The sequence below is a fragment of the Lolium perenne genome, chromosome 3, assembly GCF_019359855.2.
Source record: "Lolium perenne isolate Kyuss_39 chromosome 3, Kyuss_2.0, whole genome shotgun sequence".
In the NCBI taxonomy this organism is placed as follows: domain Eukaryota; kingdom Viridiplantae; phylum Streptophyta; class Magnoliopsida; order Poales; family Poaceae; genus Lolium; species Lolium perenne.
The window spans coordinates 344,664,406-344,808,584 of record NC_067246.2 but is presented as its reverse complement, the minus strand read 5'-3'; the positions used below and the strand labels follow the sequence as shown (position 1 = coordinate 344,808,584).

The 144,179-nt window shown below is 47.0% G+C and overlaps 2 protein-coding genes and 2 long non-coding RNA genes across 7 annotated transcripts; 3 read left to right on the top strand and 1 right to left on the bottom strand.

Annotated features, from left to right (window-relative positions):
- Positions 1 to 33,430: 33,430 nt before the first annotated feature.
- LOC127346087 (uncharacterized) lies at positions 33,431 to 131,119 on the bottom strand. The gene is made up of 3 exons (XM_051372614.2): positions 130,712 to 131,119; positions 66,123 to 66,134; positions 33,431 to 33,845 (listed from the first exon to the last, which is right to left on the bottom strand). Exon 1 carries the CDS (start codon positions 131,080 to 131,082, stop codon positions 130,747 to 130,749), a length of 336 nt encoding a protein of 111 aa, XP_051228574.1. The 5' UTR covers positions 131,083 to 131,119; the 3' UTR covers positions 33,431 to 33,845; positions 66,123 to 66,134; positions 130,712 to 130,746.
- Positions 71,386 to 72,527, top strand: LOC139837753 (uncharacterized). The gene is made up of 3 exons (XR_011754420.1): positions 71,386 to 71,599; positions 71,778 to 71,862; positions 72,023 to 72,527. It is a non-coding gene; the product is annotated as an uncharacterized lncRNA (long non-coding RNA).
- Positions 86,817 to 90,398, top strand: LOC139838670 (DNA repair protein RAD50-like). Of its 3 annotated transcripts, none has more exons than XR_011756488.1 (4): positions 86,817 to 86,932; positions 89,157 to 89,197; positions 90,191 to 90,263; positions 90,338 to 90,398. XR_011756488.1 is itself a non-coding variant. In XM_071828779.1 (3 exons), the coding sequence occupies exons 1-3, from the start codon at positions 86,832 to 86,834 to the stop codon at positions 87,576 to 87,578; spliced, it is 243 nt and encodes an 80-aa protein (XP_071684880.1). In that variant the 5' UTR covers positions 86,817 to 86,831; the 3' UTR covers positions 87,579 to 87,617. The 3 variants fall into 3 exon arrangements, 1 of the variants encoding a protein (XP_071684880.1); XR_011756489.1 differs by lacking the exon at positions 86,817 to 86,932 and adding an exon at positions 88,930 to 89,016; XM_071828779.1 differs by lacking the exons at positions 89,157 to 89,197; positions 90,191 to 90,263; positions 90,338 to 90,398 and adding exons at positions 87,328 to 87,455; positions 87,565 to 87,617.
- On the top strand, positions 94,754 to 98,637 carry LOC139838668 (uncharacterized). 2 transcript variants are annotated; one of them, XR_011756487.1, is made up of 3 exons: positions 94,754 to 94,891; positions 97,181 to 97,262; positions 98,147 to 98,637. It is a non-coding gene; the product is annotated as an uncharacterized lncRNA (long non-coding RNA). The 2 variants fall into 2 exon arrangements; XR_011756486.1 differs by lacking the exon at positions 94,754 to 94,891 and having other exon boundaries at positions 96,322 to 97,262.
- Positions 131,120 to 144,179: the final 13,060 nt, after the last annotated feature.

Sequence of the window (144,179 nt, the reverse complement as noted above, 5' to 3'; positions counted from 1 at the left end):
TTTTTTTTCCCCTTGATGGAGTGTTTTGCTGTGTGCGTGCGAGATCTGGTAATCGATCGAACTAAATATTGATCCATCGAGACACTGGGCTTCGAGCCGCCAGGCCCGCAATCTGGTGCTTGATCGAACTAAAATTTGAACGAAGGCGAGAATCTATGTGCTTTGGCACACGCCACATATCCGACTCAAATTCCCCGTGGGAATAATCGTAAGGTTGGTCTAACTGCTACCTTGTCGACATGAGTGTGGGAGACAGGCAGAGACGCGCGTTGACCCACTAAAATCCTGGTTTACATAAGGTTGGTCTCGCTGCTACGTACACCTAGCTTTCCAGCGGTTTGTGGTCTGGTAGTCTGAACATCCTGCTGCAGGATCGCTTGGCTTCAGGCAAATCTCTGCACGCTCCTATTGCAGGCATGAACGGCCGCTGATGCTAGTACTAGTTCGTGCCATGCATCAGCCACGCTCTTTTTACTGCCATTCACGCCGCGGTAGTTGCGCAACGCGATCGGTGCGTCCCTCACATACTCACAGGTCAGAGCACACCATATATGCTCATCATTTCCTTGGCTCAAGCGCTGCACACCGATCGATCCACCTATCCCAGTTCGCTATGGCAAGGGCTCCCGCGGCGAGGCGCCGTGTCCGTGTGGACCAAGACGCCATGGCCAAGTCCCTCCTCGTCGTCCTCGGGCTTGCCCTCCTCGCGGCCGCCTGCACCGGCCAGCACGGCCGAGGAGCAGCCACCGCCGCCTCGTCGGACGGCGACAACCTGCAGCAGCGGCAGGCGGCCATGATGGAGGCCGTCCAGGTCTTCTCCGAGTACAACCAGGAAGTCACAGACCCCCGGGCGCTCGAGCGGGCGGTGGCCACGGTGAACCGCGAGGTGGGGACGCTGCGGCCGATCTTCCAGGTCGTCAGCAGGATGCCCGAGGGCAGCGCCAAGGAGGAGGCCAGCGCCGCGGCCAAGGAGCTGCTCACTCGCCACCTCGCCCAGCTGCTCCCTGGCGGCTCCGTCAAGATCGCCGACGACATGCCGTAACTTGCATGCTGGTTTCTTGTTTAGACTTTAATTACAAAAGATCGAGAAGATCCTTCTGTGCTCTAGTAAGCCTCCATTTCATGATCGTCGGAGCATGTAAGCGCCTAGCGCTTCATTTGTTATCCCTGTCCTCTGTTCGACTAGGTTTAATGGATTGTTCCACTAGTGCGCGCTGCTGCTATCTTTGTTGAGCAATAAGCACTATGTGCTCGATTATGTGTCAACAGAAGTATGGGTAATATTGGAAGTAACTTTTTTAAAAAGCTGAGCAGTGGGTTCTTTTTCTTCTTTTGGCACATTGTAATGCTTAAATTAATCAAGTTACCATTTTCAGTTGAAAAAATATGATTTATGGTGAATAAACTCCCAAGTAAAATTTTAAATTCTATCTACATTCTTTCTTTGGTCATGAATATTCACTTGTTCACAGAATTAACGAAAACACAGAACAAATTTGCATTGCGAAACTTCACGAAAACACACATACTTATATATGGGGGACGAGCATCCTGAAGAGTGGGACCAGCTGGTAGGTCACTACGGGTCGACATCCTCCACACGATAGTCAGTCCCAAGCAACTCCTTATGGTATATCGATCCCCTCTCCCCTCCCCAAAGCACCATGTCGGTCTTATTGGGGTCCGAGCACAAAATTAGTCTCCAAAGAGATACCCCTCGACTTTATTCGGACACCCTCATTGACTTTATTGGAAGCAGTATCCAACGTTCTTTTTCTTCTTTTGGCACATTATAATACTTAAATTAATCAAGTTACCATTTTCGGTGGAAAAAATAAGATATGTGGAAAAAGATAATCGAATAAACTTCCAAGTAAGTCCAGCATGTACATTGGTTATAATTTTTAAATTCTAGCTGCATTATTTTAGTTTGGCGATGAATATTTGTGATCTGATCCCATCCGTTACAGAAAATAAGGCATACATTTTAAAATGAAATAATGCAAAATTCAATCAATTTTTTAGAATTGATAATTATTGTACAATATAATTATCCCATAAAATAGCACTTCATTATGAATTAACGTTATTGATTTGTATTTTACATGTTAATCTTTGTTTTCTACAAGCTTGATCAAACTTTACATATTCAACTTCTTTAAAAGACAAACAAATCTTGTTCTATTACTAGGCGGCCGGGGCCTTATAACGGCCGTTCGATTATCAAGCCGAAATGAGAATACTGCCCTTGTAATTTGTGAAGCAAAAGCTGGCCGGTATTGAGGCGAAGTGGTCACACTCTTTCCTCTGCTATACTCACGCCGCTTGCATCGCAGCAACCTAACAAGCAGTGGATCGGAACGGCAGTTGGTAAACGAGATCGGTGTGCCGCAGTGCCTGTCACCACACCATATATGCTCAGCTTCTTGGTCCAAGAGAGATGCACACCGAGCAACCCATTCCACTCGATCACCATGGCCAAGCTCACCCTCTTGTTCCTCACGCTCGCTATCGTCGCCGCCAGCACCGGCGAGCGTGGCGGAGCGGCGACCGCGGACGATGGTGACCTGGCGGCCCGCCGGGAGACGATGGCGGAGGTCGTCCGGGTGTTCTCCGACCCGGCATCGGCGGCGGCCGCCGACTCCGCCACGACCCACCGGGCAGCGGCCTTCATGCAACGCGAGCTCGGGCCGCTGGGCCCCATCATCCGCGCCATCGGCAAGATGCCCGAGAAGAGCGCCGCCGACGTCCGCGCCAAGGAGGAGGCGCTCGACGCGGCACAGGAGCTGAGTATGCGCCACTTCCGGCACCTGCTCGTGCCTCACGGCTCCGCCAGCACCGTGTCGGCGGGAGCCGCCGACCGCGAGACGACGTATCGGACGACAATCTTGGTGCAAACCCCGATCGGGCCGTTTGGGATCGTCTTCAACGGCGGGCCGGAGAAGAGCAAGGCCGAGGGGCGCGACGCGGCCGAGTAGCTTGCTGTATGCATGCGTGCTGATTCTCCAGCATCGGCTGCTGCTGCTTGGCTCCGATCGACAACAAGATCATGGATGCGTGCAGCCAGTCAGCAAGCTTCCTCTCGATCAGCCTTTACCACCTTTACTACTCCAATGTTTGTTGTCTACTGGCATCTCCTTTTTATTGTTCGTTCGTCATGTCTGAGCATGTGGTACGTAGTGTTTTACTTGTTTTCCTCTGTTCCGTAATTATATGTAATGCACTGCGTTACTTCATTTTATTTATTATTAAAAAAATACTTGTGCGGCGTTAAACAAATCTTTAAATGATCTTGCAAATCATTCTTCCTTGTCATTTTTGTCCCCTTTTCATGTTGAAACTGAGAAGATGAAGTTGGGATATTCTTGTTCCACCGAATTGTAACACTGCGGATTCGTAATAATTGTGGGCGCCACTTTCTTGTAGTCTACACATGGATGCTCTATCTCGACACGAACTTGTAATTCAGCAGACCTGTTGTCGATCAATATTGCGGAGTTGATATATTAATCGGAAACGATGGCTCGGGCACTACAAATGTTTTTATTAGAAAAATTTATGTGTATGTATTTTTTTTCCCCAATGTTGACCGACTCACGCAACAATCATTAGTACTCTTCTACACTTGGGGCATGTTTGATTCGTACGATTCTTACAACATAGGAATGTGAAAACTGGAGGATTAGAATGCCATATGTCCATTCGAATCAAGATTTGGAACCCAATGATTTTTTTTTTCAAGTAGCGTTTGATTCAAAGGAAAAAACAAAGGAATTGTAACATGCGGTTTGAGTGGATGGAAATTTTGCTCCAAAACATAGTGCAATTCAATACTATAGAACAATTCATATGCATTTGTAAGGATTCAATCCTACTGATCAAACAGTGCACATATGGCGTGCAACATCATGATGGAGAATGGCGTGCATCATCGTCGACGTCGTGGCTGCCTCCGTCGGCCAAGGGTTTCCCACGGTCTGCCCCACCTCGGGTCTACCCATCGACAATCGGAGATCCATGGCCGAGGAGGACGAATGAGCAACGAGGGAAGGAGGAGCCATCTTCAAATCTTGTTCGCAAGCCAAGCGGGGCGACCGCCGTACCAAATCTTGCCCCGTGCAGCCAAGGAGCCGGCAAGCAGCACCGACGGCCTCCACCCGCCGCTAGGTAAGCGGCGTCCCATCTTCCTAGGGCTGTCGCCCCGTCGTACATGTGCGCTTGAGCATAGGAGATTCCCTCCCTTCACCCACGTAAGAGCCAAGGCATCAATTCCCTGCCAGACACCTTTGTCGGGTGGCCCTTGGGGGACGACGAGGAGGGGCGGTGGCGGCGGGCGTGGAAGTAGTAAATATGGCTTTCCTTGTTTGAACATGCGTATCCATGGGAATAACGGATATAAGTGTGAACGATTAGAATTGATTGCATCATACCGGTGAAAAAAAGGATGGAATGGGAAATTCATTCAACAGTCTCGCAATGATTTTCTTTAGGAAATGGATTTTCCAAAGGATAAAGAGTAGAGAAATCATGAGCATTAGCCCTGTCGCCGGGCTCGTGCATAGTGAAGAGAGATCTAAAGCAGGGTGGCGTTGCGTCTACTGTGTTTTCCAAAACAAAAACAAAAAAGTCGACCGGGACTATCTGTGCAGGCCGGCTTATTTGTGTAGAAGCCATTCCAGAATCTGGGACTATATATACAGGGGTAGTACGGAACAACCGAACAAAGGGGTGCGCGCGTGTAGCTCCTTGAAATCGAGCGTGCGAGGAAAGGAACAAATTAAGGCGGGCGTCCGTACACCTCCGATCCGTGGAAGCTGTACACGTACACGCTAATTAATTATATATATGCGCTGTCACATATTCATGCGCTTTGCTCGGTGCCTCCCGTCAACGTCACGTACAAACCGGCCGGTACAGTTACATCCGCGCGCGTATCTGCTTAATTTCAGTTATGCCGCAGAGCAGCGCTGCGGAAGTCGGCGTCAAGGACGCGGCCGAAGAACTGATGAAACGCAACTAATTGCCAATGCTTGTTTGGTTGGTATTGCTACTCATTGCCTAATTATGATTTATATGGCCGTGTTTTTATGCTACGTTTTTGCCTATCTCCCTTGATTCGCGTGGAGTCATTGGAGCGGTACGCCGGTACATGTCCAGATTACGGATTCATCCGGCCAACTTCGAGATGAACCACATAGGCCGGAGGGCACACGAGACTAGTTCAAACAACTGTCAAATGAGATGAGAAGAGGGTACAATGCAATACCTCTCACATGCAGATGCAGGCACGTACAAAAGGTAAACATGGCATGGGGCACTTGGGCAGTCACACACGTCCCTCCTCTGCCACTCACGCAAGTTACACTGCACCAACTGACCAGCATGCAGGCGGTAGTTGCTCAACGCCATGCCTGCCTGCCACAGCCACCATATATTCTCACCTTACTTGTCCACAAGAAGCACCACACCGAGCGACTCGACTAGCCATGGCGGCAAAGCTCCTCCTCTTCCTCTACACCCTCGCGCTCCTTGCCGCCAGCGCCGCCGCCGCCTCCTCCGCCGACCTCGGCGACCTGCTCGAGAGGCAGGAGTCCATGGCGGAGGTCATCCGGGTGTCCACCGACGCCGTGGCGGCGGCGGCCGCCGACGCCCACACGATGCGCCGGATGACGCTCTTCATGCAGCGCGAGCTCGGGCCGTTCGGGATCGTCTTCAACGCCATCGACAGGATGCCGGAGAGCAGCGTCGCCGAGGTCCGCGGCAAGGCCCAGGCGCTCGACGCCGCCGAGGAGCTCATGATCCGCCACCACCGGGAGCTGCTCCTCGGCAACGACAACATCTCCGGCGCGTGCAGGCAGTCGGGCAGCTGTCCCTCGTCTTAATTACGCGTTGCTACTGCTGCTACGTAACGTAGGTTGTTTCGCTGGCGAGATCGATCACAGCCTCTCCGTTTCATTATTCTACGGCGTGCATCACAGTTCGAGTTCATCGCGTGTTCTCTTCTGTTGTTAATTGTCCTCTCTTCTGTTAGCTGGCTCTAGCCCTCTGCCTTTCATTGTTCGTCCTTCCTGGTCGTGTGACCATGTAGAGTGCTTTGTTGTCCGCTGTTCGGTTATCTCTAATGTAATCGTGCTACGTACTACTCCATTCTGTTCTACATTTCTACTCACACCCACTACGTCACGTCTCCACATTGGCGGCACTTTGCTGCAGACATTTTTTATAATTTGCCGTTAATGATAGGTTTAGCTGGCAGTTTAAGATTAGTGCCGCTAATGGTGATCTAATTTACCGGCGATTAGGAAAAGTGCCCCTAATTTTGGTTGAATACAGGCACAATTAAGAGCGCCGCTGGTTATTTGCGGCAGTTTCAAAAGATGCCGCCACAGTTTACCCGATTAGTGGCATAGAAAGTGCCGCAAATTTTTGAGATGGATGACCAGAAAGGTATCTTAGTAATTTTAGAAAGAACCAGACGAAAAAAAGGAAAAAACCCCGCATCCACTTCGCTCTCGTAGTCTCTCGTCCAGGGTCACACGGGGCGACTGCATCTCCAAACCCTAGCGCCGCACCTGGTCGACGCCGTCGCGGGCGGGGTTGCAGACGTCGAGCGCCTTCACGGCGCGCTCGTGGTACTCCGCCACCAGCTTATCCGCCTGCGCCCCGCCACCGCCGCCGCGGCGCCATGCCTGGGCCACCACCACGCGGAATGCCTCCTTGCACTGCAGGAACGCCTCGAAGAGGCGCCGGATCCACGTGAGGGAGAGGAAATCCTCCTAGTCCCACAGCTCCGCGAGGGTGACGGCGATGTGCCGCTGGAAGGCCTCGACGTCGGCCTCCCCGACGGCGTCCACGGGGGCATCTTTTTACGGCGTCCAAGGGGTGCTGGGCGGCGGATCCCGGCGTGCTTCGGCGGTCGCTTCTGCGTGTGAGGACGGCCTATGCCTCCGACGATGTGCCACCATGGAGGCGGAGGGGGCGACGGCGGGAAGGGAGATCTCCTCGGTCTTCCTCTTCGGGCAGAAGGCGCGCTGTCCTCCGCCTGCTCCTCGAGCGGCAGCGCCGGAGGGGGAGATGGCTAAGGAGCTCCCCGCCTGGCTCTGTTCCTCGCCCAGGTCATGCCCTTCTACGCGGATGGCCTCGCCGATTTGGTCAACCAGATTGGGGGCATTCGAGACCTATGACGTCTAGGGAAACATGCTTTCTGCCCTGCCCGCCGTCATCGACTCTATCCGCAACTCTGCAAGGGCCCCGAGCACGAAGTCACCTCGGGCCGTCGAGAGCTAGGTATGGATAATTATGCCCCTCTCTGTATATTGTTTAGAGGATCAAATTGATTCCTTCGTCTTTGCATTGGTGATGCTTGATGTGATTTTCGGCTATGTTGTGGGGAAATTTTTGCTCGCAATTGCAAGTACATTGTATATGATTGGTGGATTTTGCAGATCATTGTTACTCCATGGTTGAGAGGAGATATTTCTGTTGCATAGTTAGCACTATATTATAATAGATCACATGATTAGTCCACCTACAAAAGTGATGCCATGGTATATGTAAAGTGAGTTATCTGAATTTGTGAACATGTTATCTCTCTGTTGTTTGCTAAGAAATTCAACTGTAGCTTTAACTGGCTTGGCTAGTTGATTCTATATAGTTCCCTTGTGTTTGAGATTTCAGAATATAGACAGAGATTGAGCTAAATGCCCCAGTCCAGGAGCTAGTTGACATTGGCACCCAAAGGCGGTATTTCTCTCTTTGGTCATGCTCTACTGCTAGACCAATTGATCACTATGTGCTATATTTTCTTAATGCTGTGAGAGAAATTCAGTATTTATATCAATTGTTTATGTTGAGGTAGACATGTATCGAGGCACTGGGAACTGCTGATTTTTCAAGTTCATATTAAGATTTTGCGGAAAATAATGGTTAACCAAAACACTATAGGTCATAGCTACCTTGCTAGTTAGTTGATTAACTGTTTAACTAGTAGTTTTATTTCTTAATAAAAAAATCTTAAATTAATTTCTAGCTCTGATTGTAGTGTGCAGATTAATGATGTGCCCTGGACAGTGCCTCTGCTTGCAACCTGGAAGCTTCTGCTCCCAGCAGGGGCTCCGGCGGTGGTGCAGCTGAGCTGGCTATGCCCTGGACAGTGCCTCTGCTCGCAACCTGGAGCTTCTGCTCCCAGAGGGGGCTCCAGCGGTGGTGTAGCTGAGCTGGCTGTGGCCCAGAGGCGGCGCTGGGGGTATGCCCGTGTATTCTAGGGAATACCAATGGTTTGGCCCAAAAATTTCTATGTACTCCGTACATGTAATACGTGGCCGGTTGGTCCATTAGAGATTAGAGTCCAGCGCAAAGCCCAGTTTTGCGTCAGCCTAGCCCATCCACGTCCACGATCGATCACGATCAATTGATCGCTAGCTAGCTGAACCGTAGCTCCGCTCCTGGCTCCTTCCGATTCGATCGACGAAACCAGAGGGAGAGGCACGGGTGGCGGGCGGCGGGCGGCGGCACACCCTGATAGACACCCAGCAGAGAGCAGACCAGATCGATCGAAGCAGGATCACCAAGTATTCGTGCACCCCGTACGGATCATGGGTGGATCGGCTCTTTGAGCCGATTCACAGGATAACCTGAGAGCCGATCGAGGCTCGTATTTAATGTTTACGTGTATGCCATGCAGGAACTAAGCGAGGCATCCCCATCACCTTCCTGACCCCGTATCGGTCAGGTGGCACGCCCTTGCACTTCGCATCGCCGCGTGTGACCAGAAGAGCATTGCGGGCCGTCGCTCGGAGGGGTCTCAGCCAGCCGCAGCTCTAGGCTCTTCCCGGCTCTACGGTGTTGACAGGCCGCTGCCCGCCGGTGGGTTTTGGCGATCAACAAGGATGGACGAGCCGGATGGGGAGATTTTCTGTGAAATTATAATGTGGTGCAATCTAGCTTTGTACCACCTTGGATTGGGTCATGATTTGGCACACTTGTGCATCTTGTGATGTGACACCTTGGTTGGCATGGGTTTTGTGATTTTTGAGTTGGATGCATGGTGACCCCATGGAAGGGATGTGTCAAAACAAGGGTTTTCGGTAAAATACACTGGTGGAAAAAGGGCCTTCGGTCGCGGTTGGCAACTGCCATTAGTCGCGGTTGCGCAACCGCGACCAAATAGGCGCGACTAAAGGCCCCCCCCCCCCCCCCCCCTTTAGTCGCGGTTGCTTAAGAACCGCGACTAAAGGCCCGTCCACGTGGGCGCCAGGCGGCCGTCGGGGCGGAGGACCTTTAGTCGTGGTTCTTCTGGCCAACCGCGACTAAAGGCCGCGCAGGTTTAGGGTTTTAGCCCCCCTAAACCTGCCCCTCCCTAAACCCCCTAAACCTGTTTTCTGTGTAATTTGTATTGTTTTATTTCTTTTGTGCTTTATTTTAATTTTGAAGGAGTTTCACATATTCTACGGTACTACATACATGCATATGAATGTACAATTTCAAACAAATTTGAAATTAGAACCAAAAAGAATTCAAGAGGAATATATATTCAATATCATCGGATGACCATATACAATTTTGAACAAGTTTCCATACATAATTTAACACATATAAAGTTCTAAGTCCTCGTAATGGTGTTCTCCTTTAGGATGGAGGACTTCCCTCCTGAACCATCCAGCTAGTTCCTCTTGAATTGGTAGGAAGCGAGCTTCTGGACTAAGCATCATCCGGAGGCTATTCCTCTGAGCATTGGTATCACTCGGAACCCGCTCAGAGGTGTATCTCCGGATCATCTCACAGACATAGTATCCACATAGATTGGTCCCCGCTGGCTGAATATCCCCACCATTCTTAGCCCTTGACATTTTGAATTCTAGCTCTTTTTTGAATTCACCGACCTTTGTATCTACGAACCGTCTCCAAACCCTACGAGGCAAAGAAAATTAAATGAACAAGAGAGTTACTTGATATTAGGAAATGAACGAAATAGGCCGATCGATATAGAGCGCAAATGAATGAAAATAATTACTTCTGCAGGGCTTTTCTCATGCCGGCCCAAAGCTTTGGATCCATATTCAGAGAGTCGTGGACGAGACATTCTGAGGTGTCAATTTTAATTACTAGCAGAATCCAGTGGAACCTGCGGACACGATACATGCACAACTCATCGATTAGCCGGCCACATACCATGCATGGAGTAAACAAAAGAGAATGTGCTCAAGACAGAAACACTCACCCAAAATGGTAAGGAAATAGAATATCACTTTTGAGTTCCTGCTTGGTAAGAAACTGCCACAGGTCTGCCTCCACGTCGTCGGGGTGATGGTCTAACACATATCCATTAACGATGTGTGGGTCAATGAACCCAACATCATGGATGTTCCTTACTCTGCATTCCTTAATCTTCATTCTGCATGTATAATAGCGGACACAACAATATAGTTAGGACATATATATAGTGCAGGCAATATGAACGAGTTGGGGTAGAAATAAATCACTTACAGAACGTAGCAACTGATGATAGATTTGTCGAGCTCGCGCAGATTGAAAAGCTGGAACAATTCACTCAGATGAATTGTTACATAGTAATGTTTGAAGTGATGCTCATGTCTAACTTCCGCATAAATATAATCTTTGGCGTTTTTATTTTGTATGTAACCCTTGTACCATTTCAGCAGACCTTTCATTTGTGGAGGTAGATCCTCTTCCTGCGCAGGCTCGACGAGAGGCCCATTCTTCACATATGTAATTACTACCTCCTTCACTGGCGCCTCATCAAGGCCTAACAGTTCACGAAGAGTAATACCTAAAGTTGGCCGCTTGTTCTCTGGCACTCGTTACAGTCAATCCCTGTGCCGCCGCAGCTTCTATGATCTCGGGGGCATCCGGACCGGCGGCTTTCACTATAAGCGGGGCAATCGATTGTTTACTTTGTTCCCCGAGCTGGGCAACTCGTTTCCCGCTTTTTTTACTTTCTAATTCCGTTTTCTCGGCCTTCTCCCGCTCTTTGTTCTCCTTGAACATGAGTGCCTGCCTGCGAAGTTCATGTGCATAGTCGTCAGGCAGATTCTTCGCGGCTTGGGACGGTGTGCTCAAAAATGACTTAGCCCACTTCTTTTGCTCATCAGAATATACTGGCTTGGGCTCGGGCTCTCTTTTCTTCTTGCAGGCCGCCTTCCATTTCTCCAAATCAGCAGCGGCGGCCGCGTCGACTTCCTCGGCAGTACGTTCCCAAGGCCTTGTGGGGAGAGGCTTCAGTGATGGCTCCGGTACCTTTGTGGTCTTAGGTACATAAGGGTCCGGGTTAATAATCCAGGACTGCTTCTGCTTCTTTGCCGGAGGTGGATTGGGGGGCGGCGTCTGATCACCCGCCGGACGAGGACTGGGGGGCGGCGGCTGATCACCCGCCGGACGTTGTGGACTGGGGGGCGGCGTCGGCTGACGTGACGGAGGTGTAGGTGAACGGCCACCACCACCACCACCACCGTAGGGGGGTGGACTTGTTGTCCTTGGCGCCTCGCCTGGAAACTTGATAAACTTCTTTTGCCATAGAATGAACTGGCGCTTGACATCTCCAAGTCTTTTCTCCCCTTCAGGTGTAGCAATGTCAATGTCCAGGTCCTCAAACCCTTTGACTATGTCCTCCACCGTGACACGAGCATAGCCATCTTGAATGGGGTTGTTGTGGTGGAGTGCTCCAGGTAAACATGGTAAAGCACTGCCGATGGCTACCTTCATGGACATGTTCCCGACAGGATAATACAGATGACATTCTTTCATCTCCTTTATATCGTCCACGGGGTAGCGAGGAGGCTCCGGTGCAGTAATTTCGAGCGCCAGAGGCTCCGGTGCAGTAATTTCGATCGTCGGTGCATCTGCACCAGCCGGTGGGGCCTCCGTGGAAGCCACGCTGCTTCTCCGCTGCTGGCTTCCGAGATCCACTGGATGATCTTCATGCTGCGCTCGAGCTGCATCTCTTTCGGCTACTAGTACATTCACGGTTTTCTTCAATACATCCATTTCCGATACCAACCGCACCACAACATCTGCGTCCTGATCCATCTTTCTCTTACGGCTTCTGTAACCGTACGGGTCATCGTTCTGGGGGAACCCTATTTTCCACGGAACGTGCCCCATGCCTCGTACACGTCCTGTGTGTTCAGGATTCCCGAGGGCTTTTGTCAGCGCGTCGTTCTCTCTATTGAACTTGATCTTCCCCTCTTGAGCATCCCTCATTGTGTCAATAAGGGCTTGGGTGGGTTTAATTATTTTGCCCCGGTAAACACACTCCCCTGTCTCCGGGTTCAGCGTTCCCCCATGCCCGTACCACCAGCTTTTGGCCCTTGGGTCCCATCCCTCCGTACCTGGACGGATTCCTCGCGCCCTCAGCTCGGTCTCCATCTTCTCCCACCTAGGATCCCAAAGGCGATACCCTCCTGGCCCCATAATATGATTGTACTCCTTCTTAGCCGCATTTTCCTTATTTTTTTCCGATATTTGAATGAACTGCTCCGATTTCTTTTGCTTCACAAATTCTGGCCAATCATGTTTCAGTTTCTCATATTGTCCTTTGAAATCCGGAGTCTTGTTCTGCTTGACAAAGTCATGGGCTAGATTTTGCTTGAATTTCCGGAATGCGTCGGCCATCTTATGAAGAGCGAACCGTTTGACTAGACTCCTCCTCTCCTTGTTTTCCTCAATCTTGTTACCCTCCTCATCGAATTTGTTGTATTCCGGAGGTAGAACGAAATGTTCCATAAGCTTGTTGAAGCAATCTTTTTTTGTTCTCTTATCGACAAAAGTGAAACCAACACGTGCCTTCTTTGGCGCATTCCACTCCTGGACGGTGATCGAGACGTTGTCTCTAACAATGGCTCCGCATTGGCTGACAAACTTGGTGGCATTCTTGCGGGGCTCCAGCGGCCTGCCGGTTGCTTCCTCGACAACCTCGATGGTGCATGTTTCTCCTGGCTTCATCGTCTTGGTTGTGCCACGCTTTGACGACGTACTCGATTGTTTCGACGATCCGGCCGAGGGCTAAAATAAGAAAGAGAGTCGCGCGCGTTAGTACACACATATTTATTCAAATCAGTTAGTTTGTATCACCAGAGGCTCAATGTATATATATACCTCGGCGTCGGAGGTGGTTGCTACTTCCATTTGAAGATCGTCGTTTATCGACGTTTGTTCAAAATCATCTTGCTGACGGCGCCCTTCATCTTCACCGTCAAGGTTCAGATAAGAAGAGATATCATCTTCTTCTTGTCCGGTCGGCACATATAGAATATCGCCTTTTATGATGCCGAAAATATGGTCTTCAGCGTCCGGATCATAGTTGTCCATAATCGGGTCAGCTCTATCGTCCGCCATATGTCAGTCCTGAAAACATGTAGTCAAAACAAATTAATTAAGTGAAGAAGGGGGGCGGTGGCGGTGGCGAAAGGGCGGTGCCAAAAGGAGGGGGCCGGCGAGATGGAAGGGGTGGGAGAGGGTGTCGCGGAACAGCGCGTGTGTGCGCCGGGAGAGATTGGAGGGGCCGGGGCGCCGGCGGGCGCCGCCCTAGCTATTGCATGTGTGCGTGTGTGGCGCGCGCCCCCGGCCGGCCGCCGGCCTCCCTCTCCCCCTGTCTGTGTGGCGCGCGCGCGGCGGCGCCGGTGGGGAAGGACGACGGTACGGGGAAATTTTGTAGTTCTTTTGGACACAAAATTTTAAGTCTCAATTATTTATTTTTTAATTCAAATTGTAGTCACAAATTATTTAGTTAATTTTAAGTCTCAAATTTTAAGTCTCAAATTTTTAAGTCTCAAATTTTAAGTCTCAAATTATAAGTCTTCTTTTAGTTTTTTAAGTCTCAAAATTTTAAGTCTCAATTATTTAGTTAATTTTAAGTCTCAAATTTTAAGTCTAAAATTTTAAGTCTCAAATTTTTAACTCTCAAATTTTAAGTCTTCTTTTAGTTTTTTAAGTCTCAAATTTTAAGTCTCAATTTTTAGTTAATTTTAATTTTGAAATTAACAAGAACTAAAACTAAAAAAAAAAAGAAAAAAAAATTGGCCGGCCGGGTACGTGCGCCGCGCTCGCGGCGCCCCTACTGTGGCCGGCGCGCCTCTCTCTGGCCGGTGGCGCGCGCGGCGCCCCTGTAGTACTATGGCCCGCGCCTCTCTCGCGGCGGCGCGCCGGGGTACGCGCGCGGCGGCTGCGGCGACACGGCGCGGCGCGGGCACGGGCGGCGACGGAGGTTTGGAGATTGGATCGATCCTTACGGCTACGGCGAGCCGGGAAGGGGCGGCGCTGTCTTCGCGGGTGGCGGCGGTCGATGGCGCGCGGCGGCGTCTGCGTCGAGGAGGCGTCGGCGGCGTCTGCGTCGAGGAGGCGTCGGCGGCATCGTCGAGGCGGCAGAGATCGTCTCTCAGTACACGAACGGGCGGAGGAAGAAGAGAACGGCCGCGCGATATTTATAGCGAGAGGGATTTAGTCGCGGTTGGGGTCCTTTAGTCGCGGTTGGTGACCCCAACCGCGACTAAAGCCTTTTTTCGCCCCATTTGAGGTTCCCGCGGAAAATGACCTTTAGTCGCGGTTGGCCTGGCCAACCGCGACTAAAGGCTTTTTTCGAAATTATTTCATTTTCTACATGTCTAAATGTGAAAAATAAAAATAATACATCAATAAATTCAGAAAAATAAAACTAATTCAATTCAAAATGTTAAAAATACAAATAATATATCAAAAAAATCAGAAAAGTAAAACTTATTCAATTCAAAATGTTAAAAGTACAAATAATATATCAAAAAAATCAGAAAAATAAAACTAATTCAATTCAAAATCTTAAAATACAAATAATATATCAAAAAATTCAGAAAAATAAAACTAATTCAATTCAAAATGTTAAAAATACAAATAATATATCAAAAATATTCAGAAAAATAAAACTTATTCAATTCAAAATGTTAAAAATACAAATAATATATCAAAAAATTCAGAAAATAAAACTAATTCAATTCAAATTCTTAAAAATACATTTAATATATCAAAAAAATCAGAAAAATAAAACTAATTCAATTCAAAATGTTAAAAATACAAATAATATATCAAAAAAATCAGAAAAGTAAAACTTATTCAATTCTACAAATAATATATCAAAAAAATCAGAAAAATAAAACTAATTCAATTCAAAATCTTAAAATACAAATAATATATCAAAAAATTCAGAAGTACCCTCCTCGCCGCGCTTACCCTCGCTTGAGCCACGAGCGCCGCTACGACATGATGACAGAATGATTTACGATGGCGGCAACTTAGAAGGCGACGACTACCAGTACAACGGCGGCGGCTATGAAGACTACGAGTATGCATATTATACGCCTAGGCAGGAGTATGACTAAATCACTCCAAATTTCATGTATCATCTTCGAGAAGCTGCGCCACGGGAGATTTTCCAACCCTTTACCCAAAGATCGTTAGAGAAGATGGAGTCTTTCACGGGTTTGCAGGAAAATTTTCCCGAGGAGCAACTTCCGAAGATGTCGTAGGGCGTGTGCACCGACGACATCTTCGAGAAGTTGCGCCACGGGAGATTTTCCAACCCTTTACTCCATCCATGGGGATCAAACTCTCCCTACCTGCTAGGTTGGCTTGTTGGTCTGCTTGCCAAGGCGTATCGATGCTCCTTTTATAGGCACGGCGCCGCTGCTGCTTTGTCTTGTTCCACCGACAGGGTGTCGTGCGCTACATGCTTTATCTCATCGAGCAGTGCGTCCACCCACGCGTTCTTATCCTGCCGACAGCTTTAGTCACGGTTGCAGTCTCCAGCCGGGACTAAAGCTTACCCAAACGTCCTTATCCCACCGACAGTTTTCTTAGATGACACAAAAACCACATTTAGTCCCGGTTGCACCCACCAGCCGGGACTAAAGGTTAGATGACCAGCTCTGGATTCCTCTTCTTCCCGCCAATTTCTTCCCGCCTCTTTCTTCCCGCCACTTTCTTCCCGCCAATTTCTTCCCGCCAATTTCTTCCCGCCTCTTTCTTCCCGCCAATTTCTTCCCGCCTCTTTCTTCCCGCCAATTTCTTCCCGCCAATTTCTTCCCGCCTCTTTCTTCCCGCCACTTTCTTCCCGCCTCCTGTCTTCCCGCTCCCATTTTTCCCGCCATTTCTCACTACATATATGTCGCCCGGCTTGGCCAGCATTATCACATCTCTACAATCTCTCATCACTCTCACATGGCTTCCACCGCACCCACTCTAACCTACCAGCAGGTGGAGGAGCTTTGCGCCTCGAACTACCCTTGCCCACCGGGCTACCGCGTCCCCGCCGGCTGGAGCCTAAGCGCCGGAGGCGTGCCGGTCCCTCCCGTCCCTCAGGGTACTGCGCGCCGGGCGGCCATCACGAACCACTACTACCTCGACCTCACGCCGGAGCAGCGGATGAATCCCCGCTGGCATCCCGATAACCAGCATACTTGGGACGCCTTCTTCATCAATCGGCGTGACAGGGCGCTCGCCAGGTATGAGGAGGACGGTCTGCCTCCTGGGAACTTCTACGAGGCCGGCCGTCGGCTATGGTGGTATGGCCGGACTCTGCAGAGCGTCATGGACTACATCACGGCCGGCGATATCCCCCGCCTGCGCTACCCTCAGTTCGAGCCACGATCGCCGCCCGACGACAGCGACGACAGCAGCGACGACGACGGCGGCAACTTAGAAGGCGACGACTACCAGTACAACGGCGGCGGCTATGAAGACTACGAGTATGCATATTATACGCCTAGGTAGGAGTATGACTAAATCACTCCAAATTTCATGTATCATCAGTGTGGTTTCTCGAATCAATCAATGATTCGAAAATGGACACCAAACACATCACGGGTAATATAATTCACATGATCCATTCAATAAAGTTTGGTACAAAAAATTATTACACATCATTTCTTCCCTTGTGTCCCTGCTTGCTTACGATTGTGCCGTATCCATGGAGCATCCTCATCATTTAACTTAATGCTTGGGTCGGTGTTCACTTTGAAGGGCGGAATTTCAGCAAACATATTATAATCTTCTGACATGTCTGTCTTGTCCTCCACTCCCACGATGTTTCTTTTCCCTGAAAGAACAATGTGGCGCTTTGGATCATCGCATGATGTACTGACCGTTTTCTTATCTTTCCGTTTCCTCGGTTTGCTACACATGTCCTTGACATAGAAAACCTAAGCGACATATTTCGCTAGGACGGATGGTTCATCAAGGTAACCAATATTGTTGAAATCCACCATTGTCATTCCGTATTGCTGGTCCACCTTTACCCCACCTCCTGTTAGCTTGAACCATTTGCACCGGAACAAAGGGACCTTAAAGGAGGGTCCATAGTCAAGTTCCCATATCTCCTCTATGTAACCATAATATGTGACCTTTTGCCCATTCTCGGTTGCTGCATCAAAGCGGACACCACTGTTTTGGTTGGTGCTCTTTTTATCTTGGGCGATCGTGTAAAATGTATTCCCATTTATCTCGTACCCTTGGAAAGTCGTTATAGTCGAAGATGGTGTCTTGGCCAACATGTACAGCTGATCTCCAACATCATTATCATTCATTAAATGTTTTCTCAACCAACTGCCGAAAGCCTCCATGTGGGCCTTCCTAATCCAGGATTCAGGCTTCCCCGGGTTGTCCGAGCGTAAAATATTCTCGTGTTTCTCAAAGTACAGAGCCACCAAGCTGGAATTGGTCAGAACTGTGTGGTGTGCTTCAGTCAGATAATGGCCGTCCATACATATCGTTGATTTCCTTCCGATCGTGCCTTTTCCACTTAGTCTCCCCTCGTGCCGCGATCGAGGAAGACCAATCGGCTTAAGGTCAGGAACAAAGTCAACACAAAACTCAATTACCTCCTCATTTCCATAGCCCTTGGCGATGCTTCCTTCTGGCCTAGCACGGTTACGAACATATTTCTTTAATACACCCATGAACCTCTCGAAGGGGAACATATTGTGTAGAAATACATGACCGAGAATGGAAATCTCTTCGACTAGGTGAACTAGGAGGTGCGTCATAATATTGAAGAATGATGGCGGGAACACCAAATCGAAACTGACAAGACATTGGACCACATCGTTCTGTAACCGTGGTAGAACTTCTGGATTGATTACCTTCTGAGAGATTGCATTGAGGAATGCACATAGCTTCACAATGGCTACTCGAATATTTTCCGGCAGGAGCCCCCTCAAAGCAATCCGAAGCAATTGCGTCATAATAACGTGGCAGTCGTGAGACTTCAGGTTTTGGAACTTTTTCTCCGCCATGTTTATTATTCCCTTTATATTGGACGAGAATCCAGACGGGACCTTCATACTCCTCAGGCATTCAAAAAAGATGACCTTCTCTTCTTTGGTCAGAGCGTAGCTGGCACGACCTTGAAACCATTCCGGATGCCGGTCATCAGGGTCTTTCAAACGTTGCTGGTCCTGCCGTGCTTCCTTTGTATCATTTGTCTTCCCATACACGCCCAAGAAGCTCAGGAGGTTCACACAAATATTCTTCGTAACGTGCATCACGTCGATTGCAGAGCGGACATCTAGGACTTTCCAATATTCTAGCTCCCAGAATATAGATTTCTTCTTCCACATGGCTGCGTGCCCGTCAGCTCCCTTCGGAACTGATTGTCCGCCAGGACCCTTTCCAAAGATGACTTTCAATCCTTGACCATATCAAATACCTCAGCACCAGTGCGTTCCGCAGGCTTTGGCCGGTGATCTGCCTTGCCGTTGTAATGCTTGCCTTTCTTTCTTACTGGATGAATTTTCGGAAGAAATCGACGATGCCCAAGGTACACGTTCTTCTTACAATTTGGCAAATGTACACTTTCAGTCTCATGTAAGCAGTGCGTGCATGCATTGTATCCCTTATTTGACAGTCCCGAAAGGTTACTAAGAGCAGGCCAATCGTTGATGGTTACGAAAAGCAACGCTCGTAGGTCAAATTCCTCTTCTTTGTGCTCATCCCACACACGGACACCAGGTCTGCCCCACAGCTGTAAAAGTTCATCAACTAATGGCCTTAGGTACACATCGATGTCGTTGCCGGGTTGCTTCGGACCTTGGATGAGCACTGGCATCATAATGAACTTCCGCTTCATGCACAACCAAGGAGGAAGGTTGTAGATGCATAGAGTCACGGGCCAGGTGCTATGGCTGGAGCTCTGCTCGCCAAAAGGATTCATGCCATCCGTACTTAGACCAAATCTTATGTTCCTTGCGTCAGCTGCAAAATCTTTGAACTCTTTGTCGATCTTTCTCCATTGCGTTCCATCTGCGGGGTGTCTCAACTCCCCGTCCGACTTACGGTCCTCTTTGTGCCATCGCAACAACTTGGCATGCTCTTTGTTCCTGAACAGACGTTTCAACCGTGGTATTATAGGAGCATACCACATCACCTTGGCGGGAACCCTCTTCCTGGGTTTCTGGCCCTCAACATCGTCACCAGGGTCATCGCCTCTGATCTTATAACGCAATGCAGTGCATACCGGGCATTCATTCAAATTTTCGTATTCACCGCGGTAGAGGATGCAGTCGTTGATGCATGCATGTATCTTCAGAACCTCTAAACCTAGAGGGCAGACAACCTTCTTTGCTTCGTAAGTACTGGTGGGCAACTCGTTATTCTTTGGAAACATATTCTTCAACATTTTCAGCAAGTTTTCAAATGCCGAGTCAGCTACACCTGCCTGTGCCTTCCATTTCAGCAAATCCAGTGTGCAGCCCAGCTTTTTCAGACCATCATCGCATCCGGTACAGCGCCTTTCTGTGATCCTCTAACATGCGATCCAAATTCTCCCTCTCCTTTTCAGTTTCGCAGCGTCTCCGTGCATCAGCAATGGTCCGACCAAGATCATCAACGGGATCATCACGTGCCTCTTCTTCACCTTCCCCTTCACCTTCAGCATCCTCCATGAAAGTATCACCGAAATGAGCAAGATAGCTTTCATCGATGAAATCATCCCCTTCTTCATCTTCTTCCATTATAACCCCTCTTTCTCCATGCTTGGTCCAACAATTATAGCTTGGCATGAAACCGTGCCGAAGCAGGTGCATGTGAACATCTCTTGAGGAAGAGTAACCCTTCTGATTCTTACAGTTAACACATGGACAGATAACAAAACCCCCCCGCTTGTTCGCATTAGCCACTACGAGGAAATCTTTCAAACCCGTAGTGAACTCGCCGGAGAGTCGGTTACCGTACATCCATTGCCGATTTATCTGCATTATTATAATATAAAATATATAATTAACCATCATGCATTTGTTAAACTAACTAGCTACAAACAATATAAATTAAACAATGAACTACACACATGCATATTTTATCAATGACACATCAAAGGTTCAAGTTGCTAACCGCGATCGAGGAGGAAAAAATAAATGAGAAAGCTCAAGTGTGGCTCCAACACTTCATATCATGTTTGTTTCATTCTCTTGGGGCATTTCATCAAACACCTTATGTGCATAAGAGGAACCAAAAGCAAACCTAACACCCACTTGTGAAGTTTGTGAAGAGAATGGCTCCAAATGGCTAAGTGTTGGCTGCTGGATGGGTATATATAGGGGAGGGGATTTAGTCGCGGTTGTCCTGCCCAACCGCGACTAAAGGCCTTCGGGCACCTTTAGTCGCGGTTGGCCTGCCCAACCGCGACTAAAGCCCCCCACGTGCACCAGCTGGCCACCGAGCGCCCTGGGCCTAGGCCTTTGGTCGCGGTTCGCCTGCCGAACCGCGACTAAAGGTCCCATTAGTCGCGGTTCCTACAGCTTCGCGACTTATGGGGCTGGACGGAAGCCTGTTTTTCCACTAGTGATAGGGGAAATGGCCCAAAAAAAAGGCTAAACCACGTTGGATTGGGCCATGATTTGGCACACTTGTGCATCTTGTGATGTGACACCTTGGTTGGCATGGGTTTTGTGATTTTTGAGTTGGATGCATGGTGACCCCATGGAAGGGATGTGTCAAAACAAAGGTTTTCGGTGAAAAATATGGGAGATGGCCCCAAAAAAAAGGCCAAACCACCTTGGATTGGGCCATGATTTGGCACACTTGTGCACCTTGTGATGGGACACCTTGGCTGCCATGTTTTTTGTGATTTTGGAGTTGGATGCATGGTGACCCGATGGTAGAGTTGTGTTGAAACGAGGTTCGGTGGAAAAGAGAGGGAAATGACCAAATATTTAAGCAAAAAAATATTAAAAATGTACAAATCCTTCACATTCTATCTAAGTTTGTGTTCAAGACAATGTGTACAAAATTTGAGGTAGTTTGGACGAGGTCGAAAAAATCACTTCTTTAAAAAAGGGGCTTAAGTTAGACCACCATCTCTGCCGCGCCCACCATCTCTGTCGCGGCAGCCTCCTCCTCCCCAAGCCCTAATCTGCTAAGCACATGCAATACACAAACATAAGCACATGCAGTACAAAACCGTTAGAACATGCAGTACAAATACGCTAGCACATGCAGTACAAAATACATTAGCACATGCAGTACAAATACGTTAGAACATGCAATACAAATACGTTAGCACATGCAATACAAAATGCGTTAGAACATGCAGTACAAATACATTAGCACGTGCAGTACGACAACCTTTTATTTAATGTTGTTTCATACATTTTGTTTCCTGTTTTTTCAAACTATTTACAATTGTATTTCATAAAGCATAAGTTACGGCTGCATTATTTCATGTTGTTCATAATTGGTCTACAGGATGGACGAGCCGGATGGGGAGATTTTATGTGAAATTATAATGTGGTGCAATCTCGTATCAGCTTTGACCAAGCAGCAATGAGAGAAATTAAGCACCTGTGTTGTTGGCCGATGCATGCTCCAAATTCCATCTAGAAAGATGCGGCCACTTTTGATCAAATACATGATTCAGGTTTTTGATGTGGAAAAGAGTAAGTTTGTCATTGAACCAAGGGTGGGTAAAATATCGGCAAGGAATGAGGATGTTGAATGCTTGCTTGGATTAGAAGATGAAGGCTTGTCCTCTGCTGATATATTGGAAGAGAAAGGTGAAGAATGGAAAACAAACATACCACCTAGATTTCTTAGTAAAAAACTGGGAATTTAGTGATGAAAGATATGATTGAGCAAATCATTTCTTCTAAAGCCACGGATGACGACTTTCTACGAAGGGTGGTCTTAATTCTTATAGGCACTCCTACTTCTAACTATACGGTTCATAAGCCATTCTATGCATTTGTTGAAACAATGTACAAGTTACACAACTTGAATTGGAACCAATTCATGCTTGCATATGTCATCGAGCAGATCAACACTTGCCGGAGAGGAATACATATTAGGCAGTGGCCGAAAAGAAATGTCGCAATTTTAGAGGTCCATGTCCGTTATTGTTTGGGTAACTTTTTGTAAATATACTAACTTTGCATTTTATTATTTCATGTAGTACTTGTATTGGGAGAAAGTGCAACCTCTTGATGAGATAGCACTATATGCTCGCATCTCTTCACGCCCACTTATGATCAACTGGACAGAAGCAATTGTAGGCTTGAGAGATCACTATGATCAAGAGAATGGCCGGAGATCACTATGATCAAGAGAATGGCTGTGGCAAAGGTATCCTTAAGGTAATCATAGCTAACCGGCCAGGACATATATTATAATTGAGTGTTGATATATGTTGAACTATGTACTTGAAATATCATACTGAAATATTAAAATTGTATATTTTAGATTGAAGATAACATAACAGGGGAATATAGGCGAGCCTATGTGAAGAAAACAGATGCAAACCAAAAAAGTGGTGCCGACATTAAAAAAACCACCTACTGGAAGGAGCAACGGAAGGAGTAATGGGAAGCCAAGTAGCTCGAAGAAACCCGCCCTCTCGTGGGAAATTACGATGGAAAGAAACATGAAGAGGATGATGCGGGAATTGAAGAGGGGGATAATGAAAGAACTACCAGAGAGATGCGCGAAGGTGAATTCGTGGAGCATATTTGACGTAACTTAGTTCTTATGGACATGCTAAAATTTGTTTCTGATTGCAGGATGTTGTCAAATTATTAAATAAATCAGGTGTGAGGTACAAGCCTATGAGGGAAGCATTTTCAGATAAAGACTGTTATGAAGAAGGTTGGGGCTCATTTCTCAATGGAGCAGCTGAACGAAAATAATTTTTTACGAAAAGAAAAGTGACACACGTAGTGTTTCAGTACGTGAAGAAGATTTTGACAAGGTTAGTTTGAATTTAATTGAAAGTGTCTTTTAAATTAAAATTCACGTAATCACTTGGTTCATGTGCTTGTATGTTTCCTTTCTGTAGATGTCTGAAGAGGCCCATAATGATGCGGATTACGTTACACCTACAAGGACTAATGGGGCTAACTTTGTAGGTGATGGCACGTCCGAAAATCCTTGGATACTTAATGAAGCTACGAAGGATGCCTCTTCATCAGAAGTGTCATCAAATATATTTGAACCTGCGCTCCAAAATATGAAAAAACACGTCGAACATAAAGGGATTGCCTCAGAAGGATCAAAAAGGTTGAATAGTGCAACCGGGAAGACTGAAGATGTAAATGGAAAGAGGAAGCGAAAGCTGCCTCTAAAACTGCAACATCCTATGACCATTGAGAATCCACCGAAATGTCAGCCTCGAAAAAAACCGATTCCCACAATAGGTACGCAATGGTCCTATATATTTTTGTTAACTTTTCGTTAAGTAGTGGGATATTAAGCACAATGCCTTTTGTATCTACAGTTATTGCGTTGAGCAATGACGTTGAAATTTTGCAAGACTCTACTGCTTTAGTAGTGGAACACATCGCAGCAGCTGAGATTTTTTTTCAACTATGCTGTAAGACTGAGGAAATGAGAAAAATGTGTCTACAAAAATGATATTGGCGTCACATTGACATCACAACGGCTTAAAGTGGTTCTAGACCCAGAAATGGTATACATATGATGTAAGTAATTGGATAACAATTCAATTATGCACATATATGTTTATGTTTCAATTATGCACATATCTGTTTTAATTATGCACATATCTGTTTATGTGTTAATTATGCCGCAAGATAGTTTATGTTTCAATTATGCACATATCTTTTTATGTGTTAATTAAACCAAACATTTGTTCTTCAGGTTATCGATGCTTACATTGGAGATTTGTCTCTCTGTGTTGGGGATGATCGGCACCTATGTTCAACGTGGAAGTCATCATTCCTGCTAGAAAAACATCGCAAAGGCCATACAACGAAAAAAAGTAAGAAGAATGATGATCACTTAGCTTAGAGAAGTGGAGCCATTCAACTAGTTATGGATGAATATTTTAAGCGGGATAAGGTAAAGTTTTCCATCATTATGACGAATGTCAATACGAATAATAATTGATATTTCAATGCCATTTTTTCCTTTCGAAAAGGCATATTTTCTAGTTAACATATCAAATAATCACTGGACAACCATGATCATGCACATACCGAAGGAAGAATTCCTAGTTCTTGACTCGTTATATCCATTAACTCAGACAATAGAGAATGTCAGGAGTCTGGTACTGTTCCTTCTATTGCATACTGTCTCCGATTGCATGTGTACAGCGACATCTAATTATCAAAATTTGTACAGAGACAATAAATAGCAGCTGATATACGCAAGTACAACAAGGTTACAACTGGATTTTTCCCTGATGTGTCCACCTGAAATATATAATCATATGATATGCCGCAGCAAAAAGATAGGTCAGTACATACAAACTACAAGTAAATAAATATTACATTACTATATTTCAAGTACTAACTCAATGAACTGAATTAATGTTGCAACAATTCATGTGGCTTATTTGTTCTTCAATGCATGGAACATTGGGATGGAGATAAATGGACTACAAAAATATCACAGGTATTGGTTTCTAAATGTAGAACCAGCACCTTTATTCCGTGGTACATAATACAGTATTAACAATGACTATTGTTTGCAGGAGATGGTAAATGCATCAAGGAAGCTCATTAACGAACATATAGTTTTAGCAACTACAAATCTCTTAGAGACGGTGAAGACAAAGGTTGCCAGGATCTCCAAAGAGAGTCGTTACTTAGATAAAACAGGAGTGATCATAGGTTGGATTTTAGTCTCGTAGAAGGTTTCCCAGCTTGTGTGAATCTCTTTGTATGACATTTAAGTACGAATCGCAACTACTGGATGGATTTTAAGTATTTCATACCATTCCCACTGTTTCGTTTATATTTTCACTAATGCCATGGTTTTACTCAATGAATCTTTGCGACCACTTAGCACGATGATTCATGATCGTGTGCATCCGAATTTCTTATCAGATGATTCATCATAGTGTACATATTCATGACAAAAACAGTGTCTAATCTAACTGTGTACACCCCAAATTCTTATCAGATGACAAAAACATCTAGTACACTCTGATTGTGTCTAGCCGATTTTTTGATATAGTGTACTGTACATATTCATCACAAAAACATCTAGTACACTCTGATTGTGTGCAGCCGAATTTTTGTTTAATATAGTGTACTATACATATTCATGACAAAAACAATTATCATATTCATGTCAAAAAAACAGTGATCATATTCATGAAAATCTCTAATCTGATTGTGTGCAGCCGAATTTTTTTAAACATCACCAACAGTACCAAGAATTTCTATGAAAAATGCATCCAGCAAAGTAGCATCATAACTCCGAAATATCTTCACACAGAACACTATATTAAACAAAACTAAATAACATATATCGTCATGCCAACTCCATCTTCATAATGGCCTACCAAGTTCATCCTTGCAAATACATCATTGATCTTCCTCACCTACGAACATATGCGCAACATGCCTGCAATTCACATAAAAGAGGGTAAAATCAATAACAAAAATTTACAATGATGCATACAAATTTCATTAAATATTAATTAACTTACCTAGGATGCAACTCGCATTTCAAGCTACGTTTCGTGTGTCCAGGATTTTTGCATCTGCTACATCGAATGCCTGTACCCCGCTCGTCATACGATAATGGCCTTCTATTCTTCGTCATGGGTCCTTCTCCATCATCTCTACGCTTTCGTTTCTTAGGCGCATCTCTAGCAGAAACTTTAGAAGGATCACCAACTTTATTACCATCAGTATTCAGCGAGTTTGTGCGATCGTCCGGTATATTATCATACTACATCTTCTTTGAAATTATGTCAGCATAAAATGCCTTGGTCTGCTCGAATAACTCTGGATCCTTGCATGCAACTTGCAATGCTTTAGATGTTAACACATTCAGCTCGGTAAATCTTTGTCGCACCTCCGCTACAGGAAAACCCCAACCATATAGATCTCTCTTGCGTCTCGCAGGCAAGCCACCCTAGCATTTTTAGAGAATCGGTCCAATACTAAACACTTAGGTATTTCATCGAAATTAAGTACGTCGAGTACATGCAGAATATGCTTGCTAGGAAGGCCTCTCCGGGTCATCCTTCAACAGTTGCACTCTATAATTTTATCCAAGTTGGCCAGTTTATAATTAACATAAAACTTTGCCTGCTTTCTCTTTTTCCAACCCACAACAAACTGCATCTCTCCATCTGTTCCCATATACTTATCTATAACCTCAATGGCTTCTATTTTATTAATCTCTTGCTGCAATATATAAAAGTTTGCCAGAGTGAATAACTTCGCAGCAGATCTCTCAGTTATCCTCAAATTGGTTACTGCGACAGTTGTTATCTGTGAACTGGTGCAGTCATCTTTAGCCTCCGTCTCTCGAATGCGAACAATAGCATTCTCGTAGTGCAAAATCAAATCCACAATGTCATGGCGTAGTCTAGGTGTAGGTGAAGACATGAGTTAAGACTTTCACTTCGCTGATTGCTTTTCATACCAAGCTAGAACCCCTCAGATAGGTATGACGCTGCCCATAATCTCCTCTTCTTATACATCCCTTTCAACCAAGTTTGAGTTTTCTCCGTCTGCCATTTCTAAATAAAAGTGTGCCATATTTCCTCGAATATATCCGGCGTGGTCGTGTAATACAAAAGAGACCGAAATTCACTCAATGACTTGAAACTTAGGTGCCGAGCCATGTTCTTTTCAATGTGCCATGAAAAAATACGGTGCGAATGCTCCGGAAACACACTTCGAATAGCTCTAATCATCGCACTATCGACATCGGTGATTATTGACTTGGGTTTCTGCTGCAACATTGCTTTCAAAAAAAAAATCAGTGGCCATACATATGTGCGCTCCTTCTCATCTGACAAGATGGCACACGCAAATACTGTCGTCCTATGGTGATTGTTAATACCAACAAACGGAACAAATGGAATACCATATCGGTTCATCTTATATGTGTTGTCGAACACCAGTACGTCTCCATAATCATTGTAATCCTGACGGGAATGAGCATCATACTAGAACAAGCTTCTCAAACGACCTTTACTATCAACGTCGTACTCAAAAAAGAAGTCAGCAAACTTCTTCTTCCGGTTCTCCATAATGGCAATGGTTGTCGTAGCATCACCACCTGCAAGTAACTTTCGCTTCTCCCGGTAGCACATGTTGTACAAGTCCTTCCTCGTAAACCCAACAGTGGTGTACCGACCATACTTGCTGAAGAAGGTATCCATGATCACGTGCTTCTGACCCCAGCTGCTGCCAATGCTAATATCTTCGCTTTCTGGAAATCTTTAATCCTCCTATGTGACCATAAAAATGGGCTCCGTTCGGTTCTGCACACTTATGATTGTGCTTGTAAACAAATTTCGCAACTCTGCTTTACATCCAACTCTGCTTTACAATTACAACATGACTCAGGTCTTAACCTAGGGTGCGGTTCTCCATAGTCAGTAACTTGATGTACACACAAAACGCCTTCTGCGAAGCACCCTTAGTTTTCTTGAACTTGAACTTCCTTACACTGAATCCCTCTTGTCAAGCATATCCATTATAGAAATTGTAAGCAGCTGCCTCAGAAACAAATGACTTCTCCATTACTTCCTAGTAAAAAGCTCTTTTATCTTCTGCATCATTGTCATCTTCCTGCTGTGATTCATTCTTTTTCTTACCAACTGATTTCACCTGCATGCTCAAAATTTTTGTACATTGCAAACATAAATAATTATGTACGAGATGTCCACAAGTCATACAACGAATAAATTCATAAATCTTACATGTCTTCTTCTAACAGGATCTTCTATAGTCTACAAGTCTGAATCACCGTAATAGTCGTAAGAAGAATTATCGCCAACTAATACCTGAGCAAATAAGAAAGATCCAGGGTCATGTTACCTCAAGATAAAATGCATTGTTAAGTTATTAAATATAAATTAAACATACATATGACTTGTATAATTACCAATATGCATACCTCGTCAACAAAACCGGAGTACAATGTCTCATTATCATTTGTCTTATCCACAACATCACTCTGAATCTAATGCATTTTAAACCATGTAAACATCACTTCCATATTTTTATGCAAACAAACATTAATAACTACAAGCTCACATTATCAGTGTCAACATCTTCTTCATCATGCTCTACATTATCATCTTCTCGATCAATACCATCTACATCCAACTATAAAAAAATAAGCACAATCAGTATTTACATATCAGACTATAACAAGTTACATTGCCAGTACTAAATAACACCACTAGTTTCGTTTCACTCACACTTTCGTCGACATCATTGTCCCCATAAGTGTGTCCATCTTCAGGTGGTGCATTGTCGTAGGCAGACGTAAAATCCAGTTCCTCTTCGTCTGTATTTTCGATGTCGTACTCCATTGAACTTGAACTCAAATCTGAAACGTCCATATCAACTACCACAACAAACCATGAACCAAATAAGTACATCTCACAAAAAAATTGAAGAACATGCCAATGGATTACAGTCAAAACCACCACCGACCGCCAAACCCTAACGCCGCCTCTAGCAGGAGGAACTCAAAACCCTAGGGATGGCCTCGTCTCAACACGCGACTTGATCAAGGACCTTTGAAGGCGCCGTGTGATCCTCGCCCGCATCCTCCGTGCGATCCTCGCCCGCGTCCGCCTTGCACAGTCTCGTCGTCGCCGGATTCGCGTCCCGCCGCTCCACGAAAGCTGGCAAAGGCCTCAAAACACAACCGCCGTGCTCCGCCCTGCACTCCCGACTCATCCCTGCCGTCTCCTCCCGACAAATCGTCCAAATGCCCTCGTCCAAACCCTAACAACTAGCTATGGCACACACAAGGTTTGAAACCAATTCCGCCCGTAACCACCGCCTATCGCCGGCAACAGATCCACGTGATCGACGTAAATTTCGGGCCAAACGATCTTTATACTGCTGTGGGGCCGGCACAAACCGTCATCGACGTGGATACGTATACAACATGTAGCTGATCTACGTGGCAACCGACTATCTACGTGGTAACTGCCGTGGAGTATAGTCATACGACGATAATACGGGCCCACCCTGGGTTAACCTAAACGTCGTTCACCGGGGGGGGGGGGGGGGGGGGACAGGGAAGCACGGCCCCAATCCCATGCCTTTCCTCCCCTGTGAGTTCTCCAAGTTCCTCCAGCTCTCAAGGTGATTATTCTTTTCTAATACTCTTTGTCTTAAAAAAAAGCTGCTCAACTTTTTGTACATATAGATCATGTTTATCACAATATTTATGTATTGCAGGAAGAGGAAGGGCATAGAATGAGTCACATCTGCCATCGGATCAAAACCGAATCAAACGCTGAACCATTTTGTTTCTTCTAAATATCCGATGGTTCCACAATAAAGGCTTCTGGCGTGTTTGTACTAATAACATTCAGAGACCTATTCATGTTGTGGCCTACGAAGGAGTTTATGGTCTATGTAGTACCATGTATCAAGTTTGTGGTGTGTTCGGTAGGTTCGCAAAATATAAGTTTGTGGTGTTTGAGCTTTAAAGTTTATAATCTTTAATTTGTATCACTTTGCGGATGTGTTACTCGGTCCATGTACTTGCCTGTTTTATACCTTGCATGTGAAATTTAATCTCCATGTAGGAATATTTAAGTCAAAGTACACTAGAATACATTACACACATTTTGAAGGATCAACAAATTTGAAGTTAGCATCACTTTATTGTATATGGTTATATACATGTGTCTTTTCCCCCCGCTTGCATCTTATCCAATTAAGAGTTAAAATGCACGTGTCGTATATTGGAAAAAAATCCTTGGATATTACTTCCAAGTTTTATACAATAGTAAATATTGTTTAGGTACACAATAATCTATTCAAAAGGCACAAGGTAAAAAAAAATGGTGACTTATCACAGAGCAAATTAACGGGCGAAGCACAGGCGGAAGAATTCATCCATTATAACTATAGATAGAGCACAACTAGGAACAAATACAGGGGAATAGTTTGAGGATAACAGCGATGAAGATCAAACATCATTGGTGCACAGGATGGGAGCGTACAACAATCTATGTACTTAAAATCATAATAAAGGCGAGAACTAGAGACACCATCATAAAAATAAACAAATATAATATATTTCAAGACGAATCCAATGATGTCGATTTCTGCAAAAACACAACAAATCAACCATCAATAATCCAGACAGTATCTTGTGACGATAGGGGCATCTAGCTAGCACTAATCCAAAATATGTTTTGTTCCGAGATTAAATATTAAGAAGAGCGGTGATTGATTCAGAGAGAAGATACATACTAGTGCTCCAGTAAATTTGTAAGTAGCTTGGGACGATACGAGGCAGTCAGTCAGCAACCCAAACCGACGTACGCAAAATCTTTTGTAGTGGTTCAGCGTTTGATTCGGTTTTGATCCGATGGCCGGACGGTCAGACGGTGCAATCGAGCAGAGGAGGGCGTCGATCGACACGTACCAGCTGGTCCCATCCCTCTCTATCTAGTCTCGTGCCTGTCCCTCACGAGCCTCATCTCCCGGATGCAGAACTACTTTCCAGCACATCTTGACCAAAAAGTATGTATGCCTCTTCGTGTGGTTTACCAATGCAAAATTTGGATTGGCGAGATGACTACTTTAATTTTCTGTTTATTAGTGAATTAGTCAAAACAACTCTTTGCCATAGTAATCTCCCAGGGATCAGACAATTTTGTCACCGAACCAAGGAAATGGCAAGTACAATTTATAAATGAAAAAGAATGCTAACTATTTACCCGCCGTGGTTAGTTCTCGGCTAACAGAGAAATACCTTAGCCCTCGATATCTGTCGATAGCTAATTATTTTTTGTTTTTTAACAAGATGAATTAGTGGGATTTTGAGTTTTGATTATTATGCCTTTTTTTTTGTTCTTTTTGGATTTTTTGTAGATGCTAGCGTTTTCATAGTCTGCCTAGTATGTATTTTTCTGCCGCCATATTACTCATCCCTTTGTAATCATCGTTGTTATGGTTTTTTCGTTGTGTGCAACTGCATATAGTTGCGCAACTACCCATATGTGTAACTGAAAACATATACTCCTTGTTATAAGCCAGGCCCCCTCCTTCGGTGACTCAATCCCCTCTCCATGACGCTCACATCCCTACTCCTCCGTTCATCCGGTTCTTCCTGCTCCATCATGGAGTACTCCTTGTCGAGTGGTGCAGTAGCCCGACATCCCTTCGAATCGCTCTTGTCGTCCCCTGCCCCCTTGTCCTGTGCTCCCATTCGCTTGCATCTTGCAGTAGGCGGGCTGCGCCAGATCTGGCTGTCCTGGTTGCATGGTTCCCTCCCTATCCAAACCTCCATCTCGCGAATGTCGCGGAAATGTGCACCTCTGGAGGGGCAAGGTGGTGGCCATCCGTTGACCAGCGTGGGTTGCTCCATATACGAGGGCTGCTCCACATAAGCCTCCAGCAAGGGCACGTCCTGTCAAAGCCCAGAGTGCGGCTTTTGCTGGTAGCCTCACCCACCAAAAACCCGGAAAACCCCCTACCACCACGACCGATCACGCCCACGAGACAGCACACCAAACATGGGTGGAGCAGCACTAGAGTGTCCCTGACGTCACCACACCTACCACCATGGCAACGCCTTGGCACATGATGGCAATGCATGGCCGAAGCCACACAATGTCATCGTCCACGTTGATGTATCATATGACTGCTCCATCTTTGCGATGGCCATGACCTCATAGAACATATGTGACATTATATGACGAATTATTCGATTATGATGTTTTTTGTTGGATCGTCACCAAATGAGCGTCTTATAATGTCACATATGCTTTAGTGCCTGCTATGCCTAGATCAGGCCCTCGCACCCAGATTGGGCCCACAAGGCCAGATCTAGCCCGGCTTTGGTGCACAAACCCGCAATCGCCTCCACCATCAACGGTCTTGGCACTCGACGGCACCACCTCGTCTGGCTATCCAGATAGGCTAGATTGTGTCACCGTGCCATCCCCCATTTCGCTAGCTCTCCGCGCTCAGAAGGTTCAAAGGGGGTGCTCTCCTCTCCCCACACCTTCGGTGGAAGGGCACCACCACCACAAGCGCCAAAGGCAGCGGCTGGGGGTTCCGGACTTGGGGGCTTTTTACTATAGGGTCCGTGCCCTCCAGAGCTGCCTGCGTGAGGGAGTCTCATTGGCTCCAGAGATACGCCAGGTCAAGTCTTGCCTATGTCCTGCAATAATCCAAACAGTAGCTAGGGACCATAGGAGGAAGCTATATAGCAATAATCCACCGAGTGCGGATTTTTGGATCACGGGCGATACTGAGCTTTTTTTTTGAACATTTCAAAAATGACGATTTCAAGTTTTAAAAAATATGCTAAATACTCCAAGATGTTGGAAATAATGTAATCTAGCGACCCAAAAAAATCTACCATGTATTGCAAAAAAAATGATAAAAATCTAACATCTGAAGTGGTGAATAGTGCAAGAAAATTGAACCTCTAAAATCTGAAAGATTTCGTCATTTTGTTTAAGCCCAAAATATAAGGTATTCGGGTTTAAATTTTGTATGTTGGTAGAGTATATTGTTATATATATGTCTAGAATTTCTTTTAGAATCGTTTGAAACATTGAAATAGTTGTTTTAACTTTCGAAAAAAAAGAGCTTCAAAGCAACTTTCGGTAATCCAGCAGATATCTGTTCAAGACTCAAGAGTACGAACTAGAAGAAGGCTGGTGTGTTTTCGCAAAAAAAAAGGCTGGTGTGCAGTTCAATCCTATCCGGAGTACTTTCCAAATCTGCAGTGCGTCACTATATGATTCAGTTTTACTTTTGTGACGATAGAACGGTACAGTGTGTCAGTGCAACAGATGAGAGGTCGACACGTACATACATACAAGCTAGCCCCATCACTGTATCGACTGTCGCGCCTGCTCTTCCCCTCACGAGCCTCGTCTGTCGTCTCCCATATCTCTGCCAACAAATTAAGTGCCTCTTGTTGAATTTCAGCAGCGCGAAATTATGTTGGGCGAGATGGCAAGTTTGGCAATATTTTTCCGTTGGTTTTCGTCACCGGATCCGACGAAATGGCGGTTCGAATTTAGAAATTGTTAATCTAGGTGCGAGACTGGGATGTTTATTCGCTACTGCACCTTATCTCTCCGCAAGAAGTCCTAGGATCTACAATAATGCCACAGATCCGTCGAATGCATAGCGGCTTTGAGGGTAAAACCACAATGTCCGAATCTCCTTGAGCAACTCAATTGATTCAAGCATCTAAAGTAGTGCCGTAGGAAAAGAAACCTAATGATAGATCCATTAACTCAAGACAGAAGAACAGAGGATAACAAGGAACAGAGGACAACAACGAACAGAGGAATAGCTAGCGTGCGCTTACATCCTCGGCCGACCACGAACAAGAAGCTTAAGTAGGAAACTAAATGCATAGGCCCTGAGCCAACAATCTACGAGGAACCCAGAATGATGCAAAGCTACAGCTCGTTGATGATCTTGACGGATCCGCCGGGCAGCAGCTGGCCGAGCTGGCGGGTGAGCTGCTCCTTGGCCGCGGCGCGCGCCTCCTCCTTGGCGCGGGCCTCGGCGGCGGTGCTCTCCGGCATCTCGCTGATGGCCATGAAGATGGGCCGCAGCGGCGCCATCGCCTCGTTCACCGTGGACACCGCCCGCTTGAGGTCCTCGGGGTTGGTGCTCGCCGGGTTGTAGCCGGAGAACACCTTGACGGCCTCCGACATGGCATCCTGTCGCTGCGGGAGGTCGTCGTCGTCCCTGACGCGCTCGTTGCTGGCCATGGCGGCAACAAGGGCGAGCGTGAGGAGGAAGGGGATGAGCTTCTGAGCTATGGTGATGGGAGGGGAGCGGATCGAGTAGTGCGTCTGCTGGGGAAGCTAGGAAGGTGATGAGTATTTATTGAGTGGTGACCCTGGCAGGCACACTGCCGGGACGTGGCTCTCTTTTTCTTTTTCTTCTTTTCACACCCGGAGCATATGTTCCTAGTATTTTGACATAAATTTTAAATGTACTATAAATATTAAAAACTCCTATAACAATGTCGCACACTGTTAGACTGTATATACATCTAGAGTCCTTGTATTGTACTACCCTGTATTTGTACCCATATACACGCCAAACCCTAGAAGGCCACGGGTGTGTCCTTCTCCGGCGCCGCTGGCTCCAGAACTTTGGGCACAGGCGCGTGGCATTTCGCACCGCCCCTGTCATCCCCGCCCTTCCCGACGTCGGGTACTGATGCTGCCCTGGGTGCGATCCTGACGCAGAACCTTGGCGCGTCGTCTGCGGCGGCTCCAGCCGCTCACGTCTCGCCGCCGTACGTCGATCTCTCGACGGATCTGACGCCCTATGGTGCGCCGCCGTCACCCTATGGTGCTGGTCTATAGGGCCAGCCGATGTTCTATGGTGCGCACTCGCCGCCCCTACCCCGTACGTGCCGCCGTCTGTGCCACCTCCGCCGCCACCATCTGCACCTCTGGCGGCCTATGATGTCTGCTCGGTCCCGTCTCCTGCCCCGGTCCACTTTGCACACCTCTTGACAGTGAAACTGAACGTCGAGAACTATCTGCTCTGGCGTGCTCAAGTGCTACCTCTCCTTCGCAGCCACTACCTCGAGGGTTTCATTGATGGCACTTTGCCGTGTCCTCCTGCCGTTGTCCAAGTGACCACGTCCGATGGTGTTCCTATGACGGTAGCCAATATTGCACATCGCCACTGGGTGGCCCAGGACCAAGCTATACTTGGTGCTATTCAGTCCTCGCTTACCCCTTCCGTGGCGGGCATGGTCGTCTTTGCTGCATGCCTGCATCGTCTCGCGACGCGTGGAGTACTGATAAGGGGGAACCCAGCAGATCCTCCTCGGGTGTTGCCCGATCTTTCACAGCGAGAACCCGGGGTAGTAAATCCTCCCAACAACGCGATGAACGCAGCCTGGAGAAGAGGGAACGAATCCAGCAAGCAACGGATCGATGAACGATACGCCTCAAACCTTGAGCTAGACAATCCTTGATAAACGCAAGAACCTTCACAGCGGATATAATAGATAAACGGCAGCGCCGTACCCCCGGAGGGATGATACACGTGAACACACGCAATGGGGTAAACCCTAAACTTTAGTCTAAACTTGTCTAACCTAAACCCTAGCCGTCCCTCCACCTTATATGAGGGGATGGTGGCCGGCCAGCCCTAGTGAGCCTCCCTAACTTGGTTTGGACAGGCCCAAACCAAACTGACTCAAATCAACAAAAACCCTAATTGGCCCACATATGAACATTACATAAACTAAGATAATTAAGCTGGTGGAGTCCTGAATCTGGGCTCCACATAGGCCTCCATGCCCGTATCATCCTCCCCCCCTACAAGAAGCGTTGTCCTCAACGCGTGAGGGTCTTCTGGAAAAGGTGACGTGATATGAACATGACACGTCCTCGCAGTCCTCAAGTCTTGCTTGCCTACCACACCACATCCTCCCTCGCGGCCCGCTTGACTTGACACAGCACTTGGCGCCTCCTTTCTTCTCCACATGAGCTTGGACTTCGGCGCCAATACCTTCTTCTTGCGAGGTTTTGATGGACCCTTGTGTCGCTGCACATGACCCTGCACAAGATGTGTAATTCCTGGGCCACATAGATGTCTCACACGTCCATCCTTCCCTCGATGCATCCGCGGTGTCGCGGAAAACTGGACTGCAGTACTCCTAGCACGGTAGTGCCGCTGCCCACTGTCTCCACTGACGCGCTCGCCTCCCACTCCTCCCACGCGCATCTGCGCCATATGTACTGACACACCATCAGCACAAACATCATCAGTCTGTATACTGGCATTGTTGTGGGTATACTTCATGGGTGTACCATCGACAGTGCCTAGATCCGGCAAGCCCGGGTGGCCCACAGACGGTGATGAGGCATGTGGCCCATCGGGCGGCCCAGTTGCTGTTGATCATGCAGGAAGAAGTCCAGCCCAGGATCAGCAGGCCGGATCCGTACCGACCTAGGAGTGACCCGGATCCAGGGAGGCCCATGAGGAACCCGGATCCAGTACGACGTGTATGGAAGGCGGATCCGTGACGTGCACGGCAAGATATTGTTCCGTAGCTAGGCTGTCTGTAATCCGGCTAGGACTCTCCATGTAAACCCTAGATCCGTGCGCCTTTATAAGCCGGATCCCCGGGAGCCCTAGAGGCAGAACTACAACTCATTGTAACAACGCGAAAGCGCCCAGATAATTCCAGACAAGCAGCAGTAGGCCCTGTCATCGTGCAGGTGTTCCGAAGCTGGGTAACTCGCGTACCACCGTCCCGTGTGCACTCCGCCCTATGGCCCCTACTTCTTCTCCCCCTCGTGAGGATCCCTCCTCCGAGGTACCGTCGATTAGGCAACGACGGTTGGCGCCCACCGTGGGGCTCGTGGCGTCGGAGGCCGGAACCGGGAGGGTTCCGCCATGGGAAGCTACGACGACACCATCGCTGTGGGGCGCGTCCTTTACGCCGGGAATCTGCCGATCGTCCCTCCGGATGAGTGCTGGATTCCGGCTAGGACAAACCCCGTCAAGCTCTCCATCGTCCCAATTGGCGGCATTCACATCTTCATCGGGGAAACCGTCGATTCCGACGGAAACCCACTGGTAAGTAACGCAGACGCGACCGCCGCAGAGCTGGACGCTGTCGCGAAGATCCGATCTGAGATGCAGGAGCTTCCCAAGGAAGATTCCGCCTCGGATCTGGAAATTTCAAAGCCCACCCAATCCGCCCCTGAGCAGGAAACAAAGGTGGAAGACCAATGCGCATCCGCCCGGGTTTCCCTGTGTTAGAAAAGCAGAGGTGCCACTTCGTACACTTCTTGGCCCATACCGCCGGAACCGCCCCTCAAGAAGACGGAGCTGGTCCCGAGCAGTAGAGGCACCGAAACGGCGCAGATCCGGATCAGGCTCAGCTTGTCGGAGAAAGCGAAGCTCCGGTTGAAGAGTCGATTTTGGGCAATCTGAGCCCAATTTCCGGCGACACCCCGTCCACGGAATCTGATGACTTCGTTCGCAAGATAAGGGAGTACGGATACGGCGATCAGCCTGAAGTCGACTCCGCCCAGCCCAAGCAGGTTCTCGCAACGGTAGCAGCGCTGGGACAACCGGATCCGGAGACCAAGTCAGCCAATCGACCCCCAACCATCCCATCAAGGATCTCCAATGTCTCGGGTGCGACCCCAAAGGGATTCTCCCTCGGAGGAAATCTTGTCGGCGAGAGGAGGTGGTCGCGCGAGCAGTTCTTAACACACCTATAACCCCGGCGACGCCGCAGATCCGGAGGCCCTAGAGACCGCCGTAAAGGAAATGCTGGCCACAGCCAAGAGGCTCACCGATACCGAAGCTGCGTTAAGGATAGGAAGGGCAGATCATGCAGCACTGACGGAAAACTTCGAGAGACAGACCGCGAGATTGCTGCCACACTCGAGCAGGTCAAGAGCATGAGGGCTGAGTGGGAGGTAAAGATGACCTATGCGCAGCGGAGGCCGATCGAATTGTTAGTGAAGCAAATCCCCCACCCAGAAAACCCATCAACACGCCCGCAGAACACCACTGGAAACTCCCAAGGACAACATACGTAAAGCGCGGAATTGCTGAAGAAGAAGGACGAAGAAGTTGACATCAACTATCTCCGCACACTTGTCGCTTCAAAGAATGCAGCAGCAGAGCAAGGCAGATACTTCGCGCAGGTTGGAATCCAATCCGGATAACCGTGTATCTACCGCGCAGAAGGACGATGAATCGCACACCGGATCCTCTGAGCGCGAAGAAGGGCCAGGGAGCACCCAAATCCGATCCCCGTTCCGTCACAGACGCCTCCGTCGGATCCAAGGAAGGGAAAGGACGCGATGTACTCCGGAAGAGACAAATACCGCAACCCCTCACCTCCACCCAACGGTTACCCGCGACCCCCTCGCCGCCGTAGTCCAGCCGGAAACACCAGGCCCGTAAGGCATGGTGCGCTTGTTATCCGCGACAACGTGCTGCCAAGAAACAGAAACAGGGAGCGCTCGCCAGAACCTCGCCGGAATCAGAACAATGTTCATGAGCCCGAGCCCAGGAGGAGTCGGAATGAAGACCGCGGTCCAGAGCCTCGCCGGAACCGCGATCCAGAACCTCGTCGGAGCCGCGACCCGTAACCTCGCAGAGCCGGGACCCGAGCCTCGTCGGAGCCGTGACCCGGAGCCTCGCCGGAACGACCAGGGCAGCCAGCGCCAAGGCGAAGGCAGCCACAGGAGCCGGAGTCAGCACCAGGAAGGCCGAGGAGATTCAGATGGCGGAAGCAAGAAGTCAGACCGCCCACCTCGCAGGTCTCCCTCACCACCACCTAGCGGTGGCGGCGGAGGTGGAGGCGGAGGCAATGGCCGGAGATCTCACTCTCGCTCCAAGTCTCCTCGCCACGGCTCGCGCGACGCCCGGGACCGCCTTAACGAGTACAGAACCGACTACATTGGTCCGAAGTGCTTTGGCAGGATGATTCGAGAGGAACCAAAGCCAAGGATGAACCTCAAGCTACCCGGAAATCTGAAGCATTATGATGGCACCGAAAGGCCGGATACCTGGATTGAGGATTACTACAATGCTGTAACCTTCGCCGGAGGAACCCCTAACATCGCCTGCCGCATGCTCCAGTTGTACCTTGTAGGTCCAGCCCGGATCTGGCTCAGTGACCTCGAGAAGAACTCCATCTTTTGCTGGTTCGACCTGAAGAACGCTTTTGAGAAACACTTCAGGGGCACCTACAAGAGACCTGCCACAACAAGCGACCTACAGGCTTGCATCCAGAAGAAGGGCGAAACATCGAGGAATTTCCTCACCCGATGGTTGGCATGCAGAAACGAGTGCGAGAACGTTGACAACCGCACAGCAATGCACGCCTTCATTGGGGGCTTGCAGCGAGGAGGATTGCTGCGACACAAGCTAACCTGCATGGTCAATGCAAATCAACTGACGTTGGATGACATGATCACCATAGCTAGCGATCATACTGCCGCCGATGACGACGCAGGCGGTGATCTCGCAGCTACAGCAATCCCCCTGCACCAACAAAAGAAGAACCGTGACAACGGCGGCAGCAGCAGCCATAAGCGCAAGAACCCTGATGACCAGAAGAGTGGCGGATCCGAGATGGTCGCCATGGCGTTTCAACGCGGAGGTCCAGGGGGCGGAAGAGGACGCGGACGCGGAGGCGGAGCCGGCAGGGGTCAGCAGCATACCTCCGAGGTCACTGCTGCCGGATCCCGCGCACCGCAAACCTATGAGGAGTACAGAGACATGCCCTGCCTGGCCCATCTGGATCCGGTTACAGGGAAGTCCACTCATACCAACCGCAACTGCAAGTGGGTCAATGATCTAAAGAACGACCCGGAGGCCGGATACAAGCGCGCCCGGAAGCACCGCCCTCGCGGAAAAGGTGGCAAGGGCAAGAACAAGGACAAGGAGGACGATAGTTCCGAGGCGATGGATGAGGATGATAACTCGCCGGATCCCAAGGCAGGATCCGCAGGAAAATCCAACCCATTCGACAAAAAGAGCGTGGGGGCTTACCACACTTTCCTCGGAACTCCAACAGTACGCGCCTCCAAGTCAGCTACCCGGATCCTGAACGCCATAATGCCGGCTGTGCCGCAGTACGTCAGGTGGTCGGAAATCCCGTGCACATTTGACAGAAAGGATCACCCCGCAATTGTGCCAAAAGAATGCTACGCCTTGGTTGTAAGTCCCCGCATAGACGGGTATGACTTCTCCAAGTGCCTCATGGATGGCGGAGCCAGCTTGAACATCATGTACCTGGAGACTCTAGAGCGGATGAACCTCACCAAGGAACAGCTCAAACACAGCAATACTGAGTTTCATGGCGTGGTTCCGGGTAAGAAGGCGAACTCCCTCGGCAGCATCACACTTCCCGTGGCTTTTGGCGATGTTCATAATTTCCGCGAAGAGAAGATCACGTTTGAAGTTGTGCCCTTCAAGAGCTCCTACCACGTCATCTTCGGCAGGCCCACCTACCACAAGTTCCACGCAAGAGCGTGCTACATCTACAACAAGCTCAAGATTCCGGGTCCTAAAGGCATGATTACCGTATCCGGAGACTACAAAAAGGCTCATGAGTGCGAGTTAGGCGAAGCCGCCTTCGCAGAGTCTGTGATATCCGGAGAAGAGCTGAAAGGCTACAGAGCCGCGGTGGATCCGACTGAAATGCAGACCACCAAGAAGCAAATCTCCGAGCAGAAAACCTCCTTCAAACCCGCGATAGAAACCAAGAAGCATGACCTCATCCCAGGTGACTCTTCCAAGCAGGTTTCAGTCGGAGCTAACATGGACCCCAAATAGGAAAGCGCGCTCGTCGAGTTCCTCCGCGCCAACATGGATATCTTCGCATGGCAACCTTCTGACATGTCCGGAGTACCTAGGGAACTCGCCGAGCACTACCTCAACATAAATCCGGGGGCCAAACCAGTGAAGCAAGCTATGCGACGCTTTGGAGATAAGAAGCGCCGCGCCATAGGAATGGAACTAGCAAAGTTACTAGAAGCAGGTTTTGTAATAGAAGTTATCCATACCGATTGGGTCGCGAATCCCGTCCTTGTACCCAAAAAGAACACTGAAATACTAAGAATGTGCATCGATTACTCGACTTGAACAAACATTGCCCGAAGGATCCGTTCCCCTTGCCGCGCATTGACCAAGTCATTGATTCGACGGCGGGGGCGGAACTTCTGTGTTTTCTTGATGCGTATTCCGGGTATCATCAGATTCGGATGAAGGAATCCGACCAAAAGGCGACTTCATTCATTACCCCCTTTGGTACTTACTGCTATGTTACTATGCCTTTTGGTTTGAAAAATGCAGGTGCTACTTACCAACGCATTTACGATGCAGCGGTGCTCGAAGGACCAAATTGGCCGGAACGTGCACGCCACGTCGACGACATCGCGGTCATGACCCGGAAAGGATCCGACTTGATCAGCGATCTCACGAAACCTTCGACAACCTCCGCAGGTACAAGATGATGTTGAATCCGCTGAAGTGCGTCTTTGGCGTGCCAGCCGGAAAACTCCTTGGCTTCATAGTCTCTCACAGAGGCATTGAGGTTAACCCGGAAAAGATCAAGGCAATCCTGTGCATCAAAAGGCCAACTTGTCTCAAAGATGTGCAACGACTAACTGGTTGTGTTGCGGCAATCAGTAGGTTTGTTAGCCGTCTTGGCGAGAAGGCACTACCTCTGTACAAGCTGCTGAAGAAAACAGACAAGTTTGTCTGGGATGATGCAGCCGATGCAGCTCTTCGAGGGTTGAAGGAAATACTTACCTCCCCTCCTATCTTGGCAGCTCCAGCAGAGTCAGAGCCAATGCTCCTTTACCTGGCAGCTACCAACAAGGTCATCAGCCTCGTCATCGTGGTGGAGCGAAAGGAAGAAGGTCATGAATATGACGTCCAGAGACCTGTCTACTACATTAGCGAGGTGCTGACGGAATCAAAACAGAGATATCCTCACTTTCAGAAGCTAGCTTATGGCGTGTTCCTAGGAAGCCGGAAGCTGAGCATTATTTCCAAGAGCATCCAGTAACAGTCGTGAGCAAGGCTCCGCTGTCAACAATTCTCAACAACGCTGACGCAACAGGACGTACGGCTAAGTGGGGCATCGAATTATCTGCCTTCGACATCGCTTACAAGCCAAGGACTGCGGTAAAATCCCAGGTTCTGGCAGATTTTGTTGCAGATTGGACAGAAGCTCCGGATGCAAGTCTGGAGCCGGAACCAGAGACATGGGTCATGCACTTCGACGGATCCAAGCAGCATCAAGGCTCAGGAGCCGGAGTCACCCTGAAATCCCCTACCGGAGAAGAACTGCAGTATGTTCTGCAGATCCACTTCGAAGCTACCAACAACATGGCGGAATATGAGGCTCTACTACACGGTCTACGCATCGCTAAGGAAATTGGGATCAAGCACATCATATGCTGTGGAGATTCCGACCTGGTGGCACAACAAGTAGCCGGAACCTGGAACGCCAGAAATTCCGTCATGGCGGCCTACAGAGACGAAGTTGACGAGATTGCCAAGAGCTTCCTCGGATACGAAGTCAAGTACGTCAGGAGAGACGATAACACAGCGGCAGACATGCTATCCAAGCTCGGATCCGGCAGGAAACCAATTCCGCCTGGCATTTTCCTGGAGCATCTCCGGATACCCTCAGTTAAGGGCGCTAACCCGGAAAACCCAGAGGTGGCAGTGTCTCCGGCTAGGGAAGTGATGGCTATCATTCCGGCTTGGACCCAGCCTTTCCTGGACTACCTCATCGATCAGAAGTTGCCAGAGGACGAGGTCCTCGCACGACAGATCGTCAGACGAGCAAGAACCTACACAATAGTTGATGGACAGCTCTACAAACGAAGTGCAGCAGGGGTATTTCTTAAATGCGTCTCCAATCAAGATGGCATTGAAATCCTCAGAGAGATCCACGCAGGGGACTGCGGGCATCACGCCGCTCCCAGATCACTCGTTGCAAAAGCTTTTCGGTTAGGTTTCTATTGGCTTACAGCTAAAGAAGACGCTGATAAAATAGTCAAGACCTGCCGAGGTTGTCAGTACTACGCTACTCAACCAAACGCTCCAGCCCAAGAGCTGAAGACCATACCTATCACCTGGCCATTTGCGGTCTGGGGGCTTGATATGGTTGGTAAGTTAAAAAGATCATCTCCTGGCGGTTTTGAGTACCTCCTGGTCGCTGTTGACAAGTTCAGCAAATGGATCGAGGCTAAGCCAGTGAGAAAAGCCGACGGTGCTACGGCACTAAAATTCGTCTGCAGCCTCGTGATGAGATTCGGCATCCCGCACAGCATAATCACAGATAATGGCACGAACTTCGCTCAAGGAGAATTGAGGGATTATTGTGAAACAATGGGGATACGATCGACCTCGCATCTGTGGCTCATCCACAGTCCAATGGTCAGGTTGAAAGGGCTAACGGCCTAATATTATCAGGAATTAAACCACGCCTTGAAGGACCGCTGCGACGAGCAGCTGGAGCTTGGGCTGATGAGTTGGAGGCTGTTCTGTGGAGTTTACGAACTACCCCTAACAGATCAACAGGGTTTACCCCTTTTTTCCTGGTATACGGATCCGAAGCCGTGCTTCCCTCCGACATCATCCACGATTCACCGCGAGTTTCCGCCTACAATGAAGAAACAACGATGAGGCCGCACAGCTATCTGTGGACCTGATCGAGGAAGCTCGGAACTTAGCGCACCAGAGATCCGCCATCTACCAGCAAAAGCTCCGACGTTATCACAGTCGTCGAGTTCGGAAACGCTCCTTCATGGCAGGAGACCTGGTCCTCCGCCTTCGACAGGTGAAAGACCATAAGCTGCAATCTCCATGGGAAGGACCCTTCGTCGTTAGCAAAGTGCTTCATAACGGGTCGTACTACCTTGTTGATTTCCGCGAGCTAAGGGATAGACTCGCTAATCGGCACCGGAAACGCAAGCGTGAGGATCCGGATGACATCTACGATGAAACAGATCGCCTCGAATATCGCACAGCTACGTCCTTTCTACACTTAGCATATATTTTCCGAGTTATAAACTCTGTAATAGTTATACATGATCAATGAAATAAAGCTTCTGGTTCACTCTTTGAGTCTTTTACCTCCTTTACTTGTTCATTTTAGATCGTGTATGTTTTTTCCGACTAAAACCGCAGAGCTGGATATTTCCGCCTAGGCGTGTATGAAAGTTGTGATTTTCAAAATCGTCCTTTAGGACGTAAGCTTAAGTTTTCTGATTAAGTTGTTATCTGTTGCAAACTCGTGGATTCCTAGTAGCGATTTCCGGCACCTATGCCTGGGGGCTTGTTTCCGCGGTTATGGACGGACTGCCATTGGGCTTCGTCGCCGCTGGCGAGCGTTTCCGGCTAAGGTTTTCCGGCTCGTGGAAGGTCAAGCGAGCAAGCCGGAAAATAACGAAGTCAGCACTTGCTTTCCGACATAAAACGAAACATGCACATTATATTTAACGGATAGCAGGATAAGTGTTTCCGCCCCATGCATTATCGTTTCGTTCCTAGCTACTTAAGAATTTAGTCTTATTACAAACCCACTCCGGGGCCAAAATGATGCAACTTGTTTCAATGTTTCAAACAGGAACTCTACTCGGAGTCCTCCTCTTCGATTGCCGGTAGCCGGAGCTGTCGTCGCTGCCACTCGCATCCGGCTCGTAGTCTTCTCCAGAGTTTTCTCCGGAGTGCTCGCTGCTGGATCCGGATCCTTCCCCATAAAACTCTGGCTCGCCTGCTTCCTCCTCTGCATCGGAAAAACCTTCGGGCAGATCATGCTTGTTGTACCAGAACGAGTGATCCACTCGCCTGACAAACAGCTCTTCATAGCCTTCAGTTTCCGCGAGGAGGGCGCTCATGTCGGAACTCTCGGGGGCTCCGCGTGCAACTTGCGCCAGGTTGAGTGAGGGGAAGAAAGCCTTGCAGGTGGCCAGACTAAGGAGGCGGCTCCGCGCGTCGAAGACTTCTGCCAGTCCTTCATGAACTCCGGCACCTGTCGCATAAGTTTGGTCATCGTGTCGACGACTGTGGTTTTGGCCTTCTTTAGCCGCAGAGCCGTGGCAATCCCGCGACAAGCTCCAAACAGCGCGTCAATTGAGATCCGCGCTTCATCGTACGCCTCCGTCCTCGTCAGGTTTGAGTCCTTTGTCCACTCAAAGCCAAGGCTTGCTGTGAAAGAAAGAGGTTCAGTTCCGTCAGAGAAAACATGCAAGGTGGTCGGAGCAACGACGCGGAAAAATGCTTACGGAAGATAAGCTTGTCAACGGCTTCCGCCTCCGCTTCCAGGGCTTTGTTCTTGGCAATCAGGGAGAGCGCGCGGCCTTGGCTTTTCTCCAGCTTGTCGATCAGTTCCGCCTTCTCGCGGGCGTGCTTCTCGGAGAGCTCCTTCCTCGCCTCAGTCTCTTTGCTTGAAGATTCTTTCATGAAGTTTTGGAGGGACTCGTTCTCCGCCTCAAGCACCTTGACCTTGGCGGATAGTTCATCAAGCAAGGAATGCTTGCGCTTTCTTCGAAAGCAGAATTGAACATGTTATGCACCGAACAACCTGTCAGCGCAAAACAAAAAGCGAAGATCCGGATCTCGTACCTTGAAGTCGGGTCTCAAGCAGCTGGATAGCCTTTCGGCTATTTTCCGCGTGTTCGCGCAGTCCCTCGATCTCCTTGATTTGCTCCAGCACGTGAATGCGCAAATCTTCGTGCAGTTTCCGCGTGGACTGAGAAGCAGCAGAGAGAGTCGGATATTAAAATCTGGGGGGCTGGCAAAGATTTTGAAGACTTGGCGAAGATTTCAAATTTCCGCCTAACAGTACATTTTGAGAAAGCATCGGCTAATACATGTTACACGGAACTATATCACCCAATGCTTGGGGGCTAGTATTACCTGCCGCACTTCCTTGTGCTTGACGAAAAATTCCTTCAGGCTGTCCTCCAGTTCCGCGAGATAACCCACCTCTTCCTCCGGCTTCCCCCATACCTTGTTCAGCATGGCGGAAACTTCCGCGTGACGCTCTGCGAGGGTAAGTTTTTGGAGGGATGGAGTTGGCTCGAGGTTGACGCGGGTCGCATTGGTAACTTGGAGGAGCTTGGCCTTTTGCTCTTGCTCCTCATCGCAGGTCCCGCGAAAGCGGAACTTGGTTGATCCGGTGGAGGCATGGGTGAGGAGGTCCTCCGGGCGGAGTCGCCATGGTGGGCAGGTCTTCCGGAAGGTCATCAAGGTCAATGATGTCCTTCGGATTTGGCTTGCTGGCAGATGAAGCCTTAGGCGGAACTTCCACCTCAGGAGTGATAGGGAAGGAAGCCGGAGATGGTTTGACTTTCTTCTTGATGACCCTTGGGGCCTTGGGAGGTTGGCTTCCTAACTTCGTGAAAAGCATACAAATATAAGAGCAAGTGTTAAACCAGAACTTGGGTCTCGGAAGAAGACGCTTACCCGGAAGGCTTGAAAAAGTGCTGGATGGCAGGCTGCCCTTTGTTGCTGGTATTAATCAGCGCGAGGCGCTTCTTTTCCGCCTCAGCTTTCCGGGTAGCCGCGATGCTGAGCGTTTCGCGGGGGCGTTTCGCGTAAGGGCTGGAAGGGGCTGGTTTCTTCCTCTTGGCGGGACGTGGAGCTTCAGGAGCTTCCGCCTCTGACGTGGCCTCCGGATCCGCGTGGCCGGTGGATGGGACTCGGAGGAGAGTTCCGAGCTCATTTTCCTCAAGCGCCTCGAGCTAGTTCAAAGTTACACTTAGCAAAAGTTTGAAGAAAAACGATAAACCAAAGTCAAGACGACGTACCGCAGTTCCGGTTCCCTCCGTGTGGATGTCTTTGTTGCATACGTGAACGTGGAGTTCACGTGGGATTTTGATGAGGACCCGGATCCTCTTGTCGATGGCGTCGGCGGAGAGATTATCCTTGGTGGCGCGCATCGGATCGTCGCGCCCTGTGTATTCAAACATCAGGCGGTCCCTGTGCTGCAGCGGCTGGATCCGCTTCGTGAACCAGGAAAGGGTTAAATCCTTCCCTGTAAGCCCCTCCTCCGTGAGCTTGCAGATCCGCCTGACAGCGCGGGTCAGCTGTGGCGAGTCGGAGAAGTGGGGGCAGTGCGTCCAAGACGGAAGCTCGGTGGCGGGGCAGTTCTTGAAAGGTGGTAGCTTCTTGTCGCTCGTGGGGTCGGAGACGTCCTTTAGATAGAAGAAAACCCCAGACCAGTATCTCGCGGATTCATGGCGGTCGGTGGGGGGATAGACGCGACCCGGGCGGATGATGAAGGTGACAGATCCGCAAGTCGCCAACTCGGAAGTTTGGCGGATCTTCTCCTTTTTGACAGAGAAATAATATTGGAAGAGGGGAAGCTCTGGAGTTACCCGGAGGTGACCTTCGCAGAGAGCGACGTGGTTGCTGATGGCGAGCACGCTGTTCGGAGATATATTGTGGGGTTGGAGTCCATACGTCTTCAGAATCTCCCGGAAGAGATCCGAAGGCGGAAATGAAAATCCGCGCTCCACCAGTGCCTTCGTCAGCACCATCTCGTCGTCCCTTGGAGCCGGAGCTGGTTCATCTGGAACTGTCCTCCAGCTTCCGGGTTGCAGGAAGCCCTCCGACTCGAGATTCTTCAATTCCATCTCGGTGGTGGTGCAGGCCACCACTTCCCCTTAGCTTCGGAATCGCGCTTTCGAGCTTTTGACTTCTTGGCAGCTTCTTCGTTTGCTGCTCCGACTGGCCCGCCCTGCAGGTTTTCTCCGGGTGCGCGGAGGTCCCCTCGATCTCCTTGCCGAATCCTTTGAAGGGTCCAGCCTGATGGGGACAAAGGGAGGAGGGGCGGAGGAAATTGGCGTCGCCATGATCGGTTCCGAGCTCGGAGGCGGAGTCGTCGAAGACATCTGAAGAAAAAAGGTTGGCGGAAACTTTCCTTAGTCGGATCTCACTTCGTCTTCCCCAAGTCTATCCCTACCAACTACGGCGCGAAGTTTGAGCTCGAGGTTTTACCGTAATGGCGCGTGCGGTGGTCGGAGTTGCCGGCGGCGAGTTTCTCCGCGCGGTGGTTCGCCGGAGTTAAGAACACGAAGAACACTGCGGCGGAGGGCTCGCTCCGGCGATGCTCCGGCGACTTTCCGGTGGTTTCCGGCGCGGCGGAGGAATGGCTCTCGGGCGGCGCTCGGAAGAGAGGTAAGAAGGGGGTGAATAAGGTGAGAAGGGGTCGACGGCTGATATTTATAGGCAGAGGGGATGAGATTCGTGTTCCGCATCCTGTGGTCGGAACGCAAGCGTCGCGCCGTTGGATGCGTGACACGTGTCCCAAACCCTAGCGGTAAAAATGGCTAGAGATAAGTTACCGCGCGGATCGCGCGAAAATGGCGCCAGAATTGGCGGAACCGTTTGAGTCTTTTAAGATTCCGGGTAATTGCGTGAAGATAAGTTGGCTCTCGTTCGTAAGCAGGGAGTAACCCGGAAATGTTCTTTGGAACGTCGATGGATGAAGTCCCGCAGGATGAGAGCATTTTCCGGCTATAAGTTGGAAAAAGAAGAAAATGCAGTTTGAGCTCTTCAAGTTTCTCCGCGTTGCCGATGATGCCGGAAATTTAAGGAACAAGCATGGCGGAAACTGCAGGCGAAACTCGGAGAACTCTGGGGGCTACTGTTGTGGGTATACTTCATGGGTGTACCATCGACAGTGCCTAGATCCGGCAAGCCCGGGTGGCCCACAGACGGTGATGAGGCATGTGGCCCATCGGGCGGCCCAGTTGCTGTTGATCATGCAGGAAGAAGTCCAGCCCAGGATCAGCAGGCCGGATCCGTACCGACCTAGGAGTGACCCGGATCCAGGGAGGCCCATGAGGAACCCGGATCCAGTACGACGTGTATGGAAGGCGGATCCGTGACGTGCACGGCAAGATATTGTTCCGTAGCTAGGCTGTCTGTAATCCGGCTAGGACTCTCCATGTAAACCCTAGATCCGTGCGCCTTTATAAGCCGGATCCCCGGGAGCCCTAGAGGCAGAACTACAACTCATTGTAACAACGCGAAAGCGCCCAGATAATTCCAGACAAGCAGCAGTAGGCCCTGTCATCGTGCCGGTGTTCCGAAGCTGGGTAACTCGCGTACCACCGTCCCGTGTGCACTCCGCCCTATGGCCCCTACTTCTTCTCCCCCTCGTGAGGATCCCTCCTCCGAGGTACCGTCGATTAGGCAACGACAGGCATCAACACAAACTGGAACTGTAGCACATGCTGCAACATCCACATCAACAACAAGTGTAGCTTCATCCGGCTTGTCACCAACAAGAACTGGCTTGTCATCTACAGGCATGGCTGAAACATCACCAACATCAATACTCGGAACATCATGCACCTCTTGCTGCACTTTAGGCTTATGCAACTTCTCCTTACGCACCACTTACTCCACATCGGACTTGATATGATCATCACCCATAGGCTTCAAAGTCCGCTGTTTGCCACCATGCATAAAAGAATATGTATTTATTCTCCCAGCATGTGTCACATTGCGATCATACTGCCAAGGACGCCCAAGTATCAATCCACACACCTCCAATGGCAACACATCGCACTCTATCTCATCAACATAATCATCAACTGTAAATGGCACACACACCTTGTGAGTAATCTTCAGCATACCACAGCTATTCAACCAGTCACGACATTTAGGTTCAGGAAGACGCCATGTAGACAACCCCAATGATGCCACCATCGCCTTGCTAATGCCTTGCCCTTGATAAAGCACTGAGTCTGAAACAAACTCCACCGCTGACCCTTGTCAACTGTCTTGCAAGCATCATCTTGTAGCTTCTTGAATTGCATATTCAGCCCGCTCAATGGTACATCCTCCTCAACAGTCACAGTAGTGCTCTTGGTATCAGAGCCAGGTTTCCTCTCCTCAATGACTGCCTGTACTGGAATAACCTAAATTTCAGGTTTGGCCGGGTCTGGAACCGGCCCGGCCGGTCCTGCAGCCGGTCGGCCGGTCGTGGGACCGAATCGGGTCGCGATTTTGCTTCTTCTTCCCGATCCCAAACTCCGAATTTCGTGATTTTGACACCTGGAACAGCCATGGATGATAGCGAAACTGCACCAAAACAGCTCCAAACTTCCTCCAACCAACCTCCTTCGACCGAGAGCCAAACTCCTCCGATCTAGAACCAATCTTCTCTTATGCAAACCGATCTAGATGAGATCGATCAACAAAACCTCGCCGTGAGCAACCCAGAAAACTGATACCACATGATAAGGGGGAACCCAGCAGATCCTCCTCGGGTGTTGCCCGATCTTTCACAGCGAGAACCCGGGGTAGTAAATCCTCCCAACAACGCGATGAACACAGCCTGGAGAAGAGGGAACGAATCCAGCAAGCAACGGATCGATGAACGATACGTCTCAAACCTTGAGCTAGACAATCCTTGATAAACACAAGAACCTTCGCAGCGGATATAATAGATAAACGGCAGCGCCGTACCCCCGGAGGGATGATACACGTGAACACACGCAATGGGGTAAACCCTAAACTTTAGTCTAAACTTGTCTAACCTAAACCCTAGCCGTCCCTCCACCTTATATGAGGGGATGGTGGCCGGCCGGCCCTAGTGGGCCTCCCTAACTTGGTTTGGACAGGCCCAAACCAAACTGACTCAAATCAATAAAAACCCTAATTGGCCCACATATGACCATTACATAAACTAAGATAATTAAGCTGGTGGAGTCCTTAATCTGGGCTCCACATAGTCCTCCATGCCCGTATCAAGTACCCTCGACTCTAGCTTCTTGTCACAGTCCATGGCACTCCATGGCTATTCGTACAAAGCTTGGTGAGGTAAAGAAGCTTGACTCCACTGTCACCACCTTCTACAACAAGGTCAAGGAGATGGAAGACACATTATCATCCATTGGGCAGCCTCTCCGTGATGAGTTCACGACGTTCATCGTTAATGGCCTTGACGATGAATAGGAGGCGCTCGTCGAGTACATCAATGGTCGGGATACCCCGATTCAACCGCGTGAACTCTATGTGCGGCTCCTCGGCACCAGCAGCACCGCCTGAAGCTTCGCCCTGAGGGGTTCTCTGCCGACGCCTCGGCCAATGCCGCTTTCCGTGATGGTGGCCGGCCTCCTCAGCAGCCTCGGCCGGCCGATGGTCGATCCCCCGCAGCAGCTTCAGCCACCCTCGTCACCTCGCCCCAACACCTCGGGTGGTCGTGGTAGGTCTTGGTTGTGCACCTCCTGTGGTGCCAAGGCTCCATGTCAACTTTGTGGCATTGAGGGCCATCTCGCCTCCCGATGCGCTCGTTGCTTTAAGCACGACTTTCTGGGCATTGGCAATGATGGTTGTGGTAATGCGAAGCAAGCGGCGTTGGCAACACAGGGGTCTACATCGTCTTACCCTGTGGATCCGGCATGCTACATGGACACTGGTGCTACGGATCATCTGACGCACAAGCTCTCCAAGCTCAACCCGTGTGACTCCTACTCCGGCCACGACCAGGTCGCACTGCTGATGGGTCAGGTATGCATATCTCTCACATTGGCCAGGCATCACTTCTTACTCACACCTAGAAAACAATTCGTCTTCTTAATGTCCTACGTGTTCCCTCGGTCACTCGCAATTTAATCTTTGTTCCCAAGTTTACACTTGACAATGATGTATTTGTTGAGTTTCACCCGTTTAATTTTTTGTTAAGGATCGAGCCACGCGGGACGTTCTTCTTAGAGGCCGGACTCGCCATGGTCTTTACTCCCTTGATGTGCTAGCCACCACCCATGTTTTCACTGGTGTTCGAGTCTCCCCGTTGCAGTGGCATTCTCGCCTTGGTCATCCCGCCACTCCTATCGTCCGCCATGTTCTTTGTCGTAATGAGTTACCTTTTGTGTCTAGCCATAAGGAGCTTGCACTTTGTGATGCCTGTCAGCAAGCCAGGAGTCATCAGTTACAGTTTTCAGTGTCTAGTCGTGTAGTCAAAGCTCCACTAGAACTTATTTTTTCGGATGTATGGGGCCATGCCCAAACCTCTGTCAGTGGTCAAAATTATTATATTACCTTTATTGATGCCTATAGTCGTTTCACATGGCTTTATCTTCTTAAATAAAAATATGATGTGTCTGATGTCTTTCTTCAGTGTCAGTCCCATGTTGAGTGTCTTAAGACACAAATAATTCATGTTTAGTCTGATTGGGGAGGCGAGTTCTCTAACCTTAGTTATTTCTTTCAAAAACATGGTATCACGCATCATGTAGCGTGTCCACACACACATCAACGAAACGATGCTGCTGAACGTAAGCACCACCAGATAGTTGAAACTGGCTTAACTCTTCTCTCTCACGCGTCTGTTCTATTTCGTTTCTGGAGTGACGCCTTTACCACTGCTTGTTTTCTGATTAATAGGCTCCCTTCTCGTCTTCTTAACATGAAAACTCCAGTTGAGCTTATGTTTAATGATTAATGAGGCCCCTGATTTCACCTTTCTTAAAGTGTTTCGGTGTGCGTGTTGGCCTCATCTACGTCCATATAATAGCCGCAAACTTGAGTTCCGCTCCAAAAAAAATGTGTGTTTCTTGGCTACAGTTCCATGCATAAAGGTTACAAGCTTCTCCATGTACCCTCTAACCGTGTTTATATTTCCCGTGATGTTATCTTTGATGAAAACTTATTTCCTTTTGCTTCCCTTCCCACACCAGCCACACACACCTCACATGTGTCTTCTAACCCCACCATGCCTGCTCAATTTGAAGATATTGCATACTCGCCTATTTTGCTGCCTAACCATAGTGCAGGTATCGGACGGGGTGCTCGCCATGAGTTGTTGGATTCTCCGGATGTTCCAGCTCCTGCGTCAGCTCCTGGATCCAGTGATCACGTCGATCATTGCATGGGGCATGCAATGCCGCCCTCGGTCGTTGTGCCATCCAACGACTATGTGCCTGCGCCTGTTCTCCGGTCGCACCCGCGTCTGGGCCTCCTGCTTTGCCTGTCACCCTCTGTCTCCAGCGTCCATTGGTGGGTCTCCGCCTCCATGGTCGCCAATGGCGTCACCCACGGTTGCGTCGCCCACTCTGCTGGTTGGGTCGACGTCCTCGTCGTCCCCAGCCCCTATGGTGTCTACTTCACCGAAACCTGCTGCGACTTCATCTTCTTCGACTGTAGTTGCGCCTGTGGCCTCTCGACCACACACGCGCAGTAAGAGCGATGTTTTCCGCCCTAAGGAGCTGACTGGCAGCACCGTTGCTTGGCTTGCGACATGTCTTGCTCAGGCTGTTGTAGACCCTACTCCTGAGCCTCGTCACTATTTTGCTGCTATGCAGATCCCACATTAGCGCAGTGCTATGGAACTTGAGTACCAAGCTCTTCTCAAGAATTATACGTGGACACTCATTCCTCCAAAGTCCTATGTCAATATCATTGATTATACGTGGGTGTTCAAGGTGAAGAAGCATGCTGATGGATCTATTGAGCCCTATAAGGCGCGTTTGGTTGCCAAAGGATTCAAACAATGTTATGGTCTTGACTACGAGGATACCTTCAGTCCGGTTGTCAAGCCTACTACCATTCGTATTCTGCTCTCCTTGGGTGTCACTCATCGCTGGTCTCTTCGTCAGTTCGATGTGCATAATGCTTTTCTTCATGGTGTTCTTCAAGAAGAGGTCTATATGCGTCAGCCTCCTGGATTTGTTGATCATGCTCACCCTGATCATACGTGTCATCTGGTGAAGGCCTTGTATGGCTTCAAACAGGCTCCTCGTGCATGACATGCATGCCTTGGCTCTGCTCTTCGTGCTCATGGATTTGTTCCATCTATATCAGATACCTCCTTGTTTCTGCTTCATCGCCCAGAGGTTACTATGTACATTCTTGTTTATGTTGATGATATTATTCTTGTCAGCTTTTTAGACACTGCTGCTGATCGATTGGTGTCCTCTTTTAGTACTGACTTTGTTGTCAAGGATCTTGGTAAGCTGCACTATTTTCTGGGGCTCGGGGTGACTCATGATGACACTGGTTTGTATCTTACACAGAAGAAGTATTCTAATGACCTGCTGCGGCTTGCCGATATGCTTCAGCGCAAGACTACCTCTACACCTATGTCATCCAGCGATAAGCTTACCTCTGTTGATGGTCCACTTCTGTCCTCTGAGGATGCTACATAGCAAATAAATGATCTCTAAAAATTCAAGCAAAATAAGAATAATACATTAAAAATATTCCTTATCCAAAACATGAATTGAAGAACATTATCAAATATAATTTTTGAAAAGAGATTTTGACAAACTCATAATTCAAAGTTTAAATACCTAAATGAAAGTATTTTCTTAAAAATAAAATCAACGAAAAATTAGTTATTTCCTTGAATAATTTTTCAACTCTAATACTTTCAAAAATAATTCATGTTACTTAAGTACTTCTTTTTCTAAAAGGAAATTATAATTGTTTAAATAAAATTTCCTTGTTGAATTTTAAAGCCTTCAAAAATCACTAATAAAGGGTTTAATAGTAAAATAAAACTTTAATATATATAACAAACCTCAAGTTTGAAAACAACACTCCGAGGAAGGGTTCAACCAAAAACAATCCACCAAGCATGGGCCATTTGAATATTTAAACATTGTCCTTACCGGACAATGATGCTTCTTTTCAGAACCCGAGGTCTAGGTTCCATCCAAACCCTCGGACTGCATTATCTCGCAGCCTCCAGGCAAGTTCACGCCTTGCTCATGCCTTTGATTACTTTATGTCGTTTTACTTGCAAAGTAATATACTTACTTTTTCAATTATGAATATGACTATGTGGTGGGTAATGGAACCATGGTTTGAGATGATGGTGGGGGTTCCATTGCAAGGGTTCTATACGTATAGGACTAATAACCAATGCTGTCTAGTGATTCTAGCGCCTTATATATCGCGTTAACCATAAGATCTACAATGACCGTGGGGAAGTCAGCTGTACCTTCTTCCTTTCACATATCAACGGATGCCTTTTGCCGTAGCCAGTGGGTGTTGCTAGTCCCACGGTAAGGTTGAGAGGCCATCAAGCTCTCTGTTCCCTGGTGGATGTCTTGTGCAATAGGGTCTATGAAGGATTGTATCATGGCCGAGGATCAAGCGCTCTAGATTAGTAAGTGATCGAGGGCCCTCTAAATACAAAAGGGTTGGTATGCGGGGTCATGGAGAAGGACGGTGATTGGCTTGGTTCTTATACAGGGCCTCACACCAAGGAAGTGTGGACGGGAAAGTACGCCCGGTTTGCAACAAGGATAAGTTCTCTTATGAGAAAATTAACACACCTCTGTAGAGTGTATCAAATTGTGGCTTGTCACTCCTTGTTCCGGGAAGGGAACTACGAACACGGCTAGAAAGTAACTCCGTGAAGTTATAGTCAACCTGTGAAGACCAGAGGGCATAGTTTTATGAATAAAATAAACATTTTGAAGAAATGTTTTCGAAACATGCATTGACCTGAGATCCCCTGATCAATGGTCGTAGCTAGTGCATCAAACACCTTTTCTTTTGAACTTGTTGAGTATCCCTGATAAGGGGTGGCCCGATCTTCTCAGTAAGCAACGGTGGTGATGATGATCACGGGATGAACACAGCGGAGGAACATGACGATGTAGTGGATGATAACTTGTATGACGCAACGAGATCTCTCGATTGGTCCCTGTCGCCAATGCAACAGCTCTCAACCCTGCAAGATATTCGCAACTCCACACACTTGCGCACGTAGCCGCCGACCACGAAGCGGTAAGTTGCAATCTACTAATTCCCAATGGAACAACAGATCACACAAGACTTTCAGATCTACACAATATCAAGCAATATGGTGTAGGGATTCAATAGTTTTGCAGAGCAAACAACTAAGAACTAAGGTTTATCTTAAACGTGGTCTAAAGCAGCTAAGGGGGCGTCATGGGCACTTATATAGGCGTCCGGGACGACTTCTGGTCGAAAAGATACAAGAATAACCGACCCAGAATAGATCTGGTCGAGACAGACTCGGACACGGCCGGTCTGGGGGCCGGTCGACCGGGCCTGGGACCGGCCGGTCCGGTCTGGACCGGGCCAGGGACCGGGTGGCGATCGGGTGGCGGGACGTGTGGCTCAGTACCCCGCCCAGTTGGCATCAGCGTAGCGCCCGGTTGGCGCCGGGCCGGATCCGGCGTACCGCCCGGTCGGACCGGGCCAGGGACCGGGCGCGCCGGCGTGGCGGCCGGTCTGACCGGATGCTGGGCCGGCCTGGACTTCTTCTTCTCCTCTCGCGCATGCCTCCCGCTCCTCCCTCGCGCGTCCATGAGATATCTTCATGTCCAGCTCCATGTCCAGCTTCACGTCCTTCTTCACGTCCAGCTGCTCCTCTCCTCCTCGTGCGATGCTTGTCTCCTCTTCATACCTGATGATACATAAATAACAAGACTTAGGCAGTATAAAGTTCTCATCAATCTAGGTATCGTTTAGGAACAAGTTCACCTGTTGTTTAAGTAGCTTCGCACGAGCCCTTGTAATAGGTCCAATCCGAACTTCATTGGACTTGAGCTTCACAGCAGGTTCATCTTCATTTCTTAATGACGGAGGTAGTGGTGTAGTAGGGATGTCCTCATCATCTCCCCCCCCTTCAAAAGGCGTCGACCTCGACGCTCCAAGGTCTTCTCCGTCATATGGTGTCAAATCAGCAACATTGAAAGAATTACTGACAACAAACTCATCAAGTGGAAGATCTATCGAGTATGCATTATCGTTGATCTTGGCAAGCACTTTGTAAGAACCAGCACCACGAGGAAGCAACTTGGACTTCCGCAGCTTCGGGAACCTATCCTTGCGAAAATGTACCCATACCATATCACCAGGCTTGAACAACATCTCTTTGCGCTTCTTGTTCATCCTTGCAGCATTGCTATTGCCTTTCGTCTCTATCAACTCTTTAGTCTTCACATGGATCTTTCGCACAAAATCTGCCCTCTTGGATGCCTCCATATTAACTCTCTCATGTATGGGCAAAGGCAACAAGTCAAGTGGAGTAATGGGTTTGAAACCATACACCACCTCAAAAGGACACAACTCCGTGGTAGAGTGTACCGCCCTGTTGTAAGCAAACTCCACATGCGGCAAACACTCTTCCCACTCCTTCAGGTTCTTCTTGATCATGGATCTCAACAGTTGTGACAAGGTTCGATTCACCACCTCAGTTTGACCATCAGTTTGGGGATGACAAGTAGTACTGAAAAGTAGCTTCGTCCCCAGCTTTCCCCAAAGTGTCTTCCAGAAGTAGCTCATGAACTTCACATCACGATCAGAAACAATAGTCTTTGGGACTCCATGTAGTCGTCCAACCTCCCTGAAAAATAGGTTAGCAATATGCGACGCATCGTCGCTCTTGTGGCAGGCAATAAAGTGTGACATTTTAGAAAATCTGTCCACTACCATAAATATAGAATCATGGCCTCTCTTAGTACGCGGCAAACCCAACACAAAATCCATACTAATATCCTCCCATGGTGTAGTAGGTGCCGGTAAAGGAGTATACAAATCGTGAGGCTTCAGTTTGGACTTGGACTTGTTGCAAGTAATGCATCTCTTCACATACCTGTCCACATCCCGCCTCATCTTTGGCCAATAAAAGTGATCAGCGAGCATGAGTAGCGTCTTCTCACGCCCAAAGTGACCCATCAAACCTCCAGCATGTGATTCCTGCAATAAGAGCAAACGCACAGACGATTCTGGAACACATAGTTTGTTAGCTCTAAACAAGAACCCATCATGTATGTGATATTTTTCCCATGCTTTACCAATAACACACAAGCGGTATGGTTCAGCAAAATCATGATCAGTTGCATATAAATCACATAGTACTTCTAATCCAGGAATTTTAACATCAAGATGAGTTAATAGCATAGTTTTCCTAGATAGAGCATCAGCAACAATATTATATTTTCCCTTCTTATGCTTAATAATGTATGGAAAAGACTCAATGAACTCAACCCACTTAGCAAGACGCCTATGCAAAGTAGATTGGGCTTTCAGATATTTCAAAGCTTCATGATCAGAATGTATGATAAATTCCTTTGGCCACAAATAATGTTGCCAAACCTCAAGAACTCTAATTAAAGCATACAATTCTTTGTCATATATAGGATAGTTCAACTTAGCACCAGAAAGTTTCTCAGAAAAATATGCAATTGGGCGACCCTCTTGCATCAACACAACACCAATTCCAATACCACTAGCATCACATTCAATCTCAAATTGCTTATTGAAATCAGGAAGTGCAAGCAACGGTGCAGAAGTTGACAATCTTTTCAGTTCATCAAAAGCATGATCTTGGGCAACGCCCCACTCAAAAGCAACACCCTTTTTAGTCAATTCATTCAAAGGTGCAGCAATAGTACTAAAATTGGGCACAAAACGGCGATAAAACCCAGCTAGACCATGAAAACTTCTTACTTGACTCACATTCATGGGAGTAGGCCAATTTTGAATAGCTTCAATTTTAGACACATCTACTTCTACTCCATGCTTAGAGACAACATAACCCAGAAATATGACCTTATCTTTGCAAAATGTGCACTTCTCAAGATTACCATAGAGTTTACTATCACGCAACACTTGCAAAACATGTCGAATATGTATAGTATGATCAGATTCATTGCGGCTGTAGATTAATATGTCATCAAAATACACAACCACAAACTTGCCAATAAAATCACGCAAAACATGGTTCATCAGTCTCATGAAAGTGCTAGGTGCATTAGTTAAACCAAAAGGCATTACTAACCACTCATATAAACCAAATTTTGTTTTAAAGGCTGGTTTCCACTCATCCCCTTCTTTCATCCTAATTTGATGATAACCACTACGCAAATCAATTTTAGTGAAAACAATAGAACCACTCAATTCATCTAGCATATCCTCTAAACGGGGAATAGGATGCCGATATCGAATAGTAATGTTGTTTATCGCTCTACAATCTACGCACATACGCCATGTACCATCTTTCTTAGGAACTAGAATAACAGGAACAACACAAGGACTAAGGCTTATGCGGATATAACCTTTATCGAGTAGCGCTTGTACTTGCTTCTGTATCTCCTTCGTCTCTTCGGGGTTCGTTCTATATGGTCCCCGATTGGGTAGCGAAGCTCCGGGAATCAAGTCGATTTGATGCTCAATACCTCGCAATGGTGGAAGTCCTGCGGGTACCTCATCCGGAAACACGTTGCCAAATTCCTGCAAAACATTAGAAACACCAAGAGGAAGAGGGGTCATGTCGTTAGAAACCAAAACCGTACCCCTGTACAAGAGCACAAGAGGCATGGCTGTAGGATCCTCACTAAATTCTCTCATGTCTTCTTTGGTGGCTAATGAGACTAAGGAATTCACTCTCTCACTTTTCGTTATATCACTCACGACATTACAATTCTCTCGCCTATCTAAAGAAGCATCCTCCAAGTTTACTTCAACCTTCTGACGAGATTCATTGACAATTTGCTATGGTGACATAGGCTGTAAGTTGATTTTCTTGCCCTTGAACTCCAAGTGATATGTATTGGCACGGCCATTGTGTTGCACAGAACGGTCATAGAGCCAAGGCCGACCCAATAGTAGCTGACACACCGTCATAGGAACCACATCAAAATCAATGGAATCCTTATACGGTCCAATCGCAAACTCAACACGCACCATGTGGTTTACCTTCATCTCACCATTGTCGCTCAACCACTGAATATAGTAGGGATGCGGGTGCGGTAGGTACTTCAACTTTAGCTTGGTACACAACTCCTTGCTTGCTAAATTGTGGCAACTTCCGCCATCAATAATGACCTTGCAAGCCTTGTCAGGACCAACTAAAGCCTTTGTCTGGAACAAATTGCAGCGTTGAGTAGATGCACTAGGCAACACATTAAGAGCACGCTGTGACACAACAATGGTGCGAGCATCAGACGGATATGCATCTTCACCATCAGTGTCATAGTTATCATCGTCTGGTGCATTAGGATCAACATCATCTCCAGTCTCACACTCATTTTCCTCATTGATAATCATGACTTTACGGTTAGGACAATCCCTCTTGAAGTGACCTTTGCCACCACATGTATGACAAGCCATATCTCGATTGCGGGCGTTAGACATGTTAGAGCCACTCGTACTTGCAGCAGATTCGGACTTCTTTGCGTTAGACACATTGGAGACCAGCTTGATAGACGGAGTAGAGTAAGGGGCGGAGCGCGTCGATGACGCCGGCGCCGTAGGTGGGGGCGCACGAGGCGTGAAGCGCCCAGCTCCTGAAGCTCGACCTTTAACCTTTGCTTCGTCAGCCAACTGTGATTCAGCTTCTCTTGCATGATGTAACAATTGATTCATATTGGTGTAACTGTAGTGATGAACAATGCCTTTGATATCATACTTCAAGCCGTTGAGAAAACGCTGCATTGTCATCTCGAGAGACTCACGGACACAGCCACGCTGCATAAGCATCTCCATCTCCATGTAGTATTCATCGACAGTCTTCACACCTTGCCTCAATAGGTTCAACTTATCAAATATATTCCGCAAGTAATTTGTAGGCACAAAGCGAGAAGTCATCGCCTCCTTCATAGCACGCCATGTGCGAATAGGTTGCTCACCATCCTCTTGTCGGTTACGAACAAGTGCGTCCCACCAACGCAAAGCATAGCCATCAAATTCGGAAGAAGCAAGCTTGATCTTCCTATCTTCAGTGTAGTTCGGATGCAAATTCCATAACTTCTCAATCTTGAGCTCCCAAGTGAGGTATTCTTCAACATCAGCACCGCCTTCAAACTTAGGTATGGAGAACTTAGGCTTACCCAATCCATCTTCTTCCTCAAAACCACGACCAGGGCATCCAAGTTCAGCCCAACCACGAGGACGATTACCACGTGGCGCACCACGAGCATTACGTGCGTCATCTTGAAGCTCAGGATCTTCGTCATCTTCTTGTTGTTGTTGGGTCAAATTCTCAATAGACAGTTGCAAAGTTTGAAGAGTGCGTTGGATATCCGTCATTTGATCTTTCATTGTAGTGACGGTCTCACATGTAGTATCCAGCTTCTGGGAGATCCCTTGGACCGTTCCCCTAAGCGCATCATCCTGAGTGCGGAATTCACGTCGCATCTCATTACGAAGAGCCTCATACTCCCTCCATGTCATCAAATCCGCGGAGTTCTTGTTCTCCTGGTTAACAATTTTTTCATCACTAGCAGACATGGTTAGTAGGTTAGTGCACTAAATCAAAAATATATGGTGGTACTCTCACAACTCACTCAAAAACTGATAAGAAAAGGAGATCTTACCGTTCCAAAGTAAATTAGTGTTGCTTACCACTTGTAGGAACAACTAGTGCACGGATGTAGCGAAGCGAATATCAAGGGTATAAGAACAAATCACACGGCAAAGCAGGATATATGTGGGGCTGTAGGTAGGCTACCTATTTGCACCAATAACAAGCTCTAGCGCTGACCGTAGACAACCAATGATACTCACACAAGGCGATAAATGTGGCAATGCAACTATATGGATGAAAGGTTGCAATGCACTCGAGAGACGCTAGCAAAGCTCAACGAGACAGGCACAAGATTGCTCAACTACGGGTGCAGTAAAGTAAACTTAGGCCTACACTTGATTCTTCTAGCACTTCACTTTTCTTTTTGGATTTTTCTTTTTGTAGAACACGCAGCTATGTAGCTCTTTTTGCTTCTTTTCTATTTTTCTGTTTTTTTGATATGACACTACTCCTTGATAACACGGCCAACAAAATATGCAAAGCACCAAACCCTAATGAGCAGCCTGTCGAGCGGTAAAACTAGTCTCTTCTGGGGAAGTTCCTAGTCACTTATATCGATAGGCTGTGGCTATGGTTGGGAAAAAGCACACTGTACGCTATGTGGACTCGGAGTAACAATAACTGAAACTAGATGATAGTAGAAACTCAAACCCTAACAACTAGATGAAAGATAAAGATACGCAAAAACAACTACGAAAAGCAACTAAAACTCGAAATTAGTGCAATCTAAGGCTATGGCAAACCCTAACCCTAACTTTTTATGGCTTTTTCTGGATAGGAAACACTCACAACTCAACTAGGGGGTGGATTGTGGATGGCTTACAGAGGAAACACTGGAATATGATACCAAGATGATAAGGGGTGGCCCGATCTTCTCAGTAAGCAACGGTGGTGATGATGATCACGGGATGAACACAGCGGAGGAACACGACGATGTAGTGGATGATAACTTGTATGACGCAACGAGATCTCTCGATTGGTCCCTGTCGCCAATGCAATAGCTCTCAACCCTGCAAGATATTCACAACTCCACACACTTGCGCACGTAGCCGCCGACCACGAAGCGGTAAGTTGCAATCTACTAATTCCCAATGGAACAACAGATCACACAAGACTTTCAGATCTACACAATATCAAGCAATATGGTGTAGGGATTCAATAGTTTTGCAGAGCAAACAACTAAGAACTAGGGTTTATCTTAAACGTGGTCTAAAGCAGCTAAGGGGGCATCCTGGGCACTTATATAGGTGTCCGGGACGACTTCTGGTCGAAAAGATACAAGAATAACCGACCCAGAATAGATCTGGTCGAGACAGACTCGGACACGGCCGGTCTGGGGGCCGGTCGACCGGGCCTGGGACCGGCCGGTCCGGTCTGGACCGGGCCAGGGACCGGGCGGCGACCGGGTGGCGGGACGTGTGGCTCAAGACTCGCCCGCTTGGCATCAGCGTAGCGCCCGGTTGGCGCCGGGCCGGATCCGGCGTACCGCCCGGTCGGACCGGGCCAGGGACCGGGCGCGCCGGCGTGGCGGCCGGTCTGACCGGATGCTGGGCCGGCCTGGACTTCTTCTTCTCCTCTCGCGCATGCCTCCCGCTCCTCCCTCGCGCGTCCATGAGATATCTTCATGTCCAGCTCCATGTCCAGCTTCACGTCCTTCTTCACGTCCAGCTGCTCCTCTCCTCCTCGTGCGATGCTTGTCTCCTCTTCATACCTGATGATACATAAATAACAAGACTTAGGCAGTATAAAGTTCTCATCAATCAAGGTATCGTTTAGGAACAAGTTCACCTGTTGTTTAAGTAGCTTCGCACGAGCCCTTGTAATAGGTCCAATCCGAACTTCATTGGACTTGAGCTTCACAGCAGGTTCATCTTCATTTGTTAATGACAGAGGTAGTGGTGTAGTAGGGATGTCCTCATCAATCCCTTTACTCACCTTCCCTTCTAAACCCTTGCTAGACTATGAGACTTAAGAGGAGGCCTGCATCGGAGCACCTGAAGGTGAGTACGAGGTGGTCTACGAGGAACCAGACCTGTTCGGAGGTGTCGAATGAGTGGACTATGGGATAGTCTACGGCACCGAAGAAGTGGAGGTGGAGGAGTAGTGATATCAAGTAGTTGTAGCTGAGCCGAGCAGCCTAGTGACCTACCTAAATAAGTTGCTGAGATCTTAAGATGTTTACCTTAGTAGTCACTACTTTTAAGGTTACTTCGAGTTGAGTGGGAGTCTATGTGGTGTTCTCAATGGACCCTATGAGAATACCGAAGTGTTTGTGAACTTATGGCTTGTAATAATAATGTGTGATATTTAAGACCTATAATGTTTCTTTTGCACCATTCTGAGGGATGTGATATTTGTGAACAAGCCCCTTCATAAGTATCATATCAACGACTTGTATACTACAACATGCAGTGGTATGCTGGGTCACCACAGCAAGCTTGGGTGGGGGTGGACCATGACAAATATTTAGTGGTGGCGCACTACTGGGCCGGTGCGCCACTGCTAATTTGCCTGCCAGTGGTGCACCACTTTGTGGTGCGCCACTGGTAGCATTCTACGGCTAGGTCTTTTTCTAGTAGTGGAACCCTTTCCCCTCTTGCCCAGGCGAGGACGTCGACGAGCAAGAAATGGACTTTCTACGGCCAGACACTAGGCCAAGCACTTGTCAGACGACACGGGCAAGGAAAATGCCCAGCAAGAAAAGTCGCCACGGACACCACCATACATAGTTGCAAGACCTGCACCTCTCGTATCCCCAGACGGCGCCTCAAAGAAGGGGAACGATGCCTCAACGTCACCGCCATCCGCATGGAGAACCAGAGCTTTCGCCCAGTTAGAGGAGGGGTTATCCTGGGTGGTACCACAATGAGGCCTTCAGGAAGGGGGGCGGCGCCAGAGGCATCGTCCTCGTCGTGGCCAGCCAAGCTAACGAAGGGTTCCCCCAAAACCACACACCAACACCAACCCACCTGCCGAGGAAGCCAAATCTGTCGATCGGAGAACACCACGATCTGGGATGGTCACACAGAACGGGTAGGAGAAGGCTTCTTCATTAGATATGGAGCAAGGACCAGCCATTGCGCCACGACCAACAACCGCCGTCTCCACGCCGCCCGCAAGGACGAGGAAGACGGACAACACCCACCACGAACGCCCCGGCCGCATGGCCGGCGCCGTCCACCCACCCAGGGCCGCCACCCTGGTTACCCGAACCCCCACCGCAGAAGACCACCGGCAGACGCCTCCCAAACCCAGAGGAAGGAGCCCACCGAGCAGCGCAACAGCAACGATAGAGATCCCAACACGAAGTTCCTCTAGCTAGTAACCGTGCGGGGGTTGAGGGCCCAATTCCTCGCTGCCCCTTTCAACGGAGCAAGCGGCGCCTCCGAGGACGGCGAGGAGAGGAGGGGGAGAGGGAGGGGGTGGGCGGCGGTGGGTTAGGGTTCGCCCTCCCGGTCGCCTGGCGGGGGCGACACGAGAGAGCGGAACGTTTTTTCTCACGAGAAGCCAAGTGAGGACTGTGATGAACCTCAGCCTCACCCCAGGGGTTCCAGACTTGGGGGCTTATTCATATAGGGTCCGTGCCCTCTAGAGCCGCCCGTGTGTGCATCCTTGGAGGGATAGTCTTATTGGCTCTCGAGATACGCCAGGTCAAGTCTTGCCTATGTCCTGCAATAATCCAAACAATAGCTAGGGACGATAGGAGGAAGCAATATAGCAATAATCCACCGGGTGCAGATTTTTGGATCACGGGCGAAACAAAGTTTTTTTGAACGGTTCAAAAATGATGATTTGAAGTTTTAAAAAGTAGGTAAATAACTCTAGCTTTTGGAATAAAGTAATCTAGAAACACTAATAAAATACCATGTATTTTGGGCTGCAAAAAAATGATAAAAATCTGACATCTAAAGTGATGAATAGTGCAAACAATTTGAACCTCTAAAATCTATCATATTTTGTCATTTTGTTTATGCCCAGAATATAAGGTATTCTGGTTTAAATTTTGTATGTGGTAGAGAGTATATCATTATCCATGTCAAGAATTTCTTTTAGAATTGTTTAAAACATTGAAATCGTGGTTTTAAATATCGAAAAAATAATGCGCTTCATGGGACCTGAGCTCTAAAGCAAATTTTCGTAATCCACGAGATATTTTGTTCAAGAGTACGAACTAGAAGAAGGCTGGTGTGCAGTCCAACCCTATCCCGGGCGTACTCTCCAAATCGTCAGTGCGTCAGTATATGATTCGGTTTTATTTTTGTGACGAAGATAGGATGGTACAGTGTGTCAGTGCAAAAGATGAGAGATCGACACGTACATACAAGCTACCAAGCTAGCCCAATCTCGCGCCTGCTCTGCTCTTCCCCTCACGAGCCTCGTCTCCCATATCAGAAGCAAGGTTCTTGCCAACAAATTAAGTGCCTCTTGGTGAATTTGAGCAGCGCGAAATTATGTTGAATGTTTTTCCATTAGTTTGGTTAATAATTATGTGAATTAGTGGAAGCATTGTCGTCCTTGGTTTGGGATTTTCGTCACCGGATCCAACAAAATGGCGGTTCGACAATTCCTAAATTCGAGACTGGGATGTTTATTCGATAATGCATCTTATCTCTCCGCAAGAAACCGTAGGATCTACAGTACAATAATGCTACAGATCCGTCGAATGCATAGCGTCTTTGATGGTAAAACCACAATGTTCGAATCTCCTTGAGCAACTCAATTGATTTAAGCATCTTAAGTAATGCCGTAGGAAATTAAAGAAACCTAACGATAGATCCATGAACTGAAGACAGAAGAACAGAGGATAACAAGGAACAGAGGAATAGATAGCGTGGGCTTACTTCCTCGGCCGACCACGAACAAGCAGCTTAATTAGGGAATGAAATGCATAGGCCCTGAGCCAACAATCTACGAGGAACCCAGCATGATGCAAAGCTACAGCTCGTTGCTGATCTTGACGGAGCCTCCGAGCAGCAGCTGGCCGAGGTGGCGGGTGAGCAGCTCGTTCGCCGCGGCGCGCGCCTCCTCCTTGGCGCGGACCTCGGCCGGGGTGCTCACCGGCATCTTGCTGATCACCTTGAAGATGGGCCGCAGCGGCGCCATCGCCCCGTTCACCGTGGCCACCGCTCGCTTGAGCGCCTCGGGAAAGAAGGTGACGAGTATATATGGTGGACTGGTGGCCCTGGCAGGCACACATCAGCTGCCGCGGACGTGTCTTTTTTTTTTGCACCCGGAGCATATGTATCTAGTTTTTGAAATAATTTTTAACGTGCTATAAAATATTTAAAAATTTGACAAAAAATTTCACACATACATTTTTATTTTTATGTCTTCCCAAAGTGGTTTCATGAAAAAACAATATTTTTGTGGGACATACAAAAATATCGATTTACCGCAAAACTTTGACATGTATACATAAAAATGTTGAAAAATATGCGGGAAAGATTTGTTCAATTTTTTATATTTTAAAATATTTCTTTATTGTGCATTTTCAAGCTGCCTTGGCAATATCTATCGCCATGTAAATATCGTGCACAAAAAGTGTGACAGATCCATATGCTGCATCTTTTTTTTTGTCGAGGTTGACGGGGAAAAATCCCCATCGTTTGTTGCATTCCACGAAAGTAGCCTGGTAGGTCCAAGTTCTTACAACCAGATTAGAGAAATTATAGGGGTTACAAGGGAGTAGAAGACAAAAAATACAATAAAATCAAACTAGAAGCAAGGGAACACAAAAAGGCAGAGGGAGGTTAGCATCAGAAGCCAATCGACCCCCCTAGGAGGCTAGCTCCTCATGAGACAAGCACCACGACCTAGCAGGGTGAGCGACGGGCGGCGACGAAGTACCTGCAGAATCGAGACCAAGCACAGTCGAAGGGCGTCGGATAGCCGAGACTGGGGCGATGACACCGGTGTATCGACCCCGTGGCCGAAGGGCGATGCAGAGTCGAGTCATGCCACAAGCACGAACCGGAGCAAAGTCATGACCAGCAAGCCACCTCGAGGACCTCAAGCCAGCCGCCAAGGAGGATCTCCGGTGAGAACCTCAACACCGAAGGTAAGCAGCCCAACGAAACAGGTAGCTGAATACGTGGAGACCAGACATGAGCACACCAAGATGCGTCACCGGCACGGTCGAAGGGCGTTGGATAGCCGAGACCCTGCGACGACTCCGGTCTGCCGTCGGCGAAGCCGAAGGGCATTGTGCCGCGGAGACCAAGCACAGACAAAGGGCGTCGGATAGCCGAGTCTGGGGCGATGTCACCGGTGTGCCACCCCCGTGGTCGAAGAGCAACGCAAGACGAGGCCACCCCAGGACGTCCAGGCAGCACAGTCTAGGCCACCATGACAACAACCTAGCCCCAGAGGGATAAGAGCCAAGGGCCGGCGAGACGACGAGAGGCATAGCTATCCGACACGTGCAAAGCTTCGGGACGGTGCCTCCAAGGAGGAAGAACGACGCTGAGAGCACCGCCACCGCCTGATCCGGCGAAGCCAGGATCGGAGATTTCTCTCAGAGCTTGACACGAAGCGTCGAGATAGGCTAACCTCCTCCACTCAGCGGAAACCACCGCCGAAGGGTGGACACGGGCCACGGGGGCAGGGAACGACTGAAGAGCTGAGTGGTTCAACCTGGACGGGCAGCAGGCCGGTCCAGCCCCCACGGGACGCTCCAGGGCCAGATCTGCCGGGCGAGATATGCCCCTGCGTGGAGCAAGACCAGCAGGGAAGTGGAGCAGCCGCCAACCACACAGCAGGGGCGTGGGGTGTCGAACAAGCCGGCGCCGGCGCGAGCAGCCGCCGCGGGAAGGAGGCCGGCGCTGCACAGATGCGAAAGGGGGAGACCGAAACGGGGGAGGCCGAGCAGCTCCACGACGGCACGGGGCGAACTCCACGCCGGCACACGGACGAGCACCACACTGGAGCAGGGGCCCGCCGCGATAAAGCCGCACCGGAGCAGCAGCTCTCCAGCCGGGGGAGAGCCCCGCGAGAACGCCCCGCGCGGAGAGGTTGCAGGGGAGAGGCCGCCCCGCCGCCGCCGACGCCGTGCAGGCTTTTGCACGGTGGTGCCCTCCGGCGGCGGCAGGGGGAGGAGGGGTGTTGGTGGCGGCGGCGCTGTTCGCCTAGGGTTCCGCCCGGGCTGCTCGGGAGGAGCAGCACGGGGGCGTTTTAGAGCCTCCATGATGCATCTTTTTCACCATTCCATCCTCATTTCAACCTCCACCTTTTGCTTCACAGTGATGCATGTGACTATGTGAGTAGTAGTACCACGGGAGAGAGTCACCCACCCGGACGAACGTGTCCTATCTCCATGATTTGCTCCATAAAACGCAAGATATGATAGGTTTGCCTATTTCAGTCGATGCAGCCCACATGCACGACTCAGTATATTGCCTTGGCTTTGTGCAGCTCAAAATGTACTACGATATGCTCTGCTCTAGAATGGTAATCGTAGATGGAGCGCAAATATGCATATAGCAGCTTACATCGGTGATGAATGTGTACACAGCTCTGAATGTAGAGCACACACGATTTCCACAGACTTGGTCTTGGTGGCTTGTTCATAATCCAAACAAAGTTATTTGCAGCCACTGTATTTCGGCGTGGAGTACCCGTCTTGAGTCACCAAATGAGTTTAATAATTTTAGTGCTTCTCATGGTTGCTCCGTCTCTTTGGCTACATACAGTTTTAGCCTCCCAAAGATGCATGTAAGTAGTACTAGTACTTCATCCATCCTACTAAAAATTTGTCAAATTTATTAAAATTTAGACGTATCTAGACACTATTTAGTAGGTAGATACATACAAATTTTGACAAACTAGAGATATTTTTGAAAGGATGGAGGGAATACTATGAGTGAGTGACCCGCCGGGTTAACTAGTTTTCAACTTCCATCAGTAGCTTACCAAATGGTAGTACGCATAGTATAATAGATATCATAGGAATTGCCTATTTCAGTCCATATTCCAGCTCACATGCATGATCCACTTTGGCATTATGCATGGTCTTTTCCAGAGGGGCAGCGAGCCCTTTCTATTTGTTATTGGACAGTCTGTACCTATATTTGAAGGGAGAAGTGTCCATCCCATTTCTCCTCAAATCCCCAGTTTTACCGACTTGCCCTCCACAAAATCACTGCACAATTGCCCCAATTGACTTATTTTTCTTGCCCTACCCGGAATAGAACAATCGCCACCTAGCCAAGAACATCCGGTCACCCCCCATCAATCTTGGTTCACCAGTGACCTCTAGCCCCTCTCGCCGGTGGAACTAGAGGCGCCTTTTCTTGGGGGAAACTTGGGTAGGATCTGACTTTGTATAGAATCTGTGAGATCAATTTTCTTAACAGACAAAATATGTTTAAATATTCGAAAAACAATTGACAACATACATCTCTGCTATATATGAAACCCCTGAAAATCGCAGCTTCAAAATCAACCTACACTTAGAGAACAAAAAAAGATAAATCTTGAGTGTGAATAGTGTGAAATCATGTTTACCTAAAATAGGCACTATTTAGAGTAGAGCTTATCTTTTTTATTTCTCTACCTATAGATATACTTTTGAGCAGTTTTTTTGGAGTTGTAGATACAACCCATAGATATGATGTATACAAGTTCTAGATTTTTTTGCAATTTCTACAAATAAATTTTACGAGCCGATCCTATGATCTCACCTAATATAATAAAGCGATCCTATACAAGTCTTTCCCCCTTTTTCTTACCATGTCTGTTTTGTGTGTGTCATGTCTGATGAACTGTATATTTTCTAATATTAGGCCATTATCAACCACATACTGCATATATATTAGTATCTCCTGCATAATACAAGTTGCATAAGTACGACAAGGGTGTTAAGCTCTGTTTAAAATAGCCGGGCTATAGCCGGGCTATAGCCTTTCGCGAGGCCTGCGGCTATAGCTAGAGGCTTTAGAGGCTAAAACAGAAATAGCCGCTAATAGCCCGGCTAAGGGCCTGTTTGTTTGGGCTGTGGCTGGTCGTGCGAGGAAAGTCGTCACACAGTAGGCTAAGCGCAGGGAAAGCTGCTTTTTCGAGTTTAAGTGTTTGTCAATTTGGCTAGCTGTCTGACTGTGGACTTGTGAATTGTCTGAAATACCCCAGAGTTTACGAACATGTATTTGTGCTTATTTGAATTATTGATGACTATAAAATACTATGAATATTGTTCTTAGCTTTTTGCATAATTGTAAAACTGCACACGCACACACATATCTATATAGTCACACTCCACGTACAGAGCTAAGTTGATGACCTGTTTATTTGGCTACATAGAAAATAGATTGCATACACAGTTCCATAGAACAACAGTACCGAGCTGTATCCATCTCTGAGTATCTAATCTGTCTGATCAAAGAATTGCATAAACACGGCTCACGAAACAACAAAGCACAAATTCAGAACTGACTGATCCATAGTTCAGTATACCAATCGATTTGCACAGGCGCACATGCCCCGGCCATGTTCGATCCAGATGCGGCCAGGCTCGATCCAGAAGCGGACGAATGTGGTGCTCTTGAGCCGTAGAGCAGAGCACGAGAGCACGGCAGCCTGGTGGACGGGGATGAGCCGAAGGTGAGCGACGCGATCGATCTGAGAGCAGGAGAGGCGGAAGTCGGCGCGGAAGCTGGGAATCGGCCAGAGACGACGGGTCAACGGCAGACGGCGGGGGAAGCCGGCGGGAGTGGTGGCGGCGCCGGCGGGAGCTCGTGTCTGGCTCACGTTGCCAGATGGAGAAGAAAACGATTGGATATGGGCTAGTATTTGGCTAAGCGGTGGCAATACATCGTAAATATGAAGAAACGAAATGGGTACATCCAGAAAACGGTTCGCGGTTAAGGCCGAAGCTGCGGGAAGCACGTCAAAAGGTGCTTCGTGATTTCTGCCTATTAACAGCTTTGGCTTTTGGAAAGCACGTACCCAAAGCCACCCGTTTGTTTCGATTTGCTGGCTTTTTTCAGTGGAAAGCTAGAAAAAGCCCAAACAAACACCCCCTAAGGCTATTTAGCCTTAATTTAGCCGCATAGCCGCTAACTTCCCGCTTAATGGGCCCAAAATTTTGGACCAAAAATTTCAGTCGACCGGCCCATTTGCTTGGCGAAATAGCCACCAAGCCAGGCGGCAAGCTAACCCTAGCGACTAAATTCCCCGTCCCTTATCTGAGGCGACCATGGCGGCGACGACTCGCCGATGAATCCGGCCGTCTCCAAGCTCTCCTCGCCGTGAGAGACCCAGGACGCCCTAGCTCTCGGCGCGCTAGACCGCTGCTGTTCTGATTGCTGGAGTGGACTGCTGCTGTAATCCGGCAAGGGCGCGTCGATTGGATCGATACCCTCAGGTCAGTTCCGCAGTTTCCATGCGTGAGATTTATTTCCGTGGTTTGTCCTGTCGGTTGAATCCTTGTACTCCCTACTCCTAATTTAGCAGCTCCATGGTGTACTAGATAAGCCTGGACTAATGTACGTATGTAGCTAAGCAAGCAAGAAGCTAACTAAACTAGCTGTCTCTGCCTCCAGGCACAAACTTCAGTGGAGTAGTTGCTCAGTTGCTGGCTTGCTGCTCTCGGTCTGTGCTGCTACCACGGAACCATGTCGCATCAAGGTAAGCCCCTCTAGTCTCTACTGATCTACTCTCTTTTTAATTTGTTAAACTGTCCAAATTTTGCTATGTGTGACTAGTATAGTAGATGTTTGAACTGTTTTATTAACTTTTGTAAGCCCTTTAGCCTCTTCCTTATTTGTTTGACTTTCTTGTTTTGTAGGTACTGGTGCATCAAGCACCGCCTCGATACAACAACCTCCAGCAGCTACTGGTCTCTCAGATGATCCTGCTTGGAAGTATAGTACTATTGCAGATAAGAATAAGGAAAATGCCCTCAAGTGTAATTTCTGTGACAAGATATGCACTAATGGCGTTACAAGGATCAAGTACCACCTTGCTGGCCTTAAAGGAAACAGTGTTACACCTTGCCCAAAGGTTCCTGCTGACGTCAAGGCAGAGATGTTGGCTCTTCTGCTAAGCAGTAATATTGGAAGGGATAAGAAAGTTGAGGAATTGGATACAGCCAGAGGTAAAGTTTGCTTGGATCACTCGGACGGAGAAGAAGATGATGAAGTTTGTGGCAATGCGGTTGTGCTGAAGTCAAAACCCCAAAGAAGTAGCTTCAAAGGTGCCGGATCTATGGAGAAGTACTATAGTTCAAGTACAATAGATGTTATTATGTTATTAATTTGTGAATTATTGATATATATATATGACTATATGATGGCCAATTTTTTTCATTATTTAGCAAATCCGCTATATGGCTATAGGCTATAGCCTTACATAGCTTCAAAAAAATTCGCGGCTATCGGCTATAGCCGGCTATTTTAACCAGAGGTGTTAAGTTGGATCCTACCTAAATCCCACTTATAATGCATTATCTTGTTTCTAGTGTAAACTTTAAGAGAAAATTTGCATTAAAAAGTCAAAATGTACTACGTGTGGGATTTAAGTAAAATCCCACTTAACACCTTAACTACGGCAACCACAATGATAGCCATAGTGGAATAATCCATTAGAAATTGCCGAAGAGATGACAAGGGCAACAGATGAAATCGTAAGGCGCTACCATGCATGCTCCGATGCCCATGAACAAAGAACTGTCATGCACAGGACGGGAGTAGACAACAATACATGTAAATTATCAGATCAGCATGGATCGATGTATTTTACTGATCGTCGTCGTTTTTGACGTAGCCCACACGGAGCAGCTGGTCCAGGTGACTATTCAGCAACTCCTTGGCCGCGGCGCGCGCCTCCTCCTTGCCGAGGACCTCGCCGGCGCTGCTCTCCGTCGCGTTGCTGACAGCGGCGAAACCAGCGTCGTTGGCGCAGGACGCGCAGCCGTGAGGCAGGAGCACCTTGAGGTGGCGAATCAGCAGCTCCATGGCCGCGTCAAACGCCTCGTCCTTGATGCGGACCTCCGAGGCGCTGTTCTCCGGCATCTTGCGGATGGCGTGGAAGATGGTCTCTATCGGCCCCATCTCGCGTTTCAGAAACAGCGCCAGCCGATGGATTGTCGCGGCGTCGGTGGGCGGTGGCTGCCGCCAGCTAGGGTTGCCCAACCGGACGACCTGCGCCATGGCCTCCTGCCGCCGCGCCAGGTCCTCCTCCTCTGCGGTTGCAGCGCCGACTGCTCCACCATTGCTGGCGGCGACGAGACCGAGCGTGAGGAGGAAGAGGAGGAACTTGGCCATGGTTGGTGTATTTCTTAGACAAGGAAAGTGAGTACGTATATAGGGTATGGTGGTGGTAGTGTGGCACACCGAGATCGCGTTGCGCAACTGCCTCAGGCTTTCTAGTTTGTTTGGTGCAGTGTAAGCGACATGAGTGGCAGTAGAAAGAGTGTGTGACTGCTTCTTTGACAGCCGTGCACCGGGGCCATTGTTGAGCCTGCATCTTCATGTGAGTGGTACTACTACTACCTGTGGTAAAGTTAATTACACGGTTGACTGTTTCTTATCCCATTTCCTTAAGAAATTGTAGTTTTGTATTTGAGATGAAGCAAAGAATTGTCACTTTTGTTAACTAGGAAGAAGATTATTAGCTTGGCAATTAGAGAAAAACGGAGCGATAAGAAAGACTTCAACACTCCACAAGTTCGCCATGAGACACTGCAGCAAACCGTGTGAGTGAACGGGTTGATCGGTGCATCTCCCGTTGACAAGAACCTGAGCATATATGGTACTGTGGCAGGCTCACCGATGTTGCTAGTGCAGTGTAAGCGGCGTGAGTAGCTGACGAAACAGCGTGACTAATCTGTGCATCTTTCTGACCGGTACCAGTGTTCACCTTGTGTGGCCTGCAGCTAGCGTTGGTACACTGTATAGTGTGTGACCCGGCCGGCTGACTGGTTCTCGACTCATTGGCTGTACAAATGATACGGTTGCCTGGTCCGAGTCAATGGTGTACTGTCCAGCTTAGCTTTATGTCTCGCAACATGTACTCTCCTCTAAAAAAAGTTATCGTTGCAAGAGTCACGCAGAACGACCGGCCAGAGCACCATCATATCACATCAACAGCAACATGTAGGCACAGTACGTACATCAGTGACGAATGTCCGTTAAGATCACATGGATCCGATGATTAGCATAAATGATGAACTTGGAAGCCCGTTAACGAACAAATATTTCCATCAAAAGAAGGAGAAAAAGATAGCTCTCCTGAAGTTGAACTGGATGAATCCAAGACCTCTCATAGATGAAAATTACTACTCTACAAAACTTGAATAACATCCATATAAATAAAATGCTATAATAAGACAAGCGCACATTCGGCCAAGTAATGGCGGCAAACTAGCTACTACTACTACTACTACTAAATATAATCGAAGAGCAGAAACAAAGCGCACTATACTGCTCACACGACCAGGAAACAATGAAAGGCAGAGGCCTAGAACCAGCTAATAGAACAGAGGACAATTAACAACAGAACATAACACGCGATGAACTATGGTGCACTCCCTAGAAAGAAATTAAAGGAGAGGCTTAGATCGATCTCGCCAGCGAAACAACCTACGTTACGTAGCAGCAGTAGCAACGCCTAATTAAGACGACGGACAGCTGCCCGACTGCCTGCAGGCGCCGGAGATGTTGTCGTTGCCGAGGAGCAGCTCCCGGTGGTGCCTGGCGGATCATGAGCTCCTCGGCGGCGTCGAGCGCCTGGGCCTTGCCGCGGACCTCGGCGACGCTGCTCTCCGGCATCCTGTCGATGGCGTTGAAGACGATCCCGAACGGCCCGAGCTCGCGCTGCATGAAGAGCGTCAACCGGTGCATCGTCTGCGCGTCATCGGTGTGGTGCTTCTTGTGGACAAGTAAGGTGAGAATATATGGTGGCTGTGGCAGGCAGGCATGGCGTTGTGCAACTACCGCCTGCATGCTGTTCAGTTGGTGCAGTGTAACTTGCGTGAGTGGCAGAGAGAGGTGTGCGTGACTGCCCAAGTGCCCCATCATCCCATGCCATGTTTATCTTTTGTACGTGCCTGCATCTGCATGTGAGAGGTATAAGCTAGGTATTGCATTGTACCCTCTTCTCATCTCATTTGACAGTACGGGTCGTCTCGGGTGGTACGGACTCGTGAGTGAAGATGCCGGATCGATCGGTTCCACGCGGCCGAGTAATGCTACACCTACATAAAAATCTTACAAAATTTTCTTACGGACAGCATCAAGCAGTGCACAAAATCAGCATGTGACCCGTGATTCAAGGGAGGAATCAAAACGCAGCCAACAAAATCATTGCACGTCAGCCCGTAATGTTTTTGTAAGCCAAACCGTCCGTACGTCTAGGATTATTGCACGCGGCCCCGTCGCTCTAAGGAAGGTACGCGCGCTCTAAGGAAGGTACGCGCGCTCTAAGGAAGGTACGCGCGCTCCGTCGGTTCTCTCTTCACCATGCACCTACTCCAGCCCGGCCACAGTGCTGATGCTCATGATTTCGCTACTCTTTATCCTTTGGAAAATACATTTCCGATAATCTGCTAAATAAAATCATTGTGATCGATGTTGAATGAATTTCCCATTCATATATATAATGGCCTTGAAGTGAGGTTATGCACCATTAGCCCAATACATGTGTGTATAATAGTCCTATTTGTCAATCGGGTGCTAGATCAGAGTTATGTTTGGCTACGCCGCTTTAGAAAAAAAGACCATATATATACTCGTATTAGGACCCCACACTACAAGGGAAGAGTTTTCGATGGTTTTGCCGTGATTTCATGTGTTCCTCTGTTTTGCATTCTCCGTGATGTCTCCCCCTAGCATTCCATGGAGAGTGTTGATTCCACGTGACTTTACTCTTTTTGAGTTATAATGGGTCACAATCCCTATAGGAAACAACATCTTTGTCGTGTATCAAAAATACCCAGCGAACGATTAAAACACCCGGCAAAGACTTCGCCGTGTACAACACTCGGCGAAGACGACATGACAAAGATCTAGCCGGCGAAGAATCTTTGTCGGGTGCTTTTCTGAGGGTACACGGAAAAGAGCCTTTGTCAGCTGTCAAACGCGCAAACACCGGGCGAAGAAAAGCGCAACTCCACTTTCATTCCGTCAAACCGAACGTTTTCTTTGCCATGTGTCTGTTTATGGGTACACTGCAAAGAGTAGAAATCGGCCACGTCATCTCCCTCTCTTCATCGAGTACCTCGAAGAGTAACACACGACAAACACCAAAAAACCACCACCATCGCCGGGTGTTTCTACTGGGGTACACGACAAAGATTTGGTTAAGGATTAAAAAATAACAGCTCGTCGGCGAGGGCCAGAGGATCATGGGGGAGGAGGCTCCCAATATCAGCTCGCCCAGGCACCTCCCTGCCCCCTCTCCATTGCATGTATCACCAGCTCACCCGGTCGCCTCCCTGCATCGGCGAGCATGCTAGCAAGAGGCTTGCGGCGGCCCTCCTCACAACGCGACGACCCTCCTCGTGATAGATGGCCTCGTGGCGGCCCTTCTCAACATACCGTTGCGTAGGTCGAGCTCGTGGCGACCCTCCTTGCGACGCGGTGGTGGCCCTTCTCACGACGTGGTAGCGACGGTTACGCCTAGATCATGTTACCCATCCTCGCGATGCGGATGGTCAACGCGATTCTGGTTGTCCACGAGATGACAATGGTCAACGCGAGCGAAGAACCATCACATGCAAAGGCAACCACCAAATACCATCAAGGGAGAACGCAAAGCCGGGGACCCTACAACTTGCTATAATATGCAAATCTTTTCTTAGCGAACCGAATCGATGATGCATGTCTATAATGCTTTGAAATATGTTACAAATTAAACCATGCTATGAATAATTTTGGCTGCGAATAAGTTATCACAACCGCAATAAATTGTTATGTCTTGAAATATGTTACTCATAGTTAAGTCATGTGACAAATTGCTTTAATATTCGTGAACATAAGAAAATATATTTGATGATGATTTTTTAATGATCGATGGAAAGTCACGCGCCCGGGCGCGGACGAGTCCGATAGCTAGCTCCCTTAGAGTATCTCCAGTCGCATCCCCTAAACGATGTCCGGCAAAAGCGTTGGATTGGTTGTTTGGGGACGTCTGGACCGAAGCAAACAAAAAGCAAGTGTAAAAATCGTGTCCGCTCTTCCTGATAGAGCCTCTATACATAGGAGATGGACTAGAGACATCGAACAATATTTACGGCCCGTCCAACCGAAGCGACCTTTAGAGCTTACGACTGAAACAATTTTTTTGGCCAGTGTCCCCCAAATCAATCTCTTTAGGGGACGTTTTAAAAAATGTAGCTGGAGATGCTCTTAATTAATTGGTGACGAGTCAGCTATCGACTCGTGCAGCTACCAACATCCATCGATCGATCCCGCCTATGCGTACTACTAGTATCTCGATCGTGCGCATGGCGGAACCATCCAATTAATTCATTTACCTTCCTTTCCATCCATTCGTCTCATGCATTTTACTAGTATAGTATTTAATTTCCAACAATCCATTCCAAAGAAAGAAGAAAATCTAATGCATGCATCAATTCGATTTCCTTCCAACATCGATTCGATTTCCTACTACGGATTGTAGTATCAATTCGATTTCCTTCCAACATCGCGGGATCAAAGGTGCACATTGCCGCCGGAACGTACCTGAGACATACGCGTGCTTTTTTTTTTCTTTCCTTTTCATTTAGCCAAAAAAAATCCTCATTTTGCTTTTGGCTTCTGGGTAGCAAAAAATGATTCATCCACGAGCAAAAGGAAAAGGTCGACTTCATCGGAGACCTTATAGCCAAAAAATATTCTAATCTACCATAAAAGAAAAAAAGAACACCTGAGATCTTGCCGGAGACCCGTCCCAAACATATCACGTATAAGGTTCCACTCGCGCTTCCGGGGTGACCTTGGCCGGTAGTGGCGGACGAGCTGCTCCTTCCCATCGACTCGTGGAGAGTCCCCGACGACGGCTTAGAGGCATGTGGTCCTTACGCTCCTTCAAACAAGGGAAGCCGGATTTATTACTTCTAGGCCCGCCGCCCCCAGAGGGCCACCCACCAAAGGCGCCCGGATTCGATGAAGGGGTGGCAGGGAATTGGTGCCTTGGCTCTGGCGTGGATGAAGGGAGGGAATCTCCTGCGTTCGAGGGCACATGTACGGCGGGGAGACGGCCCAGCCCGCGCTGACCTAGCGGAAGTTGGATGTCATCGGTGCTGCTTGTCGGCTCCTTGACTTCATGGGGCGACCTGGTGCCGACAAGTGTGTACAGTGGTCACCCCGCTTAGCTTACGGACAAGATTTGAAGATGGCTGCTCCTCCCCTTGCTGTGCATCCATCCTCCTCGGCCCTGGATTGATCTCCGTCGGTTGGTGTGGTTGGACCAGATGTGGGGCTTACCGGGGAAAACCCTTGGCCGACAACAGAAGCCACGACGCCGACGATGTTGCATGCCGTTCTACTTCATGAAGGCGACTTCGAGGTTTCCCCCGTCCTCCCTTACCAACTTGTCTCGGGGTGAAAACCCAGAGCTTCGGCCTGGGCAGCGATGGCGCTCCAAAAGCCGACATACCCTTCTTGAAGGCGCTTCCCTGAGATAGCGGGTCTGTTGGATGAGCTCATGCGGTGGTTGGTGAAGCACTCGCAAAGGCTCTGCTTTCGGCGAGTTGTCTGGTGACTCTTGACCAAACCCGGAGGCACTAGCCTTATCTTTCTCACCGTGTCTTCATTGGCGACTTCGCCCGACAGTTTGCGTCTCGACGAGGTGGTTGGTGCTGCAGGCGGCGGCGAAGTCTGTGGGTGGCGGTTGTGCCCGGGTCCCCCTGCAACGTGTCTCTGTCATTTCCCTTGCGTGCTCGAGGGAGCGCGCGACCCCGTGATGTTGTCGTTGCCGAGCAGCAGCTCTCGGTACGTGGTGGCGAATCATCGGCTCCTCGGCCGCGCCGAGTGCCTTGAGACCCTTGCTACGGGCATCGGCGACCGTGCCCTGTGGCATCTTATCGATGGCGTCGAGAACGACCTCAAACGGCCCGAGCTCGCGCGTGCTGCATGGAAAACCGTCATCCGACACATCGTGTGGGCGCGCGTCTTAGGGCATGTACAATGGGTTATTTTTTAGTCTTATAATCAGATATCCTAAATTTGTGGTGAGAGAGATTGTGCTAAGAGATCATCTCTTAGCTAAGAGATCCGGTTGAGTGAGTCACTTGTATTTTTAGATGGAGCAAGTGTGGTTTAGGATGAGTAGAGGCCAAAATTGAAGATTCAGTGAATTTATTAGACGTATTATTATTTTAGCCAACATTACATTTTGCTTGAATCTGGTCTAGTAAGTAGTATGTGGGATCCACTAATTACGGATTTTTAAGATAAGAAGGTGAGTGATCATGAATCCCCAAATTTACGGAGCGAGAGGAAATATTATGGCACGGAGTTTTGCTTTGGAAAACAAAAGAGAGAACAATATCCTGCCCCGCCGCCGCCGCCGCCGCCGGCCACCCACCTCCCCTCCGTCCCCGTCGCCGACACCGCCCTCGCCGGACTCCACCCCCCACCGAATCGTCCACCCCGAGCCTCCAATCGGCCGCGCGCGCGAACCTTCTTCGCCTCCCCTGCATCCCGCCGCCGACACCGCCCTCGCGCCCCTTCTTCCCCGATCCTCCTCCTACGCGGCCGGTCCGCTCCAGCTCAGGCGGCCATCCGTGGAGAAGGACGAGGACCTCCGAACGGTAGCTGCAGGCCCAGAAGCTCCCAACGACCTCCTGCAGACGGCGCGCACCCGGAGACCACCTCCACGACCCCCTGCAACCGGCCATATACGCGACCTGCTGCTGCTCAAGGCCGGCGACGCCCCCAACCTGCTGCACCCGTCGAGGTCTACCTTCTCCTCATCCCTGCTGCATTTCCCTCAATGTTCGTTTCGTGTTCCCTGTCGAAACCGATACGCAGCAGGAACGCACTAACGAATAGGTAATCAGCAAGAACTTGTTCTGTCCGTGCGTAGGCAGTGAAGCATGCGTAGGAAACCTTAGATTGTTTTTTCATTTGTTTTGCTGCTTACTACTTGACTAACTATGCATATGCGGCAGTGCTCAGCCCTGAATGTACATCTCCTGCAGGTTAATTATGGAGTAGCATCGTGACAGCCTGCGCGCTTGTCCGCGGCCTCCCGCGCCGTCAATACTAGCTAGACAACACTATTGTCCTGAAGGAATTGCATGCCCAGTACACTGGCGTGCTAATGGAGTTGTACTGCCTTGGTCAAGGGATTTGTTGCTATACAGACGTTTGTTTGGCTGTAGATCAACACAACTCCTTTTCATCTTCGGTGCCAGATCGATGCAACTCTTTATCAGATCAGTACGTTAATCATGGAATTTCTCATGGTATCAAACTGTCGTTATCCCTACCTATTTAGTCGAGTCAATTCAAGTGTTCTGTAATACCTGCAAGCTGAAGCAATTTGTTTTTTCTAGATGATTGTAGTACTTGTCAAAAGACAACAAGTAATGGTGCTGTAATCATGTCATATTGATATATTGTTTCGGTTCAGATTATAAATTTTCCTGGTCCCATGTATTAGTTACGTAGTACTCCGGAGTAGATTTGTCACGCTCGCTAGTGTTGCTTTTCGTACATGTACGTAATGATGTTCTGTTCTGAAAATTAAGATAGACCTGTCCTACATTTGTTAGATCTCCATTATACTTGAAGTCATGCGTACGATATCATCGCCTTACTGTTTTTATCGCACGATAATGAAGTAGTCCGACTCCATTTCTTTTTCTCGATTAAATTAAATGATTTATGTGGTGGCTAAAGTGGCGATGCTGGTCTGTTGTTGGAATTTCAGCTCGGGTCAAGCTTGCCTGGTCGAGAAGAAGTGCGGGCTCTGCTGCCGCCGGACACCGCCTCCATGGCCATTGAGAAGGAGTTTGAGCTCTTGCACACCTCGAGTCCTCCCGTATCTTCTTCTCTCGGTTATTACAACTTCTTCCACCGGCCGACGGAGATGAGATGGATTTTGACTATGAAGAATAATCGAAAGGTATATACATACATGTTGCCGTACTTGTACGTTCTAGTGCTCTTGTGGTGAATGTACCGCGAGGAATTAGGTGGTGGTCTGTTATGATTTCAGATGAAGAGGAAGAGAAAATCATTCCAAAGAAGCAGAAATGGGTCTCGTCGCCTCCCGCCACAGTACCTAAACTTATGTTGGATAAGATTTTTTTTATCCAATAAGGAAATATTTTTCAATTATCTCGCATGGAATTTCTTTATTCAATTAAAAGACCAAGTCGTTTTAGCAAGGGTTAGACAATGAATAGATTGTTTTTACATGTGGGAATGTTTGATCATGTCGGGTCCAAAGTTGTTGTCAAACAAGTTGGTACATGACTAGGCTTTTTTTCACAACTACATACCGATGTTTGATTCTTGGCGTGGCTAATATATGTAGTTTGATGTCGTGGTGGCTGTGAAGGACTTGGGTGGCGGTGTAACACGATGATGGACCCGATTAAGATTTCTCCAGGTAAGCATCCGCTTATCGCCTTCTAATTCCTCTCCCCTTTCTTCTGTCATGATCTCGATTGGTGACTTGGCCGTGTGCCAATGGTTTGATCTATTAAGCTTTCGTGTAGCCGGGATTTGTTCACCTAGCTAATTGTTTGTGTCAGACATTGTTTTCGCGTATGTGACCTTGTGCTCTATCATGGTGAATTTGTACCGATACTATGCTAAAACTAAAATATGAATCAAAATTGAGAAGATTTATTCGCTTTACGTTGTAATTGAGCATTACTCGTTTACGGTACTTCGTTGTGGGCGTCCCGAGTTTTATGTCACATGGGTCGTAAATATTGTCTTTATTGAATTATATTGTTTGTCAGGTGTTTGAATGTCGAAAAACAAGAAATTTCATGTCGGATTCAATGGTTGGTATTGGTTCCAAAATGTCATGTTCGGAGAGAAAGGGGATCCGGATTCAAATGTTCAAAATTGTTTACACTATAGAGTATAGATATGTAGATAGATATATCATATATGGATGGCCAATTAATACAGAGAGAAACCACAAAATTAAATGCAAAATATCATAACAGAATATGTATCTTGAGGTTAATTAACATGTCACGCATAGCCATCTCGCATAGTCTTTTTCTTGCATTAGCTACCAAACGACCGTGCAATGCTTATATTTAGCACTTCTAAACCGAATAATGCATGTGATGCTTCTACACGTGCACCAATAAACCGGAGTTAATTGCTGATATATGCTAGCCAATTACATCAAGTGCTCATGTGGTATAAAGTTTATGCATGCAGTGGGCTGTATCGCCATCTTTTCTTGAGAGTAGTGTTCGCCGTACCGAATTGATGTTGTTGTCGTGCCTTTCACCAGGGATAGATCAGCCACAATCATGGGAACCGAGGGCGCTCAACACCGGCACCTGTGTCCGCCACTCAAACTTCGGTGCAACCGAAGGCGACCGCAGCAAGGTCCGTTTCGTTTGCCCATCTAACTATTTCCCAAAGAAGGTCCCGTCTTGTTTCTCGCGCATTGTCCGCTTCCGATCCTATTCTAATTTAGCGTGGGAAAAAATTGAGTGCTCACTATGGGAGGGGAACATGCCTTTGCAAAACTTCCAATGCATCCGGTGATTTTGTTATTTATAGAACCGATTGGAGAATCTTGAAATTGGATAACTAGGTTGGTTCGTTTTTGGTGTGGAAAAGTGTCGGGCTATGAGGTGATTTTATTGTTCATAAAAATGATTAGAGAATCCTCAATTTGGACGACCAATTTGATTCTCTATCCGTCAACTTATGCGCCTAATTTCGTTTTTTGCACAGCCCTGTTTCAAGTAGTATTATCCTTTGTTCGGTATTGGCTATCTTGAATTAATTTTGTTGTTGTGCCTTCCCCCGGACAGATCAGCCACAATCATGGGGACCGAAGGGCACCGCATGCCGACGACGGGCGCCAACCACCAGACACGTGGCCGAGGGAGAGTTCTCAACGTTGGCAAAAGATGACGTGTTCTGTGTACACCGCACGCTCATTCGCTCACAAATCAAGCCTTGTTAATGTCACACGCCGGTATGATCATGTCGTTGCTCTACTAAGTGTTTTTATTATGTAAAAACTAAGGGTATGCTTGTTAAATTTTCAAAGGAGTGACTGCAGATGGCGAAGGTGTCGAGGTCGAGTCATCTCGCTTATTTTGTGGCATCAATCGCTCAAGTTGCTAAACAAAAGGTTGCAACCAACTACTTATCTTATATGTTTGACTTGTAAGTCTAATTTAAGTGTTTCAAGAAAAGGATACAAAAAATATTCGCTAGATCTATTACATCGTAAAACATGTTGTGCGTGGTATAACATAGCGGTGTTCATGATGGTTTTGTTATGTGAAGTATTTCGATGCGTCATCGTTAAATTTTTTGATAAAAAGGGTAGTTCTAAGACATTTTTCAAAATAAGCAATGGTAAGGAAATCGGTAATCGTTAATCGCTTCTGGTCGGCTTGGGAGTAGCGATTAATCGGAATTCGGACTATTAACTGATTTAATCGGTCGGCTATTAATCGGTGTGACCTACACAAATTAGCACGTAAAAAAATGCTTTATATAAGAAAAATAATAGTATATGAGCTCTCTATATGTCCGGCTCTACTTCTCTAGAGCCTAAAATCCCGAGAAAAACATGTATGTTTCTCCTCCGTGACCTAATCTTCAAGGTCACGAGCGAAACAGATCCACTAGTCGAAGCCACGTTTCTTCCTTCCACTTCTTATCCTCTCACCTCTCGAAGTTTATCTTCTCCCACCATCTACCTAGCTAGGGTACGACCCTCTTACACCTCAACCACCTAACCTATCGAAGGCACCCTTGAGCTCCCGCATGAGCTACTCAAGGTGGTCGAGCCGCCGTATCTAGACAACCGAGAGTAATCGGTCTAGGAGGGCAAGGAACTAGTTGGCGGCGGCGGAATTCGAGCAGTTGGAGGCTACAATCAAGCGGGAGCTTTGCAAAACCTACTTTATTGTTGAGGGGTAGCGTCTGTACTAGCTATATGCATTGAAAAGTTTATAACTTTTTTGACCAAGTGCAGTAGTTAATCGGGAACATACCTAGTAATCGGACTTTCGGTACGATTAATCGGGCTAAAGGATTAACACAAGAGATTAATGGTAATCGACACGGTCGAGACCCCTAGTAGCGATTAATCGGCCTAGTAATCGTTGAATCGGCCTAGTTTTTGAACAAAGGAAAATAAGTATGGATGCTTCCTTCGCTAGTAAATCCATGTTACTTGTCTAGTGGTTAATATTAACATTCTTTACATTGGTACACTTGTATTTCCGTAGGGCTTTTATGAGGTTCCTTACCATGAAAATGAAGGAGATCAATAAAATAATTAAAGAATTATGGTAGCAGGCATCTAGAGGCCAAGATAATGATTGCATAAGCATCAATTCTGATTCTCGTGGTGTCGGCACTCAATCATATAGCTATCGTTGAATTTGAACTAGCTACATGTTTGATTGACTTTCTTGGACTACTACATTAACCATTTTTAACTATCCCTTGTGTTGAAATGTAAAATGCCGCTTCTTGACCTGAAATGCGAGGGTAATGTAGTGCTGGTCGAAGGTGAACTCTATTGGGCTTCTTTTGTCTGGTGTAAACTTTTGTTTACTAGATGAGTGTAGTACTTGTCGTAATTGGCTCGAAACAGATTCAACCGTTAACAAAAAGACAACAAGTAATGGTGCTGTAATCATGTCATATTGATATGTCGTTTCGTTTTAGATTGTAAAGTTTCCTCGTCCCATGTATTAGTTACGTAGTACTCTAGTAGATTTGTCACGCTCCGTGGTCTCGCTTTTCGTACATGGACAAAATGATGTTCTGTTCTAAAAATTAAGCTAGACCTGTCCTACAGTTGTCAGATCTCCATTATACTTGACGTGATGCGTACGATATCATCGCCTGATTGTTTTATCGCACGGTAATGAAGTAATCCGACTCCAATTTTTTTTCTGGTTAAATTAAATGATTGATGTGGTAGCTAAAGTGGCGATGATGGTCTCGTTGTTGGAATTCAGCTCGGATCAAGCTTGCCTGGTCGAGAAGAAGCGTGGGCCCGTTGCTACACGCCGGATGCCACCTCCATGGCCATTGAGAAAGTGTTTGAGCCCTTGCACACCTCGGACTCCTCCCGTGTCTTTTCTCTCGTTACAAGCTCTTCCAAATTGGTCGATGTAGATGAGATAGATTTTGACTCGAAGAATAATCTAAAGGTATATACATACATGTCGCTGTACTTGTGTATGTTATTGTGCTCTTCTCGTTGAATGTACATGGCAAGGAATTAGGTGGTGGTCTCTGTTTTGATTTCGTGATAAAGAGGAAGAGAAACTTATTCCAAACACCAGGAAAAGGGTCTCACGCCTCCCCGCCACAGTACCTAAACTTATGTTGGAAAATTTTGTTTAATCCAATAAGGAGCCGCATGGAATTTCTTTATTCAACTAAAAGACCAAGTTGTTTTAGCAAGGGGTTGAACAATTAATAGACTGTTTTTGCATGTGGAAATATTTGATCATGGCAGGTCCAAAGTTGTTGTCAAACAAGTTAGTACATGACTAGGATTTTTTCTTTTCTCATAGCCACATACTGATGTTTGATTCTTGACAGCACAAATATATGTAGCGTTGATGCCGTGATGGCCGTGAAGGACGTGGGTGGTGTAACACGATGATGGACCCAGTTAGGGATTTCTCTCGGTAAGCAATCGCTTCTCCTCTTCTTCTTCCTCTCCCCCTTTGTTCATTGTTTTCTCACAAGATGTGAACTTGTGCTCTATCATGGTGAATTTGTACGGAGACTATTTTAAAATTAAAATATGCCTTTCACCAGGGATAGATCTACCACAATCATGGAGACCGAAGGGCGTTGCATGCCTGACACCAGGACACGTGTACAAGGAAGGGGCACTCAAGATCGGCACCGGCACGGCGACTCCGACTTTAGTGCCACCGAGGGCGATCACCATCAAGGTCCGTTTCGTTTGCCCATCTAACTATTTCCTAGCAAGATCCCATCTCATTTCTCGCGCATGGGCTGCCCCTGATTCTATTCAAATTTAGTGTGGGGAAAAATTGAGTGATCGGCTATGAGAGGGGAACATGCCGCAAAATTCCAATGCAGCAAGTGATTTTGTTATTCATAGAATCCTGAAATTGGATAACTAGCCTGATTCGGTTTTGGTGTGGAAAAAGTGTTGGGCTATGAGAGTTGATTTTCTTGTTCATAAAATGATCGTAGAATCCTCAATTTGGACAACTAGTTTGATTCTCTATCTCAGAACTTTTTTGTGTCAACTTATGCACCCAATTTTTTTATACAGTCTGTTCCAAGTAGTATGTATCTTTTGTTTAGTATTTGCTATACTGAATTAATTTTGTTGTCGTGCCTTTCCCTGTGGACAGGTCAGCCACAATCATGGGGCCCGAAGGAAGCCGCATGCCGGGCAGCGGGCGACAACCACCAGGACACATGGCCGAGGGAGAGCTCTCAATGTCGGCAAAAGATGACATGGTTGTGTACACCGCACTCTCATTTGCTCCCAAATCAAGCCTTGTCAATGTCACACGCTGGTATGATCATGTCGTGGCTCTACTAAGTGTTTTTATCATGTAAGAACTAAGGGTCATCGCATCAACTCCTCAAGGTGCTGACCAAAAGGTTGCAACCAACTATTTATCTTATATGGTTGACTTGTAAGGCTAATTTAAGTGTTTCAAGAAAAGGATGCAAAAAATATTCGCTAGATCTATTATACATCCTAAAACGTGTTGTGCATGGTATAACATAGTTGTGTCATGTGAAGCTACTATTTCGGGGCGTCACCATTAAATTTTTGATGAAAATGGTAGTTCTAAGACATTATTCTGAAAAATGTATGGATGCTTCCTTCTGCTAGTAAATCCATGCTACTTGTCTAGTGGTTAATATTAACGTTCTTTACATTGGTACACATGTATTTCTGTAGGGCTTTTATGAGGTTCCATACCATGAAAATGGATGAGATCAATAAAATAATTAAGGAATTAAGGCAGCAGGCATATAGAGGCCAAGATAATGATTGCATCAGCATCAATTCTGATTCTGAGGGTGATGGTACTCGATCATATGGCTATCGTGGAAGTTAAACTAGCTACATGTTTGATTGACTTTCTTGGACTGCTACATTTACCATTTTTTTACTATCCTTTATGATGTCATGTAGAATGGAGCTGCTAACATGGAAATGCGAGGGCGATGTAGTGCTGGTCAGAAGGTAAACTCTTTTGGGCTTCTTTTATCGATGTAATCTTTAGCTGATGTAACGTCTCCTCGCAATATTGTTTTAATAATACACTATTTGATTACCGCTAGCATGATTTTATGAACTCGGTAGGCATGCAGAATCATGTCTCACAGCCTACATCCACTGCTTTTCGTGTGCTTGCTTCTCTTATAATTACACTAGCACTTGGAGAAACATCCCGTATGAATTGTGGCGTATTAGCTTTGGATGGGCCGAATGCAGTGGAACCAAGTCGCTGCACTATTGAGGTACAATTTGGCATGGCAATGTCATTATCATTTGGAGCTTGTACCATTAGCTTTTTTGGGCATATATCTCTTTTGTGTGATTCACCTTTTCACTTTTGACAGCGTGGGCTCATATTTGTGATAATTCTTTAGCTGCTAAATCTTTTTAAGGCTTGTTTAGACTAATGCCTCGATGCCGTTTGTTACTAGATGATCTCTATTTGTACAATTATCCCGTATGAGGAAATTATTTATCAAATTTTGCAAATATTAGTGCATGTTTTTATGAACCCGTGATTAAAGTTTAGGTTCAGTTTTGGTAGTTGTATAACTAGGACTTGGTTGTTGCGTAGTAAGTGATGTTTGTCGATGCTTAAGATGAATGACTATTTTCCTGCTCCCTGACTTGAATTTTATGGTTGGATGTCCCCTAAGTGTGCATCTTGTTCAATTTTGAAGTATATTGTCTCCTATGTGATCTGGTTGTCCAAAGACAGCATTAGGACATGCTGAATTTTCTAGCTGAAATATGTATTGGGTACTTTGTTTTCTTACTTTAATTTCCTGTAAATAACACTCAAAAAATAAAGCAAAGCAATTTGAAAAAATTAACATGTAGCAACACGGTAGTAATGCTCATCTTATGGAACAGTTTGATATATCAATCTGATTTGGAAATGTAGCATTTGCAGGTTACTTGGTGCCTTTATTACATGTAACACTTATATTTTGTGTTGATATGTATTTATATGCATATACACGGACATACGTGAATATTGTTGTCGATGCCATACCAAATCCCTTCAAGTGCTGAACTAATTTGTATGTTCCGTATCTTCATTGCTAGAGTATTTCCAGACTTTGTAGATTTGATCTGCTATGCTATTGTGTCTCAGGTTCTAGGATCATATTGGTGCTTTGGAGCATGAGATGCAAGTTGGTGACTTATAGCATGAGATGCTTGTTTGGATGAAGCAACAAGGACCTCGACATAAACTCCCTCGCCGATCGTCGCATCGCCTCCGGCTTCTTCGGTGTCCAAAGATGATGCAGCTGCGGCTCGCTACGGTCGTGGCCAATGTAATCTGTTGGTCCTTGTAATTATTGTCGAGTAGTCGTCGCCATAGTGGCAAACATCATGCAGGTACCATCATTGATGCCGCACATGTGTCTCCCTTTCTACTACCATCTTCGTTATTTCTCGCATCCACATGTTTGTTCATTGAGGTCTTGTTTGATTGACCGAGGCATTAACAAAGTGTGTGAACCTTTTCTCCCGTGCAGATCTTTCTTGAACAGCACGAGACGCCAATTGAGAGCCTCATGTAGGTTCTGTATATAGGGATACATGCTGTCTGTTTATCTGCGATTTGGTTTGCCAAGTATTAGTAACCGTGTGTGTGTGTGTGTGTGTGTGAATATGCAAAATGGCATGCATATTTTTTGGCTTGCCAAATCGTAATATACAATATCTTACAAAATGCATTTTTAACATCAATATATGAAAGCTTATTTTTCGAATTATCAATATATAAGCTACTTGAAAAGAAAAAGAAACTGTACCAAAGTATATTACTTAACCATAGAGTTTGACTGCTTCAAATCAATCCTATTGATTCTTTTCGCTGCTGCATTTCATAAAAATATCCTCAAAATTAATTAGTTGTACCTCTTCATGATTTAGAACCTAATTAGATCTTGCCCCAACTATAAGATGCAAGAATCATAACTAAAAGAAATCTCAAAATAGGTGGATGTGGTGACTGCACTAGATAAGGATAAATTTACAGGTTGGCACAAACGAGATTGCCATCAAATAGACGAGCCGCAACCATTGATCAATCTTTGGCTTTCCGCCGCCGCCAACCATGCCACCGGCCAACCCCCACGGCCACACACCCAGCCAGATCTGCGTCCAAGTGCAGGATTGCAGTCAAGAGAGAAAACCTGATCGTCTCAAACGAAGCTCCCGTGTAGAAGAAGGGACGGACGAGTAATATATTAAGGGGTAGTCTGAATTATCATTTTTGCTAGGGGTCGACCGCCCAGGTTCGCCCGTGAAGTTTTGCCATGATAGTGTTCATAATCATGCTTGCCGCTGAATACCTATTTGCATGTCTGGTTTATATACATCATAATTCATTGAGTGCCATACATACACCAGAAATGATTACCGTGATGCACGGGAACAACTTGTATTAGGATGTATGTATTGCTTCATATGTAAAGTTAGCCTCTCACTGGTTAGTATCTAGTTGCTGTTGTTGTCCAACTAGTAGTGTTTATTATGGAACTTTGACTAGTAATTGTTACCGCAGATTTTTCCGCTGAATATCTAGGGGCGCACTGCGCACCATCCTACTCGAGCCTCCCGCTGTCTTGGAAGAAAAAGTAAGCAACTTTCTCTCTTTTCCCTCCCTATAACCTGCTTGGCTCGGATGTGCGGTAATTGAAGTTTTCTTCAGGCCATTCTGCTGTTTTGGAGGCTGTCTGTGGGCGAATTCTTCTTCATGGTGCCCATGGCCCCGCAGCTCACGACCAACGCCTTCAGTCCTGCTGGTGGTTGCTCGCCTCCTATGACCCGGCGTTCACCTAGCGCTGCTGCCCGGTGTCTTCCGGCGACCATGCCCTGAGCAATTGGTAAGAGTAACTCAAAAAGGTCAATAATGAAACCCTTAACTCCATGTCATTTTGGTGGTTTGATAATCTCCATTTAGTAAGTGCAAACAAGAATCACTGTTTGATTGTTAATTTAGCAAGTAGTTGATTTTAAAGCATGTTTGGAAACCCAAGTGTATGTTTCGTCTCTTTGAAGTTTGGAGTTGGCATCTTCTGGACATGGTTACTCTTGTACATGCCATCTTTGATTTGTATATTATTTGTCGGGCCAAACTTGCCGATACCGTTTGTCTTCAACGCCATGACATTGTTTTTGCATTTTTACCTGAAAGTCGAGTTGATGGAGACCGTTGACCTCCAATTCACACAGCGCTAGTAAACTACACAATTAGTATGCTTAGCAAAGCTCATTCATTGTCTAGATGAAAATGTATCAGTTCCAGTGCCTTTTATTTTTTGCTTCAAGAAGAATGAAGATGACGTCTTTGGTAGAAACTGATTGACGAAAATCTATTTGATGCATTAAACTAATCAAATTTATAGTATCCTGTGAACTTAACTATATCACACGCATAGAGAGATAGGGAGAGTGAATGAGTATATAACTATATATCCAAAGAAAAATTGTAATGTCACACGTTTCATTTCAACAAGAATGGCATTTGCATAGGGATCATAAAAGGTAAGGTAAATGAAACTTTAATATTGAACTGAAGCATTGCACTCATACTTTTTCCGAAATGATGTAATACATAGTGGAATATGGCAGTAGAGAGTAGAGACCCCAAACTTGAACTAATAGTGGACTCTGCCATTAGTGTGGTTCCCTTTCTAATTTTAAATGTTACTATTTGTGTTTAAGTTGACCGGAAAAGCTATTTTGAATATGTTGTGCACTTACATGTCAAAAGTCCGGAAAAGCTATTTTGAATATGTTGTGCACTTATATGTCAAAAGTCCAAGAATGAGCTTTGATGATGTTGGAGTTGCAACTAGAGCAGCTATGTTTTTCTCTTTTGGTTCGCTAGGTGGATCAGGTCCATCGTATTATCCTGTGCTGTTTCCTGTTTCATCTTGATAATTTGTCTAGCTTGCTGATGGTTTGATAAATTCTTGACCAATGGGGCATATAGGATGGCATCTCTATTGCTGGATTATTTAAGATAACTTAGTACCGAGAGATCTACTCTCGGCCCGGCCTTTTCCTGTTTTTTTTTGGGTCGGAGATGATAAGGCTCAAAGCTAGGGCATCATGTTGCATCTTGTTAAACTAAACATGTTGCAGATGTATTATACAAACATAATTTCGTATTGTTGTCCTCCTGAAAAACATGTGTAGCTTTACTATGTGCGTTCTTTGATATACTCCCTCCGTCCATAAATAAGTGTACACGTGGGTTTTCCAAGACAAATTATGAAGTGGTGTAAAATGCATTGGAAAGATGCATCTCTCATCTTTAATTATTTCACCCCAATGAGCTAAGTGCATGTAGAAAACAAGGAGAACATATACTCAATATTATTGGGTTTGATTTCCGTTGCTACTCAAGCACGCCGGTGCTAGCACATTACGTGACTATCGGCCGATCAGCCTCATACACCTTGTGGCCAAGCTCTTCGCCCAAGTCCTCGCCTTACGCCGCCCCAAGCTTGACAAGCTGGTCAGCCCCATCCAGAACGCGTTCATCGCCGCCCCATCCAGAACGCGTTCATCGCCGGTCGAAGCCTCCACGACAACTTCGTCCTAGTTCGCCAGAGCGCCCGCCTGCTGCACCAACTGAGGAGCCCACGCCTGCTGATCAAGCTTGACCTGGCCCGTGCCTTCGACTCCCTGTCATGGCCCTTCCTCTTCGAGGCGCTTCGACAATATGGCTTCGGTGACCGTTTCTTGGAGTGGCTGGCCGTGCTCCGGCCTCGGCCAACACCGGTCATGATCAACGGAGACCCAGGCCCGCCAACTGCACCGCCGCGGCTTACGCCACGGAGACCCGCTGTCCCCACAGCTGTTCGTCCTCGCCGTCGACACCCTCGGATGGCTATTCTGCCGCGCCATCGAGCTTGGAGTGCTACGTCGGCTACACCCACGCCGTGTGCTACCGTCGATATCGCTCTACGCTGACGATGTCATCCTGTTCTCGCCACCCGCCGGGAGGAGATCGAGGACGTCAAAACTATGCTCGAGCTCTTTGGCCGCGCGTCGGGGCTGCGCGTCAATTACGGCAAGAGCACGGCCACCCTCATACGCTGCGCCTTGGAGGAAGCGGCGCCGGCCATTGCGCTGCTGGCCTGCCCTGTCGCCGAGCTGCCCATAACCTACCTAGGCATTCCGCTCACCATCCGCAAGCCCACGAGTGGACAACTGCAGCCGATGGTGGACAAGGTGGCAAGCAGTTACCCACCTGGAAGGCCGGCCTCATGGGCAAGGCTGGCCGCCTCGCCATGGTGAAATCCGTCCTTGGTGCGATCTCATTTCACCAGCTGCTTGTCCCGGCTCCATCCAAGAAGATCCTCAAGCTCATCGTCAAGATTGAGCGAGGCTTTCTCCGGTTGGGACGCGCGGCCGCCAACGGCGTGCACCGCCATGTCAATTGGCAGCGCGTTGCCCGCCCCATCGCCTACGGTGGCCTGGGTGTCCACGACCTGGAAAGAACCAGCCTGTCCTTGCGCTTACGCTGGCTTTGGCTGAGCAGAACGGACAACCGGCGCGCTGGCATGGCCTGGAGCTCCAATTCTCCGACCAAGAACAGGCCCTGTTCTTCGCTTCCACGACAATGATCCTCGGCAACGGCCGCGACGCCAAGTTATGGGACGATCGATGGATTGAGGGCCGCTCGGTTCGAGAGATTGCGCTGTCGCTCTCAAGTGCATACCAAAGAGGCGCCGCAAATCCCGCACCGTCGCTGATGGGCTGCAAGGAAATGCTTGGGTATCCAAGAGATCGGTGAATACCTGCTCCTTTGGCGAAGGATCGAGGGCACGATGCTCAGCCAAGAACCGGACCGACTCAACTGGAAGTGGACATCGCGAGTATATTCAGCCAAGTCCGCCTACATGGCCACATTCCACGGGTCCACGGCGTGCCCTGCGGCCAAGCACATCCGGCGCACCCGGGCGCCCCGTAAGGTCAAATTCTTCCTCTCGGCTGGCCCTCCAAGATCGCCGCTGGACCGCGGAAAGGCTCGCACGACGAGGGCTGCAGCACCACCCTAGATGCCTCGCTCTGCGACCAGCTGCCCGAGACCATGCATCATCCGCTGCCGGAGTGCCCGTTTGCCAAGCAAGTTTGGCATGAGGTGCTCTCGTGGCTTTGGATGACATGTAGGATCCCTAGCGCCGAGGATGCTTCGCTCTGTGACTGGATGGCAAAGGTCAAGCCAGCACTTCCAAAGCCGCTTTGGAAAGGGTTTGCATCAGCCTCCTTGCTCATACCATGGATGCTCTGGAAGCACGTAAATGACTGCGTGTTCGACAGGGCACAGCCATCGACGTGCACGCCGCTGGCCAACATCGTGGAAGAAGCTTCTCTTTGGGCAAGGGCCGGAGCTCGGGGCCGAGGGCCGTCCTTCCAGCCAGTTGGGATGTGCACTAGGCAAACCATCCCCTACCTTGTATCACCGTCTCCTAGGAGACTTGTAATTACAACTCTTTCTTTTCAATGAAATGAAGCGCAAAGGTCCTTTGCGTTTTCTCGAAAAAAAAGAGAGAAGCAATTAAAATGCATTGGGAAGATAGGAGTACACTCTTTTGTGGACAAAGTTTAGAGCTAGATGTCCACTTATTTGAGGACGGAGGGAGTAGTACTGAACTAGGCCCTCTCGATATGTTACTTTAAGGCAAAACCACCCTACGGATTCATTTTAGCTAAATTTGAACCTACCATCGTGTAAGTGCAGTAGACATTCAGCCATACAAGAGCAAGTAGAGAGTCTAATACCGCTAGAGTAGGCATATGGTAGCCATCTTACCATAACTCATCTTAGTTATTTGGTTCAAAGTAGTTACATAATGATCAATTTATCGGCGTTTCCAAGATATGTATGCCTTATGATAACACAATACTATATGAAACATTGCAGAAGTGTATTTGTAATGTTATTATCAAGTGTTGCGGTTATTGGTGTGTCTTACTGGCTGAACTCCATATACATGTTCTTTTCATATTATAATATAATGTTGTGCAAGATATTTTTCATTTTCTCGCACTTAAGTACTTACAGTCTCTCGCATTGTTTCTACAGCGGTCATCAAGCCTCAAGATCTTGACTACATTCCAAGAGCTGTCCAAGAAAATTTTGGGCAACTACTTGATGAGTAAGTTGGCACGGGACTGAAAACTAAGTTGTGCGTTGACTTTGAATTGAACCAGGTTATTGACCGAAATGTGGGAGATCTTTTGGATGGTGAGCTCCAGAGTTGTGCAATAGCATTTCTTGCTTCAAAAAGTGCAGAAATTTACATGTTTGACGAACCATCAAATTATATACTCCGTATCTTGTTGTTAAGCGGAGACTGAAGGTTGCATCTTTTGAATCTTCTGACTAAAAGCTTTAAAAAATTCACCGACAAGCTCTTGATCTATGATGTCATATGCTCTGTGAAAAGTTACATCTCTAGCTTTTTTACGACAATAATAAACAGTAGGATTCGGGTGGTATTGTGGGAGATTTCACCCCTTGGGTTCTTGGCAAGTATTAAGGCATACCGTCACATAATATACAATACTAGTTTGCACACTTACTGATTGTTTGTTCATTTGTTATTGGTTTGCATAGCTGTTGAAGTGAGTACTGTAACAAAGCTATGCTCGGTTTTTCAGGCTTAGGTTTACTATATATGTTATTTACTCAATTGAAGTTACATTTAGTTTTACAAACTAAGGACCTTTACATCACAAGTGGTGTTCCCAGTTTTCTGAAATATCATTTCAATACTTGTATAGACTGTAGCTACATATGCATTTCCCGTATGGAGCTCACAATATCATCCATTTTCTTCTTTTCTAGCGCAAATAGTCTTCCTTGCCTTTTGCTATGCTCTATGTAAATTAATGTTGTTTAGTTGCTTTTAAGCAATGTTATGGATTGAAGCTTGTGTATACAAGGGTTGCACTTTTGGCCTGTGAAAATAAATTGTACCCTACCGAGTTAATCCCCTCCTCTTTTGATGTTTGACATGTTAACAATGAGTTGTCCTTAACAATACAAGTAAGAATTGTGTGTCGCGGCATTCTTTTCTCAAGGAATATCCTATTTTTTGTTATCTTGTAGATCTTCAAAAGGAAGACCTTTTTGGCAAGGAATGATTGTTGAAGCTGGATATGTTCATAATCTTAGGCAAGATTTTAGCAGTACCTGTGCGATGGAGGTCCTAATTTTTATATTTAAGTATTTCTTTTGTGTGACCATTTTTATATGTGTATGCTTCATTTCACGCCACGTGTAGAGTAGTATTTACCGGTGTGGTTTTCAATTAATCATTTAATCGGGGGCAAGAAGTTTTGTCTCATCCATGGGCATTGAAAAAACTTGATCCTGTTCTAAATGATCTGGAAGCTGCTGGTCCGCATGGTATTGACTATTGAGGCATGACAAACCGATAGTATGGGCAGAATAATCATTTTGCAATTAATTGCAAGAAGTAATACTTAATTCAAGTCTTTTAAGCACACCTCACTTCTTCGTATCCACCTATGGCCTTCCAGGGAGCAGCATTACAACGGTAAACCATGGTCTCCCTGCCCCCAACTCCTCTGGATCCGCCATCCCTATTCATTTTTTGGTTCAAAAACATCTCTCTTATAGTGATGCTTCAGTTGTTGGTTCAGGTTTGGACTTTCTTTGTGTTAGTGCTGAAAATTCCAATGAATTTTACCATATTCATCCAACCATGCATTATTTTTTAAACTGTATGAGATGTTTAGGAACAGTAATCATTCACTTGGGATTTGGTTAAACTCTTCCTCGAACATATTTCTCACAAGTCCAAAGTGGAGTTTTTTTCCATATTGTTTGTGATATGTTCGATTTGGCTAATTGCAGATTTTTTGTATGGTGCTAGGTGCTAGCTTGTACAAGGGGTGCGTGCATGTACCTACTTGTGTACTTTGACTAGCTTCTGGGTTTTCATGCATATATAGTTATAAGCACATACGCGAACATGGATGTACTTTCACAATGTCTTAATCTTGTCGCCATTGTTTTTTGTGCACCATTAATAAAGTAGAGAACAGTGGGTAGATGATTTTGCCAGGTTTTAAATTCACATGGAAGCAAAGCACTCTCTTGGATTGCTGAATGATTTGTAGTTGGTTCTAGCTAGCTTCAGGTTGTCATTTTTGTCGGCAAGCCTGTAGAAATGTGCATTGGCTGCAAAAGATTCATTGAGCTTGTGGATATTATTTACTGAATGTTAATTATTTGCATGTGCCATGTTGAATGCTGATCAACAACTACTATACATGCTCTCACGATTAGTAGCAAGCAGCAGTTGCAACTTGTAATAACTTGACTGTAATTGAGTCGGCAGTGTTGTATCCGGAACACTTACTATTGTTTGTAATAGTGTGCTCATTTTTATCCTGTTAAGTTAATTACTGGTGTAAAGAATGGCAAATTTAATTATGTTGATTTATTTCACTGGGCTTGATCAAGTATTTTGACCATTTTCTCATGCTGGTATATACGCACTAGATCTAAAGGTTGGGCGCTGATGGCCATGGTCAACCACTAGGTCTCCAAGATGGACGACATCATCATGATGTAGAGCATTTAGGTAAACTCACTAGTTCCTACAGTGGCTTGCTGGCTGTTGCATCTTAGGCATGTCCTGGTGCTTGCTGGATGCTGCTATTCTGCTGGCAGTGAACCTGGTTACTAGTGCCTAGTGATGTGGTTGTATAGTAGTGTCATTTGCTGCAATCTAATTTTCTTGGACTTGACGATCATGTGACGCTTAATTTTCTATGTATGTTGAGCATATGCCTGATATGATGGTTGTACAGTAATTATGTCTCGCTGATTGAGATTATAACATCAATTTTCAGTTCTACAACTGAGTTTGATGCAAAATACCAAGGTTGTAGTTTTTTTGCGAGCTGGTGACCGTTGTTATGCAAGTACTCATCAGCCAGAGCCCAGATGTATCCCTCCATCCATTTTGTTCTGGAATTTTCTGAAATCCTGTGTAAAAGGAGCTGCCTTTTACAAATGGCATGGTTCTGAATTGTTGACATTTACAATTCATGTTATTTGAAGCATCAATACGTCTTTTGGCATGGTAGCTATTCTGGATTAACACAAGTCCATGTTTTGTTGTGTACTTTCTGTTGAATTTAGAATGCTTGTCCAATACTTGGGAATAATGAAATTAACATCAGTTCGTCTTGCTTGCTTCTAGGAATAAGTCTATAGATGTAGCAGGGTGCAAAAAAATGCTTTTGCTTTGCTCATATAGTTTACTTGCATAATCTACATGAGTGAGTTGGACTCTCATACTCATCATGTGTAAGTAATATGAAATCGCAAAAACTCATAATCATTATTTGTTGAACATTCCTTGTGCCCATCTTGGTGCTTGGTATGTCTTAATTATCTGTGTGCCGTTCAACTGTTTCTTTTGCCGTGGAGGTAACATTTCTTGAAACTGTTATCTTGCAGGTAATTGGCGAGCCGAGCCTTCCTTGGCTGACAGTGCAGGGCTGTACATGGAGCAAGCCCGGTTGTGGCGCTCGTGAAGGGGGGACGTGGATTCGGCCCTGGTGCAGCAGCAACGGGGAAGCAGAGCTGACGGGAGGGAGCCTTTCCTGTGGGATGGATCATGCTTTTCGGTGATGTTTGACTTGTTGGCTCTCTGCCAGCATGGTGCCAGTGGTTGTCGGATCTGGCTAGTCTTTATAGGGATAAGCTCGACTACTGGGATGACCAGGGAGTAGTGCAGCATGTATTTGAAATCCTGGTGTTTCCAAGTTGTTTTGTGTAGATCATTCCAAAAAATCTGAGACTAGTTAAGCATATCATGTACTGATGTTGTTATATTAGAATTGCTGGTATTATACTCCATCCGTCCTTGCCCTTGACAACAAGTAGCAAAGTTTGTGTAAATAATTTTTGAATTCAACCTGGTTCCCCGAATATATTTATCAGGCAAACATGGTCCGTAGCCTATGTGAATATTTGTGCAATATTTACAGGCCTGTGTACTAGCACCAGATTAGATGTGCGTATAAGTAGTAAAGCTGCACATGCATATGCAATATTCTAGATTTTCTTTATTATTTCTAGTTACGGTGGTGCTTGTATACTAGTCAGTGTAGTTGTGAAGGAAGAAAAAGGAAAAAAAGTTCTGTCCCTGTGAAAAAAATTTGATCTTGGCTGAAACGTGATTTACATATATACTACTCTCCATCTCTCCCGGTGTATTGGGCTCAGTAAAAGTTGCTAGATAATTCCGGGCGCAGCTCCTCTACAGCAGTGGTGTTACTGTACCAGTTTCATCGAACGGGTCTCCTGCCATTCATCGATCGGTGGACACCAGATTATAAAAATAATTCATGTGTTTAATTAAGGTGGTATGGAGGGGATATCACATATATCTTCCTGTTGGCGCCAAATGAATTGTGTGAGAAGTACAAACTAGCGCCAAAAAATAGAGCAGGATCATCTCCTGTAGATTGAGAATCACTTGGCTAAACAGCTGCATCGTAGGACATCTCTAGTTGTTCCTCCAAGTGACATGAAAACAATACGTAATTGCGATTTGGGATGCCTCGTTGCTATCACACATGGCCCTTGGTCGACGACTCGCCGCCAACAGCCTGACACGACGCCCTTGATCGACGCCTCGCCGGCGGTAGCGACACGACGCCCTTCCTCTCCACCTCGCCGCCAACAGTGACACAGTTCTCATCCTCAACGCCTTGCCGCTGCCGATGGCAGTACATGACGCCCTTCCTCACCAATTACCCTTCCTTGACTTTGCGTTGTCCTTGTCGTCTGATGCCTTCGGCCATCTCTCCTACTCTTGCGCAACCGAGGTTGTATTTGCGAAAACATGGCTGGCTCTGCAATCTGCAATGTACATATTTGGCGCAACTGAGTTGTACAGTGCAGGCTAGCCGACCGGCCTCGTCGGCCTCGTCGATTGCTGCAGCCGCCGGTGCCGGGCTTCTACGTCCAGCGGTGTAGACCGGTCGGCCGTGACAGCTGGTTCCGCTGGTGCCGATCTTGGACGGTCAGCAATCAACAATACTGTTGCGAGTACGTGCAGCCATGATACTATGCACTATGACCAGTCTAATTTACTTGGGCAAGCTAAGTTAATGAAGGACACCACATAACTCGTGCATGCATAAGTCCTAGTTACGGGATCATGCAAGGCGGGAGAGAGATGGAGAGTAATTAGAGGAACAAATTAGTGCTAATTAATTGTCAAGCGGGCCTTATATCAGAGAATAAATCGTGACATATATATATTTACCTAGTGGGACTAATACACCGGGATAGAGGGAGCAAATTGATTTGGAAGCTGGCATCAAATACGCAATAATAGACTAGGTATACATAGGCAATCACACATACTCCCTCCGTCCTAGAGTGTAAGTCATATTTCCAAAAACTATTTGTCCCATAACCCCCACCTCTAAGGCATAATTTTATTTAATGAGGGAGAGAAAGGGGTTGCATGCACCAATGAGGGAGAGAAAGAGAATGAATGCACCAATAAGAGAGAGAAAGGGGATGCATGCACCAATGATAGAGAGAAAATGAGACCCAATCAGCTAGTACCTTGAGCCAAGATATTCAAAAATTGTGACTTACAAACTAGGACGGAGGGAGTAATTAGGACCCCATTTACCGGTCCGGCGAGCCACTTGGGTAGGTAGTCAGGTATGCCCATAAATTGTGTTTGTTAGTTGCCTTGCATGCGCTCCAATTTAATGGCCACATCATCTATCCGCGGCCACAACTCATCTGAGCGGTCCATCATACATACCCTCTCATAACAAACAACAAGGTAAAAGAGATTACAATGTCCAAGTGGGACCAATACACCGGGATAGAGGGAGTAAATTGATTTGGAAGCTGCCATCAAACACACAATAATAAAGCAGGCATCCGTAGGCAATCACACATAATTAGGATCCCATTTACCGGTCAGGCGAGCCAACCGGGTAGGTAATCAAGTATGCCAAAAATTGTGTTGGTTAGTTGCCTCGCATGCACTTTTTCAGCTCCAATTTAATGTCCATGTCACCTATCCGCGGCCACATCTCATCTCAGCGGTCCATCGCATGCCTGCTCATAACAAACAACGGAGTCCAAGCTCATTATGAAAAACGAAAAAAAAGAGCGGCAACGATGAAAAAGTGGCGCTAGGTTTCGAAATAATTTGAACAAAAAACTTAACCTTGGCCTCCTCTAGCAGTCTATAAATATGAGAAAGGGTTGAAGCAACGCGTGCGTCGTGTGTGACGACTTAGACTTTGACTCTTTACTCGTCGAGGAGAGGAGAGGAGAGGAGAGGAGTCACCATGTCCTTGTCTTTATCGATCGATCTAATCGCCGGCTGCGTCGAGGAGAGGATCTGTTTAAGAGGTACTTAGTTCATGCATCCACACCGTCCCTTCTCGTTGGTGTATTTGCTTTTTTGAACTGCTGGTATTAGATCTCATCTGATCGATGGTACCTTTTGTTTTAGTAGATTGATGACCAAGGGAAAGTGAATTCGGCGCGCGGCGAGCGGGTGCAGGGTGGTCGGCGGCGAGCGGCGAAGTGGACACAGGTCGGAAGGAAACCATGGCGCTGGACCGGTAAGTAGTCGATCCTTTTCGTTGACTTGCACTGCGCGCTCTGTTTTTTTTTCCCCTTGATGGAGTGTTTTGCTGTGTGCGTGCGAGATCTGGTAATCGATCGAACTAAATATTGATCCATCGAGACACTGGGCTTCGAGCCGCCAGGCCCGCAATCTGGTGCTTGATCGAACTAAAATTTGAACGAAGGCGAGAATCTATGTGCTTTGGCACACGCCACATATCCGACTCAAATTCCCCGTGGGAATAATCGTAAGGTTGGTCTAACTGCTACCTTGTCGACATGAGTGTGGGAGACAGGCAGAGACGCGCGTTGACCCACTAAAATCCTGGTTTACATAAGGTTGGTCTCGCTGCTACGTACACCTAGCTTTCCAGCGGTTTGTGGTCTGGTAGTCTGAACATCCTGCTGCAGGATCGCTTGGCTTCAGGCAAATCTCTGCACGCTCCTATTGCAGGCATGAACGGCCGCTGATGCTAGTACTAGTTCGTGCCATGCATCAGCCACGCTCTTTTTACTGCCATTCACGCCGCGGTAGTTGGGCGACGCGATCGGTGCGTCCCTCACATACTCACAGGTCAGAGCACACCATATATGCTCATCATTTCCTTGGCTCAAGCGCTGCACACCGATCGATCCACCTATCCCAGTTCGCCATGGCAAGGGCTCCCGCGGCGAGCCGCCGTGTCCGTGTGGACAAAGACGCCATGGCCAAGTCCCTCCTCGTCGTCCTCGGGCTTGCCCTCCTCGCGGCCGCCTGCACCGGCCAGCACGGCCGAGGAGCAGCCACCGCCGCCTCGTCGGACGGCGACGGCGACAACCTGCAGCAGCGGCAGGCGGCCATGATGGAGGCCGTCCAGGTCTTCTCCGAGTACAACCAGGAAGTCACCGACCCCCGGGCGCTCGAGCGGGCGGTGGCGACGGTGAACCGCGAGGTGGGGACGCTGCGGCCGATCTTCCAGGTCGTCAGCAGGATGCCCGAGGGCAGCGCCAAGGAGGAGGCCAGCGCCGCGGCCAAGGAGCTGCTCACTCGCCACCTCGCCCAGCTGCTCCCTGGCGGCTCCGTCAAGATCGCCGACGACATGCCGTAACTTGCATGCTGGTTTCTTGTTTAGACTTTAATTACAAAAGATCGAGAAGATCCTTCTGTGCTCTAGTAAGCCTCCATTTCATGATCGTCGGAGCATGTAAGCGCCTAGCGCTTCATTTGTTATCCCTGTCCTCTGTTCGACTAGGTTTAATGGATTGTTCCACTAGTGCGCGCTGCTGCTATCTTTGTTGAGCAATAAGCACTATGTGCTCGATTATGTGTCAACAGAAGTATGGGTAATATTGGAAGTAACTTTTTTAAAAAGCTGAGCAGTGGGTTCTTTTTCTTCTTTTGGCACATTGTAATGCTTAAATTAATCAAGTTACCATTTTCAGTTGAAAAAATATGATTTATGGTGAATAAACTCCCAAGTAAAATTTTAAATTCTATCTACATTCTTTCTTTGGTCATGAATATTCACTTGTTCACAGAATTAACGAAAACACAGAACAAATTTGCATTGCGAAACTTCACGAAAACACACATACTTATATATGGGGGACGAGCATCCTGAAGAGTGGGACCAGCTGGTAGGTCACTACGGGTCGACATCCTCCACACAGTAGTCAGTCCCAAGCAACTCCTTATGGTATATCGATCCCCTCTCCCCTCCCCAAAGCACCATGTCGGTCTTATTGGGGTCCGAGCACAAAATTAGTCTCCAAAGAGATACCCCTCGACTTTATTCGGACACCCTCATTGACTTTATTGGAAGCAGTATCCAACGTTCTTTTTCTTCTTTTGGCACATTATAATACTTAAATTAATCAAGTTACCATTTTCGTGGAAAAAATAAGATATGTGGAAAAAGATAATCGAATAAACTTCCAAGTAAGTCCAGCATGTACATTGGTTATAATTTTTAAATTCTAGCTGCATTATTTTAGTTTGGCGATGAATATTTGTGATCTGATCCCATCCGTTACAGAAAATAAGGCATACATTTTAAAATGAAATAATGCAAAATTCAATCAATTTTTTAGAATTGATAATTATTGTACAATATAATTATCCCATAAAATAGCACTTCATTATGAATTAACGTTATTGATTTGTATTTTACATGTTAATCTTTGTTTTCTACAAGCTTGATCAAACTTTACATATTCAACTTCTTTAAAAGACAAACAAATCTTGTTCTATTACTAGGCGGCCGGGCCTTATAACGGCCGTTCGATTATCAAGCCGAAATGAGAATACTGCCCTTGTAATTTGTGAAGCAAAAGCTGGCCGGTATTGAGGCGAAGTGGTCACACTCTTTCCTCTGCTATACTCACGCCGCTTGCATCGCAGCAACCTAACAAGCAGTGGATCGGAACGGCAGTTGGTAAACGAGATCGGTGTGCCGCAGTGCCTGTCACCACACCATATATGCTCAGCTTCTTGGTCCAAGAGAGATGCACACCGAGCAACCCATTCCACTCGATCACCATGGCCAAGCTCACCCTCTTGTTCCTCACGCTCGCTATCGTCGCCGCCAGCACCGGCGAGCGTGGCGGAGCGGCGACCGCGGACGATGGTGACCTGGCGGCCCGCCGGGAGACGATGGCGGAGGTCGTCCGGGTGTTCTCCGACCCGGCATCGGCGGCGGCCGCCGACTCCGCCACGACCCACCGGGCAGCGGCCTTCATGCAACGCTGAGCTCGGGCCGCTGGGCCCCATCATCCGCGCCATCGGCAAGATGCCCGAGAAGAGCGCCGCCGACGTCCGCGCCAAGGAGGAGGCGCTCGACGCGGCACAGGAGCTGAGTATGCGCCACTTCCGGCACCTGCTCGTGCCTCACGGCTCCGCCAGCACCGTGTCGGCGGGAGCCGCCGACCGCGAGACGACGTATCGGACGACAATCTTGGTGCAAACCCCGATCGGGCCGTTTGGGATCGTCTTCAACGGCGGGCCGGAGAAGAGCAAGGCCGAGGGGCGCGACGCGGCCGAGTAGCTTGCTGTATGCATGCGTGCTGATTCTCCAGCATCGGCTGCTGCTGCTTGGCTCCGATCGACAACAAGATCATGGATGCGTGCAGCCAGTCAGCAAGCTTCCTCTCGATCAGCCTTTACCACCTTTACTACTCCAATGTTTGTTGTCTACTGGCATCTCCTTTTTATTGTTCGTTCGTCATGTCTGAGCATGTGGTACGTAGTGTTTTACTTGTTTTCCTCTGTTCCGTAATTATATGTAATGCACTGCGTTACTTCATTTTATTTATTATTAAAAAAATACTTGTGCGGCGTTAAACAAATCTTTAAATGATCTTGCAAATCATTCTTCCTTGTCATTTTTGTCCCCTTTTCATGTTGAAACTGAGAAGATGAAGTTGGGATATTCTTGTTCCACCGAATTGTAACACTGCGGATTCGTAATAATTGTGGGCGCCACTTTCTTGTAGTCTACACATGGATGCTCTATCTCGACACGAACTTGTAATTCAGCAGACCTGTTGTCGATCAATATTGCGGAGTTGATATATTAATCGGAAACGATGGCTCGGGCACTACAAATGTTTTTATTAGAAAAATTTATGTGTATGTATTTTTTTTCCCCAATGTTGACCGACTCACGCAACAATCATTAGTACTCTTCTACACTTGGGGCATGTTTGATTCGTACGATTCTTACAACATAGGAATGTGAAAACTGGAGGATTAGAATGCCATATGTCCATTCGAATCAAGATTTGGAACCCAATGATTTTTTTTTTCAAGTAGCGTTTGATTCAAAGGAAAAAACAAAGGAATTGTAACATGCGGTTTGAGTGGATGGAAATTTTGCTCCAAAACATAGTGCAATTCAATACTATAGAACAATTCATATGCATTTGTAAGGATTCAATCCTACTGATCAAACAGTGCACATATGGCGTGCAACATCATGATGGAGAATGGCGTGCATCATCGTCGACGTCGTGGCTGCCTCCGTCGGCCAAGGGTTTCCCACGGTCTGCCCCACCTCGGGTCTACCCATCGACAATCGGAGATCCATGGCCGAGGAGGACGAATGAGCAACGAGGGAAGGAGGAGCCATCTTCAAATCTTGTTCGCAAGCCAAGCGGGGCGACCGCCGTACCAAATCTTGCCCCGTGCAGCCAAGGAGCCGGCAAGCAGCACCGACGGCCTCCACCCGCCGCTAGGTAAGCGGCGTCCCATCTTCCTAGGGCTGTCGCCCCGTCGTACATGTGCGCTTGAGCATAGGAGATTCCCTCCCTTCACCCACGTAAGAGCCAAGGCATCAATTCCCTGCCAGACACCTTTGTCGGGTGGCCCTTGGGGGACGACGAGGAGGGGCGGTGGCGGCGGGCGTGGAAGTAGTAAATATGGCTTTCCTTGTTTGAACATGCGTATCCATGGGAATAACGGATATAAGTGTGAACGATTAGAATTGATTGCATCATACCGGTGAAAAAAAGGATGGAATGGGAAATTCATTCAACAGTCTCGCAATGATTTTCTTTAGGAAATGGATTTTCCAAAGGATAAAGAGTAGAGAAATCATGAGCATTAGCCCTGTCGCCGGGCTCGTGCATAGTGAAGAGAGATCTAAAGCAGGGTGGCGTTGCGTCTACTGTGTTTTCCAAAACAAAAACAAAAAAGTCGACCGGGACTATCTGTGCAGGCCGGCTTATTTGTGTAGAAGCCATTCCAGAATCTGGGACTATATATACAGGGGTAGTACGGAACAACCGAACAAAGGGGTGCGCGCGTGTAGCTCCTTGAAATCGAGCGTGCGAGGAAAGGAACAAATTAAGGCGGGCGTCCGTACACCTCCGATCCGTGGAAGCTGTACACGTACACGCTAATTAATTATATATATGCGCTGTCACATATTCATGCGCTTTGCTCGGTGCCTCCCGTCAACGTCACGTACAAACCGGCCGGTACAGTTACATCCGCGCGGAGAACCAACCTGAGGTTGGGTGGTTAGGAGGGTGGTTGTACCCCCAGCCCACCAGAGTTCAAACCCCAGGTTTGACATCTGTGTGTCTCATAAAGGCAGAATTTTCTTTCAGTGGGAGGCGACGTTCCCGTCGACAGCGAGGCGCCTGTGGTGACTTCGTCAATTTCAAGATCCAATCCGCCGGCTCAGTCTTCCGGAGGTGCTCATAGGGGTAGGGGTGTGCGTGTGTGCGTTCATAGGGGTGAGTGTATGCACGTGTATGTGAGCGTCTGCGTTTGTACTGTGTTTCTCAAAAAAAAAAAGTTACATCCGCGCGCGTATCTGCTTAATTTCAGTTATGCCGCAGAGCAGCGCTGCGGAAGTCGGCGTCAAGGACGCGGCCGAAGAACTGATGAAACGCAACTAATTGCCAATGCTTGTTTGGTTGGTATTGCTACTCATTGCCTAATTATGATTTATATGGCCGTGTTTTTATGCTACGTTTTTGCCTATCTCCCTTGATTCGCGTGGAGTCATTGGAGCGGTACGCCGGTACATGTCCAGATTACGGATTCATCCGGCCAACTTCGAGATGAACCACATAGGCCGGAGGGCACACGAGACTAGTTCAAACAACTGTCAAATGAGATGAGAAGAGGGTACAATGCAATACCTCTCACATGCAGATGCAGGCACGTACAAAAGGTAAACATGGCATGGGGCACTTGGGCAGTCACACACGTCCCTCCTCTGCCACTCACGCAAGTTACACTGCACCAACTGACCAGCATGCAGGCGGTAGTTGCTCAACGCCATGCCTGCCTGCCACAGCCACCATATATTCTCACCTTACTTGTCCACAAGAAGCACCACACCGAGCGACTCGACTAGCCATGGCGGCAAAGCTCCTCCTCTTCCTCTACACCCTCGCGCTCCTTGCCGCCAGCGCCGCCGCCGCCTCCTCCGCCGACCTCGGCGACCTGCTCGAGAGGCAGGAGTCCATGGCGGAGGTCATCCGGGTGTCCACCGACGCCGTGGCGGCGGCGGCCGCCGACGCCCACACGATGCGCCGGATGACGCTCTTCATGCAGCGTGAGCTCGGGCCGTTCGGGATCGTCTTCAACGCCATCGACAGGATGCCGGAGAGCAGCGTCGCCGAGGTCCGCGGCAAGGCCCAGGCGCTCGACGCCGCCGAGGAGCTCATGATCCGCCACCACCGGGAGCTGCTCCTCGGCAACGACAACATCTCCGGCGCGTGCAGGCAGTCGGGCAGCTGTCCCTCGTCTTAATTAGACGTTGCTACTGCTGCTACGTAACGTAGGTTGTTTCGCTGGAGAGATCGATCTAAGCCTCTCCGTTTCATTCTACGGCGTGCATCACAGTTCGAGTTCATCGCGTGTTCTCTTCCGTTGTTAATTGTCCTCTGTTCTGTTAGCTGGCTCTAGGCCTCGCCTTTCATTGTTCGTCCTTCCTGGTCGTGTGAGCATGTAGAGTGCTTTGTTGTCCACTGTTCGGTGTTATCTCTAATGTAATCGTGCTACTACTTCATTGTGTTCTACATTTCTACTCACACCGGCCACACTCCTGCATCAGCCTCCCTCCTCTCTCCTTCTCTCCACCACAAATTGTCTGCCGAAACTTGACACGCAGGGTAGTATGGTAAATACTGTAGTACGCTCTGAAATAGTGTATTTTTTGATCAGCTATTCTATTATGTGAAGAAAATGGCGTCGATGGAAGTACGTGAAAGTTAAAGTGGCATATCTCCAAGTCTGGTTTTTGTAGTGGCATTTCTCCAGTGGGTGAAAATTGAAATGGCATGAATCCAATTAACCCTTAAATCAAATCAAACAATTAAGATAATAGATTTAAATTCTAGTCGCTTATTTGTTTTCAGTCATTCACTGACGGAATTTTATGATCCTCGCATGATTATGGCAAGGCAGCGTTTTCTGGTGTTTGGCACCTAAACTAAGCTTGTCCTAAACTTGGCAGATATTTGCCTAGCACGTCAGTTATCTTTAGTACTAGCAAGTTTGCCGCCATTACTTGGTCGAATGTACGCTCGTCTTTGTACATCATTTATACGGATGTTAGTTTGTATAGTACTCCCATATCCTACCACAGTGCTGTCCATATAAGATTTTTTAAATGTCAAATGTTATTAACTTTGATCAAGGTTTTTTGAGAAAATTATCTACATCTGCCATACCAAGTGTATACCGTATAAAAACATACAACGTGAGCAATCTAACGGTATTAATTTAATATTCTATATGTCCATACTTTTTCCTATATACCTGGTCAAACTTTACGTGGTTTGACTTTTAGAAATTCTTATACGGCCCTACATTTTAGCAAGAAGGGAGCAGTAATTTTTCTATATCTTTTTTTAGTTAGGAGAGGTCTTAGTTTCGTCTTCTTTAGCTTCGGGGAGCCATCTTTTTAAAAACAAATTCTTTTGAAGAGGCGGCGGGACTATCAACTTCTTCATCGACAACTTATCAGGTCACCTCTAGTGAAACTATATTTTTATTCTGTCACATCTTATGTGCTTTACTTGGAGCGTCTGTTTGTTTTTATTTTTGTTTATGTTTGAATAAAATCGGATCCTAGCATTCCTTGTGTGGGAGAAAGACACGCTCCGCTTTTTCATATGAACACTGGTGTTCTTAGCTTTACTTTAATGTTCATGGCGGAGTTGAAAGCCGCTTCGTTGATTGCTATTTGGTTGGAAACAGAAAATGCTTCATGTGGTAAATGGTATATTCTCTTGAATAATTTGATACTTGGCAATTGTTTTGAGCTCTCATAGATCATGTTTAAGCTTTTGCATCATGTAGTTTAAACCTATTAGTGGAGAACTACCGTAGAGCTTGTTGAAATTTGGATTGCATGATTGATCTCTCTAAGGTCTAGATATTTTCTGGTAAAAGTGTTTGAGCAACAAGGAGACAGTGTAGAGTCTTATAATGCTTGCAATATGTTCTTATGTAAGTTTAGCTATACCGGTTCATAGTTGTGTTTGCTTCAAACAACCTTGCTAGCCAAAGCCTTGTACTGAGAGGAAATGCTTCTCGTGCATCCAAAACCTTGAGCCAAAACTCATGCCATTTGTGTCCACCATAACTACCTATATGTGGTATTTTTCTGCCATTCCAAGTAAATTGCTTGCGTGCTACCTTTAAAATTTCATTCCTTGTCTTTGCAATACATAGCTCATGGGAAAATAGCCTAAAAACTATTGTGGTAATGAATATGTCGCTTATGTATCTTAGTTCTTATAAGTTGCTTGTTGAGCGGTAACCATGTTTCTGGGGACGCCATCAACTTTTTACACCTTTGTTGAATATCATGTGAGTTGCTATGCATGTTCGTCTTGTCTGAAGTAAGGGAGATTTCTCATGATTAAATGGTTTGAGTATGCATATTGTTAGAGAAGAACATTGGGCCGCCAACCAAAGCCATGTATCATGGTGGAAGTTTCAGCTTGGACATTAATCCTCAATCTCTTATGAGAATATTATCTGTTGTTGAAAGCTTATGCATTAAAGAGGAGTCCATTATCTGTTTTCTATGTTGTCCCGGTATGGATGTCCTCAAGTTGAGATCTATCAAAACTGAGAAATCAAATGCGATCTATCTCCTTGGACCTTTGTACAGGTGGCATAGAGGTACCCCTTTGTGACACTTGGTTGATACATATGTAATGCAATGATAATCCATGGAAATCCGAGCTAATTAGGACAAGGTGCGGGCACTATTGGTATTCGATGCATGAGGCTTGCAACTTATAAGAGGTTTTATGCATAACACATATGAATTATTACTACCGTTGACAAAATTGTTTCCATGTTTTCAAAATAAAAAGCTCTAGCACATGAGTAATCCATGCTTCCCTCTGCGAAGGGCTTTTCTTTTATTTTATGTTGAGTCAGTTTACCTACTTCTTTCTATCTTAGAAGCAAACACTTGTGTCAACTGTGTGCACTGATTCTTACATGTTTACTTATTGCACCTGTTATATTACTTTATGTTGACAATTATCCATGAGATATACATGTTACAAGTTGAAAGAAATTGCTGAAACTTAATCATCCTTTGTGTTGTTTCAAAACCTTCTATTAAGAATCTATTGCATTATGAGTTAACTCTTATGCAAGACTTATTGATGCTTGTCTTGAAAGTACTATTCATGAAAAGTCTTTGCTATATGATTCAGTTGTTTAGTCATTATCTTTTTGTTAGCAAAACTATAGACTATTGCTTCGAATCACGTCATTCACTTCATATGCTTTACAATAGTATTAATCAAGATTATGATAGTAGCATGTCACTTCAGAAATTATCCTTGTTATCGTTTACCTACTCGAGGGCGAGTAGGAACTAAGCTTGGGGATGCTTGATACGTCTCAAACGTATCTATAATTTTTTATATTCCATGCTAGTTATATGACAATACTCACATGTTTTATATGCACTTTATATCATTTTGATGCATTTTCCGGCACTAACCTATTAACAAGATGCCGAAGCGCCAGTTCATGTTTTCTGCTGTTTTTGGTTTCAGAAATCCTACACAGGAAATATTCTCGAAAATGGATGAAACAAAAGCCCACGGTCTTATTTTGCACGGAGCCTTCCAGAAGTCCGAAGAGGAGACGAAGAGGGGCGACGAGGCGGCCACACCCTAGGGGGGCGCGGCCCCACCCCTGGCCACGCCTCTCTATGGGGTGGGCCCCTCGAGCGTCCCCCGACTCTGCCCCTTCGCCTATTTATTCTCTCCGTCGCGAAAACCCTAGTACCGAGAGCCACGATACGAGAAAAGTTACTGTGACGCCGCCGCCGCCAATCCCATCTCGGGGGATTCAGGAGATCGCCTCCAGCACCCTGCCGGAGAGGGGAATCATCACCGTAGGACTCTACATCATCATGCCCGCTTCCGGATTGATGCGTGATTAGTTCATCCTTGGACTATGGGTCCATAGCAGTAGCTAGATGGTTGTCTTATCCTCTTGTGCTATCATGTTTAGATCTTGTGAGCTGCCTATCATGATAAAGATCATCTATTTGTAATGCTACATGTTGTGTTTGTTGGGATCCGATGAATATGGAATACTATGTCAAGTTGATTAATTGATCTATCATATATGTGTTGTTTATGTTCTTGCATGCTCTCCGTTTCTAGTAGAGGCTCTGGCCAAGTTGATAATTGTAACTCCAAGAGGGAGTATTTATGCTCGATAGTGGGTTCATGCCTCCATTGAATCTGGGACAGTGACAGAAAGTTCTAAGGTTATGGATGTGCTGTTGCCACTAGGGATAAAACATCGATGCTTTGTCTAAGGATATTTGTGTTGATTACATTACGCACAATACTTAATGCAATTGTCTGTTGTTTGCAACTTAATACTGGAAGGGGTGCAGATGCTAACTCGAAGGTGGACTTTTTAGGCATAAATGCATGCTGGATAGCGGTCTATGTTCTTTGTCGTAATGCCCTAAGTAAATCTCATAGTAGTCATCATGATATGTATGTGCATTGTTATGCCCTCTCTATTTGTCAATTGCCCAACTGTAATTTGTTCACCCAACATGCTATTTATCTTATTGGAGAGACAGCACTAGTGAACTGTGGACCCCGGTCCATTTCTTTTACATCTGAAATACAATCTACTGCAATCTCTGTTCTCTGTTGTTCTTCACAAACGAACATCATTTTCCACACCATACGTTTAATCCTTTGTTTACAGCAAGCCAGTGAGATTGACAACCTCACTGTTAAGTTGGGGCAAAGTATTGTGATTGTGTTGTGCAGGTTCCACGTTGGCGCCGGAATCCCTGGTGTTGCGCCGCACTACACTCCTTCACCAACAACCTTCACGTGGCCTTCATCTCCTACTGGTTCGATAACCTTGGTTTCTTTCTGAGGGAAAACTTACTGCTGTGCGCATCACTACTTCCTCTTGGGCTTCCCAACGGACGTGTGCATCACGCGCCATCACCCGCCTCCACGAAAGCCGACAGAGGCCTCAAAACGCAACCGCCGTGCTCCGCCCTGCACTCCCGACTCGTCCCTGCCGTCTCCTCCCGACAAATCGTCCAAATGCTCTCGTCCAAACCCTAACGACTAGCTATAGCACACGCAAGGTTTGAAAACAATTCCGGCCCGTAACCACCGCCTATCGTCGGCAACAGATCCACGTGATCGACGTAAATTTCGGGCCAAACGATCTTTATACTGCTGTGGGGCCGGCACAAACCGTCATCGACGTGGATACGTATACAACATGTAGCTGATCTACGTGGCAACCGACTATCTACGTGGCAACTGATGTGGAGTATAGTCATACGACGATAATACGGGCCCACCCTGGGTTACGGATATCCCACCTAAACGTCGTTCACCAGGGGGAGGGGGGGGCAGGGAAGCACGGCCCCAATCCCATGCCTTTCCTCCCCTGTGAGTTCTCCAAGTTCCTCCAGCTCTCAAGGTGATTATTCTTTTCTAATACTCTCCGTCTTAAAAAAAAAGCTGCTCAACTTTTTGTACATATAGATCATGTTTATCACAATATTTATGTATTGCAGGAAGAGGAAGGACATAGAATGAGTCACATCTGCCAACTTCATCCTACTTCTTGTACATGTCTTCCTGACCACCATTTTGTTTCTTATAAATATCCGATGGTTCCACAATAAAGGCTTCTGGCGTGTTTGTACTAATAACATTCAGAGACCTATTCATGTTGTGGCCTACTGTAAGCCCCAGGAGTAGGAAAACCCAGAGCGCGCAGGTACGAGGGGTTTATGTGCATGAGGTCACTACAAAGGACCGCGAGGTCGCCTCGCATTCCCAAGCTTATGGGTAGGCCAAGCAACAGCTCGACACGCCCATGCACACAACACCCACCTCATAGGCTCACGTTAGGCTTTCCAAGCCTGAGTGCTTCACCTTCCTGTGCACTTCACACATACACACACGGTGCACAGGATACAAGGGTAGAATACAGATTCAATATCACAACATGACCATCTATGACACAAAAGATGGAAATAAAGTTCATATATAGCAACGCTCTACTGAGCAAGATCCAAATGACACGCAAAGGACACATGTCCCATCAATACATCATACATAGCGGAAGCAAATAGTCTAGGTACAGACAAGATCCAAATGGGACTAAGAGTCCTGAAGATAACCAAGCGGGGTTCCATAACCAACAAGCCACAGGCTGCTGCCTTAGGAACGATCCTGCTACGCAACGAAGTCGTCATCCGTGAACTCAAGGAAGTATCCTCCAGCGTACTCCTCATCATTTGTCGTACCTGTTTGTCGAAAATCGGTTTCCGGAAAAAGAGGGAGAAAAACGAGGGTAAGTACCAATGGCACGTACTTGCGAGACAAGACCAGCTATGCTCGCTGGTGGGCGGTATAAACTTCACCCGGCTATATGTGGAGTTTAGCGGCAGCAAAGCAACTAACCAATAGAGACACGCTACAACATTCGTCTAGTAGGGAGGTGAGAGAGCGCATAATCTAACAATTCTATACTCTGCAAACAAAACCCAGCCAATGTGATCCCCCTTCGCCAAGAGGTATTGCAAAGGCACACACACTTTTGAAAGAGTTTTATTGGCAAATTATTAGCAACATGAAATAAGGTGTAAGTTGTTCTATGATCGAGTTAAACATCTCCAAGTCGTCCATAACCGCGGACACGGCTTATCGATAAGGTTTCACCCTGCAGGGATGCACTACTGTACCCATACACGCATGTCCGACTCCGCAAGCAAGGGTTTTGAGAAAACTTGCCGGCGAAACCTCGCATCACAACCCCTCCCTTCACCACAGACCAAGTCCAAGAAGCCACCTATCTAGGTTAAATCCGTTTCAGAGCCCGATCGGAACTCAGATGCGGACCTAGCTGTTTGCGTCTACGGTTAAGAAGGATCAGAGCCCACTAGAGGATGACCTCTTAACAATACGTACCGCGCCTACGAGCGTGCAAGAGACAACAGGGTTACAAGGCACAAACGGGCTTCCCCAAAAGTAACACCATATCCTCGGACCACAAAGAAACAAGCTTGCACGCTCGGGAGAAACAAAACGTTACGAAACTAATTGTGGCACTTGGACAGTGGAAGCAGTTCCGGTAACAGGTCGAAGGGGGCCCCAGTGAAACCTCCCACGTGTGGTTAGTGCGCTCAGTCTTGGATCAGAAAACAAGAACTCGTCCTAATTATAAAATTGGACACAAGTGAGCCATGGTAAAACCAAATATACAGTTGACCCACCGATGCCTCTTCTTATCCATTTTAATATTATCATTAGGGTGAGCCATGAATATCTCCAACAATAGATATAGCAAGAAATAACAACTACCCAACAAGATATCCCGAACATTTCGAGATATCAACAAAACCCTAAACTCGCCTACGACTCGCGAAGCTGGCAAACAACAAACAATGGGTAGGGCGAGGAGGTGTAATTCGGTAATATAGGGTAACAGGTGGAATAGGACACGTGACACAACAGAATCGCAACATAGGGATAGCAATAGATCAAAAGAGCATGAAAAAGTAAAATAGGTGAAGGGGTGGGCTCGCCTGTCAAATCGGAAGAGGAAACACGAACGCGATCTTCAGGGGTGATGTAGAGGAACTCCTCCCGAACTGCTCGGTGTCGATGTCTACTCGAGAAGAACCAAATAACACATACAAGAAAGTAATAGCACAAATCAATACAAGGAAATGCAATGCGCAATATGATGCATGAGATGCAAAGGTTTCATACATAGCATAATTAAGTGGGGTTCGCAAAGAGTCACAAGAAATGATAAACACCCTCACATAACATTTAGTTTCAAGTTGCAATTTTAATTTGGCCGAACCAGGGATGCGGCCAATGATGCATGACATGGTGATATTTGAATTCCTCATGTTTCGCTGATGCATTTAGATATAAAATTTATTTAATTTGGAGTTACAGAACGAAAGTTATGAATCTAGCAAAATTCATCAGTTTTAGTTCAGATTCGAAATGACCAGATTTTATTTGTCCAAAAGTTGAAACAAACTTTATATTTGGAAAGTACATGAAAAACTGAGCAACATATATATATATCAGGTTTGTAAAATTTGGAGCTGTAGAAGTGTAGTTTTAAATACTTTGAAAAGTATCCAGATTTCAGAAATTATAGAAACTAAAAAAAAACAGAAAAGGTTTGGTTTAACGCGCCCAAAGTGAATCGAACCCAGGGCTGTGCGGGTGAAGGGGCAGGGTGGTAGCCAGTGGGCTACTGAAACGAGTTTGATACTAAACGGGACGCAGATGAAGTGAACTGTGCCACAGAAAGATAACTGAATTTTGACACTACGAACTGAAGATCAACACTTGCGAATTCCTGTAGGGACAATTCTGCACGGATGTCAAAGTCGTGACCGCGACGAAAAACGGGCACGGTTTTGCGCGAACCAAAAGCAAAGATGGAGCTGGTGGTGGTACGCATCTGGTGGTACTACTGCCTCGTGCTGAAGTGGTCTGTGACGCCGATGAGCTTCGTCGTAAAACGGAACAGAGACACGGCGATACTGAAACTAAACAGAAACTGTTTTCTGGACCAGACTTTGAACGAGGATGGCGTCGTCTACAGCCGATGAAAACGAGTGCTTCCAAAACGAAAGTTGTAGCCTTCACTCTCAGCTATCCAACGGTGTGAAGAACGCAAGCTGGCGTGGCCTGTGTCGACTGGGATATGCGTCGAAAGACGGTGTCCGCGAGCAGAAAAACTGGGCGGTTTGGTTTCGATTTCGATCTCCATCTTCTTCTCCAACTTGAACCAGAGATGCAAGGGGTCATACTAGGGGAAGGAGGCGACGAAGTGCTCACCTTGGTGCCCTTGGTGATGAGGTGGAGGAGAGGTGGAGGTTGCCGGCGAGGTGGAGAAGGAGGTGGCCTGGGTGAGCTGAGGATGAAGGTTGCCGGCGGTGCAGTCCTTGACGATTTGAAGGCGTCCAGGGGAAGGAGGAGGCTGCCGGGGTGCCTCACCGTGCTTAGGTGGTGGCCATGGTGCTGGTGTGAGGCCCGGTGGCGTGGAGTTGCTGCAGATGTTTGGAGGCCGAAGTGTTGACGGCGGATGGTGGCGGCGGCGGCTCAAGTGGTGGAGGAAGGAGGAGAGGGGTAGGGTTTGCTGATGTTGCTTAAGAGGGAAGGTTGGTGGCCGGTAGATGGTGAGAGGGGGGCGACGTGGAGCTGCAGGGATCTCCAATACCAGATATAGCCATGGTGGTCTTACGTGTAAAGGGAGAGGGTGGTTGGCTTGCATGCTATTTTGGGCTGAAGCTTGTGTGGTGGCCGGGTGTTGCTTAAAAAAAAATTGGGCCACGGTGGTGAGAAGGAGTTGGGCTAAAGGGTTAGCTAGGCTTGGGTTAGTTTAGGTTTTTCTCTCTTTTACTGATTTTAATTTTAAACCAAAACCAAAACAATTTGAGAAGATGGAGAGGAAAGGTTTGAGGTATTTGAATATTTGAAATCAGAGAAGAGATCAACTTGTAGACCAACTATGGTATGTTGAGATATAATACAAGAAAATGAATAAGAGAGGGACATAGAGAAACTAAAAGAGATTTAAAATATTTGGTTTTCAAATACTTGTAAACCCTAATGGGCTCATCCATTTGAGAACCATCACAAGGAAAACAAAATAGGTGCATTGCAAAAGAAGAGGGGAAGAGCTAGGTTTATAGCAACCAAGGAAAAGGAAAATTTGGCATGACCTATTTGAAATATAGATCAAGTAGAGGGAGAAAGTTTTGGCTTGTGCTTTTCTTGTAACATCACAAGTGGTGAGATGAAACAAGAGAGAGAAGGAGGAAGAAAAAACCCATAACATATAGAGCAACAAAACCAAATGCAATTTATTTAAAAACCAAAGGTGACATGATATGACATGCATGATGCAAAGATGATGCATAAACATGGAAAGTAAAGATGGTAGCTCACTTGGGATGTTACAAACGCCCCCCCTTGAAGGAATCGCGCCCCGAGATTCTCAGGTAGAAGAGAAGAAGGACGGGTACTCGGAACGGAGCTGGTCTTCACGTTCCCAGGTTGCTTCTTTATCGGAATGGTGCGACCACTGCACCTTGAGGAACTTGACAGAGTTGTTGCGAGTTCGACGTTCAGCTTCATCAAGAATCCGAACGGGATGCTCTTTGTATGAGAGGTCTTCTTGGAGGTCAATGGACTCGTGATCAACTGCACGGCCCGGATCTTTGAAGCACTTCTTGAGCTGTGACACGTGGAAGACATCGTGCACTTTGGAGAGCTTCTCAGGAAGTTCAAGGAGGTAAGCGACTTCACCACGCTTTGCCAGAACTTTGAAAGGACCAATGTATCTTGGCGCCAGCTTGCCTTTGATACCGAAGCGATGAGTGCCCCTCATAGGAGTAACACGAAGGTAGGCTTGATCACCAGGATGATATAACATATCACGGTGCTTGCTATCATAATAGCTTTTCTGCCGAGATTGTGCTATCTTCAGATTGTCGCGAATGATTCGCACCTTTTTTTCAGCCTCGTTGATGACATCGGGGCCAAAGATTTGTCTTTCACCAGTTTCAGACCAGTTCAGAGGTGTTCTGCATTTGCGACCATAGAGAGCTTCGAAGGGTGCCATGCCCAAACTGGCTTGATAGCTGTTGTTGTAAGAGAACTCAGCGAATGGAAGGCATTCTTCCCATTTAAGGCCGAAGGAGATAACACAGGCACGGAGCATGTCCTCGAGAATCTGATTGACTCTTTCGACTTGCCCACTCGTTTGCGGATGGTAAGCTGTGCTGAAGAGCAGATTAGTCCCCATAGCTTTCTGAAAGCTTGCCCAAAACTTGGAAGTGAAGATACTTCCGCGATCAGAGCTTATTTCCAAGGGAACACCATGAAGAGAAACAATCTTTGCAGTGTATAGCTCAGCCAACTGACTAGCAGATATTGTTTCTTTGACAGGAAGGAAATGAGCAACCTTTGAAAGACGGTCGATCACCACGAAGATAGCATCATTGCCTTTCCGAGACTTTGGAAAACCAGTCACAAAGTCCATCTCAATCTTATCCCATTTCCACTCAGGAATCTTCAGGGGTTGGAGGACACCGGCAGGTCTCTGATGTTCTGCTTTGACACGGCGACAGACATCGCATTCTGAGACATAGCGAGCAATATCACTCTTCATCCTAGTCCACCAATAGGTAGACTTGATATCGAGATACATCTTTGTGCTGCCAGGATGGATAGAAAGAGGAGTGTCATGAGCTTCTTTGAGAATGAGGCTTCTGAGGCTTGGATCCTTCGGAACAACGATTCGACCTTGGAAGAACAAAGTTCCTTTGTCATCGATAGAGAAAGACTTGTACTTGGGCTTGTGCATGTTCTCTTTGATGTTTTTGATACAACCATCTCTTAATTGTCCGGTTCGTTTCTTATCTTCGAGAGTTTGCGTGATCACCATGTTTGCAAGGTAGCCTTGGGGAACAAGCTCAAGATTCAATTTCCTGAATTCTTCATAAAGAGCAGGTTGACTTTCTTGAATCATGATGTTGTTGCAATAGGACTTGCGACTAAGGGCGTCAGCCATGACATTAGCTTTGCCTAGAGTGTAGCTGATAGACAGATCAAAGTCCTTGATGGTTTCCATCCATCTCGTTTGACGGAGGATCAAGTTGGGTTGGGTGAAGATGTATTTGAGACTCTTGTGGTCGGTGAAGATCTCACATTTGTTGCCCAACAAGTATTGGCGCCATGTTATTAAAGCATGTAACACGGCTGCAAGCTCGAGATCATGTGTGGGATAGTTGAGTTCATGCTTTTTCAACTAACGAGAAGCATACGCCACAACTTGACGTTCTTGCATGAGGACAGCGCCTAGTCCATGAAGAGAGGCATCACAGAATATCTGGAAAGGCTTAGAAGTATCTGGAAGAACAAGGACAGGTGTGGAAGTGAGCTTCTGCTTGAGGAGGTCAAAGCTTGCTTGACATTGAGGAGACCAAAGGAACTTCTTGTCTTTCTTGAGGAGATCGGTAAGAGGCTTGGCGATCTTGGAGAAATTCTCAACAAAGCGGCGGCAGTAACTTGCCAAACCGAGGAAACTTCTCACTTGCTTGACATTCTTCGGAGGAAGCCATTCAACGATTGCCTTCACTGTTTCAGGATTCACAGCGATGCCATTTCCGGAAATGACATGCCCAAGATAGACGACTTGAGGAAGCCAGAATTCACACTTAGAGAACTTGGCATAGAGACGGTGTTCACGAAGCTTCATGAGGATGAGGCGAAGATGCTCTTCATGCTCCTCATTGGACTTGGAGTAGACAAGGATATCATCGAGATAGACTACCACAAACTTGTCGAGGTACTCCATGAAAATGTAGTTCATCAACCGAGAGAAAGTGGCAGGAGCATTAGTGAGGCCAAAGGACATGACGGTGTATTCATAGAGGCCATAGCGAGTTTTGAAGGCTGTCTTGGGTACATCCTCCTTGCGGATTTTGATTTGGTGATAACCACTTCTCAAATCCATCTTACAGAACACAGTTGCACCCGCAAGCTGATCAAAAAGCTCATTGATGCGAGGAAGAGGATATGTATTCTTGATCGTTTTCTCATTGAGAGGGCGGTAGTCAACCACCAATCGATCAGTTTTATCCTTTTTCTTGACGAAGATGGTAGGACATCCCCATGGAGAAGTGCTTGGCTGAATGAAACCAAGTTTTTGCAACTCATCAAGCTGCTTCTTGAGTTCAGCCAACTCATTGGGACCCATCTTGTAAGGCCGCTTGGAGATAGGAGCGGTACCAGGTTCTAGCTCGATAACGAACTCAACAGCCCTGTCAGGTGGCATACCCGGAAGTTCCTCAGGAAAGACATCGGGAAAGTCGCAAACCACCGGTATAGACTCAAGCTCCGGAAGAGAGCTAGGATTCAAAGCGAAGAGCTGAACGGAAGGTGTCTCAGAAGGTGAATAGACTATGTGGCCTGTCGAAGTAGGAAGGGAAACTGAATGCTTGGCACAATCAATAACAGCTTTGTTGGCCTTCAACCAATCCATGCCGAGAATGACATCAATGTCTGAACTGCCGAGAGCTATGAGTGAAGCAAGAAACATATAGTTTCCGATGAGAATTTGATTCCCATGGCTTATCTTGGAAATCGTCATCCGGGCTCCGGGAGTTCACCGTGAGGTTATTGGGCAAAGGAACCATAGGTAACTCATACCTTTGAACAAAACTTGAGGAGACAAAAGAAAGTGCCGCTCCCGTATCAAAGCAGAACTTTTCTTTGGGATCGAGTTCACAGGAAGAACACCAAGCACGATGTCAGGTGCCCTTTTAGCTTGGACAGCTGTGACATTGTTCACCCATACACTTCTCGTACCAGGCTTATTGTTATAGTTGAAAGCCTTTGACGGTTGTAGAGACTTGTTCTGATAGCAATTGCGTGAAGTGTGTCCTGGATCACCACACTTGAAACAAACTTTTGCAGAAGGGCGAGGACCCATTGGTCTTGCCCGAGCTTCAGAACTAGGCCTTTGCTGAGCATCAACACGGTGACTTTGCTTAGCTTGATTGCCAGACCTTTGATGAACTTGAGAGCCCCTTGGAACAACAACAGGGGTGGGAGGGCGGGAAACAAAACCACTCGGTTCAGGCATGTAGGTGGGTTGTGCAGGAGCAGCATAAGGAACCCAAATCCTACGTTTCCGAGGAGGCATAGCGATTCTTTGAGGAAGAAGTCGCTTCACGAGAGCGCTTACGAGACTCTTCTAGCATTGCACGACCATACTCTTCTTGGAGCGCGGTGTTAACGAGCTCCTCGAAGGTATTGCACTTGACCAAGAGTATAGCATACTTGATCTCTGGGTTCGGGCCTTTGCGAAACATGGCTTGCTTTTGGCATCCGTAGATACATCATCTCCAAAGATAACGAGCCGCTTTTAAGAAAGCATCTCTATAAGCCACAAGTTGTTGTCGCCTTGAGACAAATTGCAGAACTCTTCTCGCTTTCTCTCCATGATCTGTCGAGGATGTGATGACGCTTGAAGAGTAGCTGAAACTCATCCCGAGTAATGATTGCATCTGGTGCTTTCATCAGCAGATGATTGTCCCACCATGCGGCTGAGACTCCACGAAGAAGATAAGTCACATAAGGAACACGGTCCTCATCAGCCACATGTGCCACACTGATAGTCTTGTTCATCTCGCGTAACCAATCATCAGCATCAATTGGCTCTGCGGTGACATCAAAAGTGCGCGGGTTGAGCTAGAGAAACTCCTGAATAGTGACACGTGCATTGCCACCATTGATTCTGTCCTGGTTTAGCTGCATCTGATTTAGGACTTGCGCCATTTTAACCAGAGCTTGGTCCACTTCAGGTGGAGGATCATCTTCACCACTCTCCATTCTGAGTAAGGACACCAAGGTTAGCACAATCATGGATAATGAAAAACCCAATATTAGTGCTTAACGGGAACTTCAAAAGATAACAAGAGACATGACATAGCTATCATCAATGTACAAGGATTCAAGCACACGAGAGCTATCCATAACATGTAGAAGGTTAGAACGATAGCAACAAGAATATTTCACCAATCACGCAAGATAGTGATATGTAGCTATACAAAATTTTAGCATTAACAAGTGCCAACACGGCACAAGTTATGCATATTGGAAGAGAACAACAAGGTATAAGCTTGACGAAACAACTCCGGAGAAGGAAGGTTGATGTATGCACCGGAACAAAGAAGTTGTCGAGATAGCACCAAAACAACGGAGATAGCATGTTGGCATGAAAATACCAACATTGCAAAGGAACAGATTATATGGTGGAGATTGATAGCAGATGATATTGAAGCAACCATAGTACAGAAAATTTTCAAAAACACATTTTTCCCTATGGCAGTACGGTTTCCCCGAACACGTCCAAACCTAGGTGAAACAAGATAAGAATAGAGTAAAACCGTTGCACGTCCTTTACCAGAGGGAGGGTGGGTGGGGTAAGAAATAAAAGCAGAATTCCTACTCTCGCGCACAATTTTTCCTATGTAGCTACTAAAATATTAGTTTCTAGACTCAACTTCGTCCGCTGCAAGGGCTCCTAAAGGCAGTCCTGCTCTGATACCAAGTCTGTAAGCCCCAGGAGTAGGAAAACCCAGAGCGCGCAGGTACGAGGGGTTTATGTGCATGAGGTCACTACAAAGGACCGCGAGGTCGCCTCGCATTCCCAAGCTTATGGGTAGGCCAAGCAACAGCTCGACACGCCCATGCACACAACACCCACCTCATAGGCTCACGTTAGGCTTTCCAAGCCTGAGTGCTTCACCTTCCTGTGCACTTCACACATACACACACGGTGCACAGGATACAAGGGTAGAATACAGATTCAATATCACAACATGACCATCTATGACACAAAAGATGGAAATAAAGTTCATATATAGCAACGCTCTACTGAGCAAGATCCAAATGACACGCAAAGGACACATGTCCCATCAATACATCATACATAGCGGAAGCAAATAGTCTAGGTACAGACAAGATCCAAATGGGACTAAGAGTCCTGAAGATAACCAAGCGGGGTTCCATAACCAACAAGCCACAGGCTGCTGCCTTAGGAACGATCCTGCTACGCAACGAAGTCGTCATCCGTGAACTCAAGGAAGTATCCTCCAGCGTACTCCTCATCATTTGTCGTACCTGTTTGTCGAAAATCGGTTTCCGGAAAAAGAGGGAGAAAAACGAGGGTAAGTACCAATGGCACGTACTTGCGAGACAAGACCAGCTATGCTCGCTGGTGGGCGGTATAAACTTCACCCGGCTATATGTGGAGTTTAGCGGCAGCAAAGCAACTAACCAATAGAGACACGCTACAACATTCGTCTAGTAGGGAGGTGAGAGAGCGCATAATCTAACAATTCTATACTCTGCAAACAAAACCCAGCCAATGTGATCCCCCTTCGCCAAGAGGTATTGCAAAGGCACACACACTTTTGAAAGAGTTTTATTGGCAAATTATTAGCAACATGAAATAAGGTGTAAGTTGTTCTATGATCGAGTTAAACATCTCCAAGTCGTCCATAACCGCGGACACGGCTTATCGATAAGGTTTCACCCTGCAGGGATGCACTACTGTACCCATACACGCATGTCCGACTCCGCAAGCAAGGGTTTTGAGAAAACTTGCCGGCGAAACCTCGCATCACAACCCCTCCCTTCACCACAGACCAAGTCCAAGAAGCCACCTATCTAGGTTAAATCCGTTTCAGAGCCCGATCGGAACTCAGATGCGGACCTAGCTGTTTGCGTCTACGGTTAAGAAGGATCAGAGCCCACTAGAGGATGACCTCTTAACAATACGTACCGCGCCTACGAGCGTGCAAGAGACAACAGGGTTACAAGGCACAAACGGGCTTCCCCAAAAGTAACACCATATCCTCGGACCACAAAGAAACAAGCTTGCACGCTCGGGAGAAACAAAACGTTACGAAACTAATTGTGGCACTTGGACAGTGGAAGCAGTTCCGGTAACAGGTCGAAGGGGGCCCCAGTGAAACCTCCCACGTGTGGTTAGTGCGCTCAGTCTTGGATCAGAAAACAAGAACTCGTCCTAATTATAAAATTGGACACAAGTGAGCCATGGTAAAACCAAATATACAGTTGACCCACCGATGCCTCTTCTTATCCATTTTAATATTATCATTAGGGTGAGCCATGAATATCTCCAACAATAGATATAGCAAGAAATAACAACTACCCAACAAGATATCCCGAACATTTCGAGATATCAACAAAACCCTAAACTCGCCTACGACTCGCGAAGCTGGCAAACAACAAACAATGGGTAGGGCGAGGAGGTGTAATTCGGTAATATAGGGTAACAGGTGGAATAGGACACGTGACACAACAGAATCGCAACATAGGGATAGCAATAGATCAAAAGAGCATGAAAAAGTAAAATAGGTGAAGGGGTGGGCTCGCCTGTCAAATCGGAAGAGGAAACACGAACGCGATCTTAAGGGGTGATGTAGAGGAACTCCTCCCGAACTGCTCGGTGTCGATGTCTACTCGAGAAGAACCAAATAACACATACAAGAAAGTAATAGCACAAATCAATACAAGGAAATGCAATGCGCAATATGATGCATGAGATGCAAAGGTTTCATACATAGCATAATTAAGTGGGGCTCGCAAAGAGTCACAAGAAATGATAAACACCCTCACATAACATTTAGTTTCAAGTTGCAATTTTAATTTGGCCGAACCAGGGATGCGGCCAATGATGCATGACATGGTGATATTTGAATTCCTCATGTTTCGCTGATGCATTTAGATATAAAATTTATTTAATTTGGAGTTACAGAACGAAAGTTATGAATCTAGCAAAATTCATCAGTTTTAGTTCAGATTCGAAATGACCAGATTTTATTTGTCCAAAAGTTGAAACAAACTTTATATTTGGAAAGTACATGAAAAACTGAGCAACATATATATATATCAGGTTTGTAAAATTTGGAGCTGTAGAAGTGTAGTTTTAAATACTTTGAAAAGTATCCAGATTTCAGAAATTATAGAAACTAAAAAAAAACAGAAAAGGTTTGGTTTAACGCGCCCAAAGTGAATCGAACCCAGGGCTGTGCGGGTGAAGGGGCAGGGTGGTAGCCAGTGGGCTACTGAAACGAGTTTGATACTAAACGGGACGCAGATGAAGTGAACTGTGCCACAGAAAGATAACTGAATTTTGACACTACGAACTGAAGATCAACACTTGCGAATTCCTGTAGGGACAATTCTGCACGGATGTCAAAGTCGTGACCGCGACGAAAAACGGGCACGGTTTTGCGCGAACCAAAAGCAAAGATGGAGCTGGTGGTGGTACGCATCTGGTGGTACTACTGCCTCGTGCTGAAGTGGTCTGTGACGCCGATGAGCTTCGTCGTAAAACGGAACAGAGACACGGCGATACTGAAACTAAACAGAAACTGTTTTCTGGACCAGACTTTGAACGAGGATGGCGTCGTCTACAGCCGATGAAAACGAGTGCTTCCAAAACGAAAGTTGTAGCCTTCACTCTCAGCTATCCAACGGTGTGAAGAACGCAAGCTGGCGTGGCCTGTGTCGACTGGGATATGCGTCGAAAGACGGTGTCCGCGAGCAGAAAAACTGGGCGGTTTGGTTTCGATTTCGATCTCCATCTTCTTCTCCAACTTGAACCAGAGATGCAAGGGGTCATACTAGGGGAAGGAGGCGACGAAGTGCTCACCTTGGTGCCCTTGGTGATGAGGTGGAGGAGAGGTGGAGGTTGCCGGCGAGGTGGAGAAGGAGGTGGCCTGGGTGAGCTGAGGATGAAGGTTGCCGGCGGTGCAGTCCTTGACGATTTGAAGGCGTCCAGGGGAAGGAGGAGGCTGCCGGGGTGCCTCACCGTGCTTAGGTGGTGGCCATGGTGCTGGTGTGAGGCCCGGTGGCGTGGAGTTGCTGCAGATGTTTGGAGGCCGAAGTGTTGACGGCGGATGGTGGCGGCGGCGGCTCAAGTGGTGGAGGAAGGAGGAGAGGGGTAGGGTTTGCTGATGTTGCTTAAGAGGGAAGGTTGGTGGCCGGTAGATGGTGAGAGGGGGGCGACGTGGAGCTGCAGGGATCTCCAATACCAGATATAGCCATGGTGGTCTTACGTGTAAAGGGAGAGGGTGGTTGGCTTGCATGCTATTTTGGGCTGAAGCTTGTGTGGTGGCCGGGTGTTGCTTAAAAAAAAATTGGGCCACGGTGGTGAGAAGGAGTTGGGCTAAAGGGTTAGCTAGGCTTGGGTTAGTTTAGGTTTTTCTCTCTTTTACTGATTTTAATTTTAAACCAAAACCAAAACAATTTGAGAAGATGGAGAGGAAAGGTTTGAGGTATTTGAATATTTGAAATCAGAGAAGAGATCAACTTGTAGACCAACTATGGTATGTTGAGATATAATACAAGAAAATGAATAAGAGAGGGACATAGAGAAACTAAAAGAGATTTAAAATATTTGGTTTTCAAATACTTGTAAACCCTAATGGGCTCATCCATTTGAGAACCATCACAAGGAAAACAAAATAGGTGCATTGCAAAAGAAGAGGGGAAGAGCTAGGTTTATAGCAACCAAGGAAAAGGAAAATTTGGCATGACCTATTTGAAATATAGATCAAGTAGAGGGAGAAAGTTTTGGCTTGTGCTTTTCTTGTAACATCACAAGTGGTGAGATGAAACAAGAGAGAGAAGGAGGAAGAACAAACCCATAACATATAGAGCAACAAAACCAAATGCAATTTATTTAAAAACCAAAGGTGACATGATATGACATGCATGATGCAAAGATGATGCATAAACATGGAAAGTAAAGATGGTAGCTCACTTGGGATGTTACACCTACGAAGGAGTTTATGGTCTATGTAGTACCATATATCAAGTTTGTCGTGTGTTCGGTAGGTTCGCAAAATATAAGTTTGTGGTGTTTGAGCTTTAAAGTTTATAATCTTTAATTTGTATCACTTTGCGGATGTGTTACTCGGTCCATGTACTTGCCTGTTTTATACCTTGCATGTGAAATTTAATCTCCATGTAGGAATAATTAAGTCAAAAGTACACTAGAATACATTACACACATTTTGAAGGATCAACAAATTTGAATTTAGCATCACTTTATTGTATATGGTTATATACATGTGTCTTTTCCCCGCTTGCATCTTATCGAATTAAGAGTTAAAATGCACGTGTCGTATATTGGAAAAACTCCTTGGATATTACTTCCAAGTTTTATACAATAGTAAATATTGTTTAGGTACACAATAATCTATTCAAAAGGCACAAGATAAAAATAAGTGGCGACTTATCATAGAGCAAATTAATGGGCGAAGCACGAGCGGAAGAATTCATCCCTTATAATTATAGATAGAGCACAACTAGGAACAAATACAGGGGAATAGTTTGAGGATAACAGCGATGAAGATCAAACATCATTGGTGCACAGGATGGGAGCGTTCAACAATCTCTGTACTTAAAATCATAATAATAGCGAGAAGAGACACCATCATAAAAAAACAAATATAATATATTTCAAGACGAATTCAATGATGTCGATTTCTGCAAAAACACAACAAATCAACCATCAATAATCCAGACAGTATCTTGTGACGATAGGGGCATCTAGCTAGCACTAATCCAAAATATGTTTTGTTCCGAGATTAAATATTAAGAAGAGCGGTGATTTTTTCAGAGAGAAGATACATACTAGTGCTCCAGTAAATTTGTAAGTAGCTTGGGACGATATGAGGCAGTCAGTCAGCAACCCAATCCGACGTACCCAAAATCTTTTGTAGTGGTTCAGCGTTTGATTCGGTTTTGATCCGATGACCGGACGGTCAGACGGTGCAATCGAGCAGAGGAGGGCGTCGATCGACACGTACCAGCTGGTCCCATCGACACGTGCCTGTCCCTCACGAAGTCACGAGCCTCATCTCCCGGATGCAGAACTACTTTCCAGCACATCTTGACCAAAAAGTATGTATGCCTCTTCGTGTGGTTTACCAATGCAAAATTTGGATTGGCGAGATGACTACTTTAATTTTCTGTTTATTAGTGAATTAGTCAAAACAGCTCTTTGCCATAGTAATCTCCCAGGGATCAGACAATTTTGTCACCGAACCAAGGAAATGGCAAGTACAATTTATAAATGAAAAAGAATGCTAACTATTTACCCGCCGTGGTTAGTTCTCGGCTAACAGAGAAATACCTTAGACCTCGATATCTGTCGATAGCTAATTATTTTTTGTTTTTTAACAAGATGAATTAGTGGGATTTTGAGTTTTGATTATTATGCCTTTTTTTTTGTTCTTTTTGGATTTTTTTGTAGATGCTAGCGTTTTCATAGTCTGCCTAGTATGTATTTTTCTACCGCCATATTACTCATCCCTTTGTAATCATCGTTGTTATGGTTTTTTCGTTGTGTGCAACTGCATATAGTTGTGCAACTACCCATATGTGTAACTGAAAACATATACTCCTTGTTATACGCCAGGACCCCTCCTTCGGTGACTCAATCCCCTCTCCATGACGCTCACATCCCTACTCCTCCGTTCATCCGGTTCTTCCTGCTCCATCATGGAGTACTCCTTGTCGAGTGGTGCAGTAGCCCGACATCCCTTCGAATCGCTCTTGTCGTCCCCTGCCCCCCTTGTCCTGTGCTCCCATTCGTTGCATCTTGCAGCAGACGGGCTGCGCCAGATCTGGCTGTCCTGGTTGCATGGTTCCCTCCCTATCAGAACCTCCATCTCGCGAATGTCGCGGAAATGTGCACCTCTGGAGGGGCAAGGTGGTGGCCATCCGTTGGCCAACGTGGGTTGCTCCATATACAAGGGCTGCTCCACATAAGCCTCCAACAAGGGCACGTCCCCGTCAAAGCCCGGAGTGCGGCTTTTCCCGGTAGCCTCACCCACCAAAACCCGGAAAACCCCGCCACCACGACCGATCACGCCCACAAGACAAAGACACCAAACATGGGTGGAGCAGCACTAGAGTGTCCCTGACGTCACCACACCTACCACCACGGCAACGCCTTGGCACATGATGGCAATGCATGGCCGAAGCCACACAACGTCATCGTCGTACGTGCCACGTTGATGTGTCATATGACTGCTCTATCTTTGCGATGGCCAGGACCTCACTAGAACATATGTGACATTATATGAAGAATTATTCGATTATGACGTTTTTTTCTAGATCATCACCGAATGAGCGTCTTATAATGTCACATATGCTTTAGTGCCTGATATGCCTAGATCAGGCCCTCACACCCAGATTGGGCCCGCAAGGCCAGATCTAGCCCATCTTTGGTTCACAAACCCGCAATCGCCTCCACCACCAACGGTCTTGGCACTCGGCGGCTCGGCACCACCTTACCTGCCTATCCAGATAGGCTAGATTGTGTCACCGTGCCATCCCCCATTTCGCTAGCTCTCCGCGCTCTAAGGTTCGAGGGGGTACTCTCCTCTCCCCACACCTTCAGTGGAAGGGCACCACCACCACATCGTGCCAAAGGCAGCGGCTAGGGGTTCCGGCCTTGGGGGCTTTTTACTATAGGGAGCAGCCTGCGTGAGGGAGTCTCATTGGATCCAGAGATACGTCAGGTCAAGTCTTGCCTATGTCCTGCAATAATCCAAACAAGAGCTAGGAACCATAGGAGGAAGATATATAGCAATAATCCACCGGGTGCGGATTTTTGGATCACGGGCGATATAGAGCTTTTTTTTAACTTTACAAAAATGGTGATTTCAAGTTTTAAAAATACGCTAAATAGTTCAAGATGTTGGAAATAATGTAATCTAGCGACCCAAAAAAATCTACCATGCATTGCAAAAAAATGATAAAAATCTGACATCTGAAGTAGTGAATAGTGCAAGAAAATTGAACCTCTAAAATCTGAAAGATTTCGTCATTTTGTTTAAGCCCAAAATATAAGGTATTCGGGTTTAAATTTTGTATGTTGGTAGAGTATATTGTTATATATATGTCTAAAATTTCTTTTAGAATCGTTTGAAACATTGAAATAGTTGTTTTAACTTTCGAAAAAAAAAAGAGCTTCAAAGCAAATTTCGGTAATCCAGCAGATATTTGTTCAAGACTCAAGAGTACGAACTAGAAGAAGGCTGGTGTGCTTTCGCAAAAAAAAAGGCTGGTGTGCAGTTCAATCCTATCCGGAGTAGGAGTACTTTCCAAATCTGCAGTGCGTCACTATATGATTCGGTTTTACTTTTGTGACGATAGAACGGTACAGTTTGTCAGTGCAAAGATATGAGAGGTCGACACGTACATACAAGCTACCAAGCTAGCCCCATCACCGCATCTACCGTCGCGCCGCTCTTCCCCTCACGAGCCTCGTCTGTCGTCTCCCATATCTCTGCCAACAAATTAAGTGCCTCTTGTTGAATTTCAGCAGCGCGAAATTATGTTGGGCGAGATGGAAGTTTGGCAATGTTTTTCCGTTGGTTTTCGTCACCGGATCCGACGAAATGGCGGTTCGAATTTAGAAATTGTTAATCTAGGTGCGAGACTGGGATGTTTATTCGCTACTGCACCTTATCTCTCCGCAAGAAATCGTAGGATCTACAATAATGCTACAGATCCGTCGAATGCCTAGCGGCTTTGAGGGTAAAACCACAATGTCCGAATCTCCTTGAGCAACTCAATTGATTCAAGCATCTCAAGTAGTGCCGTAGGAAAAGAAACCTAATGATAGATAGATCCATTAATCAAGACACAAGAAGAACAGAGGATAACAAGGAACAGAGGACAACAACGAACAGAGGAATAGCTAGCGTGCGCTTACATCCTCGACCGACCACGAACAAGAAGCTTAAGTAGGAAACTAAATGCATAGGGCCTGAGCCAACAATCTACGAGGAACCCAGAATGATGCAAAGCTACAGCTCGTTGATGATCTTGACGGATCCGCCGGGCAGCAGCTGGCCGAGCTGGCGGGTGAGCTGCTCCTTGGCCGCGGCACGCGCCTCCTCCTTGGCGCGGGCCTCGGCGGCGGTGCTCTCCGGCATCTCGCTGATGGCCATGAAGATGGGCCGCAGCGGCGCCATCGCCTCGTTCACCGTGGACACCGCCCGCTTGAGGTCCTCGGGGTTGGTGCTCGCCGGGTTGTAGCCGGAGAACACCTTGACGGCGTCCGACATGGCATCCTGTCGCTGCGGGAGGTCGTCGTCGTCCCTGGCGGCGGGGAATGCTCCGGCGCGGTCGGTGCTGGCCATGGCGGAAACAAGGGCGAGCGTGACGAGGAAAGGGATGAGCTTCGAGCTATGGTTATGGGAGGAGAGCGGATCGAGTAGTGCGTCTGCTAGGAAGGAAGGTGATGAGTATATATTGAGGAGAGTGGTGACCCTCGCAGGCACACTGCCGGGAAGTGGCTCTCTTTTTTTTCTTTCTTTTTTTCACACCCGGAGCATATGTTCCTAGTATTTTGACATAAATTTTAAATGTACTATAAAATATTGAAAACTCCTATAACAATGCCGCACACTGTTAGACTGTATATACATCTAGAGTCCTTGTATTGTACTATCCTGTATTTGTACCCATATATACTATATAGTATTGGGCGTTCCTCAACTTGTCTTGTCTTACATGATATCAAGAGCGTAAAAGCCATCTATGTCTTCCGCATGACCATCTCCGCGTCGGTCTCGGCTGCCTCGACCACCTCCACAACGTCTCCGATGGGTTCCCTGACGGCTGCGCCTGCTGTGTCCCTGTTCCTCGCGGCGCTTCTCGCTAGCACCGTCCCGCCGCCTCTTGCGTCGCCGCCGATCTCAACGATGGCCACGGGTGTGTCCTTCTCCGGCACCGCCGGCGCCAGCACTTTGGGCACGGGCGCATGGCATTTCGCTCCGCCCTGTCATCCCCGCCCTTCCCGACGTCGGGTGCTGCTACTGCCCCCGTCCCGATCTCGACGCGGAACCTTGGTGCATTGTATGCGGCGGCTCCAGCCGCTCATGTCTCGCCGCCGTACGCTGATCTCTCGATGGCTCTGATGCCCTATGGTGCGGCGCCGTCACCCTATGGTGGGTCTATACAGCCAACCACTGTTCTATGGTGCGCACTCGCCGCCTTCCCCGTACGTGCCACCGTCTGAGCCGCCTTCGCCGCCACCACCTGCACCAGCTCCGACGGACTATGATGTCGGCTCGGTCCCATCTCCTGCCCCGGTCCACTTTGCGCACCTCCTGGCCGTGATACTAAACGTCGACAACTATCTTCTCTGGCGTGCTCAAGTGTTGCCTGATGTCTACGCACACTCCTATTCCTGTAGACAGTTGCTTGCGCACAGTTGACGTGGGCGTAGTAGCTTCCTTGTGACGGTAAAGCACTCGTCCGTTGGGAACCCCAAGAGGAAGGTATGATGTGTATAGCAGCAAGTTTTTCCTCAGTAAGAAACCAAGGTTTAATCGAACCAGTAGGAGTCAAGAAGCACGTTGAAGGTTGTTGGTGACGGAGTGTAGTGCGGCGCAACACCAGGGATTCTGGCGCCAACGTGGAACCTGCACAACACAACCAAAGTACTTTGCCCCAACGAAACATTGAGGTTGTCAATCTCACCGGCTTGCTGTAACAAAGGATTAGATGTATAGTGTGGATGATGATTGTTTGCGTAAAAAACAGTAGAACAAAGATTGCAGAGATTGTATTCGATGTAAAAGAATGGACCGGGGTCTACAGTTCACTAGAGGTGTCTCTCCCATAAGAAATAGCATATTGGGTAAACAAATTACAGTTGGGTAATTGACAAATAGAGAGGACATGACAATGCACATACATGACATGATGAGTATTGTGAGATTTAATTGGGCATTACGACAAAGTACATAGACCGCTATCCAGCATGCATCTATGCCTAAAAAGTCCACTTTCAAAGTTATCATCCGAACCCTTCCGTATTAAGTTGTAAACAATGTACAATTGCATTAAGTATGGTGCGTAATGTAATCAATAACTATATCCTCGAACATAGCATCAATGTTTTATCCCTAGTGGCAATAGCACATCCGTAATCTTAGAGGTTGCCGTCACTCCCCCAGATTCACGGAGACATGAACCCACTATCGAGCATAAATACTCCCTCTTGGAGTTACAAGCAATGACTTGGCCAGAGCCTCTACTAGCAACGGAGAGCATGTAAGATCATAAACAACACATAGATAGATTGATAATCAACATAACATAGTATTCTCTATTCATCGGATCCCAACAAACACACATGTAGCATTACAGATAGATGATCTTGATCATGATAGGCAGCTCACAAGATCAGACAATGAAGCACAATGGGGAGAAGACAACCATCTAGCTACTGCTATGGACCCATAGTCCACGGGTGAACTACTCACTCATCAATCCGGAGGCGACCATGGCGGTGTAGAGTCCTCCGGGAGATGATTCCCTCTCGGCAGGGTGCCGGAGGTGATCTCCGTAATCCCCGAGATGGGATTGGCGGCGGCGGCGTCTCAGTATGTTTTCTCGTATCGTGGCTCTCGGTACTGGGGGTTTCGCGATGAAGGCTTTAAGTAGGCGGAAGGGCAACGCGGGGGGCCACACGAGGGCCCCACACGCCAGGGCCGCGCGGCCAAGCCCTAGGCCGCGCCGCCCTGTTGTGGCGGCGCCTCGTGGCCCCACTTCCTTTCCCCTCAGGTGTTCTGGAAGCTTCGTCCAAAAATAGGACCCTGGGCGTTGATTTCGTCCAATTCCGAGAATATTTCCTTACTAGGATTTCTGAAACCAAAAACAGCAGAAAACAAAGAATCGGCTCTTCGGCATCTCGTTAATAGGTTAGTGCCGGAAAATGCATAATAATGACATATAATGTGTATAAAACATGTGAGTATCATCATAAAAGTAGCATGGAACATAAGAAATTATAGATACGTTTGAGACGTATCAACAGTGTTGGGCCTCCAAGGGCAGAGGTTTGTAGAACAAAGATCAAGTTTCCCTTAAGTGAATCACCCAAGGTTTATCGAAATCAGGGAGGTAGAGGTCAAAGATATCCCTCTCAAGCAACCCTGCAATTAAAATGCAAAAAGTCTCTTGTGTCCCCAACACACCCGATACACTTTTCAAATGTATAGGTGCACTAGTTCGACGAAGAGATAGTAAAACACATGTGGTATGGATGAATATGAGCGACACTATTAATATGCAACAAGTAAACATGCAGTAAAACAATAAACGAACGGTGCCAGAAAAGAGCTTCGTCGGCACTAAGGAGTGTGATGTAATATTATGAAACAAGGCCCAGGGATCATACTTTCACCAAAGGGCACTCTCAACAATGCAATCATAATTAGATATAAATATAAGCACTTCATCATGCTACTACGAAACACTTTCTTGTTAGATAAAGAACACAAACTCATCGTGCATGGGCTATAAAAGCACACCTCAAGATGCAGCCCCAAGTACCATGAACACCCCACGCTGTCACTTTGAGCATTCATAGGAGGAATTAATATTATACAATTCATAAGGGAGCCACACACGGTACATACCGCGATCACGCTGACCCCAAAGTTCATATGATAAAACACTAGAGTAGCACAACAACATCTAGATTACAAAGCGTACGATCATATAAAAAATCATATCACGAGAGTGAGAGAAACCACATAGCTACCGGTACGGCCCTCAGCCCCTGGTGAACTACTCCCTCCTCATCATAGGAGGCAGCGATGGCGATGGCTCCGGGGGAACTTCCCCGTCCCGGCAGGATGTCGGAACAAAGACTTCTGTCCCCCGAAACTTGGTTTCGGCGATGACGGCAGCTACGGAGCTCTTCTTCCACGGAAAAGTTACGCCTCGTAACTTTTAGGGTCAGGAGCTTCTTATAGGTGAAGAGGCTACGCGAGGCGGTGCTCGAGGGGGGAATACATGGGGCAGGGGCGGCCAGGAACCAGGCCGCGCCTGCCCATGTATAGCCACCCCGTGGCTCTCCCGCACTCCCCTTCCGGCTCCCGAGTCTTCTCGGTGAATAAGAATTTTGGTGAATTTTCCAGATTTTTCCGAGCACTTTCATTTTTGGACTATTTCTGCAATAAACAGACATAATAAATGAAACCGGCACTGTGGCACTTGTTAATAGGTTAGTCCAAATAATGACATAATATGATACAAAGTGCCTATAAAACATGTTGGAATTGGTGCAAAACAAGCATGTAGCATCAAAAATTATAGATACGTTTGGAACGTATCAACATCCCCAAGATTAACTCCTGCTCGTCCCGAGTAGGTAAGTGATAACAAAAGTAATTTTTGAGGTGACATGCTATCACACAACCATGATCATGCAATTGTAAAAGCACATAGAGCTGGGATCATAATAGCATCAACATGGTAGATATAATATTGCAATGAACTTAGAAACCATGTTGGAGTCATGAAAAGAATCAAACGAAAGACAATGTATAGAGTGCATGAAAAGTAAAGTGATTATCTAGAGCATAGAAGAAACACAAAGTGGTATTCAGCTTGTCCATATTGAAAGCAAAAGATAAATGCTTGGACACCTTTAAAGTTCAAGGGTGACTAGATACAAGTAATTTGAGACAAGTCATACCATAATCATGAATCGATCAATAAAATCTTGGGACCATGCACATTAAACTAAGAATGACAACTATGCTCTCATAAGAAGGTGCATATAGCGAAAAACTGGAGACTCAACATGGAAGTAAAAGAAAGTCTCTCTTTGAGAGGCAGGTGGAATTACTCATGTGCTAGAGCTTTTCATTTTGAAATCATTGAGATATTGAAAATGTAATTTGAGAAGTGGACTCAAGTCAACGGCAGTGAAAAATATTTCGTGCAATTGGAATTCTTATAAAACTCCTTGTCTCATGCACAATATACTAATAGTACTCACACCTCGGCCTATTTAGTTCATGTTCCCAAAGATTATCACCGTATGCATATGTTTCTACCAAGTGTCACAAAGGGGTACCTCCTTGCTTCCTGTACAAAGGCTCTAGGAGACAATTCCACTTATGATATCTCAGCTTGGGAATATCTCAACCAGAACATCCATACCGGGAAAACACAGACAACAAACATGGACTACCTCTTTTTAATGCTTTAAGCATTCAACAACAATATTATCTCCTGAAACTTCCACCATGTAAGCATGGCTTTCGTTAGCGGCCCAATGTTCTTCTCTAACAATTATGCATAAATCAACTCATGGAAAATTTACCACATTTACTTCAGCCAAGATGAGTATGCATAGCAACTCACATGATAATCAACAAAAGGATATGATGAAGGCGTCCCCATGTCAGCATGGTTGCCGCAGAACAAGCTGTTAGAAGAATTAAAATCACAATTTACCATGAGCAAAAAGTTACACAAAACGATAGTGATTTGAAATTTTAAAGGTAGCACATAAGTAAACACTTGCGGAGTGGCAATGAAATGCCACAAAATAGGTAGATATGGTGGACACGCCTGGAACAACTTAGTTTATGGTGGTTGGATGCACGAGTAGAGCACATACTCTGTACAAATGGAGGCTAGCAAAAAGATTGGATGCGACCGTCTAAAAGAGCAATAATTGCCATAATCATGCATAGTGACAAAACAAATTGATCAAACCATAAAGTGATATCACAAGTCAAAAACGAAATGATCATAGAGGCAAAATTGACTATTTTATAGTCACAACATGGTGCAAGCATGCGCCAAGTCGACCCAATTGAAACATTTGTGGGAATATTTTCACCGCTATAAAATGCTTTCTATACTAAAAACAATGCATGAAACTTTTAATGGCACAAAAACACTCTTAGCTATTTGAAACGATTCACGATACTCACATAATTGGTAAGCTCGCAAAAACATCTAACACGTCATGCTAAAATAAATGCCACGGTCTATAAAGCTTCCATTTGCATCTAATAACGCACGGAGAATTTTTTTCTCTACTCTTCCAACACCTATCAACTTATTTGAAACCAGTCTCATGAATAATAAGCAATAAAACCAGAGAGCTATTTAAACATAACTAAAGGAAACTAACAGGCTCGAACAAAATATGAGTGGAAAACTCAGGCTAAACGAAGTACTCGAAAAATAGAACGCTCACAAAACAATGACAATGAAAACTAGAGCGTTCGTATGCAATTAACGCGGACCGTGTCGGTGGACGGTGGCTGCCGCCAGCTAGGGTTGCCCAACCGGACGACCTGCGCCATGGCCTCCAGCCGCTGCGCCAGGTCCTCCTCCTCTGTGGTTGCAGCGCCGACTGCTGCACCATTGCTGGCGGCGACGAGACCGAGCGTGAGGAGGAAGAGGAGGAACTTGGCCATGTTTGGTGTATTTCTTGGACAAGGAAAGTGAGTATATAGAGGGTATGGTGGATTGGTGGTGGTAGTGGCACACCGAGATCGCGTTGCGCAACTGCCTCGCACTTTGTTTGGTGAGTATAAGCGACATGAGTGGCAGTCGAAAGAGTGTGTGACTGCTTCTTTGACAGCCGTGCACTGGGGCCATTGTTGAGCCTGCATCTTCATGTGAGTGGTACTACTACTACCTGTGGTAAAGTTAATTACACGGTTGACTGTTTCTTATCCCATTCCCTTAAGAAATTGTAGTTTTGTATTTGAGATGAAGCAAAGAATTGTCACTTTTGTTAACTAGGAAGAAGATTATTAGCTTGGCAATTAGAGAAAAACCGAGCGATAAGAAAGACTTCAACACTCCACAAGTTCGCCATGAGACACTGCAGCAAACCGTGTGAGTGAACAGGTTGATCGGTGCATCTCCCGTTGACAAGAACCTGAGCATATATGGTACTGTGGCAGGCACACCAATGTTGCTAGTGCAGTGTAAGCGGCGTGAGTAGCTGACGAAACAGCGTGACTAATCTGTGCATCTTTGTGACCGGTACCAGTGTTCACCTTGTGTGGCCTGCAGCTAGCGTTGGTACACTGTATAGTGTGTGACCCGGCCGGCTGACTGGTTCTCGACTCATTGGCTGTACAAATGATATGGTTGCCTGGTCCGAGTCAATGGTGTACTGTCCAGCTTAGCTTTATGCCTCGCAACATGTACTCTCCTCTAAAAAAAGTTATCGTTGCAAGAGTCACGCAGAACGACCGGCCAGAGCACCATCATATCACATCAACAGCAACATGTAGGCACAGTACGTACATCAGTGACGAATGTCCGTTAAGATCACATGGATCCGATGATTAGCATAAATGATGAACTTGGAAGCCCGTTAACGAACAAATATTTCCATCAAAAGAAGGAGAAAAAGATAGCTCTCCTGAAGTTGAACTGGATGAATCCAAGACCTCTCATAGATGAAAATTACTACTCTACAAAACTTGAATAACATCCATATAAATAAAATGCTATAATAAGACAAGCGCACATTTGGCCAAGTAATGGCGGCAAACTAGCTACTACTACTACTACTACTAAATATAATTGAAATTCTAGACCAATATCTGCCAAGTTTAGAACAAGCTTAGTTCAGGTGCCAAAGACAGGAAAACGCCGTGCCTTGGCATAATCATGCCGGCATCAGAAAATTCCGTCCCTGAATGACTAAATGCAACAATTGGGACTGGAATTTTAATTTTTCATAACTGACATAAGAGGATGTGCTTGGGTGTTTATTCACCTTGTCACAATCTAGTTTTCTTATTTTTATTTATTTATTTGATTTCAGCATTCCGATGACTGTGACTTCAGAAATGTATATTATAGTAAACGTTGTCTTGGTTAAAAAAGGGACATAATATGAAAGTGATGTCTAATCGCATATAGAACACAATGAAGTAGTAGTAGCACGAATACACTAGAGATAATCGAAGAGCAGAAACAAAGCGCACTATACTGCTCACACGACCAGGAAACAATGAAAGGCAGAGGCCTAGAACCAGCTAATAGAACAGAGGACAATTAACAACAGAACATAACGCACTCCCTAGAAAGAAATTAAAGGAGAGGCTTAGATCGATCTCGCCAGCGAAACAACCTACGTTACGTAGCAGCAGTAGCAACGCGTAATTAAGACGACGGACAGCTGCCCGACTGCCTGCACGCGCCGGAGATGTTGTCGCTGCCAAGGAGCAGCTCCCGGTGGTGGCGGATCATGAGCTCCTCGGCGGCGTCGAGCGCTCGGGCCTTGCCGCGGACCTCGGCGACGCTGCTCTCCGGCATCCTGTCGATGGCGTTGAAGACGATCCCGAACGGCCCGAGCTCGCGCTGCATGAAGAGCGTCAACCGGTGCATCGTCTGCGCGTCGGCGGCCGCCGCGGCTACAGTGGTCGGTGGACACCCGGATGACCTCGGCCATGGACTCCTCGCCTCTCGAGCAGGTCGCCGAGGTCGGCGGAGGAGGCTGCGGCGGTGCTGGCGGCGAGGGAGCGCGAGGGTGTAGAGGAGGAGGAGGAGCTTTGCCGCCATGGCTAGTCGAGTCGCTCGGTGTGGTGCTTCTTGTGGACAAGTAAGGTGAGAATATATGGTGGCTGTGGCAGCAGTGCATGGCGTTGTGCAACTACCGCCGCATGCTGGTCAGTTGGTGCGCAGTAACTTGCGTGAGTGGCAGAGGAGGGACATGTGTTACCGCCCAAATGCCCCATGCCATGTTTACCTTTTGTATGTGCTCGTGGCGGACCCACCGTAGGGCGAGCAGGGCGGCCGCCCCGGGTCTCCCGCGGCGAATCAGGGTACCCTCGTCCCTACCTTGTCTCCGGTGGCCGAACGGAGCAGCGCCATTGATAGATCAGTTCGTTGATGGAAGCTTTCCGTTCACACAAAGGACACAGGTCTAAGGGGCACGGAGAAGATCGCCACAGTGGGCTTGGTATCTGGGCTAAAGTGAGAGGCCCAACAATGCGTCACACACAGACCCGGTAACCTCGTGGTAAAAGCGGGCACCGAACCTACCGCTCCGTTTAGAAGAAAAATCCTTTTGGATCATAGTGTGGCAGACGACTAGCGTTTTTAGCGGAAGTACACTTTCTAAATTTCCTTAATAGTTTCATGTTCTCCATAGCTATATAAATTTATGAATCGAAAAATTAAATATTTCACAGACAATATGTTTTCTTAATTAGACTTGCGTTTGTACCCAAAAGAATTTGTACGGCAAAGTTCGCCCCGGCAAACCTCAGTTTCGGGTCCGCCACCGTGTGCCTGCATCTCGCATGTGAGAGGTATTGCATTGTACCCTCTTCCCATCTCATTTGACAGCTTGTTTGAACTAGTCTCGTGTGCCCTCCGGCCTCTCGTGCTTCATATCGGTTGGCCGGATGAATCCGTAATCTGGACATCTACCGCTCCAAGGACTCCACGCTAATCAAGGAAGATAGGCAAACACGCAGCATAAAAACACGGCCATATATATCATAATTAGACAATGAGTAGCAATACCAACCAAACAAGCATTGTCAGTTTTTAGAACCATGCTAAGAAAACATGATTAGACACAAGCAGGCAAACATCAGCCGATCTCTCCCAAAAAAATTAATCTGACGTATGATCACAATTAGCTCACAAGTAATATCAACGCAGATCCCGTAAAAGTGGCCAAATCCGTAAAATAATCGACTTTTATAGTTTTAGTTGAAAAATATGTACAGATCAGATATCCTGAAGTACCTCTACCCATGGAACTTCTTACAGTGGCAGTGAGTCAATGAAGAAAAAGGAAAAAAGGACACTAACAGTGGTTTTTTTATTACGATTTACACACATAGGCATATATTACTTGTATTCATAAACATGATAATAAACAGTTGATATGCATACAAGTAACAGAACACACGGACAACATAAAAGAGCCATCTCCGCAACTCACATGCACACACATTCTTTGCTGTCGGCGGAGAAGAACAACACCAATAGTTGGCCCAATTTTTGGCACCACCAGCCTGTAAGATTGGATCTAACCATATGGGAACATCTGCCGAAGGAGCCCTCTGAGCCTCATCAATGCCGAACCTGGGGCCAGCGCCACCCCTCCCTACGGGCGGCAACACTAGTACAAACTCGCAAGTTAGAGATTGCAACTAGAGCCGGTTTAGCCCCAAAAGATGTAATCCCTTGGATGGCCAAAATTTCTCAAGGAATAGCCAGTTTTAAAAAAACATGCCGTCTATCGTGGTCGATACGTTAACCGGTATTGAAAACTTACTGTCTCCAAAAGAACCACACCACACCCCACCTCCCTCTCTATCTCTCTCTTTCTCTTATCCCCTCTCATAGCTGCACAGGGCCCCTTTCCTTGCTATCTCTCACAACCGCGCAAGGGCACACCCCCTAGGGTTCCTCTCCTCCAAGCCCCACCGCCGAGGTCGAGCTTCCTAGCCGTCTGACACCAATGGTTGTCGTGGATCATTGGAGAAACATATGGAGGTATGCAGCGGCCCTCCACAGTGGGGACGCGGCCCTCGCTATGGTGATGGCAAAGATGTTGATTCTGGGGCCGCTGGATATGGTCGCCGCGATGGCGTCGCGATGGGGCCGCCATTGGCAAGGCCCCACAGGCAAAAGCTAGCATCTATCCGGACCAGACGCTACTAGGCTACTACTCACTTCCTTTTGTTGCCTAGTAGATCTGTCCATCGTTACTTAGATCCCTTAATATTGAAGCTAGTCCCGTCCCTCATTGACAAGATTATTTAAATCCCACAATCTTGAAGCTAGTCCCCTCCAGTAGATCTGCCATCGTTGAATTTCTGGATGAGGAGTTGAATAATTAACACTGCCACTAGTCTTTTGATAAGGCGTAGCTACATATCCTGTGTTAAGACGGTGAAGAATCACTTGAATTGTGTCATTTGGCAACAACTTTGGCTTCTAATACGACTTTCTAGGTGTTTATTGTACTCATTCTCATGCTCTTGTCTGTGCAAATATCATTGAAGGAGATCAACGCCGGCCTCCCCAAGCTCGGGTACTCTCATGATCAGATTGGTGTGCGGGAGCAGGAAGTGTAGCACACGTTTGGCAGTGGCGCTTGAGAAAAGATTCTTAGTTTGCGTAGTGGATGTTTAGAAGAATTTTTGTTGTCTTAGAAGAAATTATCGAAATTGCATAGTGGATCTTTCGAAGAAATTTCTAGTTTTCTTTTTTATTTTCTTCAATATGTGGAACATAGCCCCGCCTCTGCATCCAAAGGATGCATACAACCTTAATTTTATTGCATAGTTTAAAATATTCAAATTATTAGATCATGGATCAACTAAGGTTGAGACAAAAATGAACCAGTGAAAAATGAAAAGAAACATGATTCTATCCATCTTGAATTCTACTATGTGCCGCCAGCCAGAAATAAAAGTCATGAGAGATCTAACAACCGGTTGCATTCAGTAATCATAGGCTCTCGCTGATTCTCTAGGAGTAGGAAAGCCCAAAGTTGAATCCAGTGGGCAGCTCGATGAATAACATGCAAAATCAGTACCGTTTTGTTTATCAAAAACAATATCATTTCTACAAGTCCATATTGCCTAACATAGAGCTAAAATACCAATTCGAATTCTAGCTTTATCAATCTTGTTCACATCATTCAACCGATTTCCAAACATATTAGTAATATTATTTGGAGGTGGAATATAATAGGCAAAGTAAACAATACGCCATATAATCTGGTGATGAATAGATTCAGGCGCATCACAAAAACAACATTTTGTACACGCCTTCCATTTATGTTGTTGTTGTATTATATTCCAAAAATGTTAATATTATTTATTATCAATTATTGTGTAATATTTGCCAATATATGTATGTTTGTTAAATTATGTCCTATGTGTATTTAAAATTCTCCCATGTATATCATTGAGGAATCCTGCAGTGGGGTACGCATATGTTTTTATTTATCCATCACATATTGTAGACGGTGCTTTGTTGTAGCCACCTGATGGGACAAAACTTTTGGCGACGGTTACTATATACAACCGGCTGAGTGTGTCTACTTATTGGAGCTGGTTTAAAATAGTTATTAGAGAAAATAGGCTTGAGCCGGATGTCAAAACCGGCTTTGGCCAACGGTGGAGAACCGGCTCTAATTCTAAGGGTTGTACTAGTGCAAACACGAAACAGTCAAAACAGTCACACTCCAAGAGCAGCCTATCCTTACCGCCACACCACAACACAAGGCTAGATGGAAACCTCTCCAATAACTTGAACTTCACAAGCCTCTCGTTGGCTTCAGCAACACCTCCGAGGAGAAGGGACATGGACTAGAAGACCATTATTTCTAGAAGCACCAGCAACATCTGCCCCATCATGAGGCTGACGGAGAGACCTCGGAAACCTAGAAAACCTAGAACTAAAACACACACAGAAGAGAACTGGACCTCTTCTCCCCCTCGTGATGCCAGGACGGCGATCGAGTGGGGAGGGGAGCGACTGAATCACCATTAAGAGCGCTACGAGTGCGAACTGCAACCACCACCTTGTGTGGTTTATTTTGAAACTATCAGCCTCCGCGGTACTACATAATTTATTTAGCTACCATATTGATTTTTTGCAAAAAGATACGCACGAGTCCCTATTAAAACTTGTTTTCTCTTCGCTCGTTAATTAACCGGCCGAAAATCCAAGAGCGTAGGGTCAGTGTTATTGCTGAACGACTATAGTTTGGATTTCCGAGTGTTTAGTTTGGTTTTGATCTGATTGCCGGCTGCGTACGGTGGAATCGATCAGACGAGGTTCTTGTAGAAAAATAGTTCCATAAAATAATAGACGGTAGGTTCAAAACGAGCCCTACTTTAATTTAACTTAATAAAGCCAGACATGGAACCTCGGCCTTGCTCTTCTCCAGCCCGCCGTTGAAGACGATCCCAAACGGTCCGATCGGGGTTTGCACCAAGATTGTCGTCCGATACGTCGTCTCGCGGTCGGCGGGTCCCGCGGACACGGTGCTGGCGGAGGCGTGAGGCCCGAGCAGGTGCCGGAAGTGGCGCATACTCAGCTCCTGTGCCGCGTCGAGCGCCTCCTCCTTGGCGCGGACGTCGGCAGCGCTCTTCTCGGGCATCTTGCCGATGGCGCGGATGATGGGGTGCGCCCAGCGGCCCGAGCTCGCGTTGCATGAAGGCCGCTGCCCGGTGGGTCGTGGCGGAGTCGGCGGCCGCCGCCGATGCCGGGTCGGAGAACACCCGGACGACCTCCGCCATCGTCTCCGGCGGGCCGCCAGGTCGCCGTCGTCCGCGGTCGCCGCTCCGCCACGCTGGCCGCCACACCACAACACAAGGCCAGATATATGGAGCATGTTGGCCACTTGGCCTCGGTACCGGCCAGCTTTTGCTTCACAAATTACATGGGTGTGATCATGTGATTGTCGTCCGCA

Coding starts and splice junctions, on each gene's coding strand:
- LOC139838670 (XM_071828779.1), top strand. CDS start 86,832: ATGGCCGAGGGAGAGCTCTCAATGTCGGCAAAAGATGACATGGTTGTG. Junction 86,933..87,327: donor CTTGTCAATGTCACACGCTG/GTATGATCATGT, acceptor GTATTTCTGTAG/GGCTTTTATGAGGTTCCATA.
- LOC127346087 (XM_051372614.2), bottom strand. CDS start 131,082: ATGGCCAGCACCGACCGCGCCGGAGCATTCCCCGCCGCCAGGGACGAC.